The following is a 128,098-nucleotide window of genomic DNA, read 5'->3' as shown; positions in this document are numbered from 1 at the left end:
GGCACTGGGCCCATTTTCAAGAACAGGTTTCCTGCTCCTGGAAGGGTGTCTGGCACTAGAAACTCCGAAACTCAGCCCTATAAGGACTGAAGTGGTTGGCAAGACACACACATGGATATTCAAGTTTAAGAAATAGAGCAGGAATCCAACGATCAAGTCCAAGATGGAGTCCATTTGGGGAGTAAAGCAGGAGTGCACGAAGCAAGGGCCAGAAAGAGGTGCTACGGCCTTGGGCTAAATCCACTAACCTGTGGACAGGATTGACCCGGGGCCAGACTGAGGTTGAGTCTGCAGATTTAGGACGTGTAAAGGGGGCTGGTGCAGGGACAAAGGTGAAGACTGCTGATCAGGCAGAACTTGGCACTGACCTTTAGCTCAGTGCTCTTTTCTATTAATTATTTATCTGTTGGGAGTTCTGCCGAGCTGGAAACGTTTCATCCTTTACCTAAAAAACAAATGGAAGAAAGGGTAAAGAGATAAGAGGTTCTGATCCGCTCCAGTTTGGGGAAAGCAGTGGGATGTACCCAGATTTGGCAATTGCATGTTGGATAACTCAAGCAAAGGAAAGTCACAGCCCTGAGTCTCCCTTGGCCAGGTTTCAAGTTCTTCATCCGTGCTAGGAAAATGGGCACTTTAACAGTGTAACATAGGTCATCCTTTCAAAAAGTCAAGCAGGGCGTAAAATGTAGGATCAGTCAGTGAGCTGATTGTCATGGATGCTTGTGCAGGAAGAGGGGGATTGAGACCCGTATCTGAGACAGGATAGAGGTGGGGGAAAAATACTGGTCTTGGAGTCGGAAAACTTGGGTTCTGGTCAGGGCTCTTCCATTGAAATTGCTCTGGGCAATGTCCTCATCTATGACCCGGGGACTGTACACCTCGGCCAGGGATGGAGAGTTCATGGAATCACGTCTTTGCAAGTGCCCTGAAGGAAGGTGCAGAGAATCGTTCTCTTGTACTTTCATTTCATAATCCCTTCCTTCTTTCTCTGAGACTCAGATATTCCTGGCTGGTGAGGAGAGAGGACTCCACTGGATTTGGCCTCTGTGGACGAAGCTTCAGGACCACTCCACTATCCTGCAGGAGGTTGGTGGCTGGTCCTTCCAGCAACTACTCACCTTGTGTGTGATCACACTTCACTTTCTGAGAGCAAAAGAGAGGCTCGATTTCTCTCACTCTCCACGCACCTACGATGATTGAGATCAAGCCCTATCAAACTAGGAGAGAGGGAGGTTGTCGAGATCCAGGGAAAGAGGAGGCTGAGGTTCCCATGGAGCCCCCGAAGCTCTTTGTGACTCCCCCGTACAAATGCTCTCTCCTTCCTACTTCTCCCAGGGACACATCCATTGTCCACGCCTGTGGGGCAGGTAGCTCATGCTGGCCCCCTGGAATCGGGCAAAGCCAGTAGGCAAGGGACTGGCCATCCTAGAACTGGCGTGGCCCAGCACAGGAGTCAGAGGAGGCCCTTGTGGGCCCTTTCAAGGCATACGGCGTTTATTTCCTGGGCACGTTCTGTATGTCTGGCACTGTGCTACCTGCCATCTATACATATTGAAGAGTGTGTCATCGTAGAGGTGAGTAAGATGAGGAATGTAGAAGTTAAGTGGTTGCTTAATATTGCCAGCTAGCAGGTAGCAGAGCCAGAATCCAAGCCCAGGTCAGCTACAGAGCAAAGCCATGCTGTTTATATGACACCATGAAACCTCCTTCTCAGAGACGTGCTCATTACCTGGGCTCAGGGGGTAGGCTGTGCACTGGAGCCGGAGAATCAAAGGCTCGCAGCCCATTAGATCAAGGCCAAGAGTCCCACACTGACAACTGAGACCCTCACCCTCCCTTTCCTTCACTCCTTCCCCTCCTCCCTCCTGTTCCTTTACCGGTGGCGGAGACCCCTGGAGAGGCGGGGGGAGCTTGGGCTGGGTCTGGAGGTGCTACCAGAGACTGAGGCTCTGCAGACCAAACCAGTGAACCAGAGCTGTGAATTCAATCCCACAAGGACTCATCGAACGTGTACCACATGTGCTCGATGAGGACAGCTTGCATCTTCATTAGGGAGCAGGACATTCACCCCGAATTGTTCATGACAGTCAGGGCTGTGTCTGACTGGAGGCCAGAACGAGGGCTGCAGGCAGCAAGGGCTCAGTTGGTGGTTGAGACCAGAGGAGAGCAGTGAGGATGAAGGGAAAGGCTCCTGAGAGGCACAGGGACCCAACTGTAGCCTATGCAGTGTCTGCCTCAGAGGAGTGTTTGTTGAATGAATAAATGAAAACTAAAGGGTGGTTTGAATTCAGACAGGAAGAAATGAGTTGAGATGACATTCCAAAAATGAGAAAAACACCAAAGAAGTCTTAGGAGCAGGAAGCAGCAGAAAGAGGGAGAAAGGAATGGGGATAACATTGGGTAGTTGTGTGGGACTGAGAAAGGCGGGACTGGGAAAGAAGGCGGGGCTTCAAAGCCCTCGGAAGACTCTGGCCCTGCCACAGGCACGTGCTACTTGCGAGCACGCTGGCATCTCCTCTGGGAGGCTAATGGCCTCTCGGACTTTACTTGATTCAAGCTGAGCTCTTGTCTTTCTCTGCCAAATCCCTGTTTTCACATCTTAGTCCCATGCTTCCACTTGCTCAGGCCAAAAGCCTTGGAGTCGTTCTTGACCCTTCCCTTCCTCTCACAAACTTTACATCTGGTCCACTAGGGGAGCAGGCAAGCTCTGCCTTCACAGTCTCTAGATTCTAGAACACAGCCCCGTTTCACCTGTCCGTCCACTCAGCACCTCCTGCCGAGATCACCGCAGTGGCCTCTGGGCCGACCTCCCTCTTTCCACCCTTGCTGTCCTAGTCTGTTCTCAGTGCAGCAGCCAAAGGCATTCTTTTAAGCTGTAAGTCAGATCCTGCCACTGCTTTACTCAAAACCTGTCATTGGCTGCCATCTCAGCGAAAGGCCAGCATCCTTACGATGTCCTGGGAGGCTGACGGCTCCGTATACTTCTGTGCACCCCCCACAGCCTCACCTCCCCCTGCCCGTCCCCCTTCACTCCCTCTGCTCCAGCCACGCGGACTTCTTGCTTGTCCTCCATGCTCCAGACACGCTCCGACCTCAGGGCCTTTGTAATTGCTGTTCCTTCTGCCTCGAACGCTCTTCCCCCAGGTGTCGACATGACCTCCTCGCAGCTCCTTTATGTCGTTGTCCGGTGTCACTTGCTCAGGAAGCTCTTCCCTCACTATCTAACCTAAAACCGTATGACTCCTCTCCCTTGGCACTCGTTACCCTTCCTTGCTTTATTTTCCTTCATAAAATTTACTATAATCTGACATCTTTATGTCTGTCTCTGGCAACTAGAACTAAGCTCCATGAGGGCCAGAGTTGTGTGTTTTGTTTATCACTGCGTATCTAGCCCCTAGAACAGAGCCTAGCACATGGTAAGAATTCAGTAAATCTATCATGAATTGATGACTGAATAACAGAAAACTTGGTAGGGAGGATGCTGAAAGCAGATAACAAGAACAACTAATAATAAGAAAACTTTTCAATTTCAGCTTGTATCTGCTTCTTTGTTTAAGCTCCACCGGGGTGTTGTTTCGTTACCTGTCTTCTCCCTGTTCAGCCCTGTCAGATGGTAGTTTCTCAGTTCCGTTGACAGAGGAAAGTGATCAGATTGTGTTGTGAGTTGAATTGTATTTCCCCCCAAAAGAGGTAGGATGTCCTAACCCCCAGTACCTCGGAATGTGGCCTTATTTGGAAATAGGTCCTCTACAGAGGTAATCAAGTTAAAATAAGGGCATTAGGATGGGCCCTATTCCAATATGACTGATGTCTTCATAAAAGGGGAAATTTGGGCATGAGACAGACAGGCACAGAGGGAAGATGATGTGAAGACACACACAGAGGGGTTGGGGGCCGGGGGAAGAGGCCATGTGAAGATGGAAGCAGACACCGGAGTTACACTTCCACAGCCAAGGAACTCCTGGGGCCTCCGGAAGCTGGGAGAGCACCGTGGAGCAGATTCTCATCGCAGCCCTCAGAAGGAACCAACCCTGCTGACACCTGATCTGTCTTGGTCTTCTAGCCTCCAGAACCATGAGACAACACATTTCTGTGGTTTGAAGCCACCTAGTTTGAAGTGCTTTGTTGCAGCAGCCCTGGAAAATTAATACAGATGGGATGCTTCCTCTTCACCAGGCAGTCAGCCTGATTTGGGCAGAAAACAGAAAACCCAGGCCTCATCTCACCCTGATGCTGACAGGCGGGGCGTGGAGATGAACTGGGATAGATGTGGAGGGTGTGGGCCCCGGGTTTTGGTTCCTACCTCGGCCACTCCCATGCCTTATGCTGCAGGCAACACGCTCCACCATCTGGGCCTCCGCATCATCACCTGTCAAACAAACTTTTGGGAGTGAATCTTGTCCCCAGCTCCAGCCAGCTCTCCATGTTCCATTGCTCTACAGCATTCTCAGAGGTCTAAAGGTCAGCGGAAGGCAAGAGGAGAGAACATTTGATTAAGTGGTGACCTTGAGGACATTTTCCAAATAACTCTTCATTTGCAGAGCCCAATTAAACAATTTTTAAAACTTTGTCTGTTCCCATTAGCTGGCTTTTCCTCAGTGTTTATTTCCAGCCTGGGCTGATGTCGTTGATAAAGTGAATGGAGAGGAGAATCAATGCTTGAGTAGAGTGATAGGTCCTCATGGTAACTCCTACATTAAGCTAGCTGTAGCCTCTAAAGTTCAATTCAAAAGCAAAAGTGAGGGACTTCCCTGGTGGCGCAGTGGTTAAGAATCCACCTGCCAATGCAGGAGACACGGGTTCGAGCCCTGGTCTGGGAAGATCTCACATGCCGCGGAGCAGCTAAGCCCGTGCGCCACAGCTACTGAGCCCGCACTCTGCAACTACTGAAACCCGTGCGCCTAGAGCCTGTGCTATGCAATAAGAGAAGCCACTGCAATGAGAACCGCACCGCAACCAAGAGAAGCCCCCGCTCGCTGCAACTAGAGAAAGCCCACGCACAGCAAGGAAGACCCAACGCAGCCAAAAAATAAATAAAAATATATTTTAAAAAGTATAAGCTCTACAAAAATCTCTATAATAAAAGACTATCGGTAAAGGATTTAAAAAAAAAAACAGCAAAAGTGAGAAAAAATCATGGAAAGGGAGAGGCCCAAAGAAAGATCATTTTCTGTCTGTTAGAGAATAGATTTGCACCGAGGGGCCTGAAATACTACACAATTGGCAAGCTTCCTGTCAACTCTGCTACTTTCGTCCCAGCAGAATTATATGTCAGTTGTGTAAACGGCTATAAATAATTATTGGTTTTGCAAAAATTGTATCCAGGCAGAAAAGCAAGTGTCATGTGGAGCTATTTCTCTGAAATATCCAGATTTGGAAACAGGATTAACTGCCTCCAAAACCTGCCACCCCAGCCTGCAATCACTTTAAGTGTTGCAGCAACACAAGTGCAAGCACTCCCCTCCCCTCAAAATGGGGATGGGGGGCGGAGGAGCTGGTGCCAAGTTGGTCTGGACAAGACACAGCTGTTGTCCACGCCAGAAACGGGGACCTTAGAGGTTATTGATGCCACCTCCCACTCACCTCAGGCAAGTAGGGTATGATGGAATGACAGGACCTTTTCTCTGATTCATTCAACATACCCATATGCGAACCCACTACTTCCCAGCGCCAGACCCTAGAGACACAAGACAGACAATATTCCTGCTTTACAAAGCCTACAATTTCAGATAAAATACCTGGAAATTATAAGATCCGGGAAGGAAACAGAAACTAACAAGGTCACAACTTTGATAACTGATCTTTGAAAAGGTGAAATTGAGACCTAACAGATGGGGATGTGAAGATTGAGATCAAGGCCATTCCAAGCAGAGGGAACAGCGTTTGCAAAGGTCCTGAGATGAGAAAGTTAAATGTCTGCTATTGAAGTAGAAGGAAATATCTAGATAAAAATCTGCACATCGGACAGAGAATTATGGATCTAGAACTACAGAGAACAATTTGCCAAACACCATTATTTTATGTTTTCTAAAGTTTAGAGAATCTCGTTACCTTCCCTGAAATCTCATAGAGGCCAGTGGACGAGGGGGACTAAGACCCAGCACTCTGGACTATCCTGTTACCAGCCCCTCTCATTAACCAAGCTGAGCAACTGAGTTTACTCCATCCCATTCTTCCAGAATATTAGTAGCTCTGTGTCGTACAACAAGTGAATTGCATATTTGGAAGAGATGTAAGAGGTCATTTTATGCAATTGCATTCATTCATCGATTCTTTTTTTGTTTTTTTTTAAGATGGGAAGTTTTCTTTTTTTTAATATTTATATTTTTAAATGTACTTATTTATTTCTGACATGTTGGGTCTTTGTCGCTGCATGCGGGCTTTCTCTAGTTGCGGTGAGCGGGGGCTACTCTTCATTGCGGTACGTGGGCTTCTCATCTCGGTGGCTTCTCTTGTTGCAGAGCACAGGCTATAAGCATGTGGGCTTCAGTAGTTGTGGCACGCAGGCTCAGTAGTTGTGGCGTATGGGCTTCGTTGCTCCGCAGCATGTGGGATCTTCCTGGACCTGGGATCAAACCCATGTCCCCTGCATTGGCAGGCGGATTCTTAACCACTGCGCCACCAGGGAAGCCCCCATTCTTTCTTTCACTCACTTTCAACTGCTCAGTGCTCTCCTCAGGGAAGCCCTTGTACCCGTCTCATTGCTACATTTCTGTCAACTGCACTTCACCATGCTGTTCTTATGTCCTGTGTACTGGTCCAGAGGTCCATGAGGAGGTCAGGATCTATCCCGAGTGCCAGAGAACTCCCAGTGCTTACTTAGCCTGGCACATAAAAGGTGCTCAATTAATATATGCTGAAAGCTGAATGAGTGACTGAATGGATAGATGGAATCAATGAAGGTTGAATATCCTCAGCTCCCTACTGGAATGTTCACCTGTGAGAACGTAGCTCTGCATTCATTCATGCTCTGGTCTTGTCTTCAAACGTTGCCAATAGGGAGTTGATAAATTATTAAATGCTTGTCTACCATTAAAGACCATTAAAATCCAGTAGCAAATTTTACAAAGACCATGATAATTTCTCGAATATTTTCTCAGTTTTATTTTTGTTACTTCCAATAGGTAATATACATGCATAATTCCAAAGTCAAAGCAACATAACAAGGTGACTTTGTGAAGTGTCACTCCCACCTGGCCCCAGTTACTCTGTCCCCCAGACCCCATTCCCACCCCTCTAGGTACAGACTGGTTTGTCTAGGACTGTACCAAGCTGTACCTATTGTCTTGGTACAAATATTAATAGTGACCCCTTTCACTCTCAAAAATATCCCATTTAGGCAAAAAAACAATTTGGTTACCCTAGCTATAGTTAACCATTTTCACTACTTCCTTCAAGCTTTTCTTTATTCAAAGTCAAACAAATCATATCTTAATATATGGCATATTTAACCATTCTGCTACTGATGGGCAGCTGGCTTATTTCCAGTTGTTTGCTATTACAATCAATGTGGCAATGCTGTATCATTTACACGTGTGGAGTTGTGTCTACAGGAAAATACTTAGAAGTAGGATTGCTTGGTCAAATGGCACAGGAATCTGTAATTGCCGAATTTCCCTCAGTTGGGGTTGTGACATTCTGCAGTCCTAAAACAAGTTATGAGAAATCCTGTTTCCCTACAACCTTCCTCTCAAATGTTACAGACTACATGACTTGATCCAAAATTAGCAACTGGGACCTAGAGGGGAACACTGTTGGTTAATCCCTTCCCCAGAACTTGACCTGGTTCCCTAGACATGCCAAAGAAATGCTAGTGTATTAATATTTTGTTTCAATCAAGTGATGTAAGTTTTTAAAAAAAATCTTTAAATCAAGGGCTTTCATCAATACTAAGAACTTTCAGTATTTTCCTATTTTTTTTCTTAATAATTAATAGTTTTTCTATTCAATCTCCTAACAACATTATTCTAACCAGTGGTCCTTTAATCTGAGGCATACAAAATTCTAAGAACTATGGAAGATTGTTCTGTCAATAATATGTTACGGTGCAGTAGTCAGGTACACAGCACTTAGGCAGCTCTTACCCATCATCACAGTTTTCAAACCCTTTGTGCTAATGCAGTTAGTTGAGTTAATTGCCCATATCCTACTGTTAGAGTGGTCTTGCTAGAATAAAGAAAATGAGCCCATTTGGAGCAAAAAATCAGGCTCATTAGTGAAGAGTTTCTCAAACTGTGGCCCTTGGGCCACCTACTTCTGAGTCATCTGAAGTGCTTGTTCAGAGGGTAGATTCCTGGACTGGCTTTATATCTACTGAGCTTCACAATTCCAGGCTTTTCACGTCATTGTTCTGATCATTAACACTATTGTTCATAATTATTGTCAAAAGCCATGTGCAGGACACCAGACCAGTGCTCTGTAGGAACCTCCTAGCTCCCCTCACCCTGATTTTTAGAGAGGATTTCCTTTTTGGTTTTTTTTTCACTGTCTCATGATTTTTAAAAAGTATTTTGTTATGAAAAATTTCAAACATAGGTGAAAATAGAGAGAATAGTACAATAACCTCCACGTATCCATGATCAACGTTAGCAGTTATCAACTCATAGCCATTTTGTTTCATCTCTGTCCCTACCAATGGCTCTCCAACACTAGAAACCTTAGACATCTTATTTCATCCATAAATGTATTTTAGTAAAGTACCGAAGAGTTTCTCCTGCCCCCATAGAGGAGCAGCCGATAGGAGAGGGGGCTGGAGAGCCCTGGGGTGGGTGGAAGGAAAGCACTGAAGGGGTGATGGCCCAGCGGCGTGTCCAGTGGGTCTTCTCTGGGCTGGCTGTTACCCTGCTATGAGAAGTCTGTACGAGGCACATCCTGAGATCCCTGGGCTGTAAGATGCGATTCTGTCCCATCTCCTGAGGGGGCTGTCCCTGCTGGGGAGAAGCCCTCCTGATGTGGACACGCTGAGTATCAGTGGCTGAGTGCAGCTTTGCTATAAGTGAAGTACTTTGTTGCAGCTTGAATATGATGTCAGACCTTTTCCATGCTTCAGTAGGTTTGGTTTCTGTATTTCATTAGCATTTTGTCCTCACTCCCTTTCCTTGCACAAGCACGTAATTCCAAAAAGCATTCACTCTTCTGCAATCCTCAATATCCTACCTGAGTTGGAAGTGGATTTTTCTCCCCTTTTAAAGAAAAAGATGGCCCTATGCAATATAATAATTTCTGTTCCTGTAGAGAAAACCCAAGCGCTTCACTGACTGTGTGATAAAATGCCATTTCATGCTTTTGGAGCTGTGATTCATTATCACTTGTACAGTAGTCCTCTAAGAGCCTAAAAGCCTTCACTCCATTGTGCTACTGACCGAGACAAGCATAGCAGACAATGGGGAAACCAAAGCCCGCACCTCTCAGGTCAGTAACACAGGTGGCAAGAATGAACCACAAACCCAAACTGCAGGCACTCCAAAAGAAACCTCTTCCTCATCTCAGAGTTATAAAGTTTCCTACTAAATCCTGAGACGGGATGTGTGGTTAGGGTTAGGCTCTTGATTGACATTTGCCCCCAAAGTAAAGAACTTCTTGCTGTTGGAACTGCTTTTCACATTCTGGTTTCTACAGGGTTTGTTCTTTTTTTTTTCTTCTCCAACATATTCCCAATAACAAGGGTCTTTCATCATTTGATAAACTGTTTAAAAAGAGATATATTTCTTCATCCTTAAGACACCATTCTGCAATCTTGTGAAAGACCGTGGTTTCGATGCAAGATGCAAAGGGTTGGGACACGGGCTCAGATTTCTCAGCCTAGTCAGCACCTTGCTGTTTGACTGCTCAGGCACTTGGGACCTAAGGGCACTTGGTGGAAGCCTGCTGGGCAAAGTCAGCCACTGTGCGAGGCACCCTGGAGCAAAGAAGAGGCAGCAGGTACCATTTTTCTTCTTGCCTCTTTAACAGCTTGGTAAATTGCACCTTAATAAAAATGTGAAAAAAATGTAAGCAAAAAAAAGTAAATTATAACAACACTAACCTACTTTTTCACCCATATAATTGACAAATATTTCAAAGAATCATAATACCCTAAGTTAGCAATGGTGTGGGAAAGGAGGTCGCTGATAATGGGAATTTAAGTTGATGCAACTCTTCCGAAGAGAAATTTGGCAGGACCTGTCAAAAACCCTTTCAAATGCATATCTTTTAATCTACTAATCTCTCTCCCAAGAAAGTAATCAGGCTGAGTTTGAAACTGTCTGCAACAAATGTTTATGATAAGAGAAAATTAAATGTCCAAGTATGTAGATTGTGTTAAGTGAGTTGTTATAAATTTGTAAAATGGAAATCTCTGAAGTCCTAAAAAATTATGAGGTAGAGCTATATTTATTGGTATGGAAATATTCCACAGTACATTTTTTTTCTTTTGCATATATTTCTTGTCGCTTTATCCTCCCTCTGTCCCTACCAATGGCTCCCCAACACTAGAAACCTTAGACATCTTATTTCATCTGTAAATGTATTTTAGTAAAGTACTGAGACCTTCTTTTGGGAAAAAGTAGCTGAACCGTGTAGTCACAACTCTTATCCTCAGATAATCACCTTCCACCATCATCCTTGGAGGATTCCATGGAGGGAATATTTCCTTATCTCATATTTTTCTCAAAAAGGTCTTGATGGAAAAGTGAAATTAGTGCAGCTGGAAAATTAGAAATAAATGACAAACTGCTAATTTAATACTGAGGTAGGTAAAAAGGAAGAAGGTCCTTTATTATTTAAAAGTCTTTGAATCTAAAAGGTATGTTTCTAGACATTACTTGCAAAGGGACCAAAACGGAGAGCAAACATTGAGATGGGTGGAGAAAATGCTTAACAGCAATTAGAAATTTGGTCGAAATTCTCCCTGAACAATGCAAAGTTTATTTTTAAATTTACAAATTTGTTCATTAAACATTTATCAAGCACCTATTGTGTGGCAGCTCAGATATATAAAGATGAACAAATAGGCTCGTCTCAAAAAGCTCCCAGGCAGGGCTTCCCTGGTGGCGCAGTGGTTGAGAGTCCGCCTGCCGATACAGGGGACACGGGTTCGTGCCCCGGTCCGGGAGGATCCCACATCCCGCGGAGCGGCTGGGCCCGGGAGCCATGGCCGCTGAGCCTGCGCGTCCGGAGCCTGTGCTCCGCAACGGGAGAGGCCGCAACAGTGAGAGGCCCGCGTACCGGAAAAAAAAAAGCTCCCAGTCAAACTGTCCTGGATTTGGTCAGGGACTACACCATGTTTCAGTTCTGGTCTATGTGGGCAAGTCCCCTTCTGCATAACCACCAGTGACCCATTCCACTCATTTTTTCACATGTTTAAACTAATTTAACTAACTGGTTGTTTCAGTGTCACACAGATATAACCTGTCTCCATATGTTGGGGTGTCCTGGCTCTCAGTCCTGGGCCCTCTTCTCTTCTTTGTACACATTATTTCCCTAGGTGATCTCATCTAGTCTTACTTATGGCTTTAATTACCATCCAAATATGATGACTCCAAATTTGTGTCTCCAGCCCCTACCTTTCCCGAGTTCCACAGTCAAATTTGCAGTGGCCTATTTGGCATCCCGCTTGGACATCTGACACACATCTCAGATCTCTCTGGGGACAATGGCGCAGATCCTGTGCTCTGGTTGGCCAGCCCTGCTGTAGCAGGTGCTAAACTCTGCCGATACTGGCACTCCACACAGGAGCAGGAAGGAGGAGGGGCCTACCTCTCTCGGTTGTTCACTTGGCAACTTGCTTATTTCCTCGGTTACTTCTGGTCCTTGTTCCCTTGACTCTGAGCTTGGAATTCTGCCAGAAGCTCCCCTGACCCCATAGCTACCTTCTGAATGTGTTTTGGTTTAGGGTTTCCTCGGTTAATATGATCCCTTCTGCTTTTTATCATTCATGAACTTTTTCAAAGTTTTAAGTTTCTGGTTGTGCCTCTTATTTTCTCTCTCTCTTTTGAATTCATTCTTTTAATGTTTTAAGGTATTTTTTCTGGATGTTTTGCATGGGGGTAGAAATGTACACTCAGTTTTCCATCTCGATTCAATATCTATTCTCCCTTTCTTATAGATTCATTGTTGTACTGAATATAAGCCAATTTAATAACTCAGTTATTTTGTTAATTATTGTCCTGTACTCTAGGACTAAAATACCTTCAGGAGCTATTGAGATGTGTGGCACTACTGTACCCAAACACTAAGTGACACTCAATTGTTTGTTGAAGAAGTAGAAAGCAATCAGAGGTCTCATGGTTATTGTTTCCTTTAGCTATGAATTCTCACTTCTCACTTCCTTCACTGTCTCACTGTTGTAATTGGTGGTCTTTTGTTTCATACAGTTGCCTCTCCTTTAGACAAAAAAACCCCCAAAACGTGCATGTGCTTTATGAAGCTTTTGCTTCTCAACACCACCACCCCAGGGGGAAGATTTCTGTCTTTGCAATTACATTATATGGGAAACATTTCCCCAGATTATTTCTTTCTAAATATATGATGTTCTACTATAATTATAATTTTTTAAGCCTTGAAACAAAGTAAAATTGGGTTTGTTTAAGCTGAGAGCCTGTACTTGAAGAGAGCACTATATAATTTACTTCTCGAGTTGTTCTGTCTTCAGGGTATGGGAAGAAAGAAAAGCTATGTTAACATCGTCTGATCTTAAAATATAATATCCTCCTCTACCTCAGTAGCTAGGCAAGAAGGTTGTGATGGTTAATTTTATGTGTCAACTTGGCTGGGCCATGATATCCAAATATTTGGTCAAACATTAATCTGGATGTTTCTGTGAGGATGGTTTTAGATGAGATTTACATCTAAATTGGTGGGCTTTTTGTACAGCAGATTACTCACCATAAGGTGGGTGGGCTTCATCCAATCAGTTGAAGGCCTTAATAGAACCAAGACTTACCTCCCCCCAAGCAAGAAGGAATTCTGCCAGCAGATGGCCTTCCAACTTGAACTGCAGCATCAACTCTTCCTGGGTCTCCAGGCTGCTGGCCCATCCTGCAGATTTTGGACTTGCCAGCCTGCAAAATAGTGTTAACTGATTCCTTGAAATAAATCTCTTTATATATGTATGTTTTTTTGAAACCTCTAAATTGACTTGGAGTCCTTGCATATCCTCACAGTGACGGGTAGACGTTACAGAAATCAGAGTAAACACTACATCTATTCACGTATCTGCTTTGAGACTAGAGGTCAAAATCCCTTCTCTAGAGACCCTGTTGGGATCCACCTGCTCATTACTGCCTTTGTAGACTCCCCTAGACCACGAACTCTATTTGTCTACTAAAAGCCGTGATGGCAGCCTTGCTTCTAGTTCATTGGGCGTTCCCTGGATGTTGGATTCAGCTCAATTACCAGAACCACTATGCACAGCTGTGACCTCATACCTTCACTAAACTCCTAGCATTTGCATTTGCTTCTGTCTCGCAGTATCCCTGGACTTCCCAGTCACTGGATTGTGCCTTCATGTCCAGAGAAGTAACATTCACTCATTTCGTCATTAACTGGACTCCCAGTCCCAGCCAGTCCAGGTGTTCTGCCCTGCTTCCCACCCAGTGACCATAGCGAACACCACAGATCTTAGACTTGTTTTTCCTGATTGTCATGACAACCTTACAAATTTATGTTTGTGTCCTTTGTTTTAATTTCTAATTTAGTTCCTATATTTTAATGTTATATTCCATAATATAAAGTTGACCTTAATAAGAAGGATGAAATTTTACAAATAGGAAAAGAAAACTCTTTTCCAAAAATTCAATGCTAAGTATGTCATCACAAACTAATGTTAAACTTGGAAAATACAACTGAGACCTGAGAATTCAAATTAAAAAACTAACTGAGCAGTACTTACCCTTTTAACAATGCAGAACTAGATGTGCAGATTCTACTTGAATCAGTCAGGGGGTACAAACCTCAGCAGTTATTTTAACAGACAGAATTTAATGTAAAGCATTATAAACTAGGTAACTACAGCAGCTTCCTATTGCTGCTGTAACAAATTATACCACAAATGGAGTGGCTTAAGACAGCACAGATTTATTATCTCATAGTTCTGGAGGTCAGAAGTCCAAAATCAGTTTCACTGGACTAAAATCAAGGTGTCAGCAGAATTGTGTTGCTTCTGGAGGCTCTGGGGGACAGTCTGTTTTTTTGTCTTCTCCAGCTTTGAGCGATCACCTGTATTTCTTGTCTCACTGGCCTCACGTCACTCCAGCCTCTGCTTCCATTGTCACGCCTCCTTCTCTGACTCTGACCTTCCTGCGCCCACGCATGTCGACCCTTGTGATTACATTACAGATAGTCCAGGATACTCTTCCCATCCCAAGATCCTTAAATTAACTGCAAAGTTCCTTCTGCCCTGTAAGGTAACATATTCACAGGTGTGGGGGATTAAGACATGGATATCTTCGGGGGACCATTATTCTACCCATCAAAGTAACTGACAAGGCAAAAACAGAACAGAAGGTACCACACTTCATAGATTGAATCAGCAAGTGCAGGAAGCAGATACCCCCCTAGGGTTCCAATGAAGGAAAGATGTTGGAATGTTTAAAACTTAGATGCTTAGAAAAGGGGCCCACAGAGCAGAAGCCTAGGCTCTGAGGCCCCGATGCTGGCAGCTGGTGCTGGTGTGTATGCAGGGAACAATGAGGCTGGTTCTAGGAAGGTTAGGAGAGCTGCACACTGCTGCATCTGCAACAAGCACGGCTGCAGTGGGGAAGAAGCAAGGCTCTGATGCCGACCAGAACAGGAAGCAACCAGGAAGCCCACTGGAAGCCACCAGAAGGAGTAGATCCCTTTCCTCCTTCCCTCCCACCAGTCTTCCTCTAGGGCACCTTATTGGCAGGAGGGAGCCAGCTGGCAAAAGAAAAATGTATGTGGAGTCCCAGCCCCACCGTTACAAAGCCGAACACAGAAAGTAAGTTGGAACTCGAGAGACAATAGCTTTACAAGTGACACAGAACTCAACTTGATGAAAAGCAAAAAGCATAAATCAACCCATTGTTATATTAAGCGTCCTGGAACCATGACTTTTTCCCCTCAGTTCCTTGGGGTTTTTTTGATATGTTGCAGCCTCAGACCACCTTGAGACATATGTATGGAAATTAGTGTTTTCAGATACACTTTATTTTTTGTGTGTGTGGGGGAGATTTTTTTTTTAATAGATCTTTATTGGAGTATAATTGCTTCACGATACTGTTAGTTTCTGTTGCACAACAAGGCGAATCAGCCATACGTGTACACGTGTCCCCATATCCCCTCCCTCTTGAGCCTCTCTCTCTGCCTCCCTATCCCATCCCTCTAGGTCATCGCAAAGCATGGAGTAGATTTCCCTGTGCTATGCAGCTGCTTCCCACCAGCCAACTATTTTACATTCGGTAGTGTATATATGTCGATTCTACTCTCACTTCGCCCCAGTTTCACCTTCCCATCCCATGTCCTCAAGTCCATTTTCTAGGTCTACCTCTTTATTCCTGCCCTGCAACTAGGTTCATCAGTACCAATTTTTTTTTTTAGTTTCCATATATATGTGTTAGCATACGGTATTTGTTTTTCTTTCTGACTTATCTTCACTCTGTATGACAGACTCTAGATCCATCCACCTCACTACAAATAACTCAATTTCATTTCTTTTTCGTGGGAATGTAAATTGATACAACCACTATGGAAAACAGTATGGAGGTTCCTTAAAAAACTAAAAATAGGGCTTCCCTGGTGGCACAGTGGTTGAGAGTCCACCTGCCGATGCAGGGGACGCGGGTTGGTGCCCCGGTCCGGGAAGATCCCACATGCCACGGAGCGGCTGGGCCCGTGAGCCATGGCCGCTGAGCCTGCGCGTCCGGAGCCTGTGCTCCGCAACGGGAGAGGCCACAACAGTGAGAGGCCCACGTACCGCAAAAACAAACAAACAAACTAAAAATAGAGCTACCATAAGACCCAGCAATCCCACTACCGGGCATATACCCTGAGAAAACCATAATTCAAGAGTCATGTACCACAATGTTCACTGCAGCACTATTTACAATAGCCCGGAGATGGAAACAACCTAAGTGTCCATCGACAGATGAATGGATAAAGGAGATGTAGCACATATATACTTTAAGTAGTGCAAGGATTCCAAACTTTTTAGAAAGGATGCACTCTTGGATTTTTTGGTTTTACAACATCCCACATGGTCTCCATAAATCCCTTCTGGTACATATTTAGTTTTTTAATTAAAGCAAATTACAACTGGTAATTCATTTGTTTAGGGATTTCATACCATTCTTTAAGACAATTTAGGATTACTCAAAACAGGAGGAGGATTTCTGGATCAAATCAGTGGATGAGTCCATCAAACCATTTCATATAATTCGGGAAAAGAAACCCATAAGGGAGACCCCCTGAGTCAGAAAGTGAGATTAAGAAAAATATATCCTATTTTCAGAGTGAAATCTATGTATTTTCACTTATATTTTGGCCTCATACTTTAGTGGCTTGTATGAACACTGTGTTTCTTGACCCGGTTTTCAGTTTTCATATACCAGGTTTATGTTCTACAGTACTGTGTATTTTCTGTAATATGCTCTCCATATTTTCAAGTTGTTCTCCAATTATAAAAGCAGGACTAAAAGAGCTCAATGTTCTTGTGTCTATCTAGCATCTTCTTCTCCATGTTGACTTCTAGAATATACCAAGCTTGAGTGCCTGCAGTGCTGTACATGGTGTGCTCTTTCATTCTCAAGTAAACGAATTATCATGCTCTTAAGTCCTAGCCTTGGTCGGCTGGTTTTGCTTTCAACCTCATTCAGTAGACTTCCTTGTCATAATAACCAACGAATGGCTTCAAGCTAAAATACTCGTTTAACTGCTTCTAACTCTCCATCCTCACTAATTCTATTTCCTTTCTTCTCCTGCATTTATAAGTGTATCTTTTGACTTTGTACTGTTGTACTGAATTGCTACAACTCTGAAAGTTGTACTTTTACTTCATATCATTGATTAATCACATCACTGGAACCTTTTTGTAAGCAGGTTTTTATGAAAAAGAAGCCAATACAAGGAAACAAAAATTATATCAGGAATTTTTTCCAAAAACTTAGTCCAGGATAAATTGAGTCTGTGTAGATTCATCCTATTCCCATACACATTTCATATTTCCATCTGTTCAATAAAGACTGTGGTCAAAGTAGTGATCCTAAAAAGCTGATTATAAAGTCCTAAAATAACAAAAAATCTTGAAATATATAATATGCATTGTAACTATTGAGGTGGGAAATAATAGATTAACTTATGTAAGACTGATTTGCAATAAGAATTTATATTTAAGGGAGTTTTCTGTTTAAGAACTTTTATTTCCTTAAATCTTATTCTAGCACCACTTGATTTTCTATTATTTTTGTTGGTGATAACGTTTCTTTAAGATTTCTTTTTTTTCTTTTTGTTAATGCTGCTTTGCTTTTATTTTGGTAGTACTGATCTGCTCTTAGTTTTTTTCACTCCCTCCCAGGAACCGTAGTCATCCTAATTATTATATTTTAAGTCTTTACTATTCTCACATATTTTTATCAACTACATTTGGCCCTCTGTAACCGTGAGTTCCACAATTGCTCATTCAATTAACTGCAGATTGAAAATATATACATTTTTTAAATGCCAGAAAGCTCCAAAAGACAGAACTGGAATTTGCCACACACTGGCAACTATTTACATAGCATTTACATTGTATTAGGTATTATAAGTAATCTAGAGATGATTTAAAGTAAATGGGAGGTTGTGCATGAGTTATATACTAGTACTACCATTTTATATAAAGGACATGAGCATTAGGGAATTTTGGTATGGGAGAGCGGGGCAGGGGTGTGGATCCTGGAAACAATCCCCTGTGAACACTGAGGAATGACTGTAATTAATTTTTGAATGGCAACTTTCTGTCCCTAATAATTAATTTACTATTCATACCTTATTATATTGCTTTATTACTAAGTAACTGCAGTGTATACCATTTCTTTTTCCCCCTCTAAATTTCTTATATATTCTCACAAATAACTTGACAGTTTGGGTTTATGTAACAAATTTCCTCACACTTCTCAGGCAAATGTACCAAAATAAGGAGATGAATATTCATAGGGGAGAATATATATCCATATATATATGAATATTCATATGTATATGGAAAGTCAAAGATAAAAGAAATATTGAGGAATATTAAGAGTCTATAGCTATGTTTCACTTATGTTCATTTTATGTTCTTCATATTTATGTTCATGTACATATGATTTCTAATATTTTATTTTGTAGTCTGCCTTCTCCTTCACTCTGATTCTTTTCATTTATACCTAAACATTTTTGTTCTTAGGAATTTCAGTTCTGGATGTGGTAGTGTAAATAATTTGGATTAATCCTCCTGCTGAGAACTAGAATATCTGAACAATTATTTTTTTAATGTTTGAAGTCATCAAGGAATTATGAAGTCAGGAAGAATCAAGGATCCACAATCTTAAAAAAGAAGGAAACACAAAGAGATGGTCATTGCATTCAGGTCTCTGGAGCTTCCGGAAGAGGCAGATGAGAAGCTGAGCAGCTCAACAGAGGTACTGACAAATTCATGAAGTTAGGAGAAAAACCTGGAATTCACAAACTACCGAAGAAGAGGATCCCAGGAACCCCTCTAAGCTTTGGATAAGCTACAAGGCTACACTCTAGGACTAAGTGTGAACTCTAAATGAACTGACCTTCAAAGGGACTTAAGCAAGCTTCAGATAATCTCAGCTACTAACAAGAAGAAAAACATAAGTGCTCTATTTAAAGATATCATCATCTTAGACTCCAATTTATCTCCCAATTTTTCATATACAGTATCTGCTACTCATTAAAAAAAAAATCAGGAAAATGAGGAGACAAGTTAATGTGATAGCTAACCAAGGGGGGCAAACAATAATAAAAACAGACTTACAAGTATACAAATAATCTGACACAAACCTTAAAATAACTGTACTTAATATGTTTACAGAGATAAAAGGTGAAATTGAGAATTTATGTAGAAAACTGGAAATGATTTTTAAAATGAAACTTCTATAACAGAAAAATTTTATAATGTGTTTAGCAGCTGGAGAGAGAACAGTGAACTGGAAAATCAGTAATAAACATCCAAAATAAAAGCACAGAGGAACAAAAGGATAATAAACGCAGAAAAGAGGCTAAGAAACATAGGAGCTATAGTGAAAATTGTATGAGGAATTGGTCCAGAAGAAGAAGAAAGAGAGAATTAAACAGAAGCAATATTTGCCAAGATACCAACTGAGAATTTTCCAAAATGGATGGATGATATCAAACTACAGATTCAAGAAGCACAATAAAACCAAGAAGGTCACTATAAAACATATCACACCTAAGCACACCACAGTACAACTGCTGGAGATGAAGGGTAAAAAGGTGTTAAATGTAGCTAACAGAAGAAGAAAAATGAGCTTCAAAGGAGCAACCAGGCTGACAGCAAAAATATCCTTCAAAAATGTAGGTGAAACAAATACATTTTCAGACAAACAAAAATGAAAAAAATTCATCATCAGCAGACCAACACTAATGAAAATACTAAAAGATGTTCTTCAGCCAGAAAGAAAATGATTCCAGCTAGTAGCTCAGAGATGCAAAAAAGAGTGAAAAGAAAAATAGAAGATAAACATAAAGGGAAATATAAACGAATATTGAGGATTGAAACCATAATAGTGAAGTCTTATGGGGTTTTAAATATATAAAAATGAAAATACATGGCAAAACCACTCTGGAAAATAATTTGGTAGTTTCTTAAAAAGTTAAACATACACTTACACGTGACGCAACAATTCCAATGTCCACCAAACGGTGAAGGTATAAACAAATTATGGAATTTTAACACAATAGAATATCACTAAACTGTACCTAGTAATGAACTAACTGATCGATTTTTCTGAACCAGCCATCTGTGAGTGGCCTCTGTCAGTCTTTGAGGGCTGGCTTGCTGACTATCAGATGAGCTTTGATGAGCTTTGACACAGCCAAGTCCAAACTGTCACGGAATAATTTTGCCCTGGGCTACAAGGCTGCAGACTTCCAGCTCCTCACTTCTGTGAACCATGGCCCTGAATTTGGAGGTTCTATCCAGCAGAAGGTTAAGGAGCAGATTGAAATGTCACCGAACCTCGCTTGGGTGGCTGGCAGTCAAGGATACCCGTTTCTGACATCACCGCTAAATACAAAGTGACTTATAGAACTTCTCTATCTGCTAAAGTAAGTCATGCCAGCTTGATTGGACAGGGCCATACCCGAACACTTTGCCCAGGAGTCAGACAGACCCTATCTGCTTTGATTGATGGAAGGAACTTCAATGCGGGAAATCACAAGGTTGGGTCGGGATTTGAACTAAGAAGCTTAATGTGGTTTTGAGTAATGCACCAGCTTTGTCCCTGGGAATTAAGAGAAATGAACCCACTATGTCTTGACCTTAGTCAAGGTCTTCTGTGAAATTTGAAAAGTGCAAACTTTTATTCTTCTGAAGAATTGTAATCTTGCCCATACTGAAGTCTAGAGATCATAAGTCCATCCTAAGGGAGGTGCTTGAAGGCATTCCTGGAGGTTGTCACGTTTGTGCCACCTTTTAGTTCCGAAGTGTTATTTTGAGTGTGTTCCTCAGTGACGATGTACTGTCATGTTATAAAGAAATGACATGATCCTCCAGTTTGTACATCACGTCCTGCCTGTCCCTCACTTCCTCATGACCTTTTATTATATTGGTCTCTGTGCTGTAGTGGAATCTTTGGTTTTGCATCAGAAGAAAATAAAATAAAACCATCACATTTGAAACAAAAAAAGAATGGTTTAACACCTGAAAATTTTTGTCATATTAACAGTAGGGGAAAATATCATATTACCTTATAGATAAGTGCCAAAAAAGAACTTGCCAAAATTCAATATATATTCATGATTAGAGCTTTTAGCAAATGTAAATAAAACTGCTTGAATCTGATAAAATGCACCTATAAAAAAAAACGTACACAAACATTATGATTAAATGTTAAAAACTTTCCCTCTGGAACTGAGAATGAGACAAGAATATCTGAGCCAACTAATAAGAAAGATAAAGAAAACAAGTGTAAGAATATGAACACAAGGACGAAAACTGCCCCTATTCACAGGCAATTTGGTGGTGTACATAGACTATCCAAAATGATCTACAGCTAAATTATTAAATTTAATTAGTTAGCAAGGTTACTGGATATACCAATATACAAAAATCGATTGTATCCTTCTATCCCAACAACAAGCAAAAAATTAAAATTTTTATTTTTATTTATTTATTTTTATTTTTAATTATTGAGGTATAATTGACAAATAATGTTATAGTATTAGTTTCAGGTACAACATAATGCTTTGACATTTATATACATTGTGAAATGATCACTATGATAAGTCTAGTTACCATTTGTCATCACAGTTACAAAATTATCTTTTCTTGTGATGAAAATGATTTAAGATCTACTCTCTTAGCAACTTTCAAATACACAATACAGTCTTATTTGCTATAGTCAGCATGCTGTACATGACATCCCTGTGGCTTATTTATTTTATAACTGGAAGTTTGTACCTTTTGGCTTCCTTCACCCATTTTGCCCACCCCTCACATCCCCTCTCTGGCAACCACCAATCTGATCTCTGTATCTATGAGCTTGGCTTTTTTATTTGTTTGTTTTGTTTTAGATTCCACATATAAGTGAAATCATGCAGTATTTCAAGGTCCATCCATGTCGTTGCAAATGGCAAGATTCCATTCTTTTTTTTATGGCTGAGTAGTATTCCTCTGTGTGTGTGTGTGTGTGTATCACATCTTCTTTGTCCATTCATTCATTGATGGGCACTTAGGTTGCTTCCATGTCTGTCTATTACAAATAATGTTGCAGTGAAAATGGGGGTGCAGATATCTTTTCAAATTTTTGTTTTTGTTTTCTTCAGATAAATACCCAAAGGTGGAATTGCTGGATTGTATGGTAGTTCTATTTTTAATTTTTTGAGGAACCACCATACTGTTTTCTGGAAAGCCATTTGCCAAGCAAATTGGAAAGAAAACATCAAGAGAGGTTTAGATAACATAATTGTCACAGTAATTCACCTTCTAAGAATCTATCCTTAGAAAATAATAATATCACAAACACACTTGGACAAAGGCTTATGTCCAAGGGTGTTGCAGCCTTGCTTACCATGGCAAAATAACCTAAGTGTTCAAACTTAGGAGAACGATTATAGCGACACTGTCTCTCAATCAGATAAAATGTGCCTGCCAAAAGAAAATAATAAAATAGATAAATATATAACATAATTATAATAACTATAATTATTATATATGTAAATATATTCATATTATATGTAATATACAATAAGAAATATTTTAATAAAATGGAGAATGATCATGAGATACTATAAAGTGAAAAAAGGAGATGCAAAATTGTAAATTTGTACTGGAAAAACCCAAATGTCCATCAAGAAATGAATGGATAAATAAAATGTGAAACACACACACACATAATGGAATAGTAGTCAGCCTTTAAAAGAAATGAAATTCTGTTACATGCTACAACATGGATGAACACTGAAAATATTACGCTAAGTGAAACAAGTCAGGCACAGAGGGACTAATAGTGTATGATTCCGTTTATAGGGGGTACCTAGAATATGTAAATTCATAGGGACAGAAAGTAGAGCAGCGGTTATCAGGGGCTGGAGGAGGAATGAATGGGGAGTACTGTTTAATGAATATAGAGTTTCAGTTTGGGATGATGAGAAGTTCTGAAATGGATGGTGGTGGTGGTTGTACAATCTTATGAATATATTTAATGCCACTGAATTGTATACTTTTTTCTTTTTGACAATGAAAAAAGCTTTAATTCTGTCTTGAAGAAGAAGAAATGTTACCAGTGAATCACACACAAAAATAATTCTTTAGGCAAACAGACCACACTAGTCCTGTGATTTTTTTTTTTTGGTTGCTTTGGGTCTTCTTTGCTTTCTCTAGTTGCGGCGAGCAGAGGCCACTCTTTGTCGTGGTGCGTGGGCTTCTCTTGTTGCAGAGCACAGGCTCTAGGCACGCGGGCTTCAGTAGTTGTGGCACACAGGCTCAGTAGCTGTGGCTCGCGGGCTCTATAGCACAGGTTCAGTAGTTGTGGCGCACGGGTTTAGTTGCTCCGCGGCATGTGAGATCTTCTGGGACCAGGGATTGAACCCGTGTCCCCTGCATTGGCAGGCAGATTCTGAATTGTATACTTTAAAACCGTTAAAATGATAAATTTTATGTTAGGTGTATTTTACCACAATAAAAACATGCCCAGGAAAAAAATACACAAGTTTACAGAAAATGCATGCTTTGAAATATGGGATGATGTGCAACTGATATTAAGATGTAATCTCTGGATACCGATTGATTCATTTTTAAAATTGGGATTGATTCATACAGAAAAGATGTGGAATTAAACGCCTACTATGTGCCAGTTACTCTTCTAGGATCTGGGGGTAGAGCTTGGTAAACAAGACAGGTGGCCCCTTAGGGCAGGAGATAACAAATATTGAGATTATAAGAAATTCTTTCTTTTTTTATCTCTTTCTATATTTTCTAAATCCTTCTCTTGAGTGTGCTATTTTTATATTTGGGGAGAAAACATAAGTGAAAGAAGAGAAGCAGTTGAGATGGACTTTCTCCCTTGGTGTAAACTCATACCCCATCCGTATAGAGAACAGGCCTGATGATGGGTGAGGGGCTGAGGGGGGAATCAGAATTTACGGAACCAGAGAGACCTGTGGTTCCTGCTCAGTCTGCCATCCTGCTTTTCTCCCTGTTATGTTTTGGGTTTTCCAGCTTCCCGAAGCATCTGGACTACAGTTACTCTGTTAATCCTGCCCACTGCATCCCATTCCGATGGTTTACATCCGTATCCGAAAGATTAAGAGCTTCGCTTTTCTAACGCCAGGATTTTATTTCTTTGAAAATAGTCCTGCCACAGCTTTTGAATCATTGTGTTGGCCCTCTCTCTACTTACAAAAGGCCATGAACTGTCTTCTAGAGACTCACAAAGCCGATCTGCAAATATCAGGCAGAGGTCAGTAGACTCAGGGGTTCAACACGTCTCCACCGAGGAATCAGAGCAAAACTGAGATAATTTCAAGGCTTTGCAAAGTAAGGAGTCCCCAGTGGCCTCATTTCTACATCCTGTCTCTGCCCCCAAATAATTGACCCTAAGTTTGTTCTTTCTTGTCTGATACGGCTGGGATGAGGGGAGGAAGCTTGACCTGAATGAGTGGAATTATTTGACTTTCTTCACAAGAACCTCCCCCTCCCTCCCCTGCCAGCTCTTGCAATTCTTCTGTAACTTTTGGCCTAGGGATCTATTTTAGGCAGCCCTTTCCACACTCTACTAGAAACCTCTCCTGTTGTTGAACTAGATTTTGGAGGTGTATGAACATCTGGTTTTTAGACTGTGAGTCCCCTAAAAGCTGATATCATGTTTAATTCTAGCTATTCAGTGAATGTCTAATTTATAAGTCTATGATGCATGAATAAAACTGGCTTTCACGGCTTCATTTTCATCTTATTCTCAAGACAAATTTTATTCCCTGTATTTTCCCCACAAAAAACTAATGTTTTTCTCTTCTCCATTTCAATTCTTTTCATTTCTCTTTCCCCAAATCTCCAGTTACCAGTTCTTACCACTGAAAATTCCTTCTCTACTCTCTGTTCCTGCTTGTTCGTGATCTAGCAGCCTTGCCTAGGAAAGACGGTGTGGTTTGGTGGTTATAAAGCACAGGCTGCCTGAGTTCAAGTTCTGATTCCACCACTGGTTTGTAACTTCTGCGTGTCTCAGTGACTTCATCTATAAATTGGGGCTAATTGACAAACTATGTGATAGGGTTGTTGGGGGAGGGGTCAGGAATGCAAGGCACCTAGTGTGGAATCTGGCAACTGAAAAAGGATTCAATGACTGTTCGCTGGTAGTGGTGTTGCCTGAATGGGTATAGGGAATAACATTATTTAGGTAGGCAGTCCTTCCTTCATGGACTTTGTTCAACTCTAGACTTGATCCTATGAGGAGAAAATGGATCATTGACCAGTGAGGGAAAATCCAGAAGAATGGGTTTTGGCCCCAGGGGAGAGGTGACTGAGAAGGGTGACAGCTGCCACTTGTCCAGCGCCTTCCAGCTCTGGGAGCACTTCTGTGTGCCTCAGACCCCTTGATGCTCCAGCATCCCCGCCATCAGCACAAGCTCTCCGAGATTCGGTGACCCTCCTCGTCAGCTGTATGGTTCCTCCCTTAAAAGGAAGAAGCCACAACCTAGAGATACAAACCGTTTGCCTGGGGCACACAACCAATGAGTGGCAAAGCTGAGCTGAAGTTCCCGGTCTTCAGAGGACCAACCTAGGACCTTTTGGAGACAGCAGAGCTGCTGGGTCTGTTCTTCATGTCCACTTGATCCACCACATTTCCACGTAATCGACCCTGCTCTGGGGGCCTTGCCTTCCTAATCAACCCGCAGTTACATCCTTCCATCCCCCGCAGCCCTGGAGTCAGTCCTGGACGCCACAGATGCAAACCATGAGTGTCTCCACCCCTCCTCACATACCTAGGGGGCTTGAGGATAAGCCACTAGCCCAGACTGGGTCCTGTGGCCTGGCCACAATTGCTGGGCTTAGGTGACTCTTGGAGGGACCTTGTGTGAGACCTGGCAGCTTCCAGAAGCATCCAGGGGGCTCACCTAGTCCCCAGCCCTCTCTCTCCCTGCGCCCATCTCTAGCTAAGCACCGCTTCCTTAAGTCTGGTCTGTTGCCCTAGCTAGTCTGTAGGCCATGGGGAGGCCAGCCTTATTCTGAATCCCGGTTCAACTGTCAGTGGACTTGGCACCCAGCCTGGCCCCGTCTCTGGGATTTGAACTGACCCGTAGTGTCACTTCCTGCCATAAACAGATGTCTGGGAACCGTGCTTCATCCTCTCGGCTCCCGAGCACTAGAAGGCTGCCTGTGTCCCCCAGTCCCAGGCCTTGCCCACCTGCTTATAGACACTTTCTTTACCTACTGCTTCAGAAACGGGCCTCCCATTCCTCTGTTCCTCCCTCCTACCACCCATTTTGTCAAAGGACCCATGATATTTTGCATCCAAGTAACCTCAATTTCAACACAACCATAGGATTGCTAATACCTCTTTATGGAGTAGAATTAGACTATTCACTCCAACTGTGACATTGGGCAAATTATTTTACTGCTTCAAGACTTTACTTCCTTTTAGTTTTATAGTGGGCATTAAATTAGGTGACATCTTTCTGCTATAAAACTGTATTTAGAGCTGAAACATCTTTTCTGTTACCCGAGGCCTTTAAGAGAGAAAACACGGTTATTGGTCTAATGACTTTAAGTAAGTCTGTCTGTCTTCCAGGGGGAGATTCTGCACATTTTCTCTGCCATAGACAAAGAACTCTAGTCTTTATTCCCAACTCATATCTCTCATGCTATTGTTTGAGAATGATCTTTTCTGTCTGTATAACCTCTATCATACTGGTCATTTTTTTTAATTTTCAAATCTACCTTTGACACTTCTATAAAATACCCTCAACTTGCTACATTAAGGTACTTGCATGAAAAGCATGATAATTTCCTTCAATCTGAAAGAGGTTTGGAGACCTCAAATAACCTTGGGAACGAAATAGCACCCTGATGCAAAACTGAAACATTGAAGTTCCTAGAGCTCAGCTATTTCAAAACTCTGTACTTTTGTCTCTTAATAAATGCTGTAATTCTTGGCTGAATGATTAATTTTCATAATTCTCATTTCTGTTTCTTAGACTTTTTTTTTTATTTCTATGTTTCTTGGTGGGAAGAATTAGCTCCCACTATATCCCTATAGAAGCTTCATTAATTTAGTAACTCATTGATTCAACAAATAAACTTTTGCAATCTCCATTTACTCACATTCTTTTACCAAAAAGCACATGAGACCCATAGGCTTTTTGGGTCTTCACAACCCAAAACATCTGTTTGAAATGAAAAATTAAATCATTCCATGCTTATAGGCATGTTGATTGGTAGAAAAATTTGAATCATTATTTGGATTTTTAAAAATCCAACCCAATATTTTCCTCCATAGGGATTAACTCACCCCTCCTATTCCATAATCCTAGGAAAACAGTCAAATTAATTTCCCAGTCACCAGTGCATCTAGGTAGGGCCTTACAACTTGTTCTCATCAATAGAATGTAGAGGAAGTGATCCTGCCACTTAGGGACTAAGGAAGTTCTCTTCCCACTTCCCCCATTCGCTGATGGATGATTCCAGGATGATCTTGGGTTGAAGACAGCAGAACTTCACTGACGGAGCTGCTTCCCTGAATTACTATGTGGAAGGCCACCTGCCTAACACCTGATTGGACATTAGAGTTCTGGGATTGTCTGATATAGCAGTTTGCACACCTGGTGAACACATCCCTCTTATCCTTTAAGTCGAACAAGCTAGTGACTGCAGAGTCTTTGGAGTAAGCAGCCTTGCCTACTTGCCTTGGCCTGAGGCCAACAAGGCTGCTCTGCAGGTGATTTACAGCAAGCTGGCTACTTACTCTGCCTTCACGTCATATAATATAACCTACATCCCCTCTGCAGAATAATACAGGGCTTCAAAGCCATGAATACATGCTCTCCTTTCAATTCTCCTTGGCTGCTCGTCCATGGTGGCCAGTCCCACCAGTCAGAGTTCATCAGCTTGTCAAGATCTCTCCCGATTTTGGCATCTTATGAATACAGCAGATGGGCTCCCTGGCATGACTCGATCTCAGAAACCAAAACAAAGCACCTGTATCTAGCCTTTTTCACTTCTTCCAGGTCACTCAATAAACATAATCTGGTTTCTTTCAAAATAATATGGTTATCTGATTTCCTTCCTTAGTGGCTAGTTAAGCAATGAATCTGGCTTTCCACGAATTTACTGGGTCCTTGAGTTCATTTAAGGCTTTTCCTCTTACTCTTTCATCAGTCACAATCTCACTTCTTTAATATTGCCTGGGTTTTTCTGTTTAAATGTGCTTCCTGGTTTTTTCTGTGTGGTTTACAAACGTGAATGTCTTGGACCCTCTCTTCAGTATTTCCAGCTCAGTGCATCTTCACACCATTCTGTCTCTTTCACTGCCTGAAGATGTGTCTCACAGCATTTCCTCCTGGGTTTATCTCTTCTTTAGGAGAAAGAATTTAAAAGTAAGAGATGAATAATACAGAGATCTACCATTTCTCTGTCCCTATACTACAGTTGATATCAATTCTTTTTCTGTATCTCCCCTACTGGTTCAGGCTTCTTACAGGATAATCTAAACACCATCATTGATTGCTAAATCAAATCAAACAAGAGAATATCCAATTTGCTCCTTTTTCCTCTCACATTTCTCCTAATGTTTAAATTTCCCCATCAATCAATTAACAAATCACTTTGGTACACTTTGCCAAGAGCTTTGAGATGAGAACAGAAGAAACACAAACAAGTTCACAAGTAACTTGTGAGGCTGATTTATGCAAAACCATTCAAGAATAAGATAGTATATGATACTAGTTGTCTAGTTATATAAAAAGTGCATTCAGAATTGTAGACGGGAGAGACCAATGTGTGCTGGAGTAAAGGAAAACTTTAATAAAGATGGGATTGGGGATTAAGACATACAAACTACCAGTTATAAAATAAATAATCCACAGGGATGTAATGTACAGCACAGAGAATATAGTCAATATTTTATAATAACATTGTAATCTATAAAAATATCAAATCTAACCTAATATCTACTGTCTAATATAATATCTGCTATAATATCATAAGTCAACTATACTCAATTTTAAAAATAAATAAAAAATAAAAATGATTAAAAATAAAAATGGGATTTGGCCTTCAGGAACTGTTAGGCTAGAGCAATATGAAGGACAAGCATTTCCTACGTGGGGAATATCATGAACATAGGCACAGAGGCAGGAAGAATAGTAACAGCCACAGTGGGTCCTGTTTATTATGCACATATTATGTTCCTTGTACCATGCCAGGCCCTTTACATTCATTGTATCGAGTCCTCACAGCCATCCTGGGATTATGAGGTAGGTATTTCACAAATAAGAGAACTCAGATGTAGGGAAGCGGTAGATGTCAGATTCATGATCCAATGTCTGTGCTCCACCCATTACATAGGAAGGTGGGGCCGTTAAGAAAGGTGCCACTCTGGAGAGTAGAAGGCAGTAAACTAGACAGATTGGTGAGGCTAGATTATGGAGACACTGGATGCTGGATTTGACCTGAAAAGCAACAGGAGACTGTTGTAGATTTTTTAGCACATATGTAGCATGACAAGACAGAAGTTCAAGGCCACATTCATGTTAGCTGTAGACTCTGGGAAACATGGTTAAACTTGCTGAGATTCAGTAAATGTAAAATGTGTTTAACAGTAGTATCAATTCATAGAGTTGAAAGGCTTAAATGTGGTAATGTATTTAAAGCTTCTACTAAAGTACTTGACATACAGTAAGTGTTTAGTTATGATACTACTATGATACTACTACCACTGCTACCGAAGCAGTGTTTAAGGAAGATAATTTAGAGAAAAACAACAAACATTCTACTCCCTGGAGAGATGTAACGAGATGGCTTGGGCTTCTTGGGATAAGGAGAGACAGGTATGAATTTGCCAACGTGGCAAAGATGAGTCCACAGGACTTGGTGACTGATGAAAGGGACAAAGGAACACAAAAGCCCAAAGACACAAATTTAGAAGAATTTGGGTGTGAAGTGTGATAACATGGCCAGAAATTAGGAAGTGAGGGGGGGAGTTAGTTTTGGGAGATAGCTGAGGAGGTAAGTTTTGGATGTTTTGAGCTTGAAATGATAATAATACATAAAGGAGTATGTACTACAAGCTTTGACAAAAAGGTGGTCTGTGGAAATGCAGATTTGGAGATTATTATAAATGTATTTATTTGAAAAGTGAAAATGAACAAGAGTCCAGTATACAGAGAGCAGACCAGAGGACTAGGATTGACACCTGGGGGTGCCCACAGTTGAGGAGCATGATGTGGGAAAGGAGTCACTGAAAGATGAAAGGAAGGGGCAGAGAGAGAGAGAGAGAGATAAGACACTAATGTAGGTCACGGAAGTCACAAATCAGGGAAGAGAGTTTCCAAAAGGAGAGAGCCCTACTGTGCCCAGGGCTTCTGTGGGGAGAAAAGACTGAGGGGATTAGGAAAAGACTTCTACCATGACAGCATGGAACCCAGATGGGGAGGAACCCAGTTAGCAGGCACTGCCCATTAATGTGAGACATAAATATACAGAGAGAACGAGGCTGTAGCTAGAGGTAGTAGCAAGACAAACAGAGGAGGTTATTTCTTGTTCCTGGAGAGGCCAACACCACCAGTAATCCTCAGAGTGAGCTTCCGTTCATCTCCACCCCTTGCCACGGTCATCTCTTCATGGACATGCCGCCTTTTCCCATGGCTACTAAAACCGTCCTAGTCTGACCTCTATTAACTCTCATCTTCTCCTTTAGATCTCACTATTGCTACTGCACTCATCAACTTCATCCATTGGACCCCAAACCCACCATTTCTGATGATGTTGTGGACCCTATGATCTTTAACAAGCACAACTAAGATTGTTTCTCTTTCAAAGGCATCATCAGGAATGAAGATTATTTTACCTAATTTATTTTCTTCTGCTTAGACACAGGTATCTAAAAAAGGATAGCAATTGTTATTCAGATCACTCATTTCAAGCACGCTCAAAGTTCCTTTACCTCTTACACTGTAATTGCATCATGAAATGTACCCAACAGTTATTTGGAGCATGCACTGGGAATAACCTCCCTGCCCAGCCAACTTTGTGATTCTTAGAATCCTATTTCCTCCACAAACCCTCTGCAGTTGGATTTCTCTGATTCCTGCCCTGTTTAAGCATAGGACTTCAATGATTATTTCCCATTTTTCTTCTTCCAAAACATGCTACCTGCATTCCATTTCAAGTAACAAATATTGTGTGCCAATGAACAACGTAGATACAGTTATTGCATCGCGTAAGTAGTGTCTTATTTTCCTTCTGTTGTTGGTTTTACCCAATGAGCTAGCCTGAGTTAGCTTCATTTTATGTTACCTTCCATCATACCGGTCAGAAACCATGTCTAATCCAGCATGTGTAACGAAAGGCCATCCTCTACACTCCAGTATCCCTGCACAGTGTAATGTGCAAAATGGTACTTTATTGGAGCTTTTTGTTGATGAGTTGATAATGATTGTGACCCCATTCCTATTCTCTACAAGTTCATCTTTCATGGTAACAGCCAGATAGCCTCATTTTTCTTCCACTTCCTGCAAACCCGCTGCAGGCATCGTTAACTTTCTTGGTTGCCAGCAGCTCTGAGTTCCAGTTCTTCCTTTCAGAGAGTTTCTCTCTTAATATTTGTATCATAATGTTTACCTGCTTTCCTTGCATTGTATTCTGACTTTGGGCAGGTACAACAATTATTTTCTGATTGGAAGAATTCTCCACAGACTAGCTTCCGGTTATATAAGTTTCACACTTTGTTTCTCCTCCACCGCGCATATGTTTTCATTCTAATTCCAGATACCATAGGACACAGTCAGATCACAGTACGAGCTCTGGCCTCGGACTTTAGTATCACATTCCTGGATGAGTTCCAGTAAGCCATAGGAGTGTTTCTGGAAGTCATTTCTGCTTTGGGAAGCCCAGTAATAACAACTATATGTTGAAGTTACTGAAATCCACATCTATAAATCCCACTCCACCAAAACTAAATGTATCCATAATTCACTTTCCCCTTAACAGGATCTCCAAAATGCTCATCATCATTCCAGTGACACCTGACACAAGGAGTAATGTGATGGAGAGGAGGTCAAAGTGGAAAAGTACAATGGATTTAACCAATTGCAGTTAAGATATCTTACCTCTGAAAATTTACAAAACATATGACCCTGTGAACACAATTCTGGGATCCTCTTAGGGCCTTGGAAGAAGGTGTCAGTGCTAGTGAGGGCCTCTGAAACTAAAGCTTCATTAAATTCACGGCAAATCCACCTTTCTACTCTTGTCTCTCTCAGTTTTGTTTCCTCATCTGCAAAATAAGAATAATATTAGCTTTGCCTATTTGAAAGGTTGCCATGATATAATAATAAAATTATCTGTGTTTTTTAAAAGTGCTTTATATTACATTTAATGCATCATTAGAGATGGTTCTCACATATATTTTCTAAAATTGGCTATCACTTCTCCCTTCCCACCTTCACTTCTTACAAAGAACTTTGATGCTCCTCGCATTGGGAGGCGGAGTCCCTGTTCCCTCTCTTTGCATCTGGGCTCCTGCTCACAGCCAAAGTGATACTCTGACTCCCTGAACTAGGTCGTAAAGGCGACACGTCTTCCACCTGGCTCTCTGGGAATGCTTACTCTTGCAACCCAGCAGCTGTGGGGAAGCCCAAACTATAGAGGAGCCCACATAAAGAAGAAGAGACAGCCAACCCTCCAGCCGTGGGACGGGGTCCTCATGAAAGTGGATCCCCCAGCCCCAATTAAGCTGATGTTGAGTAGAACAAAGGCAAGCTATAGATTCATGAGCAAAATAAATGGCTGTTGTTGTTTTAAGCCTTTAGGTTTTGGAGTGGTTTGACTTGACGGGAACCAACCATCTTTCCAATGAAACCCCTCTCCACTCACTCCAGACTGAACTTCTCTGCATTCTCTGACCACACCTCACAATTCCCTACCCCTATGCCTTTCTCATACCATTTCCTCTACTGGAATGTCCTCTTCCCATTGAAATCTTACCTATCCTTGATGGGCTCACTCAGTTGCCACGTGTCCTGTGAAGCTCCCCTCACTGCCTCAGTTGGTTGTGGTATCTTCCTCCTCTCAAAGCTTGAAGAACTTTGTTTCCACTAGTCATATAGTACTTATTGCCACGATTGATGTTCAGCATATTTCACTACTGGCAAGGCCAAGTACCGACCAGTCAGAAGGGGGCCTCTTGAGTTACCTATCCTGTGATTTGGTGACCCTCCGCCTTGCAGCAAAGTTGGTTCCATGTAGTCTTAGCTCCTCCTGTGGCCTGTATGCACCTTCAGGGCAGGGCGCCTCATATATTTTTGTCAGTATTCCCGTCCCCCATGAAAACATAGGGTCGTGCATGTAATATACTATATACATTATGAATACTTTGTTGAGACTTAAAAAATAGATCCCTGACTAATAAAAGAGAAAGTCCAGAGAGTATATACAGGGAAAAAAGAGCTTAAAACTTTAAAACTGTAAATAACTGAAAAATAAGATAAATTTTCTCAAATCAGGATCATGAAGGTTTTTGATCTGAGAGCTTAGTGATCATCTAATTGCGTCTCACACTCTTGTGTGCAAAAGAATGGCTTGGGGAAAACTAGTGTGTGTTGGTGGGGAGAGAATGCAGATTCTGGATTCCACTCCCAGACATTCTGAATAAGTAGGTCTGGGTGGGGCTGCTGAAATCTCCTCCGTGGTGAGATATGCAGGGGACTCTGATGCGGGTGGTCCATGGACCACACTTTCAGAAACCCTGGTTTGTTCAGACCCCCTCCATCGGTGTCTGGTTTACGCGCTCACGCTGTGTCCTGTGCCCTTTGAACTGGCTGTGGGCTGCCATGGACCGGAAGAGGTAGTGTGGCCAGAAAGAAAGAGAAGGTGGGAAAGCTGTAACTCCAGGGCTGTCTTTGAAGGAGAAATCATTGCCTTTAATCTGTGGGTGGTGGCTAAATGAAACAAAACACTTCACGGAGCTCAGCAGGGAAGCAAGTAGCCTGGTTGGGGAGTCTTCCGTCCGGGGGTGTCCTCAGGTGGGTTGACCTGTTTCCTCATAGTTGAGTAAATTGTTGATGGTGTGCATCACCTCGTGCAGTTCAGTCTCCACCCTTGGCTACCCGGTTGCTACCAGTCCAATGCCTAATTTCATTTACTCAGAGCTAACATTAGAAGCCTGGATTCTAACAGATTAGCTTCTTCAATGCCTTTTTTCCGGAATAAAATCTATGTGGTTCTGAGTCCTTCAACTATTTAAAAATAAACTCACAGGGTCTTTCCAGCTTTGTTCTTCCAGTTTCACTCTCACCATCTTCTAGAATCCTTTGCCCAGTGAGCGAGTCTGCCCTGGAATCTGAGTCTCTGGAAGAGGCCTCTGAGTCACTGCTTACTTCTGTGCTGTCACTCTGGGGTCTCTAAGAGGCAGGGCCCCAGACTTTCAAATCTCAATATTGCCCTGGAATAAAAACTGCCAGATGACCTGTAACTCAAACAGCTTTTTGTTCCCAGCATCTTCCTCACCTTAGAAGGCAGAAGAGGAAAGCAGGGAAGCAGTAGGCAGCTACCACTGACTCACCACGAATCATCCTCCACTGTAAATTATTCAGGAACTGCAGAATAGCCATCTTCTATAAAATTTTAGGCCTTTCTGAAAACACTCTTCATCTTCCCCAATCTTTGTGCATTTTAAAATTTTCATAAATATCTGCCTGGAACATAGTCTAGCAACTGACATCCACTAAGTGATAGAGACCCTGTGGAACTTGCATACTGGGCTAGCGTGCCATGTTCCACAAATGTAACCACAAAGATGGGGAAAGTCCCTCTCATTGCCACAGACCTTCCTTAGAGCAAGATTCCAGACTTTCTGTTGTTGGTCTTTAATAATTGTGCTTTGTTGATTTTGTTCAACTCGGGCATTCAGCATTTGTATCAACACTGTACAAAGCACTCTCTCCCACGTGAGCTCATTTCATTTTCCACAACACCGTGAGACAGGTATTGGTTTCAAATCAAGAAACCAAGACTCTGAGAGGCTCGGTGACTCTTCTAAGGTCACAGAGCTAATAAGTGATGATCAGGAGCTTGACCTAGGACCTCAGTGTCAATTCCAGGGCACAGCCCCCCATGTCATGTGGTACTTGCTCTGTGTATGAACCATGCAGGGCCCACACAGCTTGTTCATGAGAGAAACTGGCACGGGCCTGAAAGCGGCCATGGGGGCGCACCTTCCAGACCTCCAGCTACCAGGAGCATCGCTGGTCCAGGGCACCAGCTGCTGCTCTGAAATCCATCTCTGCCTTGGCCAAGGTCTCGCTCCCCACAGGCAGCTCCCCACCGATGACTGAAGGTGGCAGGGGCGCTAGGAACGGCCCCTTCCTGGGGGACATGGAGCTCTTCTGGCTGGCTGGGGACTCTGTCTCAGGCTCCCTCTGGCTCTGCCCAACTTTACCACGACTGCGAGGAAGAGTCCATCCCAGCTTCCTTCCTCTCCTTCCCTCAAGTCCGCGGGCAGGCTCGCCTTCCTGCAGCTCCCTGATCAGTCCTTGTCTACTGCTTTTCGAAGGCCCCAGGTTATCACAGCCTGTCTCATTCCTTCATTGCCAACGCCCCCGCAAGGCACGTCTCTAGGCTCAGGAAGCCAGGGGAGGACCTAGTGTTCAGACTCTCGTGAAATAGCAGATGAACCAAAAAGGCAAAAGGTAGAAAGGCTGGGCGATTTTCAACATGCATGCCCACGCTGGGCTGAATCTGTCTTTAGACATGGAATCTTCAGGGAAAAAGTTAAGCAGGGAAACTGCCACAGGCATGTCTGCACAGGCAGCCTTCTTGAAGTGGTCGGGAAGAAGTACTTTTCCTAGCAGCTTGCTCCCAATGGCCCCATCTCACTGTTGGAGTTTCTGCACCTCTCTTAGGTTTCAGAAGCCGCTGTCCTCAAGACCTCTTTTTACTGACCTTTGAACTGCACGTGATGGGGAAGAGGCAACCAGCTATGACGCATACTTGTTAAAGAAAGAAATATCCGTGTTGATTCTTCCTGGGAGGAAGATGTCAGAGAAGGCATTAGTCTTTGTCTATATCTGTCATTTGAAGAAGGAACCAAGTTCAGAAACATAATCCTACACACTTTCCTCCCCTGAGTCATGGAACAAGCATACCATTCCCGTGTTCACTTGCTGAACACACAGTGAGCCCTACCATGGCCAGGTGCTGGGATTCAGAGGAGAAATACCACCAAGTGGAGTCACCAGCACGTGTCAGGGACACATGACAAGGGAGGTTGTCCACAGAGAATGCGGGATTGAGACAGCTTGATTTACAGAAAGCCAACTTTTTTTTTTAACCTTGCCAGTAAACATATTTACCATGGTGGCAATGCTGCCATTTTAAAAGCACACAGCAGTTATCCTCCAGTGGGTCACTAATTAATCTAGGTGTGGCTGGGGACAGCTGGATACTGATCTGTGGAATGATAACACCTGTGTCATCAGGTTGCCATTGCTGGCCCTTCAGGCAGCATGAACTGATGGTTTTGCTCTGGGGCCGTGATCCTCAGAGGTTCCACCTCGCTATTGTACAGCAACCTGGAGCCCCAGATGGTCCCCGATGTCCTGAGATAATCAGTGGGCAGAGGGAGGGGTTTGCATATCACGGAGCAAAGTTGTACAGCACACTCTAGGTCTGAGCTGTCCAATAGCCACGTATGGCTGCTCAATGCTTGAAACGTGGTTAATCTGAGCTGAGATGTGCTGTACGTGTAAAATACACAATGGATTTTGAACACCTAATTTAAAAAAAGTAAAATATCTCATTAATAATTTTGATATTGATTACATGTTGTAATGATATTATTTGGGGACATATTGGGTTAAATAACATATATTATTAAAATTAATTTCATCTAATTCTTTTTAGCTTTTTAATGTGGCTACTAGAACATTTAAATTTACATACGAAGCTCAGATTGTGTTGCATAGTGTTGCAACTATGACCTAGGTGTCAAGGTCGATGAGGGCAGTGATTGTATCTATTTTTACTCATCTTATTACCATTGTAACCACAGAATTCAACACACCATCTAGCACTGAAAAGCACTCAATAAATATCGGAGGAACAAATGAAAATATAAATTGACAAATAGACATCAGTTCCTCATTTCTCTGAAGCCGAGAAGGATTTCTTCCCCCTCCTTACCTTAGCCTAACACCTGAGAAGGAGGTTGGAGATTTGCAAACTCTGTCTCCCAGATCTGAATCTCCATTGCCGGAGCTCCCCTGAGTGTACATCTGACAGCCTGCTCAGAAACTCTGCTTAGATGGGTAGTAGACCTCTCAAACTTAACATCTCCAAAGCAGAATTATTTATTTTTTTCTCTCAAACTTGTTTCTGCCAAAGTCCTTCTAATCTCAATAAATGGAACCACGATCCACCAGTTTTTCAGGGCAAAAACCTAATCATTTTAAGTACTCTATTTCCCCCATGAATAACACCACCCAACCCCATCCAATCAAGAAACAAGTCTTGTTGGTTCTACTGTAAAATATATTCCAGATATATCCACTTTCTCCACCACTGCTACCACTTTGGTACAAGCCGCCTTGGTCTTTCACTGGCACTACTGTTCCTAATTGGCCCACATGTTGCTGCCACTGCCCCCAGAAACTCTGTGAACCATTATTATCCTTCTGACAAAGACAAAGAAATGGATGCCCAATAAACTTGACCATAAGAACATTTTTATCTGTATTTAACAAACGTGCTTCAATCAGGCACACAAACTGCGGGATGGAAACAGCTGGGGCAGTCATCTAAATATACGCTTGCCTTCAAGCAAGTATTCAGTTAGGCTGGTCCAGACAGAAATTAACTCTATTTATAAAGCTCTCTGCAGATGTAGGATCCAGAGGCAGGCGGGTCGAGGCTTTGCCTATCTGTTTATTAACTGTTTGACCCCAGCCTTCCCCCGGTGGTGGGTACAGTAGCCATAGCAGCATCACTCTCCATCCCGGTGCTTTTGGGCACGTCACCAATGATGCTCCCTAGCTCAGAAGCAAGCAAAGCAGAGCCCTCGCCCCTCCACTTAGAACATACAAAACATACAAATAGCTTTCAACTGCTGGATCACAGATAAAATGAATGCTCACAGATAAAAGAAATCAAACATTCATGGGACTAAATCACAGGCACATTTTGCTGACTGGGTTATTTAATGAGCTTGTACTGCTGCAGAATTGCAAGGAAAATTAGCTTAAGGGAAGAGGGACATGCTGAGCAGGAAGCTTTCCCAGGGACCTCAGCCTGTTCCCTTCCATGACAGGAGAGCAGGCATCTTCCCTGCTCATCTCTGCGATTAGACTAAGGCTCTACATCTCCATGGCCTCCCTCCCCCAGCCCCTAAATTTCACCTTGTCCTGGGACGATCCTCCTTAAACATCCTCTTCCCGTACAAACCACGGCCATCCTCCTAGGCCCCCGATCCCTCATATCCATCGCCAACTCTTGTGCAGTGCTTCAGATGTTTCTTAGACCTGTGGGCACTACCTGGAGCATCACGTTCTTCCCCGTGACTACACGTTTCCCAGGGGGTGGGCCGCTCTTCACTTTCCTCCCTACTCAGTCCTACTCATCATGTTCATTTCTAACAGGTTAATCTTCCAGAAGCACCATTTTTTCTAAGTCATTTTCCTGAATATGAATCTACGTAGCTCCCTATGGCCTATTCATTCATTTTAAAAAATCCATTCATCCCACAAATATTTATGTCAGGCCATATGCTAGGTGCTGGGGATGATGATGAGTGAAACAGTCTAGTGCTAACTCCCCGAGTCTGAATGAACTCTGCACTCTTCTGTGTGATTTGTAATACCTCACCATTTCTTAGACAGGCCTTTGCAGTCATTATTTCCCAAAATTGAAGTTCCACCTTTGCTCATTTTCATCCTGTGAATTTTGCTCATCATGAAAGGACTGATTCAAAGCCTCCCCCCGCAATACTTCTCTGAATTTATATTATTTACTGATTTGCTTCCGATCCTTCACTGTCTCATTTCTTAAATGCAGTTATCTTTTCGTATGTGTAGGTCTTATCCCCACAGTTAAATATAAATATAAACACCCTGAGGGGGATTCTCCCACAGTGTCTAGTTGGTAGAGTGTTTTGCAATATTTTTTGATCAATTGATTGACTTCTATAGAAATTTATTATTTGAGAGATCTACTCCATCATCAGTGAAAGTCATATATAGATATTTTCATCATCATACTCAATTATCCAATTGAATTTCTATTGTTTGGACTTTATATTAAATCTTTAATAAGCAGATATTTAATATCTATTCTCTACACTGAAAAATTGTTTAAAAATTCTATTCGTAAAGCAGGAGACATGCTTAAAGTCAGGATTTCCTATTTTACTTTTTGTTACTTCTCGTGTTTAATATGGCATTGAGCATACAGCAAGTGCCTGATTAAAAAAACGACTGATGGTAATATTTCCCTGTATTTCAATGATTGATTTCTTGTTGAACTTTGCCGTTACATTCTGATGTTGTCAAAAGTAAGATTGTTTTTTGCCCACTGCTGCATCAGCAGTGCCCAGGACAGGCCTGCTACCTGTTAGAAAGAAAAAGAATCAATGAATGTGATAGATGGATGGATGGAACGGCAGCGATTTCTTCAAGCCTAGGGTATTAGAAATTTCCTGAAGGAACTGGCATTTGAGCTGTGCCATAAAGACTAAGGAAGCTTTACATGTGTGAGATGGTAATGAGGGCAAACCTGGGCAAAGCACACATCTTAAGCAAAAGCTTGATGGACTAGAAGAGTTCGACTGAAGTTGGCAAGATAGGAAGTGATGGAAAATAAGGTTGATGACTGAAAACGTGTTTGACATACTTGGGAGTCCATTGAAGGGACTTAAACTCCTTGAGGGCAGGGCCAGTTCAGGGCTGTGTTCCCAGAGCTTAGCACAGTGCCTGCCACCCTGATATAAGGGAATAATAAAAAACTTGTGGACGAAGGTTGACCCTTGGCCACTTCTCTGAAGTCATCCCTGTCTGTTTTCCTGGCTCACTCTTATACTCTGTTGATAGCCTTGCCCTCTCTTCTTTTAAACATTTTTATTTTAATAAATTTATTTATTTATTTGTTTATTTATTTATTTATTTTGGTTGTGTTGGGTCTTCATTGCTGCATGTGGGCTTTCTTTAGTTGCATCGAGTGGGAGCTACTCTTCGTTGCGGTGCGGTGGCTTCTCTTGTCGCAGAGCACAGGCTCTAGGTAGTTGTGGCACATGGGCTCAGTAGTTGTGGCTCGTGGGCTCTAGAACACAGGCTCAGTAGTTGTGGCTCACAGGCTCAGTAGTTGTGGCTCATGGGCTCTAGAACACAGGCTCAGTAGTTGTGGTTCATGGGCTCTAGAGCACAGGCTCTGTAGTTGTGGCGCATGGACTTAGTTGCTCCGTGGCATGTGGGATCTTCCCTGACCAGGGCTCAAACCCGTGTCCCCTGTGATTGGCAGGCGGATTCTTATCACTGTACCACCAGGGAAGCCCAGCCTTGTCCTTCTTAAACTTGACTCAGAGCTTTTGCACTTGCTTGTCCCATTTCCTGAAACATCCCTTATTCCGTTCTGTCCTCTCTGACCTTCCTGCTCTTCCTTAAACACGCCAACCTGAGACCTTTGCACTCGCCCTTTATTTGATCACTCTTCTTGGAAAATTCTCCCCACCTGTTTTCATGGGACTCAATCCCTTCCTTCCTTTAAACCTCTGCTCAAAAAGCTCTTTCACTTCCTCTAGAAGCCTTCCCTCCCAGCCTATGTAGGGAGTGCCTCTCTCCTTCTGTCACTCTCAATCCCAACTTTTATTTTTCTATCGTTTTAAATTTCTTAATAGCATGTATCGCCACCTTACATTGTTAGAGTTGTTTCTTTACTGTTGGCCCCCTCCCTGTTAGAATGTAAGCTCTCATACGGTGGTGAGGACTTTTCTTGTTCACTGCTATTTCGCTGAAGCCTACCTTGAGCAGTGCCTGACACATAGAAAACACTTAATAAATATCTGTTGAATAAATAAATAAGTAGTTTAAGTACCTTTTTCCTAAAACAGAAGGATTTTTTTTTTAACTTTATTTTTTGGCTGCACTGCTCAGCACGTGGGATCTTAGTTCCCAGGACCAGGGATCAAGCCCGTGCCCCCTGCATTGGGAGCGCGGAGTCTTAACCACTGGACCACCAGGGAAGTCCCCTAAGGCCTTTTATGTGCATCCTCCAATGTACCTTTAAACTAAGTCCTAGAACTTTAAAGGTAGAATGGACCACATTAGAATTATGTTACCTGTTCAAAGCATTTTAAGATGACACCAACGAGGCCCAGACAGGTAAAGCCCAGGTTGGAAGCCAAATCACACAGTTAATTGGTGAAAAAGCCAGAACTGGAAACTTGGTCTCCCCAGGCCTACTCCAGGCTTACCTAACCCAGGCCAGTTCCTGCCATCTGCCTTCCTGAGTATAAGAGGAATGGAGATTTGAAACGCTGTTATTATTCATTTAACAGGTGTCTGTAGATAATTCACTGCTACCACCAGACTTGGTGCTATGAGCTGTGTGTCATATAAAGGTGAACAAGGCACAGTCTATATGTGTGCATGTTGCACAAACAAGTGATCACAATTGAATGTGACAAGTCCTATACCAGAAACATTATAAAGAGCTGTGGGAGCACCTCCAGAGGAAGGAAGGATTATACCCAAGGGAATGAGAAGCAGTTCTACCGGAGGTGACCTGTCAGCTCAATTAAATAAACGCATATCAAGTGCCAGGCACTGCATTGGCACGGGGCTGGAAGATGTCTAGACGCCGCGTATGCGCTGTCAAGGAGCTCAAAGCCAGGCCACAACAAAGGCCCTGAGTCTGAAGTGCAGGGTAGCACAGCTCTGGGAACAAGAAACGTGTGTGTGTGCACGTGTGCACGTGTCCTGGAGAAAGTGGTGCCTCAGTTAGGTTTTGGAGGATAAATAAGAATTTAAGGGGTTGTAGGTAGAAAGAGGAATAGATACAAAGGCTTTCCAAAGAGAAGCAAAAATACTAGTAATTATAGAGTGTTCACTTGGTGCCAAGCACTCTGTGACATATGTCATGAGAGACACCCCTTTTTTAACGTAATGGTCCTTTCTTGGATAGAAGGTGACACACAGCCCCAAAAGAGCCTACCATACTCCAGACACATCTATCCACCCATCCATCCATCCATCTGTATCTATTTATCTATCAGCATCATCTACCTATCTATCCATATCTCTCCCAGTGTTTATTCAGGAATCAGATATAGGATTTTCTTTCCTTCAGAAATTATAGTTTTCTTCTAATAAGCAGAAAACACATTTTCAAAAATATTGGCTTAAGTATTCCTCTATTAGGTTGGCTGAGTGATTATTGAGCGAAAAGAGAGTACCATGTATGGAAGACAGGACTGTGATTCATACTTAAATACCTTGAAAGGAGCTCTCTTGGTGATATATTTCATCTCGTCACCCTAAACTGTTTAAAGTGACATTCCAGGAATTTGTGATTTGTCAGAGCAGTAGTGGCTATGAATTGGGAGCTTTAATTCTATAAACTGTGCAGACTCAGTGAAGTTTATGTACAGCTGGAGGGCTCAAATGGTGGACCTGCCAGGAATGCTCCAGAGCAGACACTCCTTAGGGGAAGCTGTGTGTACCATTGTCTTCCGTTGAACTGGGCAGTCCTACATGCTTTCAGGTTGATCAAGGAACTATTTCCTTGGCAAAAACCCACAGAAGCATTATTTTTCCTGCAAGAGCATTATTTCTTCTGTGAAAACAAAAGGACTGCAGGATTGTAATCTCTGAAGGAAATGGGGGCTGAGGGGGAAGGCTTTGTAAGTATCTACTGTTTAGAATGGAGAATATTTGACTTACTTTAGTCATAAGAGTAAAGGGTGGGATTCCTTTCTCCTTCAACTCTAATATCTTCCAACTTTATCTGTATCCTCTTGTACTTCTTTCCCTCCAGTCCCAGAAAAAGGTCTTTTCCTCTGCTAGCAGCTTTACCTGTTTTCAAAAACATTTCCCTCCCATCTCTTCCAACATTGAGGTCGGACTCCACCAATAATCCCTGTTCCCATTTTATTTTCAATCTCTTCCATTTTGCTGGCTTCTGACTCAAAGCTTGTAGGTTTACACATGCTCTAATTTCTCCCACCTTTATAAGTTAAAGCTACAGACAAAATAAATATTCTTAAACTCTATGTTCCCTTTAGCAAATATATTTCTTCTCTCCCTTATGTTCTTAAATTGAGACATAATTGACATATAACATTATATTGGTTTCAGATGTACAAGATAATTATTTGATATGTATATATTGCAAAATGATCACCATAATAAGTCTAGTTATCACCATAACAAGTCTAGTCCATCACTATTACTATATTTTGTGTATTCTTAGCTGCATAATTTTCCAGATTTTATTTTTTAATTTTTACATCTCTAGAATCAGGATGTGAGGTACATAGTTTGCAAAATGGCCACCACGGTTCCCCTCCTTGTATCCATGTCCTTGGGTAGTTCCTTCCCACATGGATTCTTGACGTGGTCATGTGGCTTGCTTTGGCCAATGGAAGAGCAGCAAACATGATGCAAGCAGAGGTTTGAAAAGCAATTCTACATTGGGGCTTGTCCCCTTTGCTGAGTTACAGCCTTGAGACCACCGATTGAACATGCTTGAACTAGCTAACTGAAGTGGCTGTGTGGAAGAAAACTAAAGGACCCCAGCAAATAGCCTGACAACCATCAAACATGTGAGCGAGGCCATCCCTGGACCATCTGGCCCCAGTTTATCCACCAGCTGACCAGCTGCAAGAGAGAGCCCAAGAGAGACTAACAGAGGAACTGACTAGCTGAACCTGGCCCAAGTGCCAGCCCACAGAATCATAAGCTAATAAACGATCATTGTTTTAAGCCACTTAGTTTTAAGGTGATTTGCTATAAAAGCTAATCAATATAGGATGCATCACCCAACAGATGATGTCTTGCAGTTATAACGCGCAACATTTTTTTTTTCTTTTTCAGGGGTACATAAAGTAATGGTGCATCTTAAAATTGATTTTGATTTAGATTGGACAAAATACAGTACTATACTCATTTGGCAGATGAGAAAGCTAGGGTCCAGAGGGGTTTTTGCCCTAGGTCTGCAACCGGCAAATTGTGGAATTTGAATTCAAATGGTCTGACTCCAAAACTTTAGCTCTTAACCTGCAAGTAGTTCCACGCAGCTGGAGAGGGGAGTGGCCAGAGAGCTGGCTGGTGAGAAAAGCAACCAGCATCTTATGAAGGGCGTCTCACAAGTTCTGATAAAGAGTTTGAATTTCATTGGTTGACAATGAGAAGCCAGTTGAATTGGAAGATTGGGGTTCTTACAATTTCTATTTGATGGACTAAAAAACAATCTTCATCCCACCTCAAGAAACAGAAAGTCTAGTGTTGTGGGAGTGCAGGATAGAGTCTGGAAGTCCTGTCCTCATCCAACAGCTCTGTGTTGGGGCAGCCCTGAAAAGCCAGGAGAGGGCCTGGAGAGCGCCTCTAGGAGAGCTGGTGGACCCTCACCCAGTAGGAAGAGGGGCAAACCCAGAGAAGTCACTGCCTGCGCAGCTGTGGTCTAGCTCTCCCTCATAAAGTTAACAGAGTCGGTGGTCCAAGTGCATTTAAAAAATAAAAGGGATGTGGGAGACGGGAGGACTATGGCTTCATTAGGGCAACTAAAGACCATGTGATAATCATCAGTAGCTCCAGAACAGTGTCAGTTTGGAGAAATATCCTCCCTCCCTATTGCTGGAAGCACAAGAGAGCTGCACTAGCAAATCTGACCAGTAGCACGGTAGCTCTGCAAAAAGTCCTGCCAACTGTGAAGCTAACGTAGCTTAATTTTCAGGTTCCTTCCTTACAGGAGCCCCTTGTAAGACCTGGAAAGGGCTCTAGCAACATGTTCACATAGTTCAATGTTTCTGCAAAATTTGCAAAAGTAAGATAATTTAACTGCAATCAGTTAACACTGTTGCCATTCTCTACTCCAAGTCCCCTCTGTCACCACCCCTCCCTTGGCAGTGCTGAAGTGGTCAGGTCGTTTTTGGCACCCAGCTAAGGGGAACTGGAGTTGGGCATATATTACTGTGGGTTTGGGGAGATATATATGGGATGTTCAGTCACTTGCACGCATATTCATAACCTCAAAGTGTAAGAAAGCCTTCAGGACTATTCTCTCTGCCAACTCACGCAGTATCCTGGCAGAAAATCTCAGGGCCAGTGCTCATATTTCCTTATCAACCTGTCCTAAGGCATCTGGAAGTATTTGGGCAATGAAAGAGAAACACAGGGTGAAAGGTACATAGCCAGAAGCTATACTACTGAAAATTCTTCTGATCAGCGTTTCTTTAAAATGGAAAGCACTGGATCTGGTTCTCATCAACAGCTAATCAAAGCTATCATTAAAAAAAAATTCCATCAACCATGCTGAAGGAAAAGAATGAACTTTCCTTCTATTCTCTCTGTAGAAAATTATATAATAAAAATATCATATGTGGTCTTCCTTCCCCAAAATCCATACTTATTGTGAGAAAAACCCCGGACAAATCCCAATAGAAGGACATTTTACAAAATAAAATAACCAGTATTTCTCAAAACTGTCAAGGTCAAAAACAAGGATCGTCTGAGAAACTGTCACAGCCAAGAGGAGTCTAAGGAGATACAACCACAAAATGTAGTATAGTGTCTGGTCAGGAACAGGAAAAGGACATTAGGTAAAAAATAAGGGAATCTGAATGAAGTATAAACTTTAGTTATAAAAAAGTATCAATGGTGGCTCATTAATGTTAACAAATGTACCATACTGGGGACTTCCCTGGTGGTCCAGTGGTTAAGACTCCACGCTCCCAATGCAGGGGGCCCAGGTTTGATCCTTGGTTGGGGAGCTAGATCTCACATGCTGCAAATAAAAGATCCCATGCGCCACAACTAAAGATCCTGCACCCCGCAACAAAGATCCTACGTGCTACAACTAAGACCTGGCATGGCCAAAAAAAAATTCATTAAAACAAACATCTTGTTTTAATTCATTAAAACAAGATGGCAGAGCAGAAGGACATGTGCTCACTCCCTCTTGCGAGAGCACCAGAATCACAACAAACTGCTGAACAATCATCAACAGGAAGACACTGGAACTCACCAAAAAAGATATCCCACATCCAAAGACAAAGGAGACGCCCCAATGAGAGGGTAGGAGGGGCACAATCACAATAAAATCAAATTCCATAACTGCTGGGTGGGTCACTCACAAACTGGAGAACACTTATACCACAGAAGTCCACCCAGTGGAGTGAAGGTTCTGAGCCCCACGTCAGGCATCCCAACCTGGGGGCCTGGCAACAGGAGGAGGAATTCCCAGAGAATCAGACATGGAAGGCTAGTGGGATTTGATTGGAGGACTTCGACAGGACTTGGGGAAACAGGGACTCTACTCTTGAAGGGCACACACAAAGTAGTGTGTGGATCGGGACCAAGGGGAAGGAGCAGTGACCCCAGGGGAGACTTAACCAGACCTACCTGCTAGTGTTGGAGGGTCTCCCAGAGAGGCAGGGGCCAGCTGTGGCTTACCATGAGGACAAGGACACTGGCAGCAGAAGTTCTGGGAAGTACTCCTTGGTGTGAGCCTTCCCAGAGTCTGCCATTAGCTCCACAAAAGGGCCTGCAGGCTACAGTGCTGGGTCACCTCAGGCCAAACAACAAACAGGGAGGGAACTCAGCCCTACCCATCACTAGACAAGTGAATTAAAGTTTTACTAAGCTCTGCCCATCAGAGCTCTACCTACCAACAGTCCCTCCCATCAGGAAACTTACACAAGCCTCTTAGATAGCCTAATCCACCAGAGGGCAGACAGCAGAAGCAAGAAGAACTACAATCGGGCAGCCTGTGGAACAAAAACCACATTCACAGAAACATAGACAAAATGAAAAGGCAGAGGACGATGTACCAAATGAAGGAACAAGATAAAATCCCAGAAAAACAACTAAATGAAGTGAAGATAGGCAACCTTCCAGAAACAGAATTCAGAATAATGATAGTGAAGATGATCCAGGACCTCAGAAAAAGAATGGAGGCAAAGATCGAGAAGATGCAAGAAATGTTTAACAAAGACCTAGAAGAATTAAAGAACAAACAAACAGAGATGAACAATACAATAACTGAAATGAAAACTACACTAGAAGGAATCAATAGCAGAATAACTGAGGCAGAAGAACAGATAAGTGACCTGGAAGACAGAATGGTGGAAATCACTGCCAAGGAATAGAATAAATAAAAGAGAATGAAAAGAAATGAAGGCAGCCTAAGAGACCTCTGGGACAACATTAAATGCACTAACATTCGCATTATAGGGGTCCCAGAAGGAGAAGAAAAAGAGAAAGAACCCGAGAAAATATTTGAAGAGATTATGGTCAAAAAATTCCCTAACATGGGAAAGGAAATAGCCACCCAAGTCCGGGAAGCGCAGAGGGTCCCAGGCAGGATAAACCCAAGGAGGAACACGCCAAGACACATAGTAATCAAACTGACAAAAATTAAAGACAAAGAAAAATTATTAAAAGCAACAAGGGAAAAATGACAAATAACATACAAGGGAACTCCCATAAGGTTAACAGCTGCTTTCTCAGCAGAAACTCTACAAGCCAGAAGGGAGTGGCACAATATATTTAAAGTGATGAAAGGGAAGAACCTATAACCAAGATTACCCAGCAAGGGTCTCATTCAGATTTGACGGAGAAATCAAAAGCTTTCCAAACAAGCAAAAGCTAAGAGAATTCAGCACCACCAAACTAGCTCTACAACAAATGCTAAAGGAACTTCTCTAAGTGGGAAACACAAGAGAAGAAAAGGACCTACAAAAACAAACCCAGAACAATTCAGAAAATGGTAATTCAGAACACACATATCAATAATTACCTTAAATGTCAATGGATTAAATGCTTCAACCAAAAGACACAGGCTCACTGAATGGGTACAACAATAAGACCCATATATATGCTGTCTACAAGAGACCCACTTCAGACCTAGGGACACATACAGACTGAAAGTGGGGGATGCAAAAAGATATTCCATGCAAATGGAAGTCAAAAGAAAGCTGGAGTAGCAATACTCATATCAGATAGAATAGACTTTAAAATAAAGGGTGTTACAAGAGACAAGGAAGGACACTACATAATGATCAAGGGATCAATCCAAGAAGAAGATATAACAATTGTAAATATATATGCACCCAACATAGGAGCACCTCAACACATAAGGCAAATGCTAACAGCTATAAAAGAGGAAATCGACAGTATCACAATAATCGTGGGGGATTTTAACACCTCGCTTACACCAATGGACAGATCATCCATACAGAAAATTAATAAGGAAACAAAAGCTTTAAATGACACAATAGACCAGATAGATTTAATTGATATTTATGCAACATTCCATCCCCAAACAGCAGATTACACTTTCTTCCCAAGTGCACATGGAACATTCTCCAGGATAGATCACATCTTGGGTCACAAATCAAGCCTTGGTAAATTTAAGAAAATTGAAATCATTTCAAGTATCTTTTCCAACCACAACGCTATGAGATTAGAAATAAATTACAGGGAAAAAAACGTAAAAAACACAAACACATGGAGGCTAAACAATACATTACTAAATAACCAAGAGATCACTAAAGAAATCAAAGAGGAAATCAAAAACTACCTAGAGACAAATGACAATGAAAACACGACCATCCAAAACCTATGAGATGCAGCAAAAGCAGTTCTAAGAGGGAAGTTTATAGCAATACAATCCTACCTCAAGAAACAAGAAAAACCTCAAGTAAACTATCTAATCTAACACCTAAAGGAACTAGAGAAAGAAGAACAAACAAAACCCAAAGTTAATAGAAGGAAAGAAATCACAAATATCGGAGCAGAAATAAATGAAATAGAAACAAAGAAAACAATAGCAAAGATCAATTAAACTAAAAGCTGGTTCTTTGAGAAGATAAAGTTGATAAAGCTTTAGCCAGACTCATCAGGAAGAGAGGGAGAGAACTCAAGTCAATAAATTTAGAAATGAAAAAGGAGAAGTTACAACGGACACCACAGAAATACAAAGCATCATAAGAGACTACTACAAGCAACACTATGCCAATAAAACTGACAGCCTGGAAGAAATGGACAAATTCTTAGAAAGGTAAAATCTTCCAAGACTGAAGTAGGAAGAAATAGAAAATATGAACAGACCACTCACAAGTGATGAAATTGAAACTGTGATTAAAAATCTTCCAACAAACAAAAATCCAGGACCAGATGGCTTCACAGGTGTATTCTGTCAAACATTTAGAGAAGAGCTGACACCCATCCTTCTCAAACTCTTCCAAAAAATTGAGGAGGAAGGAATACTCCCAAACTCATTCTATGAGGCCACCATCACCCTGATACCAAAACCAGACAAAGATACTACAAAAAAAGAAAATTACAGTCCAATGTCACTGATGAATATAGATGCAAAAATCCTCAAGAAAATACTAGCAAACAGAATCCAGCAACACATTAAAAGGATCATACACCTTGATCAAGTGGGATTTATCCAAGGGATGCAAGGGTTCTTCAATATACGCACCTATGGTCAACTAATCTATGACAAAGGAGCTAAGGGTATACAATGGAGAAAAGACAGTCTCTTCAATAAGTGGTGCCAGGAAAACTGGACAGCTACCTGTAAAAGAATGAAATTAGAACACTCCCTAACACCATACACAAAAATAAACTCAAAATGGATTCAAGACCTAAATGTAAGACCGGACAGTATAAAACTCTTAGAGGAAAACAGGAAGAACACTCTTTGACATAAATCACAGCAAGATCTTTTTTGACCCATCTCCTAGAGTAATGGAAGTAAAAACAAAAATAAACAAATGGGACCTAATGATACCTAAAAGCTTTTGCAAAGCAAAGGAAACTATAAATAAGTCAAAAAGACAACCCTTAGAATGGGTGAAAATATTTGTAAATGAATCAACAAAGGATTAATCTCCAAAATATGTAAACAGCTCATACAGCTCAATATTAAAAAAACAAAAATCCCAATCAAAAAATGGGCAGAAGACCTAAATAGACATTTCTCCAAAGACATACAGATGGCCAAGAGGCACATGAAAAGCTGCTGAATATCACTAATTATTAGAGAAATGCAAATCAAAACTACAATTAGGTATCACCTCATGCCAGTTAGAATGGGCATCATCAGAAAATCTACAAACAACAAATGCTGGAGAGGGTGTGGAGAAAAGGGAATCTTCCTGCACTGTTGGTGGGAATGTAAATTGATACAGCCACTATGGAGAACAGCATGGAGGTTCCTTATAAAACTAAAAATAGAATTACCATATGACCCAGCAATCCCACTACTGGGCATATACCCAGAGAAAACGATAATTCAAAAAGACACATGCACCCCAGTGGTCATTGCAGCACTATTTACAATAGCCAGGTCATGGAAGCAACCTAAATGCCCATCGACAGACGAATGGATAAAGAAGATGTGGTGCATATATACAATGGAATATTACTCAGCCGTAAAAAGGAACGAAATTCGGTCATTTGTCGAGACGTGGATGGATCTAGAGACTGTCATACAGAGTGAAGTAAGTCAGAAAGAGAATAACAAATATCGTATATTAACACATATATGTGGAATCTAGAAAAATGGTACAGATGAACCAGTTCGCAGGGCAGAAACAGAGACACATGTAGAGAACAAATATATGGACACCAAGGGGGGAAACTGGCGGGGTGTGTGTGTGTGTGATGAATTGGGAGATTGGAATTGACATATATACTCTAATATGTATAAAATGGATAACTAATGAGAACCTGCTGTATAAAAAGATAAATAAAATTCTAAAATTCAATAAATAAATAAATAAAAATTTTTTTTAAAAAATGAAGATAAAAACAGTAAAAAAGAAAAGAGAGATAACTAATAAGAACCTGCTGTATAAAAAAATAAATAAAATTAAATTAAAAAAAAAGAGACACATGCACCCCAATGTTCATTGCAGCAGTATTCACAATAGCCAGGTCATGGCAGCAACCTAAATGCCCATCGACAGACGAATGGATAAAGAAGATGTGGTACATATATACAATGGAATATTACTCAGCCATAAAAAGAACAAAACTGGGTCATTTGTAGAGAAGTGTATGGACCTAGAGACTGTCATACAGAGTAAAGTAAGTCAGAAGGAGAAAAACAAATATCGTATATTAACACATATATGTGGAATCTAGAAAAATGATACAGATGAACCGATTTGCAAGGCAGAAACAGAGGCACAGATGTAGAGAACAAACGTATGGACACCAAGGAGGAGAGCGGGGGGCGGGGTGGGATGAACTGGGAGATTGGGATGGACATATATACACTAATATGTATGAAATAGATAACTAATAAGAACCTGCTGCATAAAAAATAAAATTCAAGAATAAAAAAATTAAAGAAAAGAAAGCAAAAACTAAAAGCAAATATACCATACTAATGTTAGATATTAATAATAGCAGAAATTGGGTGTGGGGTTTATGGAAATTCTGCAATTTTTCTGTAAATCTAAAACTGTTCTAAAAAATAAATTTTAGGACTTCCCTGGTGGTGCAGTGGTTAAGAATCTGCCTGCCAATGCAGGGGACACAGATTTGAGCCCTGGTCCAGGAAGATCCCACATGCCACGGAGCAACTAAGCCCATGCGCCACAACTATTGAGCCTGTGCTCTAGAGTCCGCGAGCCACAACTACTGAGCCCATGTGCCACAACTACTGAAGTCTGTGTGCCTAGAGCCTGTGCTCTGCAACAAGAGAAGCCACCGCAATGAGAAGCCCGCGCACCGCAATGAAGAGTAGCCCCCGCTCGCCACAACTAGAGAAAGCCCGCGTGCAGCAATGAAGACCCAACGCAGACATAAATAAATATTTTTAAAAATAGAGATTATTTTAAATAAATAAATAAACTTTTAAAAAATCTCATATAAAGAAGCAATTAATGAGTATGCAGCCAAAATGGTAGGGGTAAAAACTTATTATAGAGGTCGGAAAAAATTGATAAAATGTTTAGATTTCTCCTAGTTTTTGTGAAGTGTATGGTGTTATAAAGTTTTAAAATTTGAAATTTATTTTTATTTCTTGTTTCAATCTATTGAAACTTTCTCTTTTGTATTCAACTTTGTAATTTTCTTAATGAGGCCCCCTAAATTACATAAACTTCCAGTTCCACAAAACCTGGATCCATGCTTGTTTGATCATGTGTGAATAGTTAGAAAAGTATGTCCAGTTCAACAACTGAGTACGTACTGTGTGTAAATAGCATGCTAGGACTTGCATAGGCGTGTGGGGTGGTGGTGGTTTATGAAAATAGGATACAGTGCCTGCTCTCCAGACACAGTTTCATGGGGGAGACAGTTATATGTCTAACGTAGATGTCTACTGATGCCAACCCTTTCTTTAACCATCCACCTCCCAAGGTCTGGAAGTAAAAACACATTGGCCATTATTACTTACTTTATTTATTTTAGCTGTGCCGGGTCTTAGTTGCATAACGCAGGATCTTCATTGTGGCATGCGGGATTTTTTAGTTGCAGCATACAAACTCTTAGTTGTGGCATGCATGCGAGATGTAGTTCCCCGACCAGGGATCAATCCTGGGCCCCCTGCATTGGGAGCGCATAGTCTTACCCACTGGACCACCAGGGAAGTCCCAGCCATTTTTTTTTAATTGTTCATACATTTAAAAAAATTTTTTATTGGAATATAGTTGCTTTACAATCCAGCCATTATTAACTGATGTGGCTTAGTTCAGAGGACCATGCTCAAAAGCAACAGATGTAGACGATTAATAATCATCACAACTTCACAGGGGGCAACTGCAAGTGAGGGCTTTGGAGACAAGGCCATTGTCAACCTGCCCCTCAGCTTGTCTCCAAAGGATGACTTTGACTCACTTTAGCTTCTCTAGAAGATTGATGTAGATTTAGATCTAGCTGGAATTAGCCACAAAATTCTAATCAAGTCAAAATGTAAAGGGGGTGAGAACAACTGAGAAGACTCAAGCTTCTGTTAGGAAATTCGTTGCACTGAAACATCCAGTTGGCTCTTGGTCGCTCAGGTAGAGAGTCTTTTGGAAGAAATAAAGTAGAAAAGAGGTTTGAGACTGGATTCCTACTTCTACGCGAGTCACAAAATGGAACCCCCAGCTGTGGAGGTCACAGGACAACCCCATAAACTGTGAAAGTTTTTGAAATGATTACAGAGCAAAGGCTTTTTAAAAAGTCTTTGTGACCACCTAGAAGAGTGGGATAGGGAGGGTGGGAGGGAGATGCAAGAGGGAGGGGATATGGGGATATATGTATATGTATAGCTGATTCACTTTGTTATACAGCAGAAACTAATACAACATTGTAAAGCAATTATACTCCAATCAAGATGTTAAAAAGAAGTGTTAGTGCCGAAAAGGACCTGAGAAATTATTTCTTCTAGCCCCCTTAATTCCTGAGGGGAAACCTGGACTTCTGGGGAGTGAAGTTGCTTCCCAGCGTCACAGAGTAGCTTCTGCCAGCGGGCTAGGAATCGAGATGCAATCCCCGGTCGTGTGCCGGTCCCAGTCTAGAGCCTGAATTAAGGGCTAGAACCCAGGGACAGGCATGCTCATTAGGAGAAAAGTGTCCCTGGAGAGGGAAGGGATAAGAGGAGGCAGCCAATGACAACTGTGACATGTTATGGGTGGAATTGAGGGCCCCCCCCATTTATACGTTGAAGTATTAACCCCTAGGACCTCAGAATGTGACCTTATCTGGAGATAGAGTCTTTACAGAGGTAATCATGTTAAAGTGGGGTCATTATTGTGGACCCTAATCCAGTTGGACTGGTGTCCTTATATGGAGAAATCTGGACACAGGCACATATGGAGGGAGAGCCACACAAAGAGACATAGGGAGAGGACGGCTCTAGAGAGAGGCCTGGAACAGAGTCTCCCCACACAGCCTTCAGAGGGAACCAACTCTGCTCTCACCTTGATTTTGAACATCTAGCCTCCAGAACTGTAAGACGATACTTTTCTGTTGCTTAAGACACCCAGTTTGTGGCACTTGGTTATGGTTGCCCCAGCAAACTAATGCACCACAGACCTTGGGAAGCATCTGAGGAGGCACCGTGGCTGAAGGACCGGCAGGAGAAGTCAGGGGGCAAAGGAGGGGCTGAAATGATGAAATTATGGGTGCGGAGAAGGAGACACAGGCAGAGATCTAAATCCAGGATTAGCAAGTGGAAACCCATACAAACGAAAGTGGAGTCCATTTTTTTCTTTTAAGTGGAGAGTCAAGATCTAGCAGATCTAGATGAGAAGGGAGCCTAGGAGAAGTGAGCTGTTATAGAGGCCACCGGGGTGTGGGCTGCCTCACCATCAGCTTCTGGAGCAGTGAGAGAAGCCCAGGGGGAAGTCCTTAGGAGATTATCGTGGAGTCAGCTGCAGTCCGCTTTGAGGTCTCCGTGAGCACAAGTTCACCAGAATGTTAAGTACAAGTACACTTGCACGGCCTGACTATTATGGACGTGCTCTGGAGGCCGACTGCCTGAGTTCCCAGTGACTTTTGCCCTCACTAGCATTCAACCTCTCTGGGCCTCAGTTTCTGAATCTGAAAAGGGAATAATGACTGCACCCACCTCATAGGGTTATGATGAAGATTCAATAAAATAATGTGTGTGAAATGTTTCAGTAAAAGTTATCTGTCATTATTAGAGGTGTTTATTACAACAATAATTCTTCTCCTGCCTCCAATTCCAAGCAGTACTAGATAAGTGCCCTCCACGCACTGCGGGGCACAAGCGCCACTGTAACTGGGACCACCGGTATTAGAGGTTAAGGATACTGGCAGGCCACAGGTGCTAAGAGGAAAAATAACATTTGGGCTCCGAGCCTGAAAAAAATTGCGTTGGCTTCTGAAAGCCCCAAATCGGCATCGCATGCTCGCAGACAGAAGTCCTCAAAATAGCACAGCCAGGACTGAGCAGTGGACAGGCCACAAGAATTGTCAGGTGAACACCGCCCTTGAGCGATGTCGAGCATGCGCTCTGCTCCACCTATACCTGGGCTCATCTGTCCGGGTTGCTTCATGTCCAGGGCTCTGCAGAAATCCAGACGAGAGCCTTCCCAGCCAGGGAGTGTGGCGAAACTCTATGTGGGGGCTGTAGTGAAATCAGGTTAAAAGGGGTTACGCACGTCGCTGCCAACGAAAATAGGAAAGGAAAGTCCTCGGGCCCCCAGGGCCCCTCCCTGCAAAAGCCCCCTCCCGCCAAGGAGTCAGCGGGGCACGCGGTTGCGGGTGGAAAACGCAAAACGGCGTTTCCCGGACGCCGCAGCACCGCAGCCTTCCGGGCTGAGCCACCACAATTTACCCCTTGCCCTTCCTCGGACTCATTACGAAATCCACGGCAGTTCGGACGACTAGAGATACGTGTGCCCCGGGACACTCCGTGCCCTCCCGGCATGCGCGCGACCAGACGGGAAGGCGAGCACGCGGCGGGCGGGGCGGGGCGGGGCCTGAGGGCGGGGCGGGCGCGGCAAGAGCACCCGCCGCAGCCTGGCTCCAAGGCGGCGGGGCGTGGGGCGTAGCCAGCCACGCAGTGGCGGCGGCCCCCTTAAATAGGATCCGAAGTCGGCTCGGGGTCAGCAGTGGGCTGCGGTGACAGCCGGCGGTGCACGGCCGAGCCTGTGGAGGAGGTGAGTGCTCCTGCCGCGGGGAGCCGCATCCGTGCCCGCTGCGGCGCCGGCGTCTCGGCGGGGCGCGGGGCTGAGGCTGCCCTGCCGGCCCGAGCCCAGGAGGTTGCGGCCGCAGCGGAGGCACGCGAACAGGGCCTCGGCTCGCAGGGACGTTCCGCTTTTCCGGCCTCTGCCGCGCAGCTCCTCGGGTTCCCGCCGCAGAGGAGGCCTCCGGGCCGCCCGAGCCGCCGCCGCTTCCCGTGCCGGAGCCGGGGATGCCGGCCCGCAGCTCCCCTCGGGCGGCGCGGGTTTGGGGCTGGTGCACGGCGTGGTGCGTGTGACGCGCGCCGCCGGACCGGGTCCTTGTTTGTGTGGCGGCGGGGACCGGCCCGGCGGGAAGCCGGACCCGGAGCTGCAGATACCAGGCGATGATCCGGCGGGGCCGTGACGGTGCTCTCTGGGCCGCAGCCTCCTTCCTGCCCCCGTGGCGGGGTTTCAGGCGCTCTCGGACCGCGCGTGGAAGCATCGGAGCAGGCGGTCTCCCAGCCTCGGCGTGACGGTGGCCCCTGCGCGCAGCGCCCGCGGGAGGGTCAAAGGCAGCATCAAAAGTCTGTTGCCACCATGTGGAAATTCTCGCGGTGCTTGCAGAGGAGTGCCCATATCCGCTGCACATGGCCGTGATGGAGTCATTTAAAGAGCCTGGCATGTTTTGAAATTAGGAAGCAAAAATCATGTTATCTATTACCTTGTAGCCTAGACGGTGACTTGAATGAACAAAGAGCCTGGCATGTTTTGAAATTAGGAAGAAAAAATCATGTTATCTATTACCGTGTAGCCTAGACGGTGACTTGAATGAACACGTGCACGAGAACCGAGAGACCAGACTCCTTCCCCACCCCACTCACTTTCAAGGTTATGGAGCTTAACTAAGACCGTTATAAAAGTGCCCTTGACTTTGAAAGTTCAGACTTTTAAGCTTCTTGTTGATGCAGGAATATACAGAGTGCCCTAACTGTTAATATTCTTACTTTTATTTTTGACCTTTGCTTAGCATAAGAGAAACTGGTTAAATTTCAGTTTCTGACACAGATTTCACCTGTGATTATCTCAGTGTAAACAATTATTTGCTTAACACTTAACAAACAAAAAGCCAGTCAAAACCTCTGGTTTGATGCAGTTTTCAGATGGAGGTGGCAGGTTAGATTGGCTTAAAACTTAAAGTCTGAGTTGACAGTCTGGTTGGGTGGGCTTGAGAAGGTGGGACTTTCACCTTCGCTTGCCATCAGGGTAGAGCCAGTCCTGGGAGACCTTTTTTCTTATTCTGACTCAACTGGGAGAATCCCTTCCTAGTATGAAACTTGACTCCTCATTTGGAAAAGACTGCATTAGACCAAAGTCTTTCACAGCTAAAATTCTGTGACTAGAAAAAGCAAACCCTGAAGAGTAGCACACTTCATACCTCCCTCCCCCACTTAAAATAAGATAGACGCATCATAGACCATGTGTTACAGATTTCTGTTTTCTGCATTTGCTGTAGAATGAAAAGGCTTTTATTAAATCGCCCTTCTCTCACAATTATAAGCATGTTGACCTATTTCCTTCCCGTCTCTGTTATGCATAGTTTGGCAGTATTTTTATTATCGTTGTGAGCAGCCTGACTAAAAAGAATCTCTGGGCTTTTAAATTTGGGGCATTTAAGAGATAGATACTTGTGACAAAGGCAGGTAGAGACAGGTGTCTGTTTATATCACAAAGGTCAAGTGTTCATAACTGTCTCTGCTTCTGGTTGAGCTTTGGAATAGCTGACAGTGTACCGCATGCCACAGTGTCCTGCTTGATATCCAGGGCTGGTTACATCTTTGGTTTTTGATGTAGCTGTCTTGTGGAAGTTTGGAGGAGGGCCTGGGGAAAGATCATGTTTTGTCATTACAGCTGGGGATTTCTCCTCTCTCCCTTCAAGTTTCACTTTTCTGGAAAGAGGGAGACTGTAGGAATAGTAGTAATTTCTAGATGTGATACTCAGTAACCTTGGGGGAATAGATAATTTTTTAAGGTCGGTTGCTGAATTTATTGTGCAAATTTGCCACCTATGTCCATTATTCTTTTGCATTTACTATCTGTTATAACCAAATTCTGTCAGTGTTGACAGAATTAATCACGTTTTGTGAACAGTATTGTTTGGATGATGCAATGTGTTAGACTCCCTGTCTTAGAAAATACAAAAGAACATCCTTTAAGGCAGCTCAGAGCTGTAGTTATCCTAAGTCCTCTTCAAGCTCTGCTGTCTGACAGGCCGTGGCCAGTCAGGAGGGAGATCAAAGATGCCAGAGTTTTTATTGAAGGTTATCGGTCCAACTTGATGTGCAGACAAACACATTAGAGTCACTTTGCTTTGACACTCCTGCCTGGAGGCCAAGTCTCAGGGAACAGAGAAGGTGCCAGGTTGAGTTTGAGTTTCAACGTTCTAGTACTTAAAGGAGCTTTGGAGAGCTTTTAAACAAGCACAAGCCCCGAAGTCATAGCTGTACGTGATGAACTAGAAGGTAGAGGCAAACTTACCAGTGCTTGTGTCCGCAACTCCATGCCATTTCCTCACCCTTTCCTCATCTAAAATGCTGAATGCCAGCTCTTAAGAAATCCTAGTTTGTGTAAGCTCGAGGTGATACATAATTTGTACCACAGTGACAAGAGAAAAGGGTCACATAATTTGAGTTCGGTTCATTTTTCTGCTTTCTCACATCCTAACATTTAGGATTTCTTAACTGTGTTGGAGGCAACACAGTTATTAGTCATAACTTTTGTGGAATCAAGAGGGAAGGAGAAATATGACAGAGCCTTCTCTGAAATTTGGCCGGCTTGGAGGGGTGGCACTTTCTTTGGCCAAAAACTTAGCTGGGGGTGAGGACTCTGTTTCCCTGCTGCAGAAGAATACATGTGGCTGGAGGCCAGCGTCTTGTCTCTAGAATCTAAGATTTCAGGCCTGGTGCCTCCACGTAGTTTTCAAGTGCTAAATAAAATTTGAAAGCTGTCTAATATCTAAGTCAAAACTATTTGCCTCAGAAAATCTGTATGTATAAATAAAATTATATGTTTATATAAATACAGTATACAATAAGACATCATTTTTATAATATATACATTTAATGTTGTAATAGGAATCTATGCTTGTTATAGAAAATTTGTGAACTATAAAAAATAAATCTGGGAGTTCCCTGGTGGCCTACTGGTTAGGATTCTGGGCTTTCACTGCTGTGGCCCGGGTTCAGTCCGTGGTGGGGGAACTGAGATCCTGCAAGCTGCATGGTATGGCCAAAAAAAACCCCCAAAAACAAAAACCTCTCTTCAAGAGATTGAATATTAGTAACATTTTCATGTATTTCCTTTTGGTATTTTTCCAGATTTTTTTAAGCTTAAGTGTATATTTTTAATAGAAGATAAAACTTTTGATCAATTTTAATCACCTAAGTTATATCGTGAACAATTTTTTTCATGTTACATACTATTGAAAAAAATGAGTTTTGAAGGTGACTGCCTTCTATGGTTTACGGGATGCGCCATAATTTATTCACCTTTCCCCTATCGTTGGATATTTAGGAACAGCTGTCTATTTCAGAGCAGTTCACCAAGCTTCTTATGTATTTCAGTATATCTTTTTTTTAAGTTTGGGCAAGTTCTGCTTTAAAATTGTTGAAACTGACAATGATTTGGAAATTATTTTTATTAGTGTATGGTTTTAATGGACTTTTGGGTTCATGTGTTCTAGTCAAAAGCTGTTCAAATAAGGATTTCATGCTTTGGAAAGGTAAGTGAAAAGAAGTTAGGGCATCACAGGAGGAAATGTGGGCTGCCTTTTGCACCATTTCCTCATTCTAGAGGGACTTCTGATAAATGTATTATCTGTCCATTTGCACACTTATTTGGCCGCTGTAGAAGTTGGCACTTTCCCCACAGGTTTGTTGTGGGAAAAATATCCATATACGTAAGGGCAAAATGCCCTGAGTACCATTTATTCTTTTGTTAACCAGAGTAAAGAGAAAGTTCCTGCAGGAGCTCGTTTCTCCCTCCAGGCTCAGCTGTCAACTGCAGAGCAAGGCAGTGTCAGCTGAGTGGACAGGATGGGGGGTGATGACAGCTCATAGAGCCAAGCACTGTTCTTGGTGCTTCAGATTTGTTAACACATTAATCCTCCCACCTACCCTGTAAGGTAGGTCCTACTTTTATCCATATTTTACGGAAGGTAAAGGAGCAGGTGCAGGGATTAAGTCTCCCAAACCAGGGTTTGAACCTCGGCAGTTTGGCTTCAGGGCCGGAGCGCCTAATGGCTTGGCTCTGCTTCTTGAACTCGAGGGGTTCTTAGTCCGGGGGGGCCTGGAAAGTTCTAGGTTATCCAGCAAGACTGAGGACAGAGCTGGTTCTTCTTCCGTATCATTGCTCCTTGGTCATCCCCTATCTCATTCACACGCTGTCTTTACTACCAGCGGGCTGAAACGACAACAGATTTTGATTCAGCTCCATTCGGCGAGTGACGAGATCACTTGTTACACAGCTGTGACGTTCTAGAAAATTAAAGAGTAAAAGGCTTTGCGTGCCCTGGAAGTTAGTCTTGTTCTAGATCGCGCTGGAGACTTTTAATAGACAAGAGAATAGAATTGTGGATTTGCAGGGTTTGAAGGCACAGAGGTATAGTCCAGTGGTTATGGCCTCCTTTCCCCAGGACAATTTTAGGCAGAACCCCAATATATGAAATAAATAAAAGCAGGGCTGCCATGGTTTAAGGAGGGAGGGGTGGGAATCCCAGATCACAGAGACTCGAGACGCGGCTGCTTCCTCACCTCTGAGACACTCCAGCGCACCCCAGGTTCCCTGGGTCCCTGAGCCTAACTCACTCATCGCCCGATGCAGTACCTGGTGCAGGAGAGGAGGTGACTTACCAAGGTTACACACACTGTGTTCCCCTCGGGCCGTGACACACATGGCGTTTGTCCCTGGGCCCTATGCCTGTTCGAGGAACGGCTGGACCTCGGGGTCATCCTTGACTTGTGCCCCAAGATCCTGCCAGTCAGCAGGTCCTGCTTATTCTGTACCGTGCTGCCCAGCACACACACATTTCTTCCTTTCATTGTCCATGTCACTGCCCTGATCCAGAGTCTGTCACCTCCAGTTTAGACAGCAAAAGTCCTTAGTTAAAAAAAGAAGGGGAGGATGATGACTCTTCCTAACACAGAGTTCGGATCGAATCCCTCCTCCGCCCGGAAGCCTTCCAGGGCCCCTCTGGAAGGCCCCAAGTCTTCACGTAGTTTGGCTCTCGGGGGCTTCTGGGGTCTGGTTCCAACCTGCTGTTTCCCATGAGTCTCCCAAACCACCACGAGCTGGGACTTTTTTTTGTTTGTTTTGTTTTGTTTTTTTTGCGGTACGCGGGCCTCTCACTGCTGTGGCCTCTCCCGTTGGCGGAGCACAGGCTCCGGACGCGCAGGCTCAGCGGCCACGGCTCATGGGCCCAGCCGCTCCGTGGCATGTGGGATCTTCCCGGACCAGGGCACGAACCCGTGTCCCCTGCATCGGCAGGCAGACTCCCAACCACTGCGCCACCAGGGAAGCCCAAGCTGGGACTTTTGGAAAGAGACTCTGGTGGCACAGGGTTGAACCAAGGCCTCTGCACCCATTACTCTGTCTTCCACCCAACTCACCGTCCCGTGCCCCGGACGCGTGCCCACCGTCCCCCGTCTGCAGTGACGTTCTTCATCCCACCCTCGTTGCCCATCGCTCCACTCTTCAGAGGCACTTTCCCCAGAGGGACCGTCGCCGTCCTCAGACTCCACATCACTCACTGAAACCCTCGGCTGACAGCAACTGGTGGTTAAAATGATGAAACACTCCCATTCCGGTTAGAAGACAGCTGCTACCCCAAGAGCCCTCACCCCTAATTCAGAAACTGTAGAGTTAGCGCCTGGCCGGGGAGGCTCTCCTGAACCCTGTTCTGGTGGTCGGCCTCCTTCTTTTCCAGTTGCTTGGTGCCAGGCTGTACTGGTTTCCCCGCGTTTTGAGCGCCCCCCAGCGCCCTTCCTTTGCCTCTTCGTACGCGCATAGCTCGCTCTCGCACTAGGTCCCCCAGCCACGCCCTGAGCTCTGTGCATTTAGGAGACCTAGTCACCGTTTTTTCTGTTTTCAGCAGCGTTTAACACAGGGCCTCGCTGCCAGTAAGTGCTTAGTGTTACCTGATGATTGATTGAGACCAGGAGACATTCAGATGGACAGATGTCTCATAGACGGTGTCACTGACAAGAATGTACATTTCATCGTTCCAGGTTTGTATGTTATGATCCTGTGCAAGGCTTAGATCTTGTAGCTGAGATCAAGGCGTTGAAAATCTCCGGAGGCGCCCCAGACTGAGTAGCTGGCAGGGACCTTGCTGTCACACCATCCAACCAACCAGCTCACCGGGGAGGGACCCGCAATGCAGAGGGTATGCCCAGCAGCCCAAGCAGGCTAGATGCCGGAGGCGGTGCCGGGCTGTGTTTCCCCTCCTGGCATGAGTCAGAGAGCAGCACGTCAGACTCCAGGGCCTCTCTGCAGGGCACGCAGGGACTCTAGCTGAGGTCCCGGGACAGACCGCCTCCGATGAGCCAGGCCCTTAGCCTGCCAGGGCCCTTGCCTAGAGTCTCCTTCCTCCAGAGCAGCCCGCTCAGTCCGCTTGGCCTCGGCACTAGCCCGGGTGCCTGTGACGTGTGCTGTACTGCCCTCCCCGGCACGCTTCTTTCCATCACAGGGCGACGCGGAGTATTTTTGTCTCCCCCTGGATAGAAAGTCCGTGTGCAGCTTGGGCCGGCACTGTTACCCTGCGTCCTGGGCGCCGCGGGCTTTTGCAGGCGCTCCGGTTAGCAGTTGTATTTACCGCTGCCCGTAGTCGGGAACTGACAGAGACTCTAGCCAGGCAGGTGACAGAGAGGAGGTGGGGCGCTGGTCTCCAAGATGGGGTGCATGTGCCCCAGGTTGGGGAGACCATCTATAAGGGTGCAGGTGGATGTATTAGAACTTCTGTAGATATTTATTTTTTAGCGTTCTTTTTAAATTCATAATTGTATGTTTCATAATGTTCAGAAAATATTTGTACATGTATACAGTTTATAAATAAGTGCATCTACATATCAGGGATACATTTACTTATGATTTTTGATGCATTGTCAGAAGTTTAGAGAGTCAGAAAATTAACTCCTTCTCTGCCACCAGTAGGGCAAGACCCCTCCAAATGCCATTGTTAAAAGAAAGGAATTTGTTAGTTAAGGGGGGATAGACACTGCTTTGTGACACTGGGTTGTGATTCGTGTCAAATTAGCCTCTGACTTTAGGAGAGCCAGGTTAAATCTGGAAGATGTTTTGCCTTTGGCCAAAACTTGACAATGTAGAAAGAAGCATCTTTAGGACAAGGATTTCATTTTTTTCTGTTTTATTCATTCACTCCTGTGCGTCAGGCAGTGCTTGATGTAGAGTGGGTGCTGCCTAAATATTCTCAGTGTGTACATATGTACCTTTTTCTTGCAGGACAATTAAATATCATGCTGGGTTGGCCACTTCAAGTCAATATTTGAGTTGGCTGTCTTTGTTTAAACCTTTGGTCAGTGGCAGGTTACAGCATCTGTGCCCGTTTTACTCCTCTTAACTAAGTTCTCAAAGCTGTAGGATCGTAGAGCTAAAAGGATCGTAGAGCTAAAACGGGCCTCAGAAGTGTCACTTGAATGATAAGAAGTTTGGGATTTCCTTTTAAATTGTTTTTTAAGAATGAAACAATGCTGACAAGATGTTGATCATTATTGAAACTGAAGTTGGGGTTATTATGGGTACATGGTGGCTTCTTATACTACCCTGTATACTTTTGAATAGATTTGGAAATTTTCATAATAAAAATTTAAACAAAACATAAAGGGAAAATAAAGACCCCCAACTAGCATCACCTGTTCCGAGGAGGTACGGCCAGATGGGACAATCTCTTTTTTTTCCCTTCCTTCTTTTAAACACTGGGTCATTATTCTATAATCCTCTGTAACTGGTTAGATTCGTTTTGTCTTTAGCTTCCCCAGGGCTAATCACCTCTTATAGTTACCTGAACTCTGAGTGTAACCCTCGCTCACCGAGGCCTCCCTCATCCCTTCTCACACAGTGAGCCAAATCCTGCTTGAACCTTTTCTCTGTTTCTCCTGTCGCTTTCCTGCCGCACCACTGACGGTGTCCCCAGAGCTGAGATCTGTCAACGCTCAAAAGTGGATTTCTTCCAAGTTTGGGAGTAGCTGGCCTTGCTCTCTCTCTGGGTAGAAATCTGCCTTTTATTCTGTGTTCCACTCACCCCTGCTTTGTTAGCCATTTCTCTGGTTTATCTGTCCCTTTGGAACCTTGGTCTGTTTTCAGAGGTGTAAGTATCTCTACCCAACCTTGTGTCCCCTCAGCCTGCTTATCCAGGTCACTGACATTTGCAACCTCTGGGAGCTGCAAGGGCTGGTCCTGCTTCCCTCTGGCTCCTGCACCAGCTTTGCTCAGACTGCCGCCAGGCTGCTCTCCTGGGAGAGAGGCGTGTCGGGGCCTCTGGTCTATGTCACTGTTGTCCTTAACCTACCCGCCACCCCGAGTGCTGCCAGCACAGGCCGGGCCTTGATGTTTCCCCACCCCCAGCTGCCTCTGCCTGTTCCTGTCTGGCTCTCGGCTCGCTGGACCGCCCTCCCTCTGTGCTCCAGCCCATACACAGTGCTTTCTCCCCTCTGGCTCCTGGAGCCCAGGGCCCTGCATAGTTTGGTTAACTCCTGCAGGTGCGTTAACTCCTGCAGGTGCATTAACTCCTGCAGGTGCGTTAACTCCTGCAGGTGAGTTAACTCCTGCAGGTGCGTTAACTCCTGCAGGTGTGTTAACTCTTACAGGTTAGGGCAGACGGTGAGAGCTTAGATATATATTTTCTGGGAGGGGCTTTCACCCCATCTGTCACTTTGCTGGAAGGACAGGTTACCACCCAGGGCCCTTTCTGGAGCAGGTGGGAAATACATAAATACAGGAGGAAATGAACTGACCTGACCTAGTTATAGCTTGTTTATCTTGAGAAACTAAAAAAAAAAAAAAAATACAGCAAAGTACAAAGAGTAATAAAACCATAAAACAAATACCCATAGAATTGATGGGGGCTTTTTTTCTTTTCTTTTTTTTTTTTTTTTTTTTTGCGGTACGCGGGCCTCTCACTGTTGTGGCCTCTCCCGTTGCGGAACACAGGCTCCGGACGCGCAGGCTCAGCGGCCATGGCTCACGGGCCCAGCCGCTCCGCGGCATGTGGGATCTTCCCGGACCGGGGCACGAATCCGTGTCCACTGCATCGGCAGGCGGACTCTCAACCACTGCGCCACCAGGGAAGCCCTGATGGTTTTTTTTAACAATGGACTGTTTTCTTTTTATGTCCTTCCATCACCCGGAGTTTCTGGGTGGGTGGGATCCTGTTATTTAGTCCCAAGTGCCAGGACTGCCCGGCCAGCTTTTGCCTCCTTGAGCATCACCTTGGAGATGCTCTGTGGTGTTGGAGACAGAAGGGGCGGAGCTTCCCTCTGTTCCCCCTCCCTTCCTTGTCCCCCGGGGGCCTGCGCAGGCAGCAGGGGGCTGGCTCAGGTTTTGCAGCTCACGGGGCACAGCCAGTACCTGGACAGAGAGCTCCGTGCCTGTGGGTCTAGCGTTCTTTCATGATTCTGTTCTGCCCCCTCCCATAGCCACTACCGGAAGTTGCTAGCTTTGGACAGAGCATCTGAAGGGACCCCAGGACTTCGGTGCCTTCTCTGTGTGCAGCTGCTCAAACAAATGGACCTCCTCCTGGTCCTGAGGCCCTTAGAGGAGGGCCCCTGCCAGCTGGGTCCAGCCCTGGTCATTGTGAAAGACGTGGGTCCTGTTTCCTGTTCGATTGTTGTCCCCTCCTCTCGGGGAGCCTTCTGCTTCGGGGTTTACTTTGTGGTTCATTACATGCCAGGAAGGTAGAGAATCTTTTCTTCTGGATTGTTTAGTGGCCACAGGAATTTTATTTCTTCTCCAGCTATTATCATAACAGGCTCTCCTTGTGTTGCCTGACTGCCCCATACCACGGTGTCATTCTCTGTGACATGCAGGCCCCCAGACGTAATCAGGACCCTCCGTGTGCCCAGATCAGCTGAAACAACATGCCTGTCAGACCCACTGATGAGCGGGAAGCCTCGCCTGCAGGAGCCTCTTCTGTCTTGGTTCTCGCAGAAGCCTGGGCCCAGCCTAACAAACAGCCGCCCGGTCTCCAGCCGCTGAAGCAGAGCCGGCGGACTGTGGGTCTGCTCTGTCCAGGGCCGTTCCCTTCTCTGGCTCTTCCTGGGAAACAGCCCTGCCCCGTCGTGACTCGTATCTAGATACCACTTAACAGTAGTGAATCGCTGTTTGAAGACCAGTGGAAACATCTTGCTTCTCTTCGGAATGTTTTTTTTGAATGGAAACATTTCCTCTTAAATCCATGCCACTAAAATTTCACCCTGACAGAGAGGCTTTTAGGTGACCTGCATATCTTCACCAGGCAGGGCCTGACTATAATTATCGTTTTCCCAAGTGGATGTGCCTGACAGGTCTCTGTATCTGTGTTGAAGAGAGAAAGGAGGAGAGCTGTGCTTGGTGGTTTTTTTTCTCTCTGGGGAATGCTGGACAGGTCCTGCTTCGAGCATTCCTTGCATCCCAGATGGCCACCCACCCGTCCACGCCCTGGGCCTTTCTAAGGGCTCCTCATGCCAGCCCGCCATTGTGTTCCAGCCCCTGGGCAGTTTCTGTGGTTGGGAGGATTTGCTTTCCTTTCAGAGATAAAACTCACTTACAGAAGTTGGTGGCCAGCCCTGGGGTCAGGCTCTGGACTCAGCCCTTCCGCTGGCATTGGCTGTTCTATTTAAGAAAGGGGTTTGCTGTCTTGTCTTCCTCATGGGCAGCCTTGATTTGTTGTAAACTAACCTGCAATCACATGTCTGAATGGATTTCTACAAAGGAGAAGTGAGGACCCTTGCCCTTAGATGACCTTGGGGGTGACATCATACATAAGTGAAAGAGTTTGAGAAATAGGCAATGGGAAGATGGGAAAATGGACATTCTGAGGTAGCCTCTCCGTCAGTGGCTTACCGCCCTGTCTGCTGGTTTGTTTCTTTCCCCTTCAGGTCCCCTGGAAGGTGCTGCTTCCTCCCAGCTCACTGCCTCATAGCAGCAGCGAGGGTGCCAAGGGAAGATGCTGAAGTTTGGAAATGGCCTGAACACCCGCCTTCTCTTTGGAGAATCACAGCTCTGTGTACACATCTTCCAGAGGCTTGCAGTGGAGAACTGGGCAGAATCAGAGGGTCGTTCGTGACTCAGGAGATGTTTAGGAAGCACCTGTTCTGGGCAGGGCACCATGTTAAGCACTGAGGGCATCTTGAGACGGTTGGGCCAGGGCTCTGGTCCATGAGGAGGGGTAGCCTCTCCCCAAGGGAAGCATACACTCGCCATAAGCGCAAAACAGGAGACGCTAAGGACCACACGAGGGCTACAACTAAAGCATTCCTGGAATTCAGAGGAAGGACTCCCGGCTTCTGACTGAGTGGGTCCTGTAAGAATTTATTCGGGAAAGCAGCCTCTGGCCTATTTGGGTAGGATTTGGACATTTTTTTTTTTTTTTCTGGCTGCGTTGGGTCTTCGCTGCTGTGCGCAGGGTCCCTCTAGCTGCGGCGAGCAGGGGGACACTCTCCGCTGCAGTGCGCAGGCCTCTCATTGTGGTGGCCTCTCCTGCTGCAGAGCACGGGCTCTAGGCACGCGGGCCCCAGTGGTTGTGGCTCACAGGCTCAGTAGTTCTGGCTCGCAGGCTCTAGAGCGCAGGCTCAGTAGTTGTGGTGCACGGGCCCAGCTGCTCCGTGGCATGTGAGATCTTCCCGGACCAGGGCTCGAACCCACATCCCCTGCACTGGCAGGCGGACTCTCAGCCACTGCGCCACCAGGGAAGCCCTGGACATCTTAAAGCAGGACCAGGGAGGAGAGCTGTAGGTGAGGGGGACTGCGGAGTGGGTTTGGAGGCACAGGGACCTTCTTCTGGGCTTTGGGGGGCTCGTACGGTGCAGCAAGGGCAGGGGTGCCTAGGAGGAATGGAGGTGGCGTGCGCTGTGACACCTGCCTCCGTGGCAGCCCTGAGGCTGGGTTGGCAGAGAAGCCCGGAGGACAGGGGGAGAGGGGGGATCGCCCTTCCACTTGCCCCAGGACGAGGGCCTAGAGATGCCTCATGGCCACCTCCGCACTTCATGGCTCCACCACCATTCTCCAGACTCCAAAACTCACCTTCCAATTCCTTCTCTTTTTTCCATTTATATCCACTTAGTTACTGAATCCTGGTACATATTTTTTTTTCAGTGATTAAATTTTTTTAAATTCTGGTAAAATATGAGTAATATAAAATTTACCATTTTAACCATTGCTAAGTGTGCAATTCCGTGGCGCTAAGTGTGCAATTCCGTGGCGTTAAGTGTGCAATTCTGTGGCGTTAAGTGTGCCATTCCGTGGCGTTACGTACATTTCCAGCGTTGTATAACCATCACCACACTCTAGTCCAGAATTTCTCATCTTCCGAAGCAGAAACTGTACTGTGAAGCAGTAAACCCCCCACCCCCGTGTGTCTTTTTCTGTCTCCATGATTCACCTATTTTAGGCCCCTGGTATAAGCAGAATCGTATGGTATGCGTCCTTTTGTGTCTGGCTTCTCTCACTTGGCATGACGTTTTCAAGGTTCACCCACGTCATGGCGTGTATCAGAATTGCCGTCTTTTGTAAAGGCTGAAGAATATTCCATCGTGTGCATGCACCGCATTCTGTTTATCTCTTCACCTGTGGGTGGACATTGGGGGTCACATCCCAGCTTTTTAAAGCCCCATGTGTCCTCGCTTTTTGTCATCCTCTGCATTGTGTCCCACCTTTGTGTAGATTTGAATCACCGTGTGCCTGGGTGCCAGCACTTGCCTCTTAAGGTCCAGTGGCCTTGCCCTCAACCCAGCCTCTAGTCCTGTTCTTGTGTGGCGCTGGGGAGGGACTTGACCTTCCCCGCACGGTTTCCTGGTCTTTGCATTGACAGTAACAACTCCGTGCAGTGAGGACTGTTACTACACGTGCTCTCATGGGTGACTGCTTCACACCGGCCTGACACGTGCTACGTGCTTCACTCACAGTGGCCTCACAGACATCGTAACCTCACGCTGATTTCCCCAAACATCTTCCTTCCCATCTCCCGTGCAGCTTACCCTGTCATGCGTTCCGGATTAACTTGCTCCAAATCCTTGAGCTGAGGTGGGGAGCTGCTTCTCATCCCCGGAGCCTGAAGTTACGCTCATTTTCTTAGGCCACACTCACCTCCTGCGTCCACACACAGCTCCCCCGAGACGGTGTGATGGTGTCCACAGTTTCTTTTGCACCTACTGGCACCTTGTTATTCTCTATTTTCTGTCTGTATTGTTGTTATGCAGTTTACTTCCAAGCCTCATGAATGGCGTCTGCAAGTTTTCGAAGTTTGTACCTCCAAGTGGATATTAAATCATGTACGTGTCCAATAGAAGGTGAAGTTTTCCCAAACCCTCTTTCAGTCCTCACGTTAAAGTCTTACCAAGCCTTTCACGCTACAGAGTGCTCTCTCGCGCACTTTATTTTGAACAACATCAGTAGAGGGGCACCCAGTCTTTTTTTTCATTTATTTATTTTATTTATTTATTTTTGTTTGCGTTGGGTCTTCGTTGCTGCACACGGGCTTTCTCTAGTTGCGGCGAGAGGGGGCTGCTGTTCGTTGTGGTGCGTGGGCTTCTCATTGCGGTGGCTTCTCTTGTTGTGGAGCACGGGCTCTAGGCACGCAGGCTTCAGTAGTTGTGGCTTTTGGGCTCTAGAGCGCAGGCTCAGTAGTTGTGGCGCACGGGCATAGTTGCTCCGTGGCATGTGGGATCTTCCCGGACCAGGGCTCGAACCCGTGTCAATGCAGGCGGATTCTCAACCACTGCGCCACCAGGGAAGCCTGGGCACCCTGTCTTGAAGCCACACCTCCCAATCCAAATCTTGGGTTCTTGTAAAAGTCTAAGGCAAAGAAATTGAATGCTGGCTGGGTAATTACTTCTGGGGGTTGGACTTTACAAAGGCAAGCGTTGGATATTATTATAAAAACCTTTTAAACATCAGTTTAAAAAGCAGTGAAGTATGTGGTTTAGTTATATGAATATGGACCCATAGGACAGATTTTTTTTTTTTTAACTGTCCTAACATTATACAGATGTGGTCCTGTGACCTGGGAGAATTTTTGCAGTGGTAGCTGCAGATGGGAGTTCAAAAAATGCTTCCACTTAACCAGCTTAAATGGAAGAGAAAAATGTGAAGATAGGCCACAGAAAACTGTTAATCCTCAAAATGTGGCTTTGGAGATTCTGAAGACCCTGTTGGAAGAAGCATGTTCAAAGACTTTGAATAAAATATTAATGAAATGTGAATAGAAAACCAGTAAATATTTCTAAAGTAATGTATATTGTTGTGTGACTTAAATATATGTATAGCTTGGTGAATACAGAGACTGTAATAAGCAGGCATTTGACCAGTTTCATCTGATCCCTAAAAGTTGATCTGTTCCAGTTGGGCACGTTATATTTAGAATCTCTTTATTTTGGGATGTATGTGATAGTGGTGGCCGGTGGCCAGCGTGAACGGGTGAGGCCTGGCCCTAATCTTACTGGTAGAAAGTCAGTCTAGCCCTATACTTGCCTGTGAAAGCTTTGTGTCCCGCTCTGGGACAGCTTTAAGGAGATGGGCAGGGAGTGCTTGAGTGTAGAATTACTCAGCTTGCCTCAACTATTTCAATAGAACAGTTTTCTAAAAACAAAGCATCTCCGCTCCCTTTGTCCTTTTAAAATCTTCTTGGAAATGGAACTGGGGATCCACACACAGAATCACTTTAATGAAAATTAGGCGGCTTTAAGGTTTACTATGCTTCCTTGGGGAGGAAAGCCCCAAGGCGGCGGATGGGGATAATTCCCTGTGGAACTACTTGCTCCTTGTGCCTGGGATCCCTGAGTGACCCAAGTGGTCCTTGTCCTTCTTGTGCTCAGGATGAGGAGATGGTCCAGGGGCAGCGACTGCCGTCAGGAATTCCCCCGTGGGATGGGGTTGGAACAGCAGACCTGGGCACCTCTGTGGAGCTTCTGTAGCTCCCACTCTCTGCAGGGAGCCTGACTGCTCTTTCGGTTCCAGAGGGGATGGTTCAAGCAAATCTAGCTTTAGGTACTTTGCCAGCCAGGGTTAAGGAGCAAGAATCCAGCGGGTCTGGAGAGGCCCCGTTGAAAGAACAGCACACGGTCTGGCTGCTGCTCTCTTGTTGCTCTCGAGGCTGAGCTGTGCCCAGCTAGTGCCGGACACAGAGGGCACTTTCAGGCCTCTGTAAATAGCCTGTTGTGCAGGGGAGGAGGTGGATAAAGAATGGCAGCATCTCGCCAGCTTGGCTTTTTGCTACTTGAAGGCGAGACGTCAGGACTTCTTCATTTGCTGCTGCCGGGGCAAGGGTACTATTTGTGTGGGTTTGTTTGAGGGCTGCATTCCTGGTGAAATAGTCCATCAGACCGCTATTATTTAGCTGGATGAAAGCTCGAGGAACTTTAGAAGGAGAGAAACATCCAGCTCACCCATTTGGGGGATTTATAAATGACACGAAGAAAATAAAATGCTAATGTAAGTATCTGTTTGCAGAATCGCAGGAGCTGTGCGTGCGTGTGTGTGTGTGTGTGTGTGTGTGTGTCCATAGAGAATGATGCCCTTGTGAGTCACCTCTGGCTCTGAGCCACTTTTTTCCTGGTGCAAACGGAATGGTAAGAGGTGACCCTTTGTGTACAGTGGGCCTTGAACCCACATGCTCCCAGGCCAAGGTAAAGGGGTGAATGCTAGCGGTTCTGTAGGACATGGAGAGTGAGATGGATTTCAGATGGCGAGCTCTCCTAATACTGTGGCGTGTGAGTGCTGGAAGGACCTGTAGAGGCCGCCTGCTCTCATGGTTCCTAACCTGGGGTGTGGGCTGTGGGGGGCTTGGGAGCCCCAGGTGCAAACAAGCACGTGCATGTTCTCAGTGGAGCGAGTCAGCGGCCCAGCACAGGGTAAGAATTGTTCCTGTAGAGGAAAAAGCATGAGTTTAGTTGGGTTGGTGTCCCGGTCTTGGGAGATACCTTCCGGAAGCCTTGTTAAGTGTCCAGCCTCTGTTTCCTCATCAGATTTTATATTTTGATGTTTAAGTGAGACACACGATGTGAAAGCCTTTCCAAAACACCACATTGATGCTAATTGTATCATTTAGCTCCTCTTCCCAAAGTTCGGGCAGATGGGTGCCAGGATTTCTGTTTTCTGACAGTCATGCAGTCCAGTTTCTATTCCCCTGCTCGTACATCTATTTCTACCCAGGTCTATTTAAAGGCGTCCTCTGCTCTGGTTCTTTGCAGTGAGCTTGTGCCAGGTTTCCCCCACCATTGGTACACTCCCCGTCATCCTGTGGTTTTAGACTCCAGCTTTATAGGAATTTCAAAAGACTCAACTGAGCGAGCTCACTTTCTGTCGGTGTGAGAGTAGCTATAGGGGAGGAGGAGCTGGCTGCCAGTAGCCTTGTGTGTGCAACAAATACTGGCCGCTTAAGCCGGCTTAAAAGCCGACTGAATCATGTTCTTAGCAAACAGCACCATGATTATATGCCTGGGCTATAAAAAACTGCCTGAGATGGTGATGTGGAAATTTAAGAATTAGGAAAAAGATTCCAACTAGAGCACCGTTGGAACAAGCATAAAATCTGGGTTTTAACCGCTTGTTGGCAAGTACGTGAGTCTTGATACTTCTTAGAGACCTGCTGGGACTGTCTTAAGACGTGGTGTTTGTGTTCAGCTGGAGCATTGAAAGGCTATTTATTGTGGCTAATTTTCTTTGAATGTAGGTCTGCCTCCATTTCTAAATAGCCCAAGTGCCGTTTCCTTAAGAGCAGTTAAATGGCAGGGAAAAGATTTATAACGCTCCCCATTCACATCGAAGAGTTCTCCCTTACGTGGATCTGCGTGAGGCATTGCCTGCGTTCTTCCCTGTGTGGACTGTAGTTCTCCCATGGACAGCATTAGCCCATTTGTTCAGCAAAGTGGACTGGCAGCTCGCTACCTGGCTGCCAGCTAAAAGGCATGAATTAAACTGCGATAGCTTGTCATCATCACCCATGAAAGATAAGAATTTAGCTGGATTGAAATCCTTAGTGTTACGGATTAGTACCTAATAAAATGTTCTTGCATGGGTGCTACTGAATCAGCACTTTTCTGTTTTGTTTTGTTTTTTTTTAAGTTTTCTTTCCTAAACTTATTTCTAGAAATAGACTTATTTCTTTCTTAGTATAATGCTACCGAATCAGCAATTTTCTGGGTTTTGTTTTGTTTTTTTTTTAAGTTTTCTTTCCTAGACTTACTTCTAGAAGTAGACATTTCTTTCTTAGTACAATGCTACCGAATCAGCCATTTTCTGGGTTTTGTTTTGTTTTAAGTTTCCTTTCCTAGACTTATTTCTAGAAATAGACATTTCTTTCTTAGTACAATGCTACTGAATCAGCAATTTTCTGGGTTTTGTTTTTTCTTTTTTTTAAGTTTTCTCTCCTAGACTTACTTCTAGAAATAGACATTTCTTTCTTAGTATAATGCTACCGAATCAGCAATTTTCTGGGTTCTGTTTTGTTTTAAGTTTTCTTTCCTAGACCTATTTCTAGAAGTAGACGTTTCTTCCTTAGTACAACGCCGTCTACTTGTAGCTTGCCTATTGCTGATGCTGAATATAATAGAATATAAAAAAATAATCACTTGTTTATGACTGTGTTTGTTTCTGGGGGGATGATTTAATATTCTCACACAGGGATGTGAGTCTGTTGAACAACTCCTGTAAATTCGCACGATCTAGGTTTCATGGAAATGACTTCAGGGACTTTGGGGAGAGAGGAGGGAAGGGCAGGCTTGTGTGTAATAAATAGGGCGGGTACCTCCCATCCAGACTCGAAGTGCTGTGGGGTGATGCAGACAGCCAGATGATTGGAGGGAAAGGCAGGTGTGCACACTGTATGCATAAGGTTTCTGCGCAACTGTGGGGTTGCAATACTGTTTGTGAAATCTGACCACTCGGGGCCAGTAAGACCTGGACTTGATTTGTCTGCTTATCCTCGAGGTCTCCGTGTAAACATCCCCTCCTCAGAGAGGTCTTCCCTGATCACTGGATCTTAACGGTGCTAACACTTACTCCACCTTGCAGACAGATACTGCTTGTTTATCTCCCCCACTAGCTGGTTAGCCCGTTGAGAGCCCAGACCAGCTCATCTGGCACTTTCTTCCGAGCTCCTAGCCCACACAAGATGCCCAGATTTGTTGAATGGCTGGGGTAGTTCAGTTCGAGTTATGAATTCATCTAGAAGAAACCTGCTGTCAGTGTACCGATAATCAGTTACTTTCTTGATCTGTCTTATGTCCGTTTGACATGACCACCCAACATCTGATCGTTCATTTCAGTGGTTTTAAAAAAAATATGCCCATTGTCTCTCCTTCTTGGGATGCTGAGCAGAAAGAAAACAGTGTCTGTCTTCGGAACTGGCACCGGCATTGACACTCACTGGTCCTGTCCCTGCCCAGTGGGGTGACTGCGCCCAGCTTCTCATTGGCCTATCCTCTACTGTCTGTTCTCTTGGGAAGTCAAGTACGGATTTTGTCTGCTAGTTACCTTTAGCCCAGTGGGCAGCAGCACAGGACTGCGCATGTGACGGATGCCCTGAGAGACCTTGGCAGGCTGGCCAAGCACCGGGTGAGCACGTCCACCCCCTACTCCGCCCCTACCCCGCGGCCTAGTCTGTTTCTGCAGTGGTGTGTCACCCAGCAGCCAGCTGTTGGTGGCACAGATGGTCAGTGGTTTTATAAGTGCTGGTGCTTTCTCTGCACAGTTATGACCTGCAGAAATGCACTTACCTGCTCCTTCTCCATTGTCATGTTAAAGCTCAAAATTGTCTGTGTGTCTGTGTGTGTGTATGTATGCCTACACAGGGCTGTTGTAGCACAAGATTGCATTACATTGCCTCCTAGAGAACTGACGGCCAGTGAAAGCCTCTGATATTCTGCAGCTCTGTAAAAAGATATATACGGTGATGAAGATTTAAATTTGAAGAGGATTTCTATATTTGGAAAAAAAAACACGATTTTCAGTCTTGGGACCTAGCTGTTTAAAAAACATAAAATAAGGAGCTCAAAAATACCGTCTGAATTAATGATAAAGGTTAACACGTCGCATTGCCAGGCAGTTTCTGAGAAAAGTCTTTCAGATCGTTTCCTAGGATTTCCTTCCCTGTACTGCCAAACATACTTTAGAGCAGTTATTCATCAATAATTTTCTAATTAGAATTATTCTTATTTGTTCTCTGTACTGCACATTAATTTTTACATTGATATATATATATAAATTGTTTATAATATTCAATTTGAGGCTTTAATATATATATGGGGCTGTTCATCTGATTTTCTTCTGTGTGTTTTGGCTTCTTAATTTTGTATGTAAACTCCTCGTAGTTGTGTCATCTTTTGTTACCTCTGTCCCTTACTGTTCTCCATGCAGGACTAATCACAGAATGTCGATAGAGGAAATAATAATAATGCCCAACGTGGATTGAACACATAGTGGTGCCTCACACCATTCTAAGCTCTTTATGTGAACCATTTAGTCCTTATAAAAGCCCTATGAGATAGGTGCTGTTTTTATGGTTGAGGCACAGAAAGGGCAAGTGATTTGTCCCCAGTCATACAGCGGATGAGCTGGGGGGGTGGGATTTGGCTGTAGAATCTAGGATCTTAAATACTATTTTGTACTTTCTCTCAAATACTATGCTATAATCTCTCTAGATATTTGCTAGATAAATATCTCTAGATATTTATGCACACCCTTTTATTATTTATTTTAGCTATAATAGCTTGAGGAATATAAGTGACACTGTTTTGTTAGCATAGCCAACGCCAGTTTCCCCTGCGCTTATACGGCTGCTTTTGTGGGGAAGGTGAGGGGCCCACTCAAAACCCGGCTTGGTCTCTTTCACCAGCTGGGGAGCTTGTGCTGAGCTTTGTCAGAAGAAATGGAAACTGATGGCCTTCGGGTGGTTCGGGCTACTTTCTGCTCTCTGTTCTCCCCATCAGCTGTGATAATGAGAGTTGAGTGTGTTTGATTAGGTGGAAGAGAACAAGAGAGAGAATATAAGGCAAGAAAATAGTAACTTATGCCCCTTGGAACATTATATGGCAGGAATTCTGAGTGACTAAATCTTTTTAATATGGTCAACGAAAACTTTACACAAGGTGATAGAAGTAAAACGAATTCCTAAAATGTTTTTAGAAAAATGAGATTTGACAGCCAGGAAAAGACCTGGACCATCAGCCTGTGGCTTTAATGCCCCCGATTGGTCAGCCAGCGTCGAGCTGATGATCGGCCCCGGGGAGTCTGGAGCAGCATCGCGCCACCCTGGAATGAACGTGACGTTTTTCTCTCTGGCAGATATCGGTGTAGGGTGCTACCAACCCAGGACGATGCAAGCCCACGAGCTGTCCCAGTTCTTTCGGATGCCAGAGATGGTTGACTTCCGGCAGTACGTGCGCACCCTTCCAACCAACACGCTCATGGGCTTCGGTGCGTTCGCGGCGCTCACCACCTTCTGGTATGCCACACGGCCGCGGGCCCTGAAGCCACCGTGCGACCTGGCCATGCAGTCGGTGCAGGTGGCGGTAAGTGGAGCCTGGCCGCCCCCGGGCCTCTGCCTCTCTCTCCACAGGTTCCAAGCCCCATCGAAGGCGGCGTCGGGCAAGATCCTAATCACAAGCAGATATTGGTGGGGCACTTTGTAAATTGAATGTGCTCCCCAAACAGAATTTCAGCAGTGATGAGAAGAGGAGGGCAAAAAAATAGGGCAGAGGGACACAGGCAGTGATGCTGCTTGGGTGTCTGGCCACATCACACGGAGCAGAGGCTCGTCCCGTAATCTCATGGGGCTTCTGCCCTGCGCTGGGCTCTGAGCTGTGCCCGGAGGATCCTGAGAGGGGAAAGGACAGGCACAGGGTCCCTGCCCTCAGCGGAGAAGACGGTAGTCAATTGTTAGAGAAAGAAGGATTTCACCTGTGGTTGTCTGATACCTGGAACACATTGCACAGGGGTTAAAAAGGACTCAGGTATTTGTTTCTTTTTTTGTTTTGGCTGCATACTCATTAATTGCTTCTTTATATCAAATTTTTTTTTAGTTGAGATTTTAGAACAGTTTTAGATTTACAGAAAAATTACAGAATTTCCTAAATCCCACATCTATTTCTGCTATTATTAACATCTAACATTAGTATGGTACATCTGTTTTTTGTTTTTTTAAGCTTTTTTTTAATGCTTGAATTTTATTTTATTTTTTTATACAGCAGCTTATTAGTTATCTATTTTATACATATTAGTGTATACATGTCAATCCCAGTCTCCCAATTCATCCCACCACCACCACCCCACCCCCGCCGCTTTCCCTCCTTGGTATCCATACGTTTGTTCTCTACATCTGTGTCTCTGTTTCTGCCTTGCAAACAGGTCCATCTGTACTATTTTTCTAGATTCCACATATATGCATTAATATATGATACTTCTTTTTCTCTTTCTGACTTACTTCACTCTATATGACAGTCTCTAGATCCATCCACATCTCTACAAGTGACCCAATTTCATTCCTTTTTATAGCTGAGTAATATTCCATTGTATATATGTATCACATCTTCTTTATCCATTCATCTGTCGATGGGCATTTAGGTTGCTTCCATGACCTGGCTATTGTAAATAGTGCTGCAGTGAACATTAGGGTGCATGTGTCTTTTTGAATTATGGTTTCCTCTGGGTATATGCCCAGTAGTGGGATTGCTGGGTCATATGGTAATTCTATTTTTAGTTTTATAAGGAACCTCCAGTGGCTATATCAATTTACATTCCCACCAACAGTGCAAGAGGGTTCCCTTTTCTCCACACCCTCTCCAGCATTTGTTTGTAGATTTTCTGATGATGCCCATTCTAACCAGCATGAGGTGATACCTCATTGTAGTTTTGATTTGCATTTCTCTAATAATTAGTGATGTTGAGCAGCTTTTCATGTGCCTCTTGGCCATCTGCATGTCTTCTTTGGAGAAATGCCTATTTAGGTGTTCTGCCCATTTTTGGATTGGGTTGTTTGTTTTTTTGATATTGAGCTGAATGAGCTGCTTGTATATTTTGGAGATTAATCCGTCGTCCGTTGATTTATTTGCAGATATTTCTCCCATTCTGAGGGTTGTCTTTTCGACTTGTTTATAGTTTCCTTTGCTGTGCAAAAGCTTTTAAATTTCATTAGGTCCTATTTGTTTATATTTGTTTTTACTTCCATTACTCTAGGAGGTGGATCAAAAAAGATCTTGCTGTGATTTATGTCAAAGAGTGTTCTTCCTGTTTACATCTAAGAGTTTTATACTGTCCGGTCTTACATTTAGGTCTTGAATCCATTTTGAATTTATTTTTCTGTATGGTGTTAGGGAGTGTTCTAATTTCATTCTTTTACATGTAGCTGTCCAGTTTTCCCAGCACCACTTATTGAAGAGACTGTCTTTTCTTCATTGTATATCCTTGGCTCCTTTGTCGTAGATTAGTTTGACCATAGGTGCTTGGGTTTATCTCTGGGTTTTCTATCCTGCTCCATTGATCTGTATTTCTGTTTTTATGCCATTACCATATTGTCTTGATTACTGTAGCTTTGTAGTGTAGTCTGAAGTCAGGGAGTCTGATTCCTCTAGCTCTGTTTTTTTCCCTCAAGATTGCTTTGGCTATTCAGGGTCTTTTTGCCTCCTTACACGTTTTAAGATTTTTTGTTCTAGTTCTGTAAAAAGTGCCATTGTTAATTTGATAGGGACTGCATTGAATCTGTAGATTGCTTTATGCAAAGCATTTGCATAGCATTGCTAAATTGCTAAATTGCTAAAGCATTGCTAAATTTGCTAAAGCATTGCTAAATTTGCAAAGCATTGCAAATGCTTTGTATAGTCATTTTCACAATATTGATTCTTCCAGTCTAAGAACATGGTATATCTCTCCATCTGTTTGAGTCATCTTTAATTTCTTTCATCAGTGTCTTATAGTTTTCTGAGTACAGGACTTTTACCTCCTTAGGTAAACCTTAGATTTATTCCTAGGTATTTTATTCTTTTTGTTGCAGTGGTGAATGGGATTGTTTCCTTAATTTCTCTTTCTGATCTTTTGTTGTTAGTGTATAGGAATGCAAGAAGTTTCTGTGCATTAATTTTGTATCCTGCAACTTTACCAAATTCATTGATTAGCTCTAGTAGTTTTCTGGTGGCATCTTTAGGATTCTCTATGTATAGTATCATGTCATCTGCAAGCAGTGACAGTTTTACTTCTTCTTTTCCAATTTGTATACCTTTTATTTCTTTTTCTTCTCTGATTGCTGTGGCTAGGACTTACAAAACTATATTGAATAATAGTTGTGAGAGTGGACATCCTTGTCTTGTTCCTGATCTCAGAGGAAATGCTTTCAGGTTTTCACCATTGAGAATGATGTTTGCTGTGGGTTTGTCATCTATGGCCTTTATTATGTTGAGGTAGGTTCCCTCTATGCCCACTTTCTGGAGACTTTTTATCATAAATGGGTGTTGAGTTTTGTCAAAAGCCTTTTCTGCATCTATTGAGATGATCATATGGTTTTAATTCTTCAATTTGTTAATATCACATTGATTGATTTGTGTATATTGAAGAATCCTTGCATCCCTGGGATAAATCTCACTTGATCATGGTGTATGATCTTTTTAACATGTTGTTGGATTCTGTTTGCTTGTATTTTGTTGTAGGTTTTTGCATCTATATTCATTAGTGATATTGGTCTGTAATTTTCTTTTTTTGTAGTATCTTTCTCTGATTTTGGTGTCAGGGTGATGGTGGCCTCATAGAATGAGTTTGGGAGTGTTCCTTCCTCTGCAATTTTTTGGAAGAGTTTGAGAAGGATAGGTGTTAACTCTTCTTTAAATGTTTGATAGAATTCACCTGTGAGGCCATCTGGTCCTGGGCTTTTGTTTGTTGGACAATTTTTAATCACAGTTTCAATTTCATTACTTGTGATTGGTCTGTTTTTATTTTCTATTTCTTCCTGGTTCAGTCTCGGAAGGCTGTGCTTTTCTAAGAATTTGTCCATTTCTTCCAGGTTGTCCATTTTATTGGCATAGAGTTGCTTGTAGCAGGATGCTTTGTAATATCTGCAGTGTCTGTTGCAACTTCTCCTTTTTCATTTCCAATTTTATTAATTTGAGTCCTCTCCCTCTTTTTCTTGATGAGTTTGGCTAATGGTTTATCAATTTTGTTTATCTTCTCAAAGAACCAACTTTTAGTTTTATTGATCTTTGCTATTGTTTTCTTTGTTTCTATTTCATTTATTTCTGCTCTGATCTTTATGATTTCTTTCCATCTACTAACTTTGGGTTTTGTTTGTTCTTCTTTCTCTGGTTCCTTTAGGTGTAAGGTTAGATTGTTTATTTGAGGTTTTTTTTGTTTCTTGAGGTAGGATTGTATTGCTATAAACTTCCCTCTTAGAACTGCTTTTGCTGCATCCCATAGGTTTTGGATGGTCGTGTTTTCATTGTCTCTAGGTAGTTTTTGATTTCCTCTTTGATTTCTTCAGTGATCTCTTGGTTATTTAGTAATGTATTGTTTAGCCTCCATGTGTTCGTGCTTTTTACGTTTTTCTCCCTGTAATTTACTTCTAATCTCAGTGTTGCGGTCGGAAAAAATGCTTGATATGATTTCAGTTTTCTTAAATTTACCGAGGCTTGACTTGTGACCCAAGATGTGATCTATCCTGGAGAGTGTTCTGTGTACACTTGGGAAGAAAGTGTAATCTGCTGTTTTCAGATGGAATGTTGCATAAATATCAATTAAATCTATCTGGTCTGTAGTGTCATTTAAAGCTTTTGTTTCCTTATTAATTTTCTGTATGGGTGATCTGTCCATTGGTGTAAGTGAGGTTTTAAAATCCCCCACTGTTGTTGTGTTACTGTCAATTTCCTCTTTTATAGCTGTTAGCATTTGCCTTATGTATTGAGGTGCTCCTATGTTGGGTGCATATATATTTATAATTGTTATTATATCTTCTTCTTGGATTGATCCCTTAATCATTATGTAGTGTCCTTCCTTGTCTCTTGTAACATCCTTTAGAGTCTATTCTATCTGATATGAGTATTGCTACTTCAGCTTTCTTTTGATTTCCATTTGCATGGAATATCTCTTTGCATCCCCTCACTTTCAGTCTGTATGTGTCCCTAGGTCTGAAGAGCATCTCTGTAGACAGCATATATACAGGTCTTGTTTTTGTGTCCATTCAACGAGCCTGTGTCTTTTGGTTGGAGCATTTAATCCATTGACATTTAAGGTAATTATCGATATGTGTGTTCTGAATTACCATTTTCTGAATTGTTCTGGGTTTGTTTTTGCAGGTCCTTTTCTTCTCTTGTGTTTCCCACTTAGAGAAGTTCCTTTAGCATTTGTTGTAGAGCTGGTTTGGTGGTGCTGAATTCTCTTAGCTTTTGCTTGTCTGGAAAGCTTTTGATTTCTCCGTCAAATCTGAATGAGACCCTTGCTGGGTAATCTTGGTTATAGGTTCTTCCCTTTCATCACTTTAAATATATCATGCCACTCCCTTCTGGCTTGTGGAGTTTCTGCTGAGAAAGCAGCTGTTGACCTTATGGGAGTTCCCTTGTATGTTATTTGTCATTTTTCCCTTGTTGCTTTTAATAATTTTTTTTGTCTTTAATTTTTGTCAGTTTGATTACTATGTGTCTCGGCATGTTTCTCCTTGGTTTTATCCTGCCTGGGACCCTCTGCGCTTCCTGGACTTGGGTGGCTATTTCCTTTCCCATGTTAGGGAATTTTTTGACCGTAATCTCTGCAAATATTTTCTCAGGTTCTTTCTCTTTTTCTTCTCCTTCTGGGACCCCTATAATGCGAATGTTGTTGCGTTTAATGTCCAGAGGTCTCTTAGGCTGTCTTCATTTCTTTTCATTCTTTTTTCTTTATTCTGTTCCTCAGCAGTGAATTCCACCATTCTGTCTTCCAGGTCACTTATCCGTTCTTCTGCCTCAGTTATTCTGCTATTGATTCCTTCTAGTGTACTTCTCATTTCAGTTATTGTATCGTTCGCCTCTGTTTGTTTGTTCTTTAATTCTTCTACATCTTTGTGAAACATTTCTTGCATCTTCTGGATCTTTGCCTCCATTCTTTTTCTGAGGTCCTGGATCATCTCACTATCATTATTCTGAATTCTTTTTCTGGAAGTTTGCCTCTCTCCACTTCATTTAGTTGGTTTTCTGGGGTTTTATCTTGTTCCTTCATCTGGTACATAGTCCTCTGCCTTTTCATTTTGTCTATCTTTCTATGAATGTGGTTTTTGTTCCACAGGCTGCCCGATTGTAGTTCTTCTTGCTTCTGCTGTCTGCCCTCTGGTGGATGAGGCTATCTAAGAGGCTTGTGCAAGCTTCATGGTTGGTGGGACTGGTGGTGGGTAGAGGTGGGTGCTGCTCTGGTGGACAGAGCTCAGTAAAACTTTAATCTGCTTGTCTAGTGATGGGTGTGGCTGAGATCCCTCCCTGTTAGGTGTTTGGCCTGAGGCAACCCAGCACTGGAGCCTGCAGTGTCCTTGTCCCTGAGGTGAGCCACAGCCACCACCACCACCACCACCACCACCACCACCCCCACCCCCACCCACCTCCCGCCTCTGCAGGAGACCCTCCAACACTAGCAGGTAGGTCTGTCTCAGTCTCCCCTGGGGTCACTGCTTCTTACCCTGGGTCCCAGTGCGCACACTACTTTGTGTGTGCCCTTCAAGAGCGGAGTCTCTGTTTCCCCCAGTCCTTTCAAAGTCCTGCAATCAAATCCCACTAGCCTTCAAAGTCTGATTCTCTGGGAATTCCTCCTCCTGTTGCCGGACCCCCAGGTGGGGAAGCCTGACGTGGGGCTCAGAGCCTTCACTCCAGTGGGTGGACTTCAGTGGTATAAGTGTTCTCCAGTTTGTGAGTCACCCACCCAGCGGTTATGGGATTTGATTTTATTGTGATTGTGCCCCTCTACCGTCTCACTGGGGCTTCTCGTTTGTCTTTGGATGTGGGGTGTCTTTTTTGGTGAGTTCCGGTGTCTTCCTGTTGACGATTGTTCAGCAGTTAGTTGTGATTCCGGTGCCTCTCACGTGAGGGAGTTGGGACTTGGAGAGTTCTAATAGGATGAGGCCGGACTGGGAGCCTGCAGGGTTAATGTGGCCACAGAATTTAGGATGGGTGTGAAGAATCAAGGACATTCAAGAGGTGTGTAAGGTGGGATAGGGAGGGTGGGAGGGAGGGAGACGCAAGAGGGAGGAGGTATGGGAACATATGTATATGTATAACTGATTCACTTTGTTATAAAGCAGAAACTAACACACCATTGTAAAGCAATTATACTCCAATAAAGATGTAAAAAAAAAAAATCAGGAAAAAAAAAAGAGATATGTAAGGTAGAGTTGGGTGCCATGGTTGTGTTTAACTTGGCCAAACAAAAGGTCAGGCTCTCATCGCTCTAAGAACCAAGCAGAGAGTGATGTTCCGTAATTCGGGCTTACTGCGGGGGGAGGTGATCGGGAAGTCCAAAGGGAGGGTCTCAGCGCTCCTGCTCTACCTTCCTTCCCTCGAGAATCTCTTTTTAAGGTTAATAGAAAAGATGAAGCAGCCAGGTGTTCACTGGTGCTTTGACTCTTTTTTTTTAAATTTTTTTTTTTTGCGGTACGCGGGCCTCTCACTGTTGTGGCCTCTCCCGTTGCGGAGCACAGGCTCCGGACGAGCAGGCTCAGCGGCCATGGTTCACGGGCCCAGCCGCTCCGCGGCATGTGGGATCCTCCCAGACCGGGGCACGAACCCGTGTCCCCTGCATCGGCAGGCAGACTCCCAACCACTGTGCCACCAGGGAAGCCCTGGTGCTTTGACTCTTCACCTGCTCTCTGTAGTTTCCTGCTTTCCCCTACCCAGGTCAGAATTCATTTTCAGGATTTATGACTCGCAAAAGAAAAGCAGTGGGAAACAGAGAATCACCTCATGTACTTTTAGATGTAGCAGTGAATGGTCGCCCCCCACGCCCTCCCTGCCCTCCTCTGACCTGGACTGATGGTCACGAGCAGGAGAGTGTGTCCTTCCAAATGAAGCCCTGGCCTAATTAATACCTTTTTGTTATTTATAGGGTTTCAGTTCTTTGTTTCATTTCAGACAATTTCTTGGATTCATTAATGTGAAACTCTTAAAATATATAAAATGATATGTCAGTGTAATTCATGCCAAAATGTAAAAATAGAATGAACTACTGCTGAGGAAAGCTGGCTTTGTATTTTATTTCTAGTTAGAAGGTAAATTTAGTATTTCACAACAGCTAGTCATATACCAAACGTAAATAGAAGTTAATTTTTTCTAATATGTGTGAAGTTTTTGGCATCCCTTCTCTTCTGGCAGAGGACCTGGTGTCTCACCGTAGCATTGCCATCACTCTGAAAAGAGTACTTGGCCAGTATAGATTTAAGATATTTTTAATTAAGCAGTAACTGTGAAAATTTAAAAAGCCAAATTCTTATCGTATGAGAAATTGGAGAGGCACTTACAATGTGGTTTTTAAGTTCCAGTTTAGCATAAAGTTATTGAGCCTTATTAAAATAATCATACATGTTCTCTGTAGAACAATTTAAAACTGCAGATAAGCAGAAAGAAAATTAAAATCTCTAATTCCATTACCTGGGGTATGGCTTCCTGATTTTTCTCCTTGCTTATAGGAATAGATTTAGCTCTGATTTTCAGAATTTGTAGGTCTTAGGAAGAGATACAAAATTTGCTTTGCATATCTAAAAAAGAACTTAAAATATTGAATTTGGGATTATGATACTTAGTAACATAGATACTTTTGTCTAGCTAGCATCGTCATATGGACTTGCATGGCAGAAACAGTAACTTAATTCATTAAGTGTTAATCAGGAGCCTGTCTGGCTGGCACTGTTGAAGGGGCTGATCGGCGGAATAAAGCATTGTTGCTTTGTTCCCACTTTGAAGCCAAGTAAGCACCATTTGCCCATCCCCACCTTCACACGCCCCTCCCATTTTGCATAGGCAGTTTTTTTCACCCTCCTCTTCCCGTAAACTCTTCATGGCTGTGAGAATGAGAGGAATCTGCCCTTTGGGTTTGGCTGCATCTCATCACTACCCACACGGGCTGCTTCCCAGTCACACTTTTCTTTTAAAGCAGCAGCACAGTGGGGACTTCCCTGGCGGTCCAGTGGTTAGGACTCCACGATTCCACTGCAGGGAGCGTGGGTTCCATCCCAGGTCACGGCACTAAGATCCTGCATGACGCACAGTGTGGCCAAAAAAAAGGAAGAAAATAAATAAATAAAGCAGCAGCACAGAGGTTCTGGATAAGTTAAAGCTTCTAAAATTTCCTTTTACAAATCAGGGTAATAAAGTGGATGTTAGCACCCGTGCTGTAGACCTGTGCAGGAAAGGTGATACAGACACACGCTGTAGCATAGGGCAGCGAAACTGGAGTTGGCAACGGAATCCCAAAAGTCTCTCATAAATGTTTGAGCCTGGTTTGATCAAGACCCTATTTAGAGAGCCGTTGCCCTCTGTCTGCAGGTACAGCTCCCAACCTGCAACAGTACGTGTCCGGGAAGAATTCTGTCTTCCACAGCGTTTCTCTACTGTAGCTCCGTAACTTTGAGCAGGGGATGAAAGCAAGTTTTTGTGTGTATATCTGGGTTTTTTTGGTTTTTGTTTTTCAAATCACATTCACAAGTGATGTGCAAGTTTTCCAGTTTTAGCTGGTCTCAACCTGTTCTCTGGAATTGAGATCTCATGTCCCACTTGTGAAGGTGATCTTTGCTGGAGTGACCAGAAACCCTTTGGGATTGGTCAGGGCCCAGGCCGTGGTAGTTGCAGTTACGGGGCGTAGGAGAGCATTTTGGAGCCGGAAGAGACCAGAGGGACAGGGGCAGCTGTGGCCGAGGCTGGACCTGACCGCTCTGCTTGGACCAGGCGGCCTTGGGCAGCTCACCCAGCCTGACCTTCAGATTCCTCATCTGGAGAACGGAAGTGATGGGACCTTCCCTCCCGCCGTGTTCAGAGACTGCACAGATGCAAGCAGCATCCACTCGGCCCAAGAGAAGTGTTCAGTAAATGTTAGTTTCTTCTTCCATGAAGGTCTTCTCTTTGAACCCTCACATTTTATACACGAGAAAATAACTGAGCCCATAGAGGTGAAATTATACCATACAGTTAGTGGAAGTTCTGGAACTCTGTTATGCTGCCTCATTACGGTAGTTGAAAGTTATGTACTATAACTAGGACTCTGGTCGGGGGAAAAGGATAAAGCAGGATAATAAGGAAACTTTGGATCCGTGTAGGTAGGTAAATTTGATGAGTCAGTGGCTAGAGTTTCTAAACCCAGGGGCAGACTCTTCTGAAAACGGAGTTACAGGCAAATGAGTCCAAAGGTAGTAATGGAAGGAGGAGAAGGTACAGGTAGGGTAAGAAACAGAGTCTGGGGTCCCCCACACAGGTTGGATGTATCGATAGGATCAGAAACTGTCAAGAATGAGGTGGAGGTGGGGGCCGGGGGAGGGGCAGAGTGCTGTCAGAACCTGGACAGCAGCCCGCGCGAGTTGTGGTGAGCTTCTGCCTTCCCTGGACCGGGTCGGGCATAGGTGGGGTTAGAGCAGAACTCGGTGCTCATGGGGTCGTGGGCCTGGGTTTAAGGGGTTTAGGCAACAAACCATTACAAAGTATAGACGAGAACCATTGCCATTGCGGGAAGGAGGTGGCAGGAAGAGTATGTGAATTCCTCCAATTGATGAAAGATGTCTTACACGCATTGAGATGGCTATCTTCTCAAATTACGTTGGAAAGATTTTTGAGACCTACCACGAGATTATAATGCACTGAAACGAAAACTCAAGTTAACTGTTTTGTTCTTAAAAATTAGAGAAGGGAATACATTGTAGCGAGTAAAAACGTTTTTATACCTTCCAGTCCTTAGCGTTTTGGTTTTTTTGGTTTTTCTTTGTTTTTTTTTTTTGCAGTACGCGGACCTCTCACTGTTGTGGCCTCTCCCGTTGCAGAGCACAGTCTCCGGACGCGCAGGCTCAGCGGCCATGGCTCATGGGCCCAGCCGCGCCGTGGCATGTGGAATCTTCCCGGCCCGGGGCACGAACCCGTGTCCCCTGCATCGGCAGGTGGACTCCCAACCACTGCGCCACCAGGGAAGCCCCTTAGCATTTTAAAGGCTTCATTTGAAGACTGTCACAACTTAGTTGAAAATGTACCTCTGGTAACTCGACCAGTCAGTCTTTAACAGTCACTGTTTAGACTTGTTACCAGGGCTTGGCTTAGTGTGGGTTCATACCTTTCAATATGTAGAACCAGTTCTCTGGGTATAACTCATCCTGTCTCCGTGATGGATGACTTACTTCCACCCCAGATAACCTCATGACATCCAGGTCACATGCTGGCTGGGTGACCCTTTTGCATGAAAGGTTGAGATTTAAACATTCATATGTTGGGATATATATATGGTGAGGAACTTGCCTTAGCATTTTAATCCCGTGCTGCTGAAAGTCAAATATAGAGGCTGTGACACTCTGGATTCGATCCTCCCTGAGTCACAGAGTAGGTGTGAGATGGGCATTCATTCAGCAAATACATGGTGTGCCCAGATCAGGCAGGAAGAGGCTGCTGCCCTTGTGGAGTGTACAGTCCAGCAGGAAGGACCACCAAGGACTCCTTCCAGCCCTGGCAGAGGACAAGGGCCATCCTCAAACTAAGAGTCACATGAGTGACTTGTCTTCATGCCATAAAACTAGAACCACGGTTCTTTATCAGGAAGAACTTGAAAGAAGCAAATAAAGGTAGCACATCCAGCCTGTGGAAGACGTGCTCAGTAAATAGCAAGGCTTTCGAATTCAAAAGTCCCCTTCTCCAGGGAGGCCTTCTTGATGCCATTGCTCATCTGGACAAACCTCTGGCCTCCCAGCTCACGTGCCCACTGTGACACGGACTGGCATTCTTAGTCCATGTGTGCAGGTGCCTATGGAGTCTGTCACTGAGTAGGATTTCCCCCGTGGCTGGCAGAGTCACGCTCAACACAGGGTGTGGGTGTAAAGACCTCCTTGCAAACTGGCAAAGCAGTTTCCACACGAGAAGAGAGCAGGTCGTTGTTTGAAAGCTTTTATGAAGTTCTTACCCTGGACTTGTGGAGACAAAGGGGTGATGATGGTGCCCCCCCAAAAAAAGAGTTGAACTCCTAGAAACAGTGAGTAGAATGGTGGTTGCCAGGGGCTGGGTGGGTGGAGGAAACAGGGAGAGGTTGGTAAAGGGTCCAGACTTTCAGCTGTCAGAGGAATAAGGTCTGAGGGTCTGATGTCTGACATGGTGACTGTAGTTGATAATGTTGTATCGTATAATTGAAATTTGCTGAGAGAGTAGAACTTAAGTGTCCAAAAAAGATTTAAAAGGGTAAATATGTGAGGTGACGGATGTGTTAATTCACTCGATGGGGGGATCCTTTCACGACGCGTGTGTGTATCACGTCACATTGTCCTCTGTAGATATGTTACAGTGTTGTCAATTACACCTCAGCAAAGCTGGAAAAGCACAGCGAGGATGGCGATGCCCTTCTGGACCTGAGTGGAGGGGCTTAAGCAGCTGTTGAATTGGGCAGGATGAGGGGCAGCAGCGTCGGGACGAGCCCGAGGGGAAGCTGCAAGGGCAGAGCAAGAGGAAGGCTGTCCAGGAAGGGCAGGTGCGGCCAGATGGCGGGATCACTCACTCCTCTGACACAGCCCTGTGGGCGTGCGGAAGACTGGCAGGGCATCTGCGAGGGGCGTTAGCCTCCTCAGGCCTTGGTCTGAGCCAGGTCCACACTAGGAGGAAAGGAGGGGGCAGCCTTGTTCCTGCAGTCATGTGTAAATATGAACGTAAACGTGAACCTCATTCTCATCTCTGGGAAGCCTGGGAACAGTCGACTAGGAGAGCGTGTGAGACTTTGGAAGAATCCTTGGTATGAGGCTCTGGCTTCATATCTGTCTGGGATCCTTGTGTAGATCTGTGATTAGGCATTAACGCTCACTTACTTACCATTTGTAATTGCAAGCTTCTGTCACTGTTCCCCACGGCCTGTTCTCCCCTGTGATATGATTATGCATGTGGTCAGGTAAAGAGGTGGGCAGAGATGTGCCCTTCTAGCCCCACCACTGGCGACCTTGCTGCTGTGAAATTCAGAGAATTTTCACACATGTTTTCCAGAAACATCACAACTTCAGAGGGCATTTTCAGCCAGTTGTCCTAGCAGTTGGGGCACAGAGGGTGGGATGGAGGGGACACGGGTTCAAGCCCTGGTCCGGGAAGATGCCACATGCTGCGGAGCAGCTAAGCCCGTGCGCGACAGCTACTGAGCCTGGGCTCTAGAGCCCACGAGCCACAACTACTGAGCCCATGTGCTGCAACTACTGAAGCCCACGTGCCTAGAGCCCATGCTCTGCCACAAGAGAAGCCACCGCAATGAGAAGGCCACGCACCACAACGAAGAGTAGCCCCCGCTCGCTGCAACTAGAGAAAGCCCGCGTGCGGCAACGAAGACCCAACGCGGCCCAATAAATAACTAAATAAGTAAATTAATTAATTAGCCTCGCCCCAAGCAAGGTCCACTCCTGTCGAATGAAACATGGCAGACGTAGGCCTTCTGAGCCTCTGGGCAAAAACCCCGCCTTCACAGCAGCCTCTAAAGGGCCGAGCAAGGGTAAGGAACAGACGCGTTTCCTTCCGCCTGTGAGCTAGTGCCTCGCACGTTCTCAGTGGCCAGCACGCAGAGACGCTACAGGCAGGCTTGTTTTGCTGGACCAGTGTGTGTTTGTGGGAATTTGGATTTTGTGCCTCTGAACTCTCTCCCCTTCCACGGAGGTGGGAGGGAGCTTTTTCCCTCGTGCAGTTGGCTAGTTTTCTCTGGTGACGAGATTGACCTGTGTTTGGCGGCACAGAACTGGTTTGCTAAGTACTGAGTCGACCTCCCCCACCCCTTAGGCAGGTCCTCCCGTCGGTACAGGGGGCGCTCAGGAAGCTGAAAACTGGAGAGGAAGCTGAGGTGGGGGGACAGGAAAGCCTCCTGAGGATTAGAGGAGAGTGATAGAGAACCAGACCCCCCCCAGGTGGCCACCAGGATCTGGGCTTGTCTCCTGCAAGGTGGAGATGAACCGTGTGTGGGCGAGTTTGAACCCGGATGTCCTACAGGCTGGTCTGAAGCTCGCTCTGCCTCATTTTAGACGTAGGACTGAGACGGGAAGGTCTCCCCACTGTCTGTTTGTCCATTTTCTCATCTTCGAAGTGAATACTTCCTTCCAAACCTCCCGCACTCAGATGAGAACACCCAGCACCGGTTGTAACGGATGCTTCTGCCCCTTCTTCACTCACTGTGTGTAAAGGATCTCAGGAAGTTGGCTGGTTAAATGGTGAGCACAAGTAGTAAACCTGAGGGTTCATGGTTGCATGGTTACATTTATGTCAACATAATGGAGGAGTCTAGGTATTTTTAAAATACCCTGTTCATTATCCTAAAACATCTGGTTGGGAACATCACCTATTGGCTGGTCTTGAATAAAGGCCCTAGTTTGCTCTGTCAAAGATCTCGTGTTGCTGGATAGAACTGATGGCCAGAGAGCCTTTAGGTCCCCGGATGGAAAAGTCTCTGTGTGCCTGTTTATAAAAGGCTGCAGGTGATGGTGGCCTGAACAGGTAAGATGCATGTGAAATCTACATGCTGGGAGGAGTGTATTTTACATGGACGATATTGGAAAGAGCAAAAAAAAGTCATTTTTACCCCCGAGAACTGTGGTTTCCACCTGCTGCTTTTCTCCCTAGAGGTGGATTAGATAAAATCCAGCCCAGTCTTCAGCAGCCTCTTTAGATGTTACTGGGTTCTCCCCACTCCCTGTCTGCTGTCCCTTCCTTCCCCTCCTCCCTCCTTCCCTCCCTCCCTCCTACTTCCTGCCCTCCCCCAATCCATCTCCTTAGAGGAAATAAATGGTAGTAACATAATAGGTGGTTGACTGTTGGGGCCATTTTCTAGATGGAGATAAGTGGGACCACAATTTGTAAAGCTCAGGCCTTTCTATCCCTGAGAAATCCTCAAGGATGTAATAATTTGCTTTTGCATTTATTCATTCATTCATTCATTCAGTTATATTTATTTTTGGCTACATTGGGTCTTCATTGCTGCGCGCGGGCTTTCTCTAGTTGCGGCGAGCAGGGGCTACTCTTCATTGCGGTGCGTGGGCTTCTCATTGCGGTGGCTTCTCTTGTTGTGGAGCACGGGCTCTAGGCGCACAGGCTTCAGTAGTTGTGGCTCATGGGTTCTAAAGCACAGGCTCAGTTAGTTCCTCGGCATGTGGGATCTTCCCGGACCAGGGCTCGAACCCTTGTCCCCTGCATTGGCAGGCAGATTCTTAACCACTGTGCCACCAGGGAAGTCCCTGCTTTTGCATTTAAATATGGGAGTGATGCAAAATGAGTCTCACCATCAGATGTTCCTTTTTCTCAAATATTGGCAAGAGCTCTAGTGCTGGGAACCATCGATTCACAGATGTTCACTGTCTTCCTGTCCTTACTGCCCCTGAGGGGAACTTGAACTTTTATTTCCTAACTCAGCCCACGTGGGGAGACTGACCTCTAGAGGAACCTTTGCTTGTATAGCCATTGCCAAATATCCTCGTGACCGCGATTTGACGGTAGGATGGTCACTACCCACTGACTCACAATCTTTTCTTTTTTTAAAACTGGGAAAACTGTATAAACCACATTAAAGAGGAAAGAAAAAACCCTTGATCCTCCCTGACTCAATCTTATTGGCCAATTTCCTGCACATTCCACTGGGGTTGTCTGCATAGCTCTCCCTGTTTTTTGAGTACAACTGAAACCCGCACCTTCACCCCCCATCTGTAGGTTATGTCAGAAGTCCAGAGAGGCCAGATTTAAAATATTTCTTCATTTAAGTAGGTGTTCCTAGAAATAGCTGCATGTACTTGGATAACCCGATAGTTAAATGCCCTGCCTTTGAAATGGCTCAATTCTGTAGCACATATGGACATTTGAGCTTCTGTTGCACTCAGCATGTAAGCCCTCACCTTGCAGGTGTAACTAAGGTTGCTAACACCCAGGGTTTATGGGTAGCACTTTCGTTCAAGATGAACGGTAACTCGTATGCACATCAAAAATGATGAATCCCGGGCTTCCCTGGTGGCGCATTGGTTGAGAATCTGCCTGCCAATGCAGGGGACATGGGTTCAAGCCCTGGTCTGGGAAGATCCCACATGCCGTGGAACAACTAGGCCCGTGAGCCACAACTACTGAGCCTGCGCGTCTGGAGCCTGTGCTCCGCAACAAGAGAGGCCGCGATAGTGAGAGGCCCACGCACCCTGATGAAGAGTGGCCCCCACTTGCCGCAACTAGAGAAAGCCCTCACACAGAAACGAAGACCCAGCACAGCCAAAAGTAAATATATTAATTAATTTAAAAATTTTTAAAAATATTACTTCTAATTGTGATAAAATACACATAATGTTTACCATCTTAACCATTAAAAAAAAAAATGATGAGGCCTTATGGGCATACTGTGATCATCATGGAGCAACAAAACACAGACCTTGTTGCTCGGTCTTCCCTACCCTCATTTCACTCAGCTCCTCTCCTGAAATTACAGAGTACGCCTTACAGTTAAATGACAATGTGACCTGTCACCCAGTGTTTCACCTATACCTTAAATTGTACAGTTCTGGCATAGAATTCATTTACTGCTTTATCGTCAAACTTTTGCTACTTTGCTAATTAGAGTAATAATAAATGTCTTGTCCTCGGGTTCCTTTGCCAAGATGATGGCCTTATTTGGGATGTGATTAGCTTCTTTAACTTTGATTTGGCTGTTTTACCAGCATGCCTCTCAAAGTCCTGAAGATCATATACCACCAAAACGGTAGCGTAACCAAAGAATTACTTAGGCAAAAGTTTGTTATAAAACGATACTCCAGAGCAGTGATTCTCAAAGTTGGAACTGGGGAGTTGACCTGTTGTCTTGAAGAGATAGGGTCTCCATATATCCAGAGCTAAACTTCATCTCTTTTTTCAAACCTACCCCCAATCCCTAGTTTCCTATTTTGGATAAATCGGAACTGCTGTTGTCTCAGGCCTCCGACTCTCCCTTCCTGTTTTCCTGCATCCAGTTACCTACCAGTCCCATTCATTCGTGCTTAGCGCCTCCAGTCTCACGTCCCTGCCCTAGTCCAGGCCCACGTCAGCTGGTCTCTGTCCGTCCTGTTCCGTACACTGCTCACCCTCCTTGTAGATTTTAAAGCATTACCCGTATATTCACCACTCCCCTGCTGGGGACCTTAATGCCTCCAGGCTGGCGCACCAGAGTCCCCGGAAGGGCCAGCTGAAACGCGGCTGCTGGATCACACCCCCAGAGTTTCCGACTTGGTAGATCTGGCAGAGGGCTCACTAAATGCTTTCCCTACAAGGGCCAGGTGTTACCTTGACCATCCTCTGAGGACCTCAGCTCTGGGGTGAGCCTGTGCTCTGTAGATTCTAGGCTTCTCCTCTCTATTCGTTCCAGCTCCCTCCACGCTCCTCTGCTCAGCCAGTACTCCTGGAGTCCCTCTGGTCATGTAGGGATAAGGTTTAGCTGCCTTCAGAACAAACCCTGTATCTTATTTGCCTGGTTCCCACCAGCTCTGTTGGCAGCCGTGGGCACCGCTCAGCAGAACGCACTGGGAAGGCATTATTGCTTTTGCAGAGAGACAACTGAGTAGTGCCACGGATGAGCGACCATCCTGAGGAGAGGTGTAGGTGGCACCACGCTAGGCTGAGGTCATGAGGGCCTCTCCGCGGGCCGCCGGCTGCCTGGGCCTTCAGGCCATGTGGTGACACGCAGAGCAGGTCGCAGGTCGGCGGGTGGCCAGGAGACAGCTATTTAATGGCGGCTGGCTCCCCTTTAGCAGGCGCACCTTTTACTTTTCTCAGCGTTTTCTCTCCTTCCATTTTGTGTCTTTCAGTCTCCTGTCTCTCTCTTTCTGTCTTAGCCTCGATGCCCTGGGTCTTTCGGGTAGCTTCCTGGGTTGAAGAGGCTTCTGATGTTTACTATAAAGCCACGAATTGCTTCTGAATTTTAATCTGAATATTTGTTGGTGAAATGATATAGGCTAAGAAGGACTGGCCTTGTAGTTAGGACACGTTATCAGGTGTCTGAGTAACATTCTACACATTAGTGTTTTACAGGAAAGTTCTTGTTTAACTAAAACTAACCCTGGACATGGGCACGTGATATCCCCATTTTACAGAAAAGAAAACAGACTCCGAGATTAAGCAATAATAATGCAGGATTCTCAAGGGAAGAGATTTTTCCATCTTTATGTGCACGAAGAATAACTTCTTTGCTTTTATAAAGTAGCATGTTGTAGTTAATAATTGTATTTTGGAATCATGGCTACAGGTCTTAGAAAGTTTCTGCCAAGATAAGACTGTGTGACGATGAGAAAATACGATTGGGTGATGTTTACCCCAGAAGACTATTAGCAGTTGTAGAGCAAGAGTTAAACACACATATGTAGCACATAGTAGATACTAAAAGAATGTATATAAACATATAAGCAAAAAAAAAATGTCTAGAAGGAGCTCACCAAACTGATAACAGGGGCTAGTCATTTTTTTCCTCGACATACTTCTATACTATTAAACATTTTAATAAGTATATAAATGATAACTTTTTTTTTTTTTTTGCGGTATGCGGTCCTCTCACTGTTGTGGCCTCTCCCGCTGCGGAGCACAGGCTCCGGACGCGCAGGCTCAGCAGCCATGGCTCACGGGCCCAGCCGCTCCGCGGCATGTGGGATCCTCCCGGACCAGGGCATGAACCCTTGTCCCCTGCATCGGCAGGCGGACTCTCAACCACCGCACCACCAGGGAAGCCCTAAATGATAACTTTTAAAAAAATATTTATTTATTTATTTGGCTGTGTTGGGTCTTAGTTGCAGCACGCGGGCTTCTCTCTAGTTGCGGAGCGCAGGCTCCCAAGCTCACGGGCTTAGTTGCCCCACAGCGTGTGGGATCTTAGTTCCCCGAGCAGGGATCGAACCCATGTCCCCTGCACTGGAAGGCAGATTCTTAACCACTGGACCACCAGGGAAATCCCCTATAAACAATAACTTAATAGGGGAAGGAAAGAGCTAATGGGACGAGGAGTGAAGAATCCTATTTTTTAAAAAACAACAACAACAAGGAAAAGAATCCACCAGCACCTGTCTGGCTGTCTCTTTGCCTTATAAAGGGTCTCCACATTGGTCTGTCCCCTGGAGTGCATCCTGTTTCCCCATCAGCTCTGCCTCTTCAGACTGTTTCCTCTTTGAGACCTCGCCTTTTGCCCCTTCGTGAAGCCTTTCCTAGTTTCTTCCTTCAAACCTCATGCTAGAAACAATGTCTCCCACTTTTGAACCGTGCTTTCTTGTGGTACCAGAAGTCCTTGTATCATAATCTAATCTCCCCCAAGAAATTTTAAACAAAAATACATCTCTACCCCTTGCAGTATCTCTGGGGCCCCAGCATGCTGAGCTGCTCACTGGTTGAGAATTCCTGCCTCTTGAGATGACTTGCCAGTTAGGGGTTCTTGTCCATAACGGGTGTACTTTCTGAGCCAACAGATGGCAACTTAGAGGAGGGGGCACAACGGTAGCAACTCTGCCTCCTTACAAGTGCTGCAGGTCAGTGTGTCCATGCACATCCTACATTTTATAGCTGATGATGGTAACTAGTAGATGCTACCTGAGAAACTGAAGTTGGCAAAGAGAAAAAGCAGTACACATGATCTCCAAAAGAATATAGCTAACATGATGGAAGTAAAACTGAACAGTGTGTTCTTTCCTCAAGACCTGACAAAAATCGGTCTTCTGTGCTGCTGGGCACAGTTTGAGAATCAGCACAGTGCATTTAGGGGGTTGGTGTCCAGTCCTCAGACTCCTCAGCCTTGTCTGGCAGGACCAGTGCTTAGAGGTCTGTGAGCCTCTTTTCTTTTTCCCTCAGTTGCTTCCTTTTCCCAGGGGTCCTGGATGGACATGGTCCCAGCCTTGCTTCTCTGAAGCCTGCACTTGTCTCCAGGTGGATGATTTATATCAGACGCCAGCACGTCCCGCCCTGGAGTTCATCCAGCAAATGCTCACCGAGCAGCTGCTCCCAGGCCCTGGAGAGGATTGAAGGTGCACACGGTAGACTTTTATTTTTGATGCTTCCTGCTGACGTGCTTTCTGTCTGTCTGTCTTTTCCCCAGGGCAGCGATGGTGCCCGGAGATCCGTGCTCCTGGACAGTGACGAGCCCTTGGTGTATTTCTATGATGACGTCAGAACGCTATATGAAGGTTTCCAGAGGGGCGTACAGATCTCAAGTGAGCATTTGACTGAATCCGTGTGACTAATGCTTCATGTTTCTCCTTCAGAAAGAGGGGTCTTTCGTCAGAAAGCCATATTTGCTCCCAACTTTCTCCCACTCAGTCTGGCTCCCAGCTCCCTGTCTCCTCCCATAACTTCCGCAGAGTGAGTCTCACTGCACACGGGTCCCGCTGGGTGTGCCCCGCGGCCAAGGGGCTTCCGTGGTCACACGTCTTTTAGCTCAGAATAGGCTCTGGCGTTTCTTGCAGTAAAGAGACCTGTTTAATTGCGCCTGATCCAACATTTCTCAAACTTGCTTGACCAGGAGACCCGTATTTTGAGAAATAAACACTGACATCCAAGGAAGCGGGGTTCCGTCAGAGACACTTGTGGGGTGTCAGCTCATGGGACTGCCCTTCATCCCTGAGGATGGCACGGAAGACCCCGGGTACCCAGAAGCTGCCCGGCCTTGCAGCCCCTCTCCCTCCTGCCCCATGTAAGAAACAAAATAGAAATAAAGAAACAAACAAAGACTCAGACCAAAACCCAGGGAGAAAACATTTCCAATCTGAATTCATTGTTTCACATCTGAGGACCACAGTAGAATCTACCTGATACTTTGTGGAATGAAAGATACAAACGAGAATCCAGGAATATTTATGTGTGTTAAAACGAGAATCTAGGAATATTTATGCATGTTAAGTCCATCTTTTTTTTTTTTAATTTTTTTCTCCTTTCAGATAATGGCCCATGTTTAGGTTCTAGGAAACCAGACCAACCCTATGAATGGCTTTCATACAAACAGGTGAGTTTGCTGGCTGTGTGGCCGCCTCACGCGAGCCACAGTGCTGGAACGTGGCAGTTCTTGGAGCCGTTGAACGTCGGGCAGGAAGGAGTAATGAGCTGTAGGTCCGGTGGGCAGAGGGATTTCTCAGTGTTTATTCTGCCCTACCAGAGCCAAATAGTAGTTTTCAGATCCCTCGTTTTCACAAGTGGTGTAAAAACAGTTCATGTGTGTTGGAAATTTCACATTGCACGATGGTCTTCAGGCCTCACAGAATCTTCACGTGCTTCTGGGTTACATCATCTTCTTGTCATGTTACTGTTTTGTTCAGGTCTCAGCCTGTCAATAACCAGTATTGTGGCTGGACCAGCCCTCGTGGTTCATATTATGATTGCAAGACGCCTTTCAGCAATAACCATAAGGAAACTTGGAAAAAATAAAGCTTTCTTACTACAGGACATGGAAATGACGCAACACACCTGGGCCACACAAGCGAGGCCTCGGGTAGGGGGAGAGAGAGCGTAGAGCACCTGGGGTTCTGCTTTATTGGGGTCAAAGATGGGGGCCTAGGGTTTCGAGGGCTCACTCTTATTAATGAATTTGAAACAGAAGAGCAGGAACTTAAAGCACAGGAAGAGAGAAAACAAGTGGCTCAGACTGTCAGTTATCAACATCAACGGAGATCTGTAAAACAAAGGAGCCTCATGCGGGGAGGGGGCCTGGCTCCTTATCTAGCCTATGGCTGGTGATGCGTCAGCCTTGGCTTGGAAGTGGATGGTCAGCGATCAAAGCTTAAGGCAGGCACTTGCATTACAAAACAAGAGAAAGCCCAGCCTTGGGGTTTACACTACAGTTACCTACAGTGATCTGTTCCTCTATTGCTTCTGATATATTGGCTGGAGGAGAGAAAACAGGTCCATTGCAGGTGGGATGTTTGAAGGCAGATTGGAAATCACTGGGGTTTCAGAAGTACATTTGTACATTTCAGACAGAGGCTGGTGAAGAGTAAAAAAATAGACTTAAGCTAACTTTGAATTTGTATATTTTTACTTTTTTTTTTTTTTTTTGCGGTACTTGGGCCTCTCACTGTTGTGGCCTCTCCCATTGCGGAGCACAGGCTCTGGACACGCAGGCTCAGCGGCCATGGCTCACGGACCCAGCCGCTCCGCGGCATGTGGGATCTTCCCAGACCGGGGCATGAACCCGTGTCCCCTGCATCGGCAGGCAGACTCTCAACCACTGCGCCACCAGGGAAGCCCTGAATTTGTATATTTAAATCACTTTTTCCCCCTAGCCCAGTGATTCTTAGCTTTTGGGGCTAGGAACCCTGTAAGGTTTTTTGAAGAAAGGTCTGGACCCTCGTTCTAGAGATACAAGTACATGCATAGAATCCCAATAAGCTCTGAAAACCATCTGGGTACTCGCGGGTTCCCAGCCCTTACACACAAGCAGGAGTTGTGAAACAGTGCATGGGGTATGGAAGTAATAAGCATGTTAATGTCATTCTTGCTGTCGCCTGGCCAGTGTTGCTTTCACCACCATTGCTGCGTACGGGGGGGCACTGTGTGCCAGAACCCACAGGCTTCTGGGGCAGGAATAGGTGTGGTTCTGTTTTCTGCGGGCGTGAGTGTGGATTTAAAGTGCTCTTGAGAATTTACCAACTGAGAATAAAGAAAAGAATTCCAAATTAAGATTCAAAAAAAAATTTTTTAGTTCATTTGGGGTAAGAATGAGGAGAGGATGAGGGATGGGGGCAGGGATATAGCCCAGCCTAATTTTTATGAATCTACCTATTTTTACATAGTTGTAATTAATAGTATGCGTTTTTGTATTTATTTATCTTACTTAAAATTGTTACAAATACTCTGTTTGATATGGTTTTCATAACTGTAGTATTTACTAGCTGTAGAACATTTTCTTAGAGATTTACCATCATTTACTTAACCATCCAGCCATTGGTCTTTTTTCCCCCAGACTTTTGTGACTTTAGATAATTTTGAAATACATATCTTTGTACCTAAAGTTTTTTCAAACCTCTGGTTAGGATTGGGTTATTTCCAAAGAATAAATTCTCAAGAATACAATTGTGGAGCGTAATGATAAGAGCTTGTTCTTATTTTTTTTTAAAAGATCTCCCCCAAACTTGTTGTTTGTGTGTTTATATCAAAGGACAAGTTTTGGCTGCTTGGTTGCTCTTTATAAACACAGACACAAAGTTCTGTGTCCCTGGATTGCTTTTATAATTTTATAAAACTGAAGTATAAAAGTATAGAAACGAAACTAAAGTATAGAAACTCTGACATGTATCATCTGTGACCTGCAGCTGTTGGGGTGAAGTTCATTTGCTTTGCAGAAGGAACTGTATGATCAGTTTTCTTACAGTGAGTTCTGGTGATTCAAACCTTGAACTTTACAAAAATGTGTAACTAAAGGAATACCTGTTTGCCCCTGTTCTTCCCCGCAGGCAGTGCTGCTTCTTGGCTAAGGTATTAGGCTTGGCCATCACAGGAAGCTGTGTTCCTTGAGTTGGGCCTGATGCTCTTCCTCATTTTTTCTCCCCCGTTTTAGGTTGCAGAAATGTCAGAGTGTGTGGGCTCGGCGCTGCTCCACAAGGGCTTCAAGGCGGCCCCAGATCAGTTCATCGGCATCTTTTCTCAGAACAGACCTGAGGTATTAACCATTACGCACTGACCGTACATGGTTTGGAGAGGTCTCAGATGGAAGAACCAGTTAGGGTTCACACCTGTCTCTGCTTCAGACCAGATTCTTTGGTCTGATTACCTCTAAGAACATGACTTTGTGTTATGCCTTAGAGAGTTACATGTATGAAAACCCAAACCAGGCCCTTCTTAGCCTTTAGGTAGGAAAAAAAAAAAATCACTTTTAAAGAAAATCATGGTTTTTGTTTTTTTAAAATCAGGTCCCCAAACAAAAACGAGTGAAGAAAGTCTTAGAACAAATAACTAACAAAGAAGTCTTCCCACTTTAAGGGCTTCCTCTGTGATTAGAAAAATGGCATTAATAAATGACAGAGAAACTTGGATACATTTTTGTCAGTAGCAAACTCTCATCCTTTCTCTCTAAAAGGTCTGGGCTCTCTCTGCCCAGATTATAAAGTTTAAAATCCCAGGGGCCATGGGGAAGGGGCCTCACTGGGAGCTGGCCTTAATTTGGGCAAGCAGACTGTTGTTTAGCCATCCAGGCCCATGCCTGGTGCTTCTGTAAACCACTGTATTAAATTACATTTAAATGAGAAGCCCTCTGGAGCTATTGCCTGTAGTGTGAGTAAACAAATAGTGGCATAGCTGGTGCAGAAAAATTCAAGCACTGGGCTTGAAGAAATTGAATTGATTCTTAGACCTACTTGGGTCCAAAAGACATGTTGGTTCAATCCCTGTGCTACTATTTTATAAATTAGAGTGGTTTCTCAGCGGGTTGTTTTTAATAAATTTATTTATTTATTATTTTTGGCTGCCTTGGGTCTTCGTTGCTGGGCACAGGCTTTCTCTAGTTGCGGCGAGCTGGGGCTACTCTTCGTGCAGTGCACGAGCTTCTCATTGCCGTGGCTTCTCTTGTTGGGGAGCACAGGCTCTAGGCGTGTGGGCTTCAGTAGTTGCAGCACATGGGCTCAGTAGTTGTGGCGTGCAGGCTCTAGAGCGCAGGCCCAGTAGTTGTGGTGCGCGAGCTTAGTTGCCCCGTGGCATGTGGGATCTTCCCGGACCAGGGCTTGAACCCATGTCCCGTGCGTTGGCAGGTGGATTCTTAACCACTGCGCTACCAGCAAAGTCCAAGGTGGAGTCTTGATGCCTACGAGGGTGGGGAGGCCAAGGGAATGTCAGGAACAATGGCACGCTTGCGTGGAGCAGCATGTCTGTGATGGGGGATGAAGCATTTCACTGTGGTGGAGGGTGGAGTGGCAGGATGAGAGAGAGAGACAGCTCCAGGCCAAGTGAATGTGAGTGGGTTGTGCTTGCTCGCCATGGCCGTTGTGCCCTTATCTGTGCCGTGTGTTCTGCGGACGATGGGCACCACTGAGGATTATAAGCGAAAGAGGGACTCTGCTGCATCTGCCTTGTAGGCGGGTCAGTTGCTGTGTGGCTGATGTGTTTAGAGGAAGATGACCAGTGACTGTGTCACTTCTTTCCTTCCTCACTTTCCTAGGGAACCTTCCAGGACAGTTTTCCCGGTAGACACTGTGTCTCTCTTCCCCTAGTCCCAGGCCCTACGGCACACTGTGGCCAGATTGCTGTCCCTTAGAGCCCCAGTTGCTGTTTGGCCGAGAAACCCCAGAGGCTGCACCTTGCCAGGGACATAGAGCCAGGCTCCCCCATGGCCTCAGGCCGGCTCCAGCCCTCGCTCCAGCCTAGCCAGTCCCCACAGCCCTGCTGGGCCGTCCCTGCCAGCCTGGTGGCTCACTGATGCCCCCTCTCGCTGCCTTTTTTTTTTAAATATTTATTTGGCTGCGTTGGGTCTTAGTTGCGGCGCGTGGGATCTTCCTTGCGGCATGCAGGATCTTTCACTGCGGCACGCAGGCTTCTCTCTAGTTGTGGCACACGGGCTCAGTAGTTGTGGCACGTGGGCTTAGTTGCTCCGTGGCATGTGGGATCTTAGTTCCCTGACCAGAGATCGAACCTGCGACCGCTGCATTGGAAGGCAGATTCTTACCCACTGGACCACCCTCCCTGCTTTTTTTTAACATCTTTATTGGAGTATAATTGCTTTACAATGGTGTGTTAGTTTCTGCTTTATAACAAAGTGAATCAGTTATACATATACATATGTTCCCATATCTCTTCCCTCTTGGGTCTCCCTTTACCCTCCCTGCTTTGATCTCACAGTCCCGGCTCCCAGAGTCCCCTTACCTTTCTCTCCACCTGTCCAAATCGTGCTGCTCTTGCAAAGGGCAAGTTCGGTTACCTCCCCGACCAAGGAGGCCCACTGCAGGCTGTCTTGCCTCTGAGCCCGTCACTCTCATGCTGTTCATTCTCTTTTCACATATTTGCCTCAAATTTTCAGGCAAATTGTACTTTCCTTTTAAGAAGTGAGCAAGTGTTTTGCTCTCATTAGGAATCCCTTTGGTGCCTGGCACATAGTAGTAGATACACAGATGTTAGTTTTGCTACATCTGGTGTTTCCATGTTGAATCTCTATAGAGTATTGTTTTCCCTGGAGTGGTTCCACAATATCTTATTTTCTCACCCTGATCTTTACGTTTTCTTTAGTGGGTGATCATTGAACAGGGATGCTTTGCTTATTCGATGGTGATCGTTCCCCTCTATGACACCCTCGGGGCAGAAGCAATCACCTACATCATCAACAAAGGTATGTTTTCGGCCTTCAGGGGCACTTGGCATAGTTATTGGTTAGATACAGAGGCTACATTTGCTGATACATTATATGATAGGGATTTTTCCATTTAAATGTACATCTACCCTCCTATTCAAAAATGTAGTACTTAACCTGGTGTCAGATGTTACAGTCAAGCTTTTAGTATCCCAGAGCTGGTTCCTCACTGTGTCTCTTCACTTCCAGCTGAACTCTCTCTGGTATTTGTGGACAAGCCAGGGAAGGCCATCCTCTTATTAGAAGGTGTAGAAAATAAATTAACACCATCCCTTAAAACTATCGTTCTCATGGACTCCTATGGCAGTAATCTGTCCGACCGAGGCAAGAAGTGCGGGGTGGAGCTCATCAGCTTGAAGGCGATGGAGGTGAGTCACCCTGCCCTGCCCACCTCGCTGCAGGGTTTCCCTGAGGTCATTTTGGCTCAAATGTGGTGTCCAGTGCGGCCACAAAGTCCCAACTCTGGCTGGTCCTGTAAAAGATGGAGAGCAGAGATCTCTGTCTCATTACTGGAAAGAAGAATTCTACCCGCCTGCCCAGTGGTAATCCATCACATTTTACAGGAAGTGTTCTCGTCAGGCGAGCTGCAGTGCTCACATACTCACTCCAGAGCACTGACAAGCCATGCCAATAAATGCTGGAAATGGGAATTCAGATTCAGGCAGAGATTTAAGTTTGTATGTCCTCTTTAGGCTTTAACACCTTTTACTTACTGATTTAGCTCTTAAACGGAGCCAGACATAGAAATCTGCCTCGTTATTCCTTTCCCCAGGTTGCTTTTATAGGGTCCTGGTGAATGTCTAGCATAGAGGCTTGATTTGATTTATTCTTGTATTATATTTAAGATTCACATTAATCACAACTTTAAAGGTAACCATTCTAGGAAAATGAGTGTGGTCCATACCTTAATTGATTGTTTGACTTCGGATCCTACAAGAAGCTAGTCTCCCCAGTTTTTGGATTAAACTTCAATCCAAAACTGGGCAAGAGGAGGCCCTTGTTATTATGTGCACATCACGGGAAGTAATAGGTTCAGTAGAATAAGTCATTCTCTTTCTGAAAATATTATAAATATTTTCCTGGAACTGTTATAAAAATAGGGTTTTGAATTTTATTTACAGTTCTCCTTCTATCAAGAATTTGAGCTACGAGGAAGGATCTATAAAACTTTTCCTGGGGAACTTAGTTGTCACAGAGAATCTGTCATTTGTTCTGTCAGAGCTTCTGCCTCTCTCTCACACACACACACACACACACACACACACACACACACACACACGATAGCATACAACAGGAGTCCATAAGAGCTAATGGATGTGCTGAATTGTTAAATTGGGTTTTTAACTAGATTTTCACCTAGCATTTCCCTATTTTTGTATTTTTTACTTGTAACCCCATTTCATAATTATATCTTTTCCCCCATTTTTCCTCTTCCTGCTGCCCCCACCACACACAGACACATACACAAGCTTCTTTTTGTCTTTTTTGACTGCTCTGTATGATAAAGAAGTAATCTTAAGATTAAAATTTAGATAAGTAAGTGACCAAAGATTATAATGTGAAGTTTATATTAAAATATTTGTAAAAGACATTGTTTTACACTTACCTGTATAATATGATCCATATTGGGTTTTTAAAATTTTTATAAGCAAAATATTAAATTTTTAAGCAATGAATTTAAAACTAACTTTTTGGTTGATCATGTGATCTAATTTTTATTAATGTCTATTTTTATAGCATCAAAAATAGAAACATTGGTATTTTTGCATTTTTTCCAATATTTTGTTATGAAAATTTTCAAATATGCAAATAAGTTGAAAGAATTGAGCAGTAGACCACTATATCCCACCAAGAGTCTACAATTAACATTTTAATATATCTGCTTTATCACAGATTAATCATTCTATCTCTTTATTCACTTCACTGATTTGTCTTTTTTTTTTTTTTTTTTTTTTTTTTGCGGTACGCGGGCCTCTCACTGTTGTGGCCTCTCCCGTTGCGGAGCACAGGCTCCGGACGCGCAGGCTCAGCGGCCATGGCTCACAGGCCCAGCCGCTCCGCGGCATGTGGGATCTTCCCGGACCGGGGCACGAACCCGTGTCCCCTGCATCGTCAGGCAGACTCTCAACCACTGCGCCACCAGGGAAGCCCTGATTTGTCTTTTTTTATTCATTTTCAGTAGGGTACAAATTTTATCACCCCCAAATACTTCATTAAGTAGAATTCAGTTTTCCTTCTGTTTATGGTTCTTTTTTATTTTGGCATTTGGAACCTAAAGATGACAACTTTAATTTTTATAATAGCTGTATTTTTTCCTAAATAATGACATAAGTCAGGCTTCAGGCTATGAAACTCTCTTGGAAAATAATGGACTAATTTGGATAATTTTTTTCTAATAAATTAAAAGTCTAATTGCATATAACTTGCTTTATTTTACTTAACATCAATTTTTGAAGAATTAGAGATCTTAAGAAGTTAATGTAAGAATTTTAAAAAGATGAGTGGAAATTTGGATCTGATAAAGATTATTTTAGAAAAAAGATTGGTGGAATTATCATTACTTTAACTCTTAGTTGACTTCTATTTGGATGTCAATGTTCCTATTTTTAATTAGTGGTCTGTTATATATATAATTTAAAGTGTGATTAGGATTAAAAACTGTTTAAAACTGTATGCTGGGTAGAAACTCACTGAGCCCTGAGCCCACCCATCTAATTTCCATTTATTTCTAGGCATGCTCATTCCACATGCTCACTCAAGCTGTTCGATTTTCATAGGAAAAGAATATTAATAGTTCATTAAAAAAATTAATAGATATTAAAATGGTCATGGAGACACCTTCATGAAGTAACACCATCAGAATTAGCCCTTGGTAGTAACTGGGAGTCCGCCTTTGGGAAATGCCGTACCTCAGAAATGAATCTGTCGTTCTTAACCTTCATAGCCATTCGCGAGTGGTCTTAAAGCTTCTGTCGTGGCCTGTTTTATAATTGGAGATGCCCCAATCCTTCCTCTGATCCATGTGGGGAGTACAGATAGTTGAGCCTCTCCAGAATGGCCACCAGTTAAGTCTGGCAGAGACTGATTTTCTCTCTCCACATTGAAGATGTCAGTTCTGCAGAATGGGGTGATCACATATCTGTGCTGAGCTCTGGTTTTGGAAGGATACAGAGCAGCTGTGGTTCTCTGATTACGGTGCAGAGCCGGGCTTTGTTAAAGGCTGTGATAGGGGAGTGGAAACCAGAAGAACGTGTAAAAGACTTGGATTCCTGTCTTCTGAATAAATCCTGTTTCAAAGGCCAGTCCTAATACCATCGATATAGTTTTATATAAGAGAGAAAACAACCAGAAAATGGCTTCTTAGAACGATGGGTAAGTATTTGGGTTCAGGTTAATGAAAATTGCTATAGTTTATTTAATTTGAAATCTGTGCTGTCTTTGAGTCAGCTGGGAGTGAATCCCACAGAAAAGTCAGCTTGAACTGACTTGATGTGACTTTTGTTCTTTACATTTAGAAAATGTTTCCATTTAAGATTTTTTTTTTCTCTTCTCTTTAAGGACCTGGGAAGAGCCAACAGACGGAAGCCCAAGGTGAGTGCACCATGTGCGACCCTGCCCCAGCCTCTGTGTAGCTTCCGTGTCTAATCAGCTCAGAGTCTAGTAGAAATCTTGAGTGATTATTTTATGACTTAAAGTTTTCTATTCTATTCTGATTTATACTGGCTTTTTTTTTTTTTTAATATGCTGCAGCCTCCAGCACCTGAAGATGTTGCAATAATTTGCTTCACAAGTGGCACTACAGGTCAGCTTTGAAAAGGAACTGTTTCTGAGTGGTATCTGGAAGTGTATATTCCCTGCCTCTTCTTGTGGATGACTTATTCGAGCTATAGATGGACTAGAACTAGAAGAGACAGAAGTGTTCAAGCCTGTCTTACGGTAGCTCTATAAGATGTTCCCAGAATCTGAGCACGTCCTCAAACATTTATGAAAGGTCACAGTAGGTAGGATCACCCATCTTCCTGGGACAAAGTGTATCCATGGTTTCCAGAAATAAAATTGCTGTATTTTCTTCTCTTACTGCTACACACACCCTCTAAAACTTGCCCATATTAGTAAAGATGGTTTAAGATAATAAGTTTCATTTTAAAGGATTGCAGATGGCTCAGGAATTTAATGTGACTAACTTTTGGCTTTCATGGGTGTACCTCACACTACAGGCATCAGAGGCGCTAATGATATGGGGTTTCTGGGCTTCTGTCATGTCCATCATTCTTGGATGGAGTTTCTGTCCTCTAACTTTGTTCTGTTCATATGTGTTCACAGGCAACCCCAAAGGAGCACTGATCACCCATCGAAATGTAGTGAGCGATTGTTCAGCATTTATTAAAATGACAGAGGTAAACTTTGGGGATATTGTCATCTTTCTTCATATCCATTGGTTGGCATCAGGCCTCAAGGATGAAGGTGGTAAAAGCCCCCCTATCATGTTAGGCATGGGCTGTATTTGAAACACTGTCTGAAATACAGATAAGGTCTGAGCTTTCGTACATTCACCTTCTCCCAAATAGTTTTCACTGTGGACCTAATCCCCAACTCCTGCTGTGACCGTTAGGATGAATTGACAGATAGAATTTATTCCATCTTTTATATGGTAAAACTTTATTTGGATACTGCTCTATAAATGTTTGCAGGAAAGGACAAAGAACTGACTCTCTTGTTTTTATCTCCTATTTTAGTATGGAAAAGAATTAATTTCTTTAAGTTGACAAAGAAATGTTAAATGCTGCTGAAGGCTTTTTGGATTATTATCGTTTTTATTATTTATTATGCTTGATTGGATTTGACTTCCACTTTATAAGAAGGATTAAAGCCTCAAACTTTAGTTACTTCCTATAATCTTAAAGTTTGCTTTGTAAGTATCTTAGTCTGCCTGGGCTGCCGCAACAAAATAACGCAGACTGGATGGCTTAAACAACAGACATGTATTCTCTCACAGTTTTGGAGGGTAGAAGTCCATGATCGAGGTGCCAGCAGGTTTGGTTCTGGTGAAGGCTCCCTTCTTGGCTTGTAGACCGCAGGCCCCTCACCACCCCTCCCCCGACCTCTCCTCTGTTTGCATATGGAGAACAAGAGAGAGGTTTCTAGTGTTTCTTCCTGTTCTTACAAGGACACCAGCCTTATTGGATCAGGGCCCCACCCTCATGACCTCATTTAACCTTAATGACCTTCCCTGTCTCCAAATACAGTCACTTTGGGGGCTAGGGCTTTAACATATGACTTTGAGGGGGATGGTCACAATTCAGTCTGTAACGCCAAAGGTCTATTTCAAACTTGCCGTTTAAAAAAGTACTTATTGAAAAATATAATGAATGCCTTTCCCTCATATCCTTTGCACACTTTTACATAATTTGCTTTTGCAAATTACATGTCTCTGGGAGGGCTCCATACGGTCTACTTTTCGTGGTAGGAGCCTGTGCTTAATGGTTTCGGGGAATGGGCACCTTTGGCGACTGCAGAAGCTCAATCTCACTTTCACTTATACTTACACTTTCTTAATCCTTTTCGTATATACTTTCTAAACAGAGTTCAACATTTAGTACCTTACCAAGTGAAATTTTAATTTCCTTATTGACCTTCAAAGAAAACTTAGAATTCATGAATCATTGAAGTAAATGTTTACAGTTAATGTTAATATTAAGATTAATAATTTGTAATTTATAATAATAAAATGGAAAATTCCTGGAAATTCTAATGCTTTTCTGCCTATCTGGTGTCTTTGCTTTCCAGGGTGCATTCGTTGCTTCCTCAGATGATACTTTGATCTCTTTCTTGCCTCTCGCCCACATGTTTGAGAAAGTTGTAGAGGTAGGCACTGAGTTTTATTTTGTTTGTGCATATGTGTTTGGTTGTGTTCTGCTAAGTTGTTGTGTTTTACAGAAAGCACTTGTCTTGAATGCTAGTGACACAGACATTTCATTTTTACCATTGCACACATGCATGAGTGGTTCACGCAGATAAGTTTGAGTGTGCAGACTGTCCTCTACGTAGAGAGTTCTTTGCTCAGGCCCATTTTAGAAATTGAGCTAATTATTTAAGAGTATAATTTTTTTTCTGGGTCCAGATACTTGAACTTTAATACTCATTTTAAAATTGGAAGCTCAGACTTTTGAAGGACACGAATATGGACGTGAATTCAGAAAGATGAGCTGTGAATGTAGAATTTTTATGAATACCATCCCACAAAGGCTGGTGAGGCTTCAGTTCTGTAAGAAGTCTCTATTTTTTTTTTTTTTTTGGGCCACGCCATACGGCTTCTGGGATCTTAGTACCCCGACCAGCGATCGAACCCGTGCTCTCTGCAGTGGAAGGTACGGAGTCCTAACCACTGGACCGCCAGGGAAGTCTCTATTTTTGACTGCTTGTTCATAAGGCACAAGTTGATTCCAGATTCATTTTTTCAGCAATATTCCAAGTGCCTTTGGCAAAGCGGGATGACCTTTAGCTGACCTCTGCCTGAGCTCCTCATACACGAGTGTGTGACTAATTAAAAAACTGACCAAGAACCATCTTTTTTCCTTCTTGGACAGTTTTGGATTGTATGCTTATAGGAGAAGCAGTGAGCACTGCTCACTCATTTAATGAATGTTCACGGGGCACCAGCTGTGTTGCAGGTACTGGGCAGGTGTTAGAGAGAGCGGGGCAGCTGATAAAATCCCGGCCCTTTGACTAGCTGCTGCCCTGTAGGATTCACTTCCCCCAAAGGATCAAGGATCTTCCATCAGATACTTGTGTCTCCTGCACGCCTCAGGAGACCTTGTGAGTTTACAGAGTGATTGCAGACGTGTTGACAGTGGAACTAGTTTTCAAAGTGTGCCCAGGAGGCAGGCCACACTGAACAGAAACCTCCGAGCTTTAATTTTTAAACAATGAACCTTTCTAGTTGTTTCTGCTTTCAAACCTGAGACCGTTTGTACTTCCGTTGCATCATCTCTTGAATCTCTCTTTCTTTTTAAAATTTAAAACAGGCAGACTCTTTGTCAAGTGCCTGTGGCTTGCCAGTGCAGCTTGCATCAGACAGGAAAAAATTCAGGCACTAGGTTACAGCTGAATGCAAACTGCTGCGGTACAGATGGCCTAGTGCCTCAGCCGCAGCGTATTCTGACTACTCAGAATTTTTTAGTTAGATTCAGATAGAAGAGATGAGACTTTAAAAAGCTAAGGCAAGTAGCTAAGTTTTTCTGATGAGAATAAGTTAGACCTAAAGTTTCTAGAAGGCTAAAAATACTTGGATTATCGCATACCATGTCATTCATTCAGCAGATATTTATTATTGAAGCTAAAATAGCAGAAGCTCTCTGATAATCACTGAAAACCACGTTCCCTGGTTTCTTACTAGTCCTTTTATCTTCAGGATAATCGAGAGCGATGCCACATGCCCGTGTTGTACAAGGACGCAAGCACGTTGTTTTAAAAGCTCCCTACATTTAGGAACTTTATGATTTCTGGAAGCTGGTCTGAAATGCTAACACTGGAGCCTTGTGTGTCTGTGTGTGTTGTGTGATGCCTGCTGCAATGATGACATGTTGGATGTTTCCATTTACCTCTCTAGTTTTTGATGCTGAGTCACGGAGCTAAAATAGGATTTTTCCAAGGAGACATCAGGCTGCTTATGGATGATCTCAAGACCCTTCAACCCACCGTCTTCCCTGTGGTCCCCAGACTGCTGAACCGGATGTTTGACCGAGTAAGTGCCAAGCGAAGAGAAGGGGCAGAGGTCCAGACCTTGAGTCCAAGACCATGTGTGACCATGGCCGCTGCCCTTACTCTCTCGAGGGACTGCAGTTTACCCCTCTGCTAATAAAGCTGAGTGCTTTTACCTCCCAGAGCTGTGAGTGACGGTTATAAGAGAAAGTGCCTGTGGACACACCTTGTCAACTGGAAGGCACAATACAGGTGTGAGGTGGAGCTTGTTTTATTTTCATGATAAACTCTTTGAGCCTCTGTTTTCTCATCTTTACAGTGGACTGTTACCTCCTCCATCTCATAAAGATGCTAATTACATCATATGAAAAGGCTTTATAAATTGTAAAGCCCCACTGCATGAAAAATATTACTTACTTAGCCACCCTGAGAGACGTGACTAAACCAAGCCAGGGACCGAGAGGAGATGGTGAGCCTTTAGAGCACGGACCCCACAGCTGGGGCAGGACCCGTGTGGTGTGAGCAGTCTCCAGAATGAATTTGGACTGGGCAATTCTAATACTCTTTATTTTGAGACATGGCTTTCATCATCTATGAGAACCTTCTCATTTTTTTAAAAAATTTATTTATTTTTGGCTGCGTTGGATCTTCGTTGCTGCCCACGGGCTTTCTGTAGTTGCGATGAGCGGGGGCTACTCTTTGCTGTGGTGCGCGGGCTTCTCATTGCAGTGGCTTCTCTTGTTGTGGAGCACGGCCTCTAGGCACGCGGGCTTCAGTAGCTGTGGCGTGCAGCCTCAGTAGTTGTGGCACATGGGTTCAGTAGTTGTGGCACGCGAGCTCTAGAGCGCAGACTCAGTAGTTGTCGCGCATGGGCTTAGTTGCTCTGCGGCATGTGGAATCTTCCGGACCAGGGATCGAACCTGTGTCCCCTGCCTTGGCAGGCAGATTCTTAACCACTGCGCCACCAGGGAAGTGCCAACCTTCTCATTTTCTTAATAGTTCTTTTTTAAAAACTGTAAAACAGCTTTATTGAGATATAATTCACATTACATGCAATTCACCCATTAAGTGTACAATTCAAAGGTTTTTAGTACATTCACAGAGTTCTGCAACCATCATTACAGTCCATTTTAGAACATTTTTATCACCTCAAAAAGGATGTGGTATCATCCTCCACCCTGCTACCTCCCTCCACCACCCAAAAAACTCATCTACTTTCTGAATCTATAGATTCCCCTATTCTGGATTTTCATGCGAATGGAATCACGCAATATTCTTTTGTTGCTGACTTCTTTTGCTTAGTATGCTTTCAAGGTCCATCCATGTCATAGCATGCATCCATACTTCATTCCTTTTAATGGCCAAATAATATTCCACTGCATGGATACAACACGTTTTATTTATCCATCCATCCATTGATGGGCATTTGGGTTGTTTCTGCTTTTTGGCTATTACGAATAATGCTGCTGTGAACATTCACGGGCAAGAGGCTGTGTGGACATGTGTTTTCATTCTCTCAGGTATGTGCTAGGAGCGGAATTGCTAGTCGTACAGTAACTCTGTGTTTAACCGAGGAACCGCCGGTCTGTTTTCTAAAGCAGCTGCACCATTTTACATTCCCACCAGCAGTGTATGAGGGTTCCAATTTCTCTACATTTTTACCGACACTTGTTATTATCTGACTTCTTAGTATCTCGCCATCCTACTTATTGTGAAACCTTCTTGCTTCTTGACTTAGATTTTTGCTCAGGCAAACACCACGCTGAAGCGATGGCTGTTGGACTTTGCCTCCAGGAGGAAAGAAGCCGAGCTTCGCAGTGGCATCATTAGAAACAACAGCCTGTGGGATAAGTTGATCTTCCACAAAATACAGGTAGCACATTGACTCACAACGGTTATTTGTCATGTAAACGCCTTTGCGTTTCAAACTTTCTGTGAGGGCTCTTTTTTTTTTTTTTTCAATTGAAGTATAGTTGATGTACAATATTATATAAGTTACAGGTGTACAATATAGTAATTCACAATTTCTAAAGATTATACTCCATTTATAGTTATTATAAAATATTGGCTATATTCCCCATGTTGTGCAATATATCCTTGTAGCTTATTTTATACCTAATAGTTTGTACCTCTTAATCCCCTACCCCTATATTGTGTGAGGACTGTTTTTAAAAGAGAAGGTGAGAGGGAGAATTTCTGGCACATTTCTAAAAACTAAGGACAAAGCCATTAGCAAAACCTCAGTGTCCAAGATAAATCTGAACAGTGTTTAGCTATCCAGGGCAGAAAAGGAATCAGGTAGCATAGCCTTTCTGATTCTCCATTTTGTTTTACCGTTCTGGAACTCTTGAGGTATTTTTTTAGGCATGAGTGATAAAGAATACGGAATAATATTATGTCCCCCAGAAGGTGGTGGTTGCTATAAACCCATGACACTCTTGTTCTAATTCCTTAAAACACCTGCAGGTATAGAGGTGTTGCTTTATTTTCCACACCTGTCGAGAGTGAATGGAGTGGTTTCGGGTGGAACCAAACTCCAGTCAGGTGTCCCCCTTGGGGTGCCTGTGCGTCGTCGGGCGCAGTGAGTTCTGTGCAGCCTGCAGACAAGGAGCTGGTGGGTTAGAGTATCGGGGTTCCAAGAAGGAATCTTTGAGAAGCCCGCCACCTTCCAGTCACTTGCCCCTCACCCTCTCCCCTCTCCCTGCCTTGCAAGTCGAGCCTGGGAGGAAAAGTACGGCTGATGATCACAGGAGCAGCGCCCGTGTCCGCCACCGTGCTGACCTTCCTGAGAGCCGCGCTGGGCTGCCAGGTGAGGCGCCTCCCTCCGCACCCACCCCTGGTCTCGGACCGAGTCCTGCCCAGGAGTCTGCTTTCCAAAAGGCACTCTTCTTCTCCTCCGTGTGCCGTATTGTTGTTTGGAAGATCATGTTATTCCTAGGTTGCTTGGAGAAAGGGGTATAGGCACACCTCGGAGATACAGCAGGTTCAGTTCCAGACCACTGCAGTAAAACCAATGTTGCAACAAAGCCAATATCGCAGTAAAGCCAGTCACGTGAACTTTTTGGGTTCCTGGTGCAGATAAAAGTAATGTTTACACTAGTCTGTAGTCTGTTAAGTGTGCAGTAGTATTATGTCTAAAAAGCAATGTGTATATCTTAATTTAAAAATACTTTATTGCTAACCGTCATCTGACAACGCAGCGTTGCCACAAACCTTCAGTTTGTAAGAAATGCAGTATCTGCAAAGCGAATAAAATGAAGTGTGCCTGTCTATATCTTTTACCCCAGGCAGAATATGCATTTGTGTCTGCCGCTGGGTGATTTTCTCTAGGGTGAGGCACAGAAGATGCCTTTAGATCAGGTGTGAGGGCATGGGGATTGGCAGTAAGTGATAAGGCGACCTGCAAAGCATGCAGAGACCCTTTCTTAAGGGGGAGGGGGAGCCAGCAGAGACTGGGTGATAAGTAGGCGAGCCGACGGAGCGAGTGAGTCCCTGGGCAGGTAGTGCACGGCGTGACCTGTGAATGGCATTGTCTCCTACGTGGGTGAATACGTTGGGTGCTGTAATAAAGCGTGTTGTAGTGTATGGGCTGAGGTTACCAAACGAGCTAGAGGAACTCAGTTACTGAGCACTTCCAGCAGAGGTGTGACTGTCCCCCTCTCTTCCTGTCCCACCTCTTGGTGACCCAGTTCTACGAAGGCTATGGACAGACCGAGTGCACTGCCGGGTGCTGCCTGACTGTGCCTGGGGACTGGACCGCAGGTATGATGGCAGGACTTTCCTTATTGGGATCTTACTTTTGGCATTGGAATGACTGGAATTGGGTTAATAAACCAACTTAAACAAGTGCTGTGTCTCTGATGATTAGGCCTTGGGGTCAACAATCTTGGAAACCAGGGGGCCCTGTGGCAGAGTGGGATGTGACTTTGAGGCTCTGACTGTCAACCTGGGTGGGTGGCAACAGAGACTTACGTAGATCCTGAAGGTCACATCTAGAGATGGTGTTCTTTATACCAGGTTCAGAATGTTTGGCCCAACAGAGCTTTCCAGGAATTGATTGGGGCCTAATTATTTGCTGGTAAATTTTAATTAAATTTCCAGAGACTCCAGACAGAAATAAACACAAGTCCTTTGTCCCCAAAGGAAAAAACAGGGGAGGACAAACTGTCCTGCCTGAGGTTCTGCCTCAGGAGTTTATGATGCATATTATATGTGCTTCATCCCAGCGCCCCTGTGAGAGAAGCCCTGTTACCTCTGCGAGGACATGACTGATTGTTGGCTAAAAAGCATGTCAGTAATGTATAAGAATTTACACAGCTTTATGTTTTGGAGCCAGGATTCCAACCCAGGTCTGACCACAAAACTCCTGTGCTTTCCCCTGTCCCACACCGGCAGTGTATTCTACGCTGTGATAAATAAATTCTGTGATTTGTTTGCTGTTTTACACGTATGAGCATCTAATGACATAGATCCTAGTATCAAGCACTTTCTAGTAGCATAATTCCGCTGCGATTGGCACTAACAGTCTGTGAACCTTTTTCATGGTGTTTGTTTAATATTTTTTTTTAATAAATTTATTTATTTATTTATTTTTGGCTGTGTTGGGTCTTCGTTGCTGCGTGTGGGCTTTCTCTAGTTGTGGCGAGCAGGGGCTACTCTTCGTTGCTGTGCGTGGGCTTCTCATTGCGGTGGCTTCTCTTGTTGTGGAGCACGGGCTCTAGGCACATGAGCTTCAGTAGTGGTGGCACATGGGCTCAGTAGTTGTGGCTCACATGCTCTAGAGCGCAGGCTCAGTAGTTGTGGCACACGGGCTTAGTTGCTCCGTGGCATGTGGAATCTTCCCGGACCAGGGATCGAACCCGTGTCCTCTGCATTGGCAGGTGAATTCTTAACCACTGCGCCACCAGGGAAGTCCCTGTTTGTTTAATTTTTAACTCCTGGTGCCTTACCGGCTAGAGAATTTGAATAGTGATTTCTTTAAGCTAAAATTATCAAAACATAGGAAGAATGACTTGTGATGCTCTTAAAACTTAATCTAATATCTGTTACTTTTGTTTTGGGAAAAGAACCCAGTCCTAGCACTGTCTGGCAAGAGAGTTAAGTGAGTTGTGAAAAGAATCCATGTCCTGTCTTCATAAACTTACATGTAAAACATGTTCGTTTATAATCAAGGGAATAAGGCCATATTAGTCAGAACCATCTGACCCATCAAGGTCTGTTCTTATAGAGAACGGGGACGTGACCTCTGTATGAGGGAGAGCAGGGCCCTCAGATCATGGGAACCAGGTGAAAGTTTCAGGAAACCTGCTTCCAGGTGTTCAAAGAAACCCTGAAAATGAGCAGCCAGGTCATTTATACTTTGAAAAATAATTTGGAGCGTCAGGCTTGGGAAAGCTCCCTAGGAGACATTGGACTGTTTTTGTCTCTTTTCTAGGAATAACCTCTGTAATTTACCAGGGGGAGACAGGCTGTGATTGCCGAAACCAGAGGTTTATACCCTCTGTTCTCATCGTGAGTGGGCTTGTTTGTGATAAAAGTGATCTGTCCTAAGGATATCGGTAGTCACGGTAGGAGTGATCATCTTTTATTTGATATACAGGCCATGTTGGTGCCCCAATGCCTTGCAACATTATAAAGCTTGTCGATGTGGAAGAAATGAATTACATGGCTGCCAAGGGCGAGGGCGAGGTGAGTGAAATCCCGCAGTCACCCCCTCACTGCGGGCTCCTCCAGTAACCAGCCACCTCTCAGCACCACAGCACGTAAAGCCACTGAGCTTGGTGTTGCTGGTGACCCTGAGTCACACAGGCTTCTTTTTGACGGTACATTTATGCCTAACTCGCAGGGCGGGTAGGGAGGTGGGGGGCTCTAATGCCTGCCTTCTGCCGCCAGCCATGATGGGGCCGAGGGCCCAGGAGGGTACAGAGGCTCCAGGGCCTGAAGTCCTGGGCCACGGCTTCCTGTCTGCTAATTGCCCTCCATGCCTGTTAGTGAGCTACTGGCTAGAGGAAGGAAGGCCAAATTGCTTTGGGATTTCACCCCCTTTGGGATTTTCCAGAAGCTCTGATCCAGAGCCTAGGGTGAGCGTGAGCCCTGGAACTTGACTACAGCCAAGGCCATTATGGAAGGGAAGTGGGGGATTGGAGGTGCTGCCACGATGCCAGCGGGGCTCTGGTAGCTCTGGGAGACACACACACACACACACACACACACACACACACGAGTTTTCTCTGGAGAAGCCCCAGTCAGTGCTCTTAACAGATCATCTTTTTCCCCCTCCAGTTTTGTTGAGATATAATTGACATCTAGCACGGTGTGAGTTTAAGGTGTACAGCATCATGATTTGACTCGCATATATTGTGAAATGATCACCGCAGCAAGTTTAGTAAACATCCATCCTCTCATAAAGATACAAAAAAAAGAAGAAATGTGGTTTTTTCCCTTGTGATGAGAACTCTTTAAGATCTGCTCTCTTAACAACTTTAAAATCTTCCATATGGCTGTGCTAACTATAGTTGCCATGCTGTACATGACACCCCTGGTCCTTATTTATCTTATAACTGGATGTTTGTACCTTTCATCCACCTTCTTCCAACTCCCACGCCTCCCTCCCGATCTTTTCCCCTCAGGTGTGTGTGAAAGGGGCTAATGTATTTCAAGGCTACTTAAAGGACCCAACAAACACAGCAGAAGCTCTGGATAAAGACGGCTGGTTGCACACAGGGGACATTGGAAAGTGGTTACCAGTAAGTGGTCCCCTCCCCTGTTCACAGACACTTTTGTTCCACCGTAGGGAAGAAAAAACCCCACGTCGCAGTGGCACCCTAACTTTCCCTCCCCTTTCTCCTCACCGAGTGGTGGAGCATAGACCCTTCCATCTTCTGCAGGAAACAGGCTTATACTTAGCATCCTCGTGTAGCATTTTCACTTTAACGGCAGCAAATATGTTTTGTTTTGATGCTTGACATCCTTTCCGGCTGCTGCTTCCGGCTTGAAATCCGGAGACACTGTGTCTGGCTTTTCACATTTCACTGCTGTGCCTTGATGTTGAGGCCTTAGTTAAGGTCTGGGGGCACTGCATAGGCTGCCAGGCATGTACGACAGGCGAAAATTTGTGAACACACATGTTTCTTAGCATTGTCATCTCAGTAAAAACAGGATAAGTACTTAGAGGATCAGGCCATCCCTTTGAACTTAGCCTCAGAACCATTTATTGTAGAGAAATACAGAGTCCGTCTTGGGAGTGAGATGCTTGTGCAAAAAGCCGACCTGTAGGTTTCACCACTTTTGCTTGTTGTGGTGACACCACTGGTTTTTAAAGTTGTTACTGTGCTTAATTGCAAGCACTCAAATGGCTAGTGTAATTTTTATTATTGTGTATTGTTCTAGTCTTACAGGTGCTTTATTTATTTATTTACTTATTTATCACCTATGAGGAATGATTACATAGAAATTCCCCTTTATTTCTGCTGTTCTTGGACAGTTTGAAAAAAGGAGAAAAACATGATGACCATTGGTTTAGGGAACATTAGTTTAGAACTTTTTTTTTTTTAATTTTTTAATTTTATTTTTTTATAGAGCAGGTTCTTATTAGTCATCAATTGTATACACATCAGTGTATACATGTCAATCCCAATCTCCCAATGCATCACACCACCATCCCCCCACCATCACTTTCCCCCCTTGGTGTCCCTATGTTTGTTCTCTACATCTGTGTCTCAATTTCTGCCCTGCAAACCAGTTCATCTGTACCATTTTTCTAGGTTCCACATATATGCATTAATATACGATATTTGTTTTTCTCTTTCTGACTTACTTCACTCTGTATGACAGTCTCTAGGTCCATCCACATCTCAACAAATGACCCAATTTCGTTCCTTTTTATGGCTGAGTAATAGTCCATTGTATATATGTGCCACATCTTTATCCATTCATCTGTCGATGGGCATTTAGGTTGCTTCCATGACCTGGCTATTGTAAATAGTGCTGCAATGAAGATTGGGGTGCATGTGCCTTTTTGAATTATGGTTTTCTCAGGGTATATGCCCAGTAGTGGGATTGCTGGGTCATATGGTAATTCTATTTTTAGTTTTTTAAGGAAGCTCCATACTGTTCTCCATAGTGGCTGTGTCAGTTTACATTCCCACCAACAGTGCAAGAGGCTTCCCTTTTCTCCACACCCTCTCCAGCATTTGTTGTTTGTAGATTTTCTGATGATGCCCATTCTAACTGGTGTGAGGTGATACCTCATTGTAGTTTTGATTTGCATTTCTGTAATAATTAGTGATGTTGAGCAGCTTTTCACGTGCTTCTTGGCCATCTGTATGTCTTCTTTGGAGAAATGTCTATTTAGGTCTTCTGCCCATTTTTGGATTGGGTTGTTTGTTTTTTTAACATTGAGCTGCATGAGCTATTTATATATTTTGGAGATTAATCCTTTGTCCGTTGATTCGTTTGCAAATATTTTCTCCCATTCTGAGGGTTGTCTTTTCGTCTTGTTTATGGTTTCCTTTGCTGTGCAAAAGCTTTTAAGTTTAATTAGGTCCCATTTGTTTATTTTTGTTTTTATTTCCATTACTCTAGGAGGTGGATCAAAAAAGATCTTGCTGAGGTTTATGTCAAAGAGTGTTCTTCCTATGTTTTCCTCTAAGAGTTTTATAGTGTCCAATCTTACATTTAGGTCTCTAATCCATTTTGAGTTTATTTTTGTGTATGGTGTTAGGGAGTGTTCTAATTTCATTCTTTTACAGGTAGCTGTCCAGTTTTCCTGGTACCACTTATTGAAGAGACTGTCTTTTCTCCATTGTATATCCATGCCTCCTTTGTCATAGATTAGTTGACCATAGGTGCATGGGTTTACCTCTGGGCTTTCTATCTTGTTCCATTGATCTGTGTTTCTGTTTTTGTGCCATTACCATATTGTCTTGATTACTGTAGCTTTGTAGTGTAGTCTGAAGTCAGGGAGTCTGATTCCTCCAGCTCCGTTTTTTTCCCTCAAGACTGCTTTGGCTATTCGAGGTCTTTTGTGTCTCCATACAAATTTTAAGATTTTTGTTTTAGTTCCGTAAAAAATGCCATTGGTAATTTGACAGGGATTGCATTGAATCTGTAGATTGCTTTGGGTAGTATAGTCATTTTCACAGTATTGATTCTTCCAGTCCCAGAACATGGTATATCTCTCCATCTGTTGGTACCATTTTTAATTTCTTTCATCAGTGTCTTATAGTTTTCTGCATACAGGTCTTTTGTCTCCCTAAGTAGGTTTATTCCTAGGTATTTTATTCTCTTTGTTACAGTGGTAAATGGGAGTGTTTCCTTAATTTCTCTTCCAGATTTTTCATCATTAGTGTATAGGAATGCAAGAGATTTCTGTGCATTAATTTTGTATCCTGCAGCTTTACCAAACTCATTGATTGGCTCTAGTAGTTTTCTGGTGGCATCTTTAGGATTCTCTATGTATAGTATCATGTCATCTGCAAACAGTCACAGTTTTACTTCTCCTTTTCCAATTTGTATTCCTTTTATTTCTTTTTCTTCTCTGATTGCCGTGGCTAGGACTTCCAAAACCATGTTGAATAGTAGTGGTGAGAGTGGACATCCTTGCCTTGTTCCTGATCTTAGAGGAAATTATTTCAGTTTTTCACCATTGAGAATGATGTTGCTGTGGGTTTGTCATATATGGCCTTTATTATGTTGAGGTAGGTTCCCTCTATGCCCACTTCCTGGAGAGTTTTTATCATAAATGGGTGTTGAATTTTGTCAAAAGCTTTTTCTGTGTCAATTGAGATGATAATATGGTTTTTCTTCTTCATCTTGTTCATATGGTTTATCACATTGATTGATTTGCGTATATTGAAGAATCCTTGCATCCCTGGGATAAATCTCACTTGATCATGGTGTATGATCCTTTTAATGTGTTGTTGGATTCTGTTTGCTAGTATTTTGTTGACGATTTTTGCATCTATATTCATCAGTGATATTGGTCTGTAATTTTCTTTTTTTGTACTATCTTTGTCTGGTTTTGGTATCAGGGTGATGGTGGCCCCATAGAATGAGTTTGGGAGTGTTCCTTCCTCTGCAATTTTTTGGAAGAGTTTGAGAAGGATGGGTGTTAGCTCTTCTCTAAATGTTTGGTAGAATTCACCTGTGAAGCCATCTGGTCCTGGACTTTTGTTTGGAAAATTTTTAATCACAGTTTCAATTTCATTACTTGTGATTGGACTGTTCATATTTTCTTTTTCTTCCTGGTTCAGTCTTAGAAGCTTATACCTTTCTAAGAATTTGTCCATTTTCTTCCAGGTTGTCTATTTTATTGGCATAGAGTTGCTTGTAGTAGTCTCTTAGGATGCTTTGTATTTCTGTGGTGTCTGTTGTAACTTCTCCTTTTTCATTTCTAATTTTATTTATTTGAGTCCTCTCCCTCTTTTTCCTGATGAGTCTGGCTAATGGTTTATCAATTCTGTTTATCTTCTCAAAGAACCAGCTTTTAGTTTTATTGATCTTTGCTATTGTTTTCTTTGTTTCTATTTCATTTATTTCTGCTCTGATCTTTATGATTTCTGCTAACTTTGGGTTTTGTTCGTTCTTCTTTCTCTGGTTCCTTTAGGTGTAAGGTTAGATTGTTTATTTGAGATTTTTCTTGTTTCTTGAGGTAGGCTAGTATAGCTGTAAACTTCCCTCTTAGAACTGCTTTTGCTGCATCCCACAGGTTTTGGATGGTCGTGTTTTCATTGTCATTTGTGTCTAGGTATTTTTTGATTTCCTCTTTGATTTCTTCAGTGATCTCTTTGTTATTTAGTAACGGAGTGTTTAGCCTCCATATGTTTGTGTATTTTACGTTTTTTTCCCTGTAATTCATTTCTAATCTCATAGCATTGTGGTCTGAAAAGGTGCTTAATATGATTTCAGTTTTCTTAAATTTACTGAGGCTTGATTTGTGACCCAAGATGTGATCTATCCTGGAGAATGTTCCGTGCGCACTTGAGAAGAAAGTGTAATCTGCTGTTTTTGGATGGAATGTCCTATAAATATCCATTAAATCTATCTAGTCTACTGTGTCATTTAAAGCTTTTGTTTCCTTATTAATTTTCATTTTTAATGATCTGTCCATTGGTGTAAGTAAGGTGTTAAAGTCCCCCACTATTATTGTGTTACTGTCGATTTCCTCTTTTTCAGCTGTTAGCAGTTGCCTTATGTATTGAGGTGCTCCTATGTTGGGTGCATATATATTTATAATTGTTATATCTTCTTCTTGGATTGATCCCTTGATCATTATGTAGTGTCCTTCCTTGTCTCTTGTAACATTCTTTATTTTAAAGTCTATTTTATCCGATATGAGTATTGCTATTCCAGCTTTCTTTTTTGTTGTTGTTGTTGTTGTACGCGGGCCTCTCACTGTTGTGGCCTCTCCCGTTGCAGAGCACAGGCTCCGGACGCACAGGCTCAGTGGCCATGACTCACGGGCCTAGCCGCTCTGTGGCATGTGGGATCTTCCCAGACCGGGGCATGAACCCGTGTCCCCTGCATCAGCAGGCTGACTCTCAACCACTTCACCACCAGGGAAGCCCTCCAGCTTTCTTTTGATTTCCATTTGCATGGAATATCTTTTTCCATCCCCTCACTTTCAGTCTGTATGTGTCCCTAGGTCTGAAGTGGGTCTCTTGTACACAACATATATACTGGTCTTGTTTTTGTATCCATTCAGCGAGCCTGAGTCTTTTGGTTGGAGCATTTAATCCATTCATGTTTAAGGTAATTATCGATATGTATGTTCCTATGACCATTTTCTTAATTGTTTTGGGTTTGTTTTTGTAGGTCCTTTTCTTCTCTTGTGTTTCCCACTTAGAGAAGTTTCTTTAGCATTTGTTGTAGAGCTGGTTTGGTGGTGCTGAATTCTCTTAGCTTTTGCTTGTCTGTAAAGCTTTTGATTTCTCCATCAAATCGCAATGAGATCCTTGCCAGGTAGAGTAATCTTGGTTGTAGGTTCTTCCCTTTCATCACTTTAAGTATATCATGCCACTCCCTTCTGGCTTATAGAATTTCTGCTGAGAAAACATCTGTTAACCTTATGGGAGTTCCCTTGTATGTTATTTGTCGTTTTTCCCTTGCTGCTTTCAAAAATTTTTCTTTGTCTTTAATTTTTGCCAATTTGATTACTATGTGTCTCGGCGTGTTTCTCCTGGGTTTATCCCGTATGGGACTCGCTGCCCTTCCTGGACTTGGGTGGCTATTTCCTTTCCCATGTTAGGGAAGTTTTCGACTATAATCTCTGCAAATATTTTCTCTGGTCCTTTCTCTCTCTCTTCTCCTTCTGGGACCCCTGTAATGCAAATGTTGTTGCGTTTAATGTTGTCCCAGAGGTCTCTTAGGCTGTCTTCATTTCTTTTCATTCTTTTTTCTTTATTCTGTTCCGCAGCAGTGAATTCCACCATTCTGTCTTCCAGGTCACTTATCTTCTGCCTCAGTTATTCTGCTGTTGATTCCTTCTAGTGTATTTTTCATTTCAGTTATTGTATTGTTCATCTTTGTTTGTTCTTTAATTCTTCTAGGTGTTTGTTCTTTAATTCTTCTAGGTCTTTGTTAAACATTTCTTGCATCTTCTCAATCTTTGCCTCCGTTCTTTTTCCAAGGTCCTGGATCATCTTCACTATCATTATTCTGAATTCTTTTTCTGGAAGGTTGCCTGTCTCCACTTCATTTAGTTGTTTTTCTGGGGTTTTATCTTGTTCCTTCATCTGATACATAGCCCTCTGCCTTTTCATCTTGTCTGTCTTTCTGTGAATGTGGTGTTTGTTCCACCAGTTGCAGGACTGTAGTTCTTCTTGCTTCTGCTGTCTGCCCTCTTTTATGGTGCTTTATACTCCGAAATTTTTATTGTTTTGAAGAATACTCCCCCAATTAATTTCAGAGTACCCAAGCTATTTAGTTTTTTCATAGTCATTATGGTACTTCATCATGGTTCTTTTTTTTCTTTTTCTTAATATTTATTTATTTATTTATTATTGATTTATTTTGGCTACGCTGGGTCTTAGTTGCAGCATGTGGGATCTTTAGTTGCAGCATGTGGACTCTCAGTTGTGGCATGCATACAGGATTTAGTTCCCCCACCAGGGATTGAACCCAGACCCCCTACATTGGGAGCTTGGAATCTTACCCACTGGACCAGCAGGCAAGTCCACCCAGGCTATTTAGAAATAAATTAAGTCCCTCTTTCCAGACTCAGGAGGGATGAAGTATCCGTTCTAATTCTGACTATGGCTCTAAGGAGCACATCTCATAATCTCCCTGGACCTCAGTCGGCTCCCTTTGGAAACGGAGGAAAACTGATGTGGGCTGAGAGAACTTTCCAGTGGATGACCCTCCGAAGCGAGAGAGTGGCCTCGGGTGGGGATGGGGTTTTGTTTACGGGAGATGGGGAGGTGGGAGCTACTGGCATTTGGCGAGTCTGGTCTGGAGATTCTCGCATCCCCACAGTCATCATGGGGGCAGCTGACAGCCCCCTCCTGCCCCCGCCCTGGAACAGGGACAGAGGGAAGTGAGCTGCTGCCTCTGCAGCCCCTGCTCTGCGCAGAGCCCTGTGGGAGGATGAGCGTGTCTCAGCTCTCGAGGACCTTTACCCCATCGAGTGGCCGATTCAGATATGAGACAAAGTGAAACTTGCTGAGCTGAAGGGAGCAAGTGGGGTGCTCTGGTTGGCTGGGAGTGAGGGGGGCTCCCAAGTCCCTTCTCTGTCTCTCTACTCTGCTCAGTGGCCTGGGGGAGGTTACATAATCTCTCTAAGCCTCAGTTTGCCTCTCTGCAAAATGGGTTAACAGCTGACCCCTGCCAGAGGTTATTAGGATTAAATGATAGTGTACAGGAAATGCCTGCTGCTGGGGGGAATGCAGCTGCCAGACCTGCTCACAGGCCGCTCCCCGCCCTCCAAACAGAATGGCACCTTGAAGATCATCGACAGGAAAAAGCACATCTTTAAACTGGCACAAGGAGAGTACATAGCTCCGGAGAAGATTGAAAACATCTACCAGCGAAGTGAACCTGTCGCTCAGGTGTTTGTCCACGGAGAGAGCTTGCAGGTACGCACTGCCCCAGCCGTGAATTCTGTGGCCGGCGTGGCCCGGGCCTAGAAGTCCAGGGCCTTTCAGTGTGATGGGAAGTTTGCGATGGGTGTGAGTTGACTTTCATGTCTGATGTGCTGGAATGTTATCAACACGTTACTGGTTTTTACTGCTTGGCGTTTCTTTCTTTTCTCATCTATTTTGTAACTGGAAATTTGTACCTCTTATTCTTGGCAATTCTTATCCAGAAAAGTTTTTTTCTCTTTAATTTCATATTACCAAGGGAAGTTGGATAAGGATACCAAGGGAGTGGGTAAAATAAGCTTCTAATTTAATTATGAGGGGAAATATTGATATGCAGGTTATAGGAAAGTTTAGAATTTTCAAACATATTAAACCCAACTTGTTATGATATGTCTCCTACGTCATTTTTGAGCAAATGGTGGTTGTGAGCCAACATATCTTAAAGTCGAAAACCAACATCAGTATTGCAATGAGACATCATTTGCTAAAATTTTGGACAGATGGTGGGAAGGAAGAGAAGGGTGTCTGGTTTCCTGAGGGTTAATATTTCTACAAATCTTGAAATTTTCAAATAATTTTGGAAGAATATTTTCTTACAAGAAAGTGAACCTATTTTTCTTCGACCTGGAATCATACCCATGCCTCTAATTTTTATTCAGTTTCGTTGTCTCTAAATTGTAAAGAATGAGGTATTAGAGTTTTTTCTAAATGAATCTGCATACATTTTCTCTTTTTGTAAAGCAGTTATCTGATATCTATCCCCTTGTTTGCTTATTTGACCCTGTTTTATTTTTTAAAATATATATGAGTAAGTAAAAATTAGGGTTTTATTAGGTTTTGATTTCCAATGGTTGTTTTAAAACATTTATTGCAAAATCCCCACCGCTGTCTATATTTCAGAGGCAGGAGTTAACCTGGGCCCCACAGACTCTGGGGCTGGTAACATGCTCTGAAAAGAGGATCTGTAACTCCCATCAGATTCTCCCAGGGGCCCAGGCTGCAGATAATAAAGAACCACAATTTTAGAGCATCTGGATCAAGCCCGTTAATAACTTACTTGTCTCTGTTAAAGGCATTTCTCATAGCAATTGTGGTACCAGATATTGAGACGCTAGGTCCCTGGGCCCGGAAGCGAGGCTTTGAAGGCTCCTTTGAAGAGCTGTGCAGAAGCAAGGTAGGTTCTGAAGTGTGCAGCCTACTTCTGACCCGCCCTTTGCATTAAGTGCAAAGTTCAGGGACTCCCGCCACGGGAGTAAGGATCTTACTTTTCTTGCCTTATTAGGGTGTCCAAAAAGCTGTTCTGGAAGACATGGTGAGACTTGGGAAGGATGCTGGCCTAAAACCATTTGAACAGGTAAGACTTGCATCCAAGTGTATGAATTCCTGCAAAACGGGGTTTTGACTGGAGGATGCTTTTTGTGAATATATTATAGAAGAGGATGAGGTGACGTAAAGACATCTGTGCGGAAGGGATAGTGGAGTGGTTTGGTAGGGGAGGGGATTTTTGTAACCAAGGGTTTGAATTCTCTTCCTGGAGGTCAGGCTACAGTCCTGATTGTGTACTGACAACAGGCCACTGCCCTTTGTTGAGACAGTGCAGCGGGACCTGGCCTGAGAGGCTGGCTTGAGTCGCCCAGAAGGGTCTTTATCCCTTGGGAAGCTTAAGTGCTTTTTAGACTCAGGTGGCCTCCGTGCCCCTTTCCTCCTTTGACTGCCTGGTTTCTTTGCAGGTCAAAGGTATTAGTCTCCACCCTGAATTATTCTCTGTCGACAACGGCCTTCTGACCCCAACGATGAAGGCTAAAAGGCCAGAGCTTCGGAAGTATTTCAGGTCACAGATCGATGAACTTTATTCCACCATCAAAATCTAATGCGAGGAAGGAAGTTGGGAAGAGGCCGCATGCCTCCGCGGTCTTCTCCCGCCCGTGGCCTCAGTGGGTAGTTTTGACAACAGCAAGTAGGGAAGGAGCGTCTTTGTCTGCCTCGTGCGTTCAGATTCTCATGACAGGAAGCTTAGAGGGAATGGAACACTGCCTTATGGTCACGTCGCATTGCAGACCATGTTCACGGTGATACATAATTTCCAAAATGAGCCTTAAAAAAATTGTAAAGGGGAAACTATAAATGTGCTAAGTTATTTACGACTTCCTCAGTTTAAAAGGAGGGTGAAAACTTGTCTCCCTTTTTTGCTAACCAAGTGGTTAGGACTTTGCTATTTCTGAGATGTCTGCTACTTGCTGCAAATTCTGCAGGTGTCTGCTGCTCTGAAGAGTACCGTGCACTGGAGGGAACCGTCCCTTATAAACAAGAACTGTCCCAGCTGCAGGAGGTTGCAAGTGGACCAGAGGTTTTTTTTTAATCCCTGCCACCGTCCCCTCCCCATCTCATGTGACCCTTCTGATTAACCCCTGTCACTCCTGTTGGAGCAGAGGATGGACCTAACTCAGAACAACGCAGGTATGGATGGATGGCCGCTCACCAGAGCGGGTGGATTCTGGCGTCCACAGAGCAGAATATTCGCCGACCCTCTTCTCGAGACCCGATTCCCTCCCTCCATCCCTTCCCAGGGGTTATTAAAAAAATCTGCCTTAGACTCTGCAGTGAAGACAAGCATTTCAACAAGGAAACAATGACCTGGATCAGCCATGTTCAACTGTGACGCCTGAAGAACTGTCCACTTTATCTTCACTGAACCCGTCGCTCTGTCTGTGATGGTTTTTAATGTGGTTTTCATATCAGAAGAGTATGTTGTGATTAAGTGGCTTTTTTTCCCCAGAATAAACTCTCAGGCAAGGCATGTCTTTAAAAATATTAAGGGGGCTTCCCTGGTGGCGCAGTGGTTGAGAGTCCGCCTGCCGATGCAGGGGACGCGGGTTCATATCCCGGTCCAGGAGGATCCCACATGCCGCGGAGCGGCTGGGCCCGTGAGCCATGGCCCCTGAGCCTGTGCGTCCGGAACCTGTGCTCTGCAACGGGAGAAGCCACAGCAGTGAGAGGCCCGCGTACCGCAAAAAAAAAAAAAAAAAAAAAATTAAGGGAGTAGATACACTTGGGTACTTATTGAAATGGATGGTAATTAATAAATGCTCTTCTATCATAATGCTACCTGATTTCTATGAAATGTATTTGACAAGCCAAAATTCTAAGACATAGGAATCTGGAAAACTCATTTCCTGGGATTAACTTCTCAAAGGGATTTTTTTTTTTAAGTTAATTTGGGTAATTAACAGCATTTCACTTTACTGCAAGTCTTTGCCACATGTGACTGAATTTAGTTGTCATTTATATGTTGAAAGCAGTTGTTTGTGGATATGTGACTACCTGTATTATACAAGCACAACAGGGTTTGCCCTAAAGAGTTGTCGTTGTAATAACGCTATTTGGTAGCCTAGCTTCATATGTGCATTCTTAATTGCACAAGAAGTCAATAATTTGTCACAATGGGGTTTTGAATGTTTGCTTTAAGTGTTGGCTATTTCTATGTTTTATAAACCAAAACAGAATTTCCAAAAACAATGAAGGAAACCAAAATAAATATTTCTGCATTTCAAGTGAGTGAAGCCTCCCTTTTTGCATCAGGTGTCGTGTTCGGCGTGGCCTCTGATGTGCACAAGCGAAGAGCAAGAATGACCTCAGCCTCCCAGTTCTTTCCTCCCTCCCAGGTCTGCTTCCTAGGACGCAGTCATCCCGACACTTCCAGTTGCTGACGCCGGGGCCCTGGCCAGCTCCCAGCAACGGCTCTGCTATGTTGCAGAGAAGAAAGTCTTGGTGTGAATAACATGGATATTCTTGAAAGTGCAAATTCTCAGGGGGAAAGCGACAGTACAGGAGGCATCGCTGCAGTTGGTGGTCCTGGGGTGGATTTCATTCGGCCTCGCTGGAGTCATTCTCTCCCTGTGGAACTGTCGGAGAAGGTGCCCCATTGAC

At 43.9% G+C, this 128,098-nt stretch overlaps 1 protein-coding gene across 8 annotated transcripts; it reads left to right on the top strand.

The window, feature by feature from the left end:
* Positions 1-55,568: 55,568 nt before the first annotated feature.
* Positions 55,569-127,722, top strand: ACSL1 (acyl-CoA synthetase long chain family member 1). 8 transcript variants are annotated; one of them, XM_082680539.1, is made up of 22 exons: positions 55,579-55,709; positions 66,860-67,324; positions 76,260-76,486; positions 96,168-96,282; positions 97,006-97,070; positions 99,618-99,719; positions 102,272-102,371; positions 102,582-102,760; positions 105,951-105,983; positions 106,143-106,194; positions 106,716-106,789; positions 108,180-108,257; positions 110,002-110,136; positions 111,832-111,966; positions 112,807-112,902; positions 113,783-113,855; positions 115,693-115,781; positions 116,723-116,839; positions 124,022-124,165; positions 125,244-125,345; positions 125,454-125,525; positions 125,902-127,722. In XM_082680539.1, the coding sequence occupies exons 3-22, from the start codon at positions 76,292-76,294 to the stop codon at positions 126,040-126,042; spliced, it is 2,097 nt and encodes a 698-aa protein (XP_082536665.1). In that variant the 5' UTR covers positions 55,579-55,709; positions 66,860-67,324; positions 76,260-76,291; the 3' UTR covers positions 126,043-127,722. The 8 variants fall into 8 exon arrangements, with proteins under 8 accessions (XP_082536663.1, XP_082536665.1, XP_082536666.1 ...); XM_082680540.1 differs by lacking the exon at positions 55,579-55,709 and adding an exon at positions 61,909-61,993; XM_082680537.1 differs by lacking the exon at positions 66,860-67,324 and having other exon boundaries at positions 55,569-55,709.
* The last annotated feature ends 376 nt before the right edge of the window (positions 127,723-128,098 follow it).

Source organism: Grampus griseus (assembly GCF_964374135.1).
Source record: "Grampus griseus genome assembly, chromosome: 21".
NCBI classification, from domain to species: Eukaryota; Metazoa; Chordata; class Mammalia; order Artiodactyla; family Delphinidae; genus Grampus; species Grampus griseus.
This window is presented reverse-complemented; position numbering and strand designations above follow the sequence as displayed.

What these genes read in the sequence shown, in the direction of transcription:
- ACSL1 (XM_082680537.1), top strand. Translation starts at nt 76,292, where the DNA reads ATGCAAGCCCACGAGCTGTCCCAGTTCTTTCGGATGCCAGAGATGGTT. An exon ending in TGAACCGGATGTTTGACCGA is followed by an intron (nt 110,137 to 111,831) that starts GTAAGTGCCAAG and finishes TTCTTGACTTAG; the next exon opens with ATTTTTGCTCAGGCAAACAC. An exon ending in GCCTAAAACCATTTGAACAG is followed by an intron (nt 125,526 to 125,901) that starts GTAAGACTTGCA and finishes GTTTCTTTGCAG; the next exon opens with GTCAAAGGTATTAGTCTCCA.